The sequence below is a fragment of the Oryzias latipes genome, chromosome 24, assembly GCF_002234675.1.
Source record: "Oryzias latipes chromosome 24, ASM223467v1".
NCBI classification, from domain to species: Eukaryota; Metazoa; Chordata; class Actinopteri; order Beloniformes; family Adrianichthyidae; genus Oryzias; species Oryzias latipes.
This window is the reverse complement of record NC_019882.2, coordinates 6,059,383-6,176,537: the sequence shown is the minus strand read 5'-3', so window position 1 is coordinate 6,176,537 and position 117,155 is coordinate 6,059,383. Positions and strand designations below refer to the sequence as shown.

The 117,155-nt window shown below is 38.1% G+C and overlaps 4 protein-coding genes across 5 annotated transcripts; 3 read left to right on the top strand and 1 right to left on the bottom strand.

The window, feature by feature from the left end:
* Window positions 1-2,841: 2,841 nt before the first annotated feature.
* LOC101155077 (ectonucleotide pyrophosphatase/phosphodiesterase family member 1) lies at window positions 2,842-24,419 on the bottom strand. The gene is made up of 23 exons (XM_023953024.1): window positions 23,989-24,419; window positions 20,736-20,808; window positions 17,196-17,256; window positions 15,350-15,447; window positions 15,200-15,279; window positions 14,626-14,748; window positions 13,881-13,990; window positions 13,711-13,776; window positions 13,547-13,619; window positions 12,794-12,902; window positions 10,544-10,675; window positions 10,433-10,464; window positions 10,166-10,293; window positions 8,814-8,883; window positions 8,012-8,099; window positions 7,708-7,892; window positions 7,554-7,590; window positions 7,314-7,474; window positions 6,853-6,988; window positions 4,434-4,508; window positions 3,806-3,938; window positions 3,580-3,724; window positions 2,842-3,492 (listed from the first exon to the last, which is right to left on the bottom strand). The coding sequence occupies exons 1-23, from the start codon at window positions 24,121-24,123 to the stop codon at window positions 3,325-3,327; spliced, it is 2,418 nt and encodes an 805-aa protein (XP_023808792.1). The 5' UTR covers window positions 24,124-24,419; the 3' UTR covers window positions 2,842-3,324.
* A 14,783-nt stretch (window positions 24,420-39,202) lies between these two features.
* Window positions 39,203-72,175, top strand: kcnk3 (potassium two pore domain channel subfamily K member 3). Its single transcript, XM_004083438.4, has 2 exons — window positions 39,203-39,596; window positions 69,965-72,175. The coding sequence occupies exons 1-2, from the start codon at window positions 39,314-39,316 to the stop codon at window positions 70,876-70,878; spliced, it is 1,197 nt and encodes a 398-aa protein (XP_004083486.1). The 5' UTR covers window positions 39,203-39,313; the 3' UTR covers window positions 70,879-72,175.
* A 14,199-nt stretch (window positions 72,176-86,374) lies between these two features.
* On the top strand, window positions 86,375-92,088 carry slc35f6 (solute carrier family 35 member F6). Its single transcript, XM_004083437.4, has 6 exons — window positions 86,375-86,567; window positions 88,218-88,290; window positions 88,563-88,734; window positions 88,811-89,026; window positions 89,099-89,209; window positions 90,278-92,088. Exons 1-6 carry the CDS (start codon window positions 86,491-86,493, stop codon window positions 90,766-90,768), a joined length of 1,140 nt encoding a protein of 379 aa, XP_004083485.1. The 5' UTR covers window positions 86,375-86,490; the 3' UTR covers window positions 90,769-92,088.
* A 6,333-nt stretch (window positions 92,089-98,421) lies between these two features.
* hlx (H2.0 like homeobox) lies at window positions 98,422-101,480 on the top strand. 2 transcript variants are annotated; one of them, XM_004083557.4, is made up of 4 exons: window positions 98,424-99,112; window positions 99,548-99,733; window positions 99,851-100,035; window positions 100,652-101,480. In XM_004083557.4, the coding sequence occupies exons 1-4, from the start codon at window positions 98,665-98,667 to the stop codon at window positions 100,994-100,996; spliced, it is 1,164 nt and encodes a 387-aa protein (XP_004083605.1). In that variant the 5' UTR covers window positions 98,424-98,664; the 3' UTR covers window positions 100,997-101,480. The 2 variants fall into 2 exon arrangements, with proteins under 2 accessions (XP_011489859.1, XP_004083605.1); XM_011491557.3 differs by lacking the exon at window positions 99,548-99,733 and having other exon boundaries at window positions 98,422-99,112.
* Window positions 101,481-117,155: the final 15,675 nt, after the last annotated feature.

The following is a 117,155-nucleotide window of genomic DNA, read 5'->3' as shown; positions in this document are numbered from 1 at the left end:
ACATGTTTCCTGGACCTGTGTAGGGTCTGCCTGACGACAGCCTGCATTTGCAGATAAGAGCTTGTCTGTGTTACTAACCAGAAATGCCAGGAAGCCTGAAGGACACAATCAGCGGCAGGTTTAATTTATCCTCACGGCTTTGAAGTGGACACAGCAGTTATCTTACCTCTCCTGATGGGAAACCTCAGCTGCAAAAGGTTGCCAGATGATGCTTCAGAGGGCTTTACACGTAAACTTTATCAACGAAAGTCCACTCATTGCAAGAATGATGGTTAAGAAGTGGCTTGACATCCGAGAACAGACACTGGGAAATGATACCATAAACCACATCAATGACAGTAAAAGCACCGAAACAAGGGGGCCAAATTTGGTACTCCAGGGCCATGAGAGTCAGACATTTCGTCTGACGCATAGCTTCCTGTAACACTTGACTCACCTAAGCAAACCTACATGCAATTTCTAAAGAAAGCAACCAAGGCTCAGAGAATATGAATGGACAGAAACTGAAGGACGACTAAACAAAAACCCACTTTTTCTCCCCCTGAAACCTCTGTAAAACACAACTGAAACACATTTACATTGAAAACTGTCAGAAAGAAGCTGTAAAAATGAGTGCATTTGTGGAGAAAGTCACTTTTTAGGTTGCCATTTGATGACAGAACATTGACACAAAGAATGTGCAAAGAAGGAAGCACTTTTTTCAAGATAAGCACAGAACAAAATCTGATTGCAGGGCTTTGCAAGTCACAAGCAGCGTCTGCATGTCATAGCATCAAACTGAAAGCAAGGCAGGGCCTTGTTGCAAGAAAACTGGGTCATGGCAGAGGAAGAAGGTGCAGAGCAAATATCTGCAGGATCTTACCGTGCTGCCGTCTGCACCACTCAAGTGGTCAGCTGAAGGAAGTGGCAGCATTTAAAGAAAACGTGCGCACATCAGCTTCCTTCCTTTTGATGTCACGCGTTGCTGCACTTTGGTGTGGGCTCAACGCAAGTGGTTAGCCATGTCTCACATTTCTCAGGTTTGAAACTTTCTTAAGGTGCAATCATTGGAAATTATTGCAATTTTTTTTTTACTTTTGTAATCGATTGTCACCACAGGTTATTACTTCTTTTTTTTTAGGGGGGAGGGGCAATGGAAAATCTATTAAGTAAAAAAACATAATCATTTGCATTTACACTCATTGAGGATGCCTAAACATCTTTTTAAGCAACCAAAGTGTAAAAAAAAGAGAAAAAGTCTGTATTGTTTAGACAATTCAAATAATAATAATGTGAAGGTCAAAATTGACATAAATTCGTTTTCAAACATGGTTCTGTTGCAGCAATAAAGAGATGTTTGTTCAAATTTGTCCTAGAACAATATTAAAGCAGATTGAAGTCAGACCAGTGCTGCACGTGCTGAAACCTGCATGGTTTTGACAGTTTTGCTGCCTGAACATCCTTCAAAGTTCCCACCTTGATTGACTAGAACCTAACAGAGGAAGTCGGCAGCAACAGCTCAGCCACAGGAGAAAGCTTGCATCAGTCACATTTAGGAGTACAGAATGTTCAAACCCCGAAGAGCTGTGAGGCTGTCTTGCTGCTCTTCAGCAAAAACCCAAAAAATATTTTAAGCTTTTGAAATCAGTTTCTGTTGTTGAGTGTGACATGTTACATCACAGTAATTGGAAACAATTGTACTTTTGTAAGACACCCCTCGGTGGTTACTTAGTGAATTGTGTTGGCTCCACTTTATCCTTAAAGAAGCCTAGTAGTCAAAGTGTGAGGATTGGTGCTAATTCTGTTTACCGTCTTGATTTTTGCGTTTATTTGATTTTGTCCATGAGGAGAAATCACCAATCTACTCAGCTGATGTGACTTAGATAATCAGCCCCACTGCCCTTTTCTCTTGTCTTTACAATATTTTCCCATTCACGATTTTTTCCTCAAGTTAAGGTTCTTCAGTAGATGTTGTCAAAGTTTATTTCATAATTTAGGTTTCTGTTTCCAAGCTATTCCACTGCCTTTTGCTCTAACGCTTCACTTCTGTATCACTGTGTCTCTGCAAGGTTGAACTTAATTGCATGAAAATGCTCTGACTGACCAGCCACCTGCCCAAGGTGTACCATACATCAGTAGCTGTGATAGGCTCCAGCAGCACAGTGACCCTGAAAGAGATTAAGCATGTTTGGAAAATGGATGGATGGATGTTCTGGTAAGTGAAGCTGCAGTTGGAAATGCTGTAATATTAGTGATAACTGTCATTGCTCCTTACAAAATACCATCGTATTTTGTATTTGACCTCAACATTTTATCAGAATCTGTTTTTTTTTAAGAAAGTGACCATTTGCAAGCAGTTTTCTAGATAGATGCAGCCAGTGCTGAACTAGTTTCTTGGTTGCACTGACCCGAAAGAAGGGTTTTTAGGGTTAAGGTTAAGTTAATACGTGCAACCAACAGCAAAATTTGGGCTGGGACGCACTTTTGTGCAGCAATGCAGCAAAATGCATCTTAGCCGCACATATTACGTGTCGCCAACATGAATTTGCATCTGTTTTTGTGTTTTGGTAGCGCGGTACATGCGAGTAACATCTTTTTAAAACCCCAAATGTGACCCAAAGATAGAGAACAGTTACTGTGAAGCTACCGACACACTGGGAAGTGATGGACGTTCCTAAACACGGATTTAGTTAATGGAGTTCACACTGAACAAACGAGGAAGGTTGAACTGGAATCTCAAACACACTGTTGGTGAGGAAGGTGCTGGTTTATCTGGCCTAAGTTCATTTTTGGAAAGGACATAATTTAGTGATGAAGAGTTTGGCAAAGATATCAAGTAAAAAAACAAAATATGGCTACAGATTGGCTCCATATAAACCTGTGGGATCTTTATTTATGTCTCTCATTATGTTTTACCCTTAACACCTTTGTCTGTAGTGATAAAAGCCCTTCAATTTTAACTTTTGTTTCTCACACATAACACAATGAGTGAACGGACTTCCTAATCTATTCAAACACAAACCGAAAACTGAATATTCATCTGATAAATGTACCAAAATACAAAGACAACATTGATTCAAAAACATAGAAATATCAATTGGCACAAGATAAAACCTACTTAGCAGTGACAAGTATTCATTAGATATTTCCACATGTTGAGGATTTCTGTATTTTTATTCAAATCCTTCCATCAACAGAGTAATCCATAAGATTTACACTTTTTAAGTTATGAGTGCATTCTTTGTACTTCATAAAAATGTGAACAGTTTATGTCCAGTCCTTAAAAAAACAACCGTGAATAGGAAACAAAAGGATGGAAATGTTTTTTTAAAGAAAGCTTCACTTTCAAGAGTTTTCTATTGCACGCTGTGTGTCTAGAAAAGTCTTGAGTTGCAGTGTTTCTTCCACTGATATCATGCTGTGGTAGAAGCTGAGTCCAGTCAGGAGCTCGATGTCTCTGACCCGAGCGGTGTGGAAAGACATCCAGCTCTCAACAAACTCCAAATCTGACTCCTGCACAAAAAGGAAGAGTAAGGAAAAGAATGTGTGTCGTCTATGCTGCTGTCAAAGCTTCTACAGGGGTGCAGGGAGGTTACTTACTTTGCAGACCTCAGAGTAGTCTGGTCTGTGAGGAAGAATAAAAGACTGGACCTTCAGTGGACCAACACAGTTAGTGGGGAGTAAAGTCAAATTTTGGCAACTGTTCAGAATTAAGAAGAAGTGCGTTGGGATGGATGCTTCATTCCTGCAGAAATCAAAGAAAAAAGCATGAAAACATTAATTGTGACATATTAGTAAAAATAAAGCCTATCTGCAAGTCCCTTACCCCGAAACTTCCCTGACAGGATCAACATTCCCGTCATAATCCGTATCAAATATTGGCCCGCTGAGGATGTTGATTCCGTTAAGCTGTTGTGAGTATTTTGGTAACAGGGATTGATGAATATAGTTCCAAACCTCTGGAAAAATGTAAAAAGATAGTTTAGGAAGCAGGTAATTTGCTATTAGCACTTTGGAGTATTTGTCTGCAGGAAAACATGGCCTCTTTACACATGTAGTGAGATAGACCTGCCACCAGGGGGCAGCATCAGTCAGCCCCTTGCGAGACAACACTTCTGATCCAATAAAAAGTACAATTTTAAGAATTTATTTTATCATTCTAGGACAGTTAATGGAAAAAACAAACAAATAAAGCAACATTTTTAAAAAAATGTTTTATAAACCCATTTTCAGCTTTATAACTTAATCTTACTGTGAGGCAAAAAAGGCAGAATTGTAAACAAAAAAAGGGAGCTGGACGTAATGCATTTAAAGCATGTACATTATGTATCTATAATGTTTTTGATTTTGTCATCCTCAAACTCTTACTTTGGAGTCAAATGTTGTTTTAATGTACTTTTTTACAAGTTTTAATGAAAAATTACATAAATTAATAATGGGGAAAAATGACTTACTTTTAAATGCAGGGAACATTGGCACCATGTTGGTGCCAATTAGAGAGTCTGTTTCTGGACCGCTGAAGCTTAGATCTGAACAGATAAAATGTGATTAAAAAATTTGTTAAGATTAGATATCAGGAAAGAGGGTGAACCAACCACCTGAACCATATCATGAAAACTTTTTTCAGACCCACTCTGATGGAAATGGTGTTTTTCTGGCATTTTTCTGATGACAGAGGACAAATTTCTTTATTCAAATCACTATGAATCAGTCCCAGATAAAAAACTGCAGTTTAAAAAAATTGTATTTGTTAGGTAGAAAATATGCTGGGCAGGTCACAAGCTTCCTGCTCCGCTCCATTCTGATGCATCCATTCGCAGTTGAATGGATCCGTGCACGTCTTCATTTTACTCGTCTGAGGTGGCATCTGGCTCAAAGCTTCACGACTGGATAGCTCAGATTTTCCTTACCATTTTTGTTGCACTGGTCATGTTAGGTTCGGGGTCTCAGGAGCTGCTAACAGGAGACCATGTTAACAGATAAATAACAGAAAATGGGGGCGGGATTACTCCATGCCACCTGACCTGCCCACAACCCAGAGATGAATTTCTGATGAACTCCTGCTGCTCTGCAGAAACTATGTCCTAGAAAATGACAGGTTTTTTGATTTTGCCTTAAAAATTGAATAATCACATTAAAATAACACACTTTGAAAATAGATTTAAAATAGATCATAATGAGTTTTTAAGATTATAGGTCAGGAAAGAGTGTCAAACTGCCATATGAACCCTGGTGTGAAAACATAAAACCCTTATTGAGGTTTGAATTAACCCTAACCCTCACACTGGGCTGTTTTTTTCAGACAGTCTGCTTGCTTTAGCATATAACAGTTCATCTGAACCAATCACGTGAAGCATGGTCTATCTGGAACCTAAAACCTCGTATTCACTGAACGGCCCGGTCCAGTCTGCCATTTTAAAATGGACCTATTGAACAGTATCGAACCGTGCCTCTTGGGGGTCCCTATTGGTTGTAGGTCCATTAAATAGTGGAACGGATTGGTTGGGGCGGAGCTGTAGTAGCCACCTGCTGATTGGCAGAAAGTGATGACGACAGTAAAAAGCACAAACACTTGTGACTCTTTTCCGACTTAGGATCCAGTCCAAAGGTTTTTTCCTCTTTACAGCGGTGTTCATCCGCAATCTTCTTTCAAACGACATCAAATTCCTGTAATGCTTTATGTACCATCTAAAGCAATAAAAAGACGAGCTGTTGGTTGACCACCATTGTTGTTGCATTACAATGACGCAATAATGGCTAACGTTCTACACCACGCATGCGCCGTGAAAACAAACTTCTTAGCGGAAGCAAGGCTTAACTGAGTGGAAACGCTCGCTAGAATTAACTGGACTGTACCATACCGTACCGTACCGGGCTGTACCGCTCAGTGGAACTGAGGCTTAAGGTTCAATTTGGTTCACTTGCAAGTGAACCCTGGTGCGGTTTCCTTTAGTGTCAATGCAGATAGACTTTTTTGTAGACAAAAAAGAGGATTTGAACCAAAGGAAGTAATTGTTTTGAGCGCTGTGAACACTTGTAAGCTCAAAGAAGCATGGATCAGAAACATTTGAAAAATGTCTTGCTGGTTAGTGGTGAGGAAGTGAAGGCGCTTTTTTAGGGATCTCATGTGACTGGTTTTCTTGTTCACACTTTTGTTGGTGCAGTTCAGTCACGCTTCTGTCAGGCATTGCCACCTCACAAAAAGCAGCTGTTGTAACTGCTACAGTCATCCTTTAGTTTGCTTTTGAGACCGCAGAGCAAACAAACAAAACAAAGGTCTGAAAATCCTGAAATAGTTCTGCTGAATTAAATGAAGTCCAAAGGTTTCACAAAGTGTGTGAAAGTGCATAACGAAGAAAGAAAGAAGCACTGGGCAGGAACTACAAACATTTTAAAGGTGTGAGGTTCTCTATGAATATCAAAGAACTTGCAGTCTGCTGATTCTAGGTCCTACGTTACTGCTACCAGCTTCTTCAAATGACATTTTTTGTCTGCTCCTGATTCACAATGATTTAAATAAAAAAAATGCTCATAAGTGCAGTTTTAGGCTTCATTTTCCCTATATTTGTCCTAAATCGTGAGAAAAAATGCCACAAGAACTTGTTAAAAAGACCAAAAAGACCATTTTCAGTGGTGTGGGTCTTTACCTTAAAGTTAAATACAGAATTGCTGGTGTGTTTCTTATTATTGCCATCTGCTGTGGGGTTCTTTGAAAAACTCATTGCACATTTTAAGCCTCTGAATCACATGATACCTAATCCGTTAAAAACTACTTAAAAAATAACATAGGTGTAAAAAGAGACTGTAGCACAGCAGTGACAGGTCAACAGGAGGGTTGGGACGACAAGCTCTTAAATAAAGTCACACACTTACAGTGGGGGTGCAGCAGGCCATAGGTCAGGCTGCGGTCGTCCTTGTATTGAAGACACTGCTGGCTAGAGGCCAGTGGGACGCGTACATCAGCACGAACACACACGTCTGTCTCCGACCTCGGCTTTGGCGGTCTCAACTGAAAGAGAATATTAGTCAGAGTTTAAGCCGCACCTCTTTGATTGTGTGTACACATTTATGTACACATGAGTTCATCTAAAAGGGTGTATTAGTTTAATTTGTAGCTGTTTGACTTCCCAGGGAATGATAAAATAGTGTAAAAAGTCACTTTGCATGAGCTCATGATTTACGTGAAAGCTTAGCCACACAGCAAGAAAAAGAAAAGCCGAGGAGATGAGCAGCAGCTGCTTGAAATCCGAAATGCCAAATCTAAAGCCACAGAAAAAAAACACAACATCACACAACATCAGCTGAATGAGAAAAAGTTTGGAAATAAAGCTCACCAGAGGCTGAATGCTGTAAGACACCCACAGAGGCATGAGGCGGTCTTTACTGTAGCCATTGATGTAGTCCAGGTGGTAAAGTAGGCAGAAGTTTGCACCTGACTGGACGACTCCTGGCGTGCCGTAAGGATGGTGGACACGACGTTGTGACTCCTTTTTGGCTGAAGAAAGAAATTCATGTTATTGAACAAAAGGTGAAAGCTTTAAAAAGAAATCATTAAGGAATTAAACTGAACTAACTGGAACTAGCTAGTAGAATTCTGTTCATTTCAGTCTCCTGAAGGGAAAGAAAAATCAAAAAAATGACATGTTCATCTTTACCAGCTGGTGTTAGGATGATCTTTTACATTTTAAGACATCATTCTGGATAAAATTGACATCAGCGAAGTTGTACCGATGAGTTGATTTGGGATGAACAGTTGCAGTGCAGGCTGTATGTGGGGGCTGGTTCGGCAGCCTCACAGGGGGTCTCATGGGACAGCTGTGCAGGGTGCACTGGATGGTGGACAGGATTCTTCAGGAGGTGGTTCAGACTGCCGTGGGTCCCGTTGTTTGGAGCCGGGCGGATATTAAGAAGATCTGAGGACGGGAAAAATTCAAAATTTTCCCCTCTTGTTATAAAGAAGTCCACACAAGATTTGTTTTATATGTGAGATTTAAAAAAATGGCAAAAGTAAAACAGGCGTTGAACCACTTACCACACATGAGATTATAAACTTCAATATTTTCAAAGGGGGGCACAATTGTGTTTTGTAGAAATCCAGGCCCGTAACCAATAAAAATTCCCTGGAAACAAAACAGAAAAAAAAGACAAAGAATCATCAAAAATGTTTTATTTGTTGTCTTGGTAACTGTTTTTGTTTTTTGAATTGATTCTGCAAATAGAAAGATTTACACCCAAGTCCAGATGCAAATCTTCAAATTAAATGATACTAGGTCAACAGAATATGAAAAAAAATTAAAGTGACAAACTTACAATCAATCTAGAAAATATTAAAATTTAAACTTAAAGTTACTTTTATTTAACCCACAAGTTTCTTTTTTTGGTTGAGAATAACAAAAAGGTCATAAAATGATGCAAAGAAGGCATCATGAGAAAAAAATCTGTGTTGACTGCGTGTCCTGGAATGGACGATTAGGCACTGTTCAGCAAACTCTCTATTTCAAGCGCCCCTTTGAGGGACCCCTTTTTAAACAAGTCAGCAGCCTCGTAAGCTAAATATACCAAAAGAAATTCCAGAGTAAACTGTGTCAGGGGACACATCCATTAAGGTCTAAGGAGCAAAGCTCAGAGTGCAGGGAAGCTAAAGGCTTCCCCTAAAACAGCTGAGCTATCAACAAATTCTTATAATGTCTAATTAACAGCACAGGTGCTAAAACTATTTCAAAACTTATTTTAATAAGGTTTTAAATAATTTTTGAAAATTGGTACTTCTTTCTATTTCATTAGCTTTTAGTTTGTCATCCCCAGTGAATACTTGTGCTCTTCCTGTCTCTGACCTGCATGTTGGTAAAGATGTTATCTGATCCGTGGAACCCCCCGCTGCAGCGTTTGACCTCATTTTGATTTCTGACAAGAAAAACAGCAAGATCATATTTCAGAATAAAAGAGGAAGAAACATGTTTTTCCTGTTATCATTGCTTGTGTTTTGATCAAACATCTCGAAAGAGAAATGTCCCATAGTAAATAACTGTGTTCGTTTTTTTTGCAGATTTTTTTAAAATAGCATAAAAGGTAATTTTTAACCAATTAAAATGATTGAATTTCAAGCCAATCAGGATTGCTACTGTGTAATTTTGACTATTTTAAGTTTGCAAACAATATTTATTTTAAAAAAAATTGAAATTTTGGGACCGAGATAACGGCATTTAAAATATATGACGTAAAAATGAACAATTTTTAGAATTTTGCAAAGGGTTATGTAAAACAGAGTTTTTTGTTTGTTGTTGTAAAGAGATTTTGTAACAAGTAACTGAATAAATCCCAAATCTAGGTTTGGGCTTTTGTGTGGTAGTTTTGGGCTTTAGGGTGACGATTACAGCATGATAATTCAGGCTGGCTCATAAAGGAAACCAAAGACCAGGAAGGACCAGAACTAGCAATGTTCAAAAAGTTTCTTTTAGAAAATCGCCACAAAACATGTGACATCAACCAACAACCAGAAAATCCACAAAGAAAAGATACAGCCTTAAACTATGGAAGCATCGTTTATTCAATAAACCAATCTTAAATATTTTTGTTTTCAAGGCTTCTGAGTAATTTTTGATCACAATCACAGCATTATTAGAAAATAACCATCTACAAAGCAGATTGAAGCACTTACTGTATTGGTTTAGTCAGTTCTACTGGGTATTTGGTAAGTATTAATGTACCGATATTACACAGCATACTTGTCATATTTTCTTATTTGGTATGTAAATATTAGGTCACTGTTGGAAAAAGTCCAGTTGCTTCTTTTCACAAAGCCCTAATCGCCATGCAACTGTACTTAAAAATCTCTACAGCTAACCTGCGTCTCGCCTACCTCATCCTGACTCACCCTTGCGTGTTAGCTGTTCACTATGACCTGCCGCCTGCAGCATGCCCGAAGCAAAAATTAGCACAAACATTTTTAATATATGGGTACACCAAGTCGTCTACGACATTGATATTTCCTTTGGACCACTTGGGAGCCCTGTACAAGTTACCTGTGCAGGAAGTTGTGACAAAGTCCTAACCCTCCGATTGATTTGTGATTATTTTGGTTAGCTTTAACTCCTTAGACTCAAAGGAAACGTCCTTTTAAGGGATTTTTGACTCCATTTATTTTATCGTCTGCTCCAGCTTGCTCAATGAAAGCTATATCGCTTACAGCGCCGCCTGCCAGCCCGGCTTCATGTAGAGGTGGCCCCTCTCGATGCGGATGTTGTTGGCGAAGTGCATCCTTTTGGGGAGGTGTTCTTTGAGGTATGGCGTCATTGTCAGATCATGGGCGCTGCACTTCAGAACATACACAGATGAGAAGAATCAGCGCCACAGCAGAGGGAGAATGGCTGTGTTTACCATGAAGTCACGCAAGCAGATAATTTCTCATTCTTCTTATCAATACAAAGAGTTGGACTTGGAATATTTGGCATACCGAGAGGTTCCTCACTAGCCCTTCGTAGTCGACTGAGGAAGGAAACAAAGGACAGACAGCAGGGTTTAAAACAACTCTGCATCAGAGATGGAAGTGAAGACAGGAACTCACAGGAAAAGTAATCTTCTGGGAGACGCTTTGGTCTGATGCGAGCAGCTGGGCCTTGGATTACTTCAAAGTCAGACGTGTGGGGAAGGTAATTTGACACAAATGCTGCTTTTTCACATGAAGCCTCCTCCATACCTATTAAAAAGAAAACAAAAATGTTATCAACTGTCCTAACAGGAGGAAAACTACATGGTTGTGTAAGGCGCATGTACTTTTAAAAGAGATATGGAGCAGATTACAAGCAAACATATATGTAAATTAAATTTTGGTACTTTTATTTATATGATAGTAACCATAATACAAAAAGGTGTACTTTAGGGTTCTTCCTTAGCATTTTTTTACTCTGCAATTTGACCTATAATGTATTGACTTTCAACATCAACAGCCCTATTCCTCAAACAGGAATTGAGTCCAGAGGGCTTTATTTAGAATGTTTTTACATTTTTCATGAAGGACCTTGTTTGTGGAGAACAGTTACAGGTATATTGGTAGATCTGCTGCACTTTTTCATAACTCTGCTGATGGTTCTTCCATTTAGCAGAAACTCATCTTGACAAATAAAAGAGTGCTGCGTAATAAAACCAAAAGTAAAGCCATTTTTGTGAGTAAGATCCACAGTATAACTTCAAATGTATTACATTTAAATAACATATATATTTATTTATATAAATATATACATACCATAATTCATTTTTTTATATATAAATACATTCTCACATGTAAGAAATCAACTACATGTGAGAATATATTTATATACATACATATATTTTTTGTTATGTATGTATGTGTATGTAAATATGGAATTTATATATATATATATATATATATGTATATATATATATATATATATATATATATATATGTATATATATATATATATATATATATATGTATATATATATATATATGTATATATATATATATGTATATATATATATACATATATATATGTATATATATATGTATATATATATACATATATATATGTATATATATATATATATGTATATATATATATATGTATATATATATATACATATATATATGTATATATATATGTATATATATATACATATATATATGTATATATATATATATATATATACATATATATATATATACATATATATATATACATATATATATATATATATATACATGCATACACAAATGTTATATATATATATATATATATATATATACATGCATACACAAATGTATATATACATACATATATATATGTGCATATATTATGTATGCATATATGTATGTATGTATATATTATGTATATACGCATGTATATATGTAAGTATGTGTGTGTATGTATGTTTGTATATATTATGTATATACGTATCTATATATATGTATATGTTATGCATATATACACATATATAAATGTGTATACATATACATATGTATATATATGTTTATATATATGCATTTTTGTAACTGTTACATTTTTGCCCTGTCAACTTTTGCTGTGTGTGTGTCTGTGCCCAAATCATCTCCTGTTAATTGTCCACACCTGTCTTTAAGTCACCCCAGCTGCATCTTGTTGTTCATTATCCTGCTGAACATATATCACTCCTGCGGCAGCTGCTGCATCTACATGTGTGTTTTCTCTGTTACAAAGGTGGCTTTCTGGTCCCCAAGCCCCCTAGGGCGTGTATGGATTTGTGTTTGTCCTCTTTAATTCGTGTGTGTTTTTATCTTTTTTATTGTACTTTTAGAAGTTAAAAACAGTAACCTTCATTCATCTCCACTGACCTGCTCTATTTGAGGGTTGATTCACCACATTTGTAGCAATCAACATTTTCTAATCGTAATTACACTTAAACTCACCAATTTGTTAAAACGAATTTTGAAAGTGATGAACTATACATTTCTGATTTTTTTCTTTAATCTGAAGACAAAAAACAGATCAGAAAAGTGCATCTTTTCCTAGAATTATTTTGGCATTGCTTTGAGCTGCTTCTGCTACTGCCTCCAGATCATTGATAGAAATGCATATAATATCCAGACAACCATCTTGTGTGCTACTTAAGGATTTTATTTTCTGTGTCAAGGCACAGATAACAAGCTTTTATATTCCTGCAAGTGCATGAAGCTGAAACCGCAATACCTCCCTACTCATGTAATTTGAAATTATTTGGTTCCATCACCACAAAATTTAAGAACTTTCTGTCTCAATAGCTTACTGCTGGAAATAGCTCTATCATCTTCACATAAATGTGATAACATGAGTTTGCTCACCATGGTCAGATATGATGATTATATTAACACAATGATGCAGATTCCTCTCCGTCAGACCGTCCATCAGCTCGCCCACCATGTCATCAACATTTTTTAGGGCATCAATCACCTTAGGAGGAAACACAGTATAACGGTTTAGTAAAACATGCAACAAAACATAAAGGACACTTTTCAGATGAGATATGCTATTTAAATTCAGGGAAATTCAAGTTTAGGAGAATTAATCAGTTGATTTGTTAATTAAACCTTTTTTGTTTTTTACCATTCAAGTTGTACGCCGAAAGATCAATTTCTAATTTCTTTTATTTGGCAATTTCATGCATTTTAGTTAATAAAAAAAATGCATTTTAAAGAAAAAAAAAAGTACTAATATGTATATTGGATACTTTCATTGCATTGCAATTTGTTTTGGATCATTTAATTTGTTATGCTGTTATTTTACTGTCACTGTAATCTTCTAAACTTTATAAAAGGTTTGAAGAAAGTTAAAAATAAAAAAGGAATCCTAGCAAATTTCTCTCTTAATCTATGTATTCCTTTTTTTGTTTTGTTTTAAACATATACTTTAACGTAATAACCCCAAATTATAAACCCTTCCAAAATAGTTTTTAAAGTTCTGATAAACAACAATGAATTAGAAGGATAGATTGACAGATTTCTTGCAGGGATTTTCTTTTTCTTTCAGTAAAAAATATTTAGATCTTGACTGGTTTGTAAAAAAAAAAAAAAAAACTTATCTAGAGCACCACTGACCTCTAGACTTCTTGGACCATAACGATGCCCAGAACTATCAGGTTCATCCAGGTACAAAGTATAAAAGTCTGGTCTAAAGTAAAAAAAGAAAATCAAAAATGGTCAGAATAGCATTTAAATTATTTATGTATTGATTTATAAATTATTCTAAAGAAGGACATTACCTTTTCTCCTCTGGTAAACTTAGCCAGTTCAATAAAGTCGAAACTCTGGTCTTAAAGGTGATGCCACTGTGTATAGACAAAGCTTTCAGTAACCTGAATGCTAAAAAAACCCACGTCTTATACAACAAAATAATTTTCTCATAAATAATAATATACCAGAGTCCTTTTACCTATCATATTCCTTAAAGATGTTTGGAAATGTGCCGTTGATGGCCACATCAGAGCCCGGCCAGAAGTAAGTGGCTGCCTTCAGTTTTTGACGTATGGCGGTGATCCAAATCTGAGCACAAAAGAAGAAGGCAAAGAAAAGAAAAGGCATAAGCCCACAACGAGTTGAAAAACAAAAGTTTTACATGATGGAAATCTGACATGCTGTTTCTGGTCTAAATCGGTAAGTATTAGATCAATTTGAGGCTTCATTTTAAGCAGCAGGGTTTGGTCAATGCACTTTTGAAAGTTTTCACAGAAAAGTTCCTTTCTGCACAATAAATTGTCCGCCCTGTCTGGAAAGTTGTTTGGCTTCTGCCTCTAAGAGTGCAGAGAAGAAGCAGTTTGTCATGCAGCTGAGGAATGAAATTTAAGAGGCCTCCCATTTAGATAGAAACCACAGAGCGTCTAAGCAAGCACGAGCTGCAGTCCCCACAAGCTGTCATTTAGCACAAGCTGAATCCATAATTATATCAGAAAGCTCATTATTTGGAGAGCAAATTACAGCACGGCTGGAGAACAAAGCTGCATGTTTCTTACACGAGACAAGTGCCTTCGGCATCATGTTTGGCTTTCCGCTAAATGATGCCTGGTAAACTCTTGCAAGGAAGGACCTACAATTCCAAGATTGCTCAAAAACAAAGATGTTTTCTCTTCAACTTTCCAAAGGCTCTGATTGGACTCTGCACCTCAAGTTTTAAAGCTTACCGGTTCTCCTTGGTACCATTTCGGGTTACACTTTTCGTCTTCATTTTTCAAGCTGAAGAAAGCATTTCGAGTCACATCGTACATCTTGTTATCCACAATCCCGTGAGACTCGGGATAAAGACCCTGCAGGAGTCACAGGAAAAATAAACCCAGATGATTTGGAGGTGCAGCTGCAAGAATCTCAGAGGTTTTTCCAGCCCCCTCCTATCTTTTTAATCTAAACAACTGGTAAACAGCAGTTTATTTTAATTGCAGAGTCTGCTTAACCAGCAGAGGTGGAATCTACGTTATAATGCCTTCAATTTAGTGTGTTTTTCCAGGCACATGTGAGCCATTAGCCCTCAGCACTGCAGTAACTTGATATGGTGGGAAGACACTGCGTGTGTCCCTCTGTATAGAAGTAAAGAAAAATATCTTTAATGTCAAAAAGTGTGTCTTGAAAGCCCCAATATAAACAGCTTTTTATAACAAGGTCTCTGTTCGGGGTGCCAATATTAGCTGTGTGCTTCAAGGTCCAAGTTAAACATTGTTCTATGAAGTAAGAGGAGCTCATAGCTGTGAATTATGCACTCACTGTCACGATGGTGTAGTGGTTTGGGAAGGTTTTTGTGGGGTAGACAGGTCTGATATATGGAGCTGTTGTTCCTCTGTTTCCTGCAAAACATCATCACTCTTTCACTTCAGGATGAGCTGAGGGGCCAAACCTTGTCTGCTGGGAACTCACGTAAAGCACCGATAACTCGTAAATGGCTCTGGTGATCTGTCAGGTACTGCGCTCGGAAACCGTCCAGTGACACCAGGATCAGGGGAGGTCGGGAAAAACTATAAAACGAAAAGATTCGAGGAGTTCTTTTTACTTTTAGGGCTGTGGAAATGAAAAATCACTCAGCAGGAAGCCCGGAGCCTGTCCATGTATCCTATGTCTACTTATACCCATAAATATTTATTCAGACTCTCCTAACTGCAAAGAAACCTTTTTTTTGTTGTTTTTTTTGCAATGAAGTTTGAGAATCTAATATATTTAACTTCTAGAACAATGCAGTGGCTAAAAAGTTCACATTTAAGTGAGGAAAAATCTCAAAGACCAAACTAAGAAATGAAGTTATTGTATTGCTAAATAAAACAAACAGATGAGCAACTTCATTTCAAATTTAGTAATGTAGGGCAATTTATTATAGCAGATTAGCACTAAAAACCAATATAAAACCGAAAACCCCCCACAATGCTTTTTTGCTACTATAACCCCTACAGAGAGCAGCTGAAAGGTGAAGTGAAGGTGTTAAGTTTGTTAGACATACATGGACATTTTGGGTCTCATGAGTTCCTGACAAAAAGCATAACCAATAAATATTTTAAAGGGCAAAAAAAAGCGTCAATGTCACCATCTGATATGGTCAGGGATTGCAGAAACTGTTTACTCATGTTTGTCATTTTACTTCTTGGGTTAGTTAAAAAATACAAAACTTTTTTGAAAAGAATGACTCAATGAAAAAATACAAACACAATGATAAAATTTTCTATATGTAATTTGACCTCAAACCTCTTCACTAAAGAATCACAAAGGCTTTCACCTTTGAGAAAATGTAAATGTCATGCATTCTTTAAAAAGGCACTGACGTTTTAAAATAACAACTTGCATTTTTTTTTGTGAGCACTTCCTGCCTAAAAACCCAAAACTATGCTTCCAGGACTATAGGTTTCATCTTTTTGAGCTGTAAATGTTTACGAAAGTGGTTTTTGGTTTCAGTTTGTTTGCAGGATTTTTAAGTTCAGCCCTTACTTGAGCTGTTTGTCTGAGAAGAGTCAATTATGAGATAGGATAGCAGACATCTGAAGATTCGTCTTGTTTTGTTTAATTCGCTAAAATGGGGTTGCAGTTTCAAAGTCAAACATCATAAATCTCATCATCATTTACATGGTTCTTTTGCTGCATTTTTGTTGCATAGTGTTTCAAAGTAAAAGGAAATTTTTGGGGCAAATCTTTTTTCTTTGTTCACTTTTTTTTCATGAAAATGATCTGTGAGTAGGAAGTTTAAGAGTTGAATTCAAAATTGTCAGAGACAATGTAAAATTTGCTGTTGTTTGGATCTGCATTTTATCACAAAAATAAAAAGAATAAGCCACATATAAAATAGGTGAGGTTTGGTTGTATACCCAATAAAAAATAGCTGAGTCTTCAATTTTTTCTGGGCCCGCCTTACCTAATCATTCTGTGGTTCTACTTAAATTAAGCAATGTCTCTTCTTTCCAAACAAGTAAAAACACTGATTAGTCTGGTTTCCATAGACACGACTACTTTTTTTTCTCATTGAAACGATCCTTTGGGGGGAAAAAGGAGTGTTGGATTATATACTCCACATAATGAAATGATGTGTCAGACTAGCTTATTTTTTTATTTCCAAGCCCACAGCTTGAATTCCCCTCAGAGCTGCCAACAAGGGACTGTGTTTTCAGAATAAGAGAGGGTGAATTTAACATTTCCTTTTGCAGTTCTAATCCAAAGCAGACCGTCTGATATTCGTGTTATAAAACAATACTGATTTCCACATTACAAAACAATGCTTTATTACCCAGGTGGACACGTTGGCTGCTGAACTTCATGAGATTCCTGCTCCAACCACAGGTCCCCTCCTGATGACGAAGAGCAAAATGATCAGCTACCTTTTATTTGAAACTATTAAGGTTAATAGCGACAAAGCAGACTCTTTACAATAGATATTTGCATCAGAACTGCTCTAACAAATTGGCAAATACGAGTGTCAACCATAAGGATGTGGAAATCTGTTTCCTGTGATGCGAACCAGTGAGGTCTTCACCCTGATTATTTATAATGTGGTCCAAAAAGCACAGCCTTGTGAACATGTGGAGAACATAAAAATGGGGGTTGTTGGGAGGGGGTGTTTCAACTGTACGTCCGTTTCTGCAAGCTGAACACATCTGCTCATCATTTTTATGCTAAAAGCAAACGGCTCTGGGAAAATACTGTGACCACGTCACCCAAATGACTTCATTTATAAGAATTTACAACAGCCATAGTTGATTCAACTGCTACTTCTAGAACTAGTGTTGCCATGAAGTCGGAAAAGACAGGCAAGGAGACACCACCCAAGCCCACTGCCTCCATTCTCAAACAACTGACTCCCCCGTGCATCTGTCCAGTCTGCTGCTGCGAGGTCAAATAACAGGGAATCTTAGCATGTTGATGAGAAATCCCCTACAGACCGACTCCAGTTTGGTTTGGGCCCAAAAGCAAGGACACTTTCCAAGAAGTATTTTTGATCTTTGATTCCCAACAAAGCCTTAGTTTTAGTCATAGAGCTGTACGGCTTTTCATCTGATTCTAAAAACAACTCTTGAAAGATGTTCCAACAGCCCTGAAGTGACCAGAATAACTCATAAATAAGTCAAAATGTATTTTTTTTCCATGTGGGTTTCATGCTGGAGGAGGAAAAATGTCCTCTGCCACAGCGGAGGGAACACCCCGCCCATGGACACATATGCCTACACTCACCACTACTGCCCCAGGAAAGGAAAAGGGGTGTAAAGGAACGGCTTTAGAAACAAAGCTCGCACTGATTCTCCTGCATGCCTGCAGAGGAACATAACAGAAAAAAAACACACTTTTCCATAGGAAAAGTGTGTTTTTTAACGTGCTTTGCAACACAGACATAAACGTGTGTCTGTTAATAAACCACAATAAGACAGAGGTGGAACTTTGTTTTCATTTTTCACAGGCTCCTTTGTAACTCAACTCTCAAAATACTTTTAATGCTTTTTGAGGTTACTCTGGACACGCGCATCAATAGTTACTTTTTTATCCCAGATTTGAACTTTTTAAATTGACACACTTAGCTGTTAATTAAACTTTATTACATCTGCTGCATTTCCCACAAATAAACCTCAGTGAATAGAAAACAGTACAGTCACGTGTCTATTTTTAGGCTGCAAGAAGGACACAAAGTTACAACACACTATTAGAATTGGCATTGCCCTGTTAGCTAACTGAGTGTTAAAAAAAAATCGGTAACGCTTTCTTTTACAGTACAGTACTTACAGTGTACTTAAGTGGTATTTACATGGTACTTAATTGTGTAACTACTGGGTACTTTCAGGGTATTTACATGGTACTTTTTATGGAATTTACTGGGTACTTACAGGTTGTTTACATGGTACTTTTTATGGGACTTACATGGTACTTACATGGTACTTTTTGTGCATACCCAGTACTTGCATGGTACTTACTGTGTATTTATGTGGTACTATTCGGTTCATTCTTTTTTTTCCTTTTTTTTAAACTGTTGTTCTAACATGAACTTGTTTTAATTTAATGTCAGGAAAAGATGTAAAACAACAAGGCTAAATATTTACTTTTGATACTAAATGCCCCCCGAGTGAGTGTCTAAGCAAATTAGATTTTCTTTTATGGCAATTTTGATTTTTTTTTCCTTCATTTTCTTTTTTGTGTGTTTTTTTTTTAATGTAACTAAAATATACTTTGTACTTCATCAAAAAAGTTAAGTTGTGAATAATCTGTCACGTTTATAAATGAGGATAATTGATTAATTTCAAACATTGCAGTCAAAGCAATAAATAATTCACAGAGATTTATCAAACTTATTATAGAAATGATTAAATAACTAAAATGTACTTTGTACTATATCAAAGTTGTCATGCTTTTTATGTTCATTTGAGCTTGTATTGTACTTTTTCTTGTAGTTACAAACCCCTGAAGAAGTCCTGCTCCACTACCAAACTCTGCTGAAGGAATTTCGACGGACAAAAAGCACGACCCCACATGTCGTCAGTGTAATATAGGCAAAACTACAATAGATTTGACTGCAACTATTGCAGAAATTACTTTGGCTGGAAAAGGTGAGGATCTCGGGCCATTTCCTGGTTTCACGGTGGGTGATAAACTCATGAGCTATACAGAGAAGTGTGAATCATTCCTGGAACAACACAAAACTCTGAAAGAAAAGATAATTATATGAAAAAAAATCTGTTCTTTGGAATGCTCCTTTTTACTGTTTTGTTGAGAACTTAAAACAAATTTCATTGTGATGACACTTTGTATGCTACAGAAGTGTATCATATTAAAGATTGTTGTTTTCACTGCTGTCTTGTTTCTCTTTATATTTGCCACATGTTACAAGAAGTAATCAGGCCAGAATAGGTTTTTACAATGCAGTTACTTTACCTTTACCAAAAAGTTTAAATTGTCTGTACACTGTACGGGAAGGTCATATGTGAACATATCCAGCATTTACTACTGAAAGTACCAAGTAATTGAATGGAAATAGGGCTGACTTACTTTTACAGTCCAGTTTCATTGTACTTAAGGGGTAGTTTCTGTGGTAAATTCATGGTAAATACCATGAAACAAATAACTACTGCAGACCTAAAGGTCAAGGTACTTTATTTGTACTTACCTTGTTCTTACATGTGGTAAGTACCACAAAAGACACCCTTTGCACAATATGTAAATACCCAGTAAGTATAGTATAAATACCCAATATGTACCACATAAGTATGAACCTAATGGTACTACATTAATACACAGTAAGTACTGAGTAGACACAAAAAGTACCATGTAAGTTCCCAGTTGGTCCCTAACTTTTTTGATGAAATACCAAGTATATTTTAGTTACATTAAAAAAAACCAAAAACACAAAAAAGAAAATGAAGGAAAAAAAAATCAAAATTGCCATAAAAGAAAATCTAATTTGCTTAGACACTCACTCAGGGGGCATTTAGTATCAAAAGTAAATATTTAGCCTTGTTGTTTTACATCTTTTCCTGACATTAAATTAAAACAAGTTCATGTTTAGAACAACAGTTTAAAAAAAAGGAAAAAAAAGAATGAACCGAATAGTACCACATAAATACACAGTAAGTACCATGCAAGTACTGGGTATGCACAAAAAGTACCATGTAAGTCCCATAAAAAGTACCATGTAAACACCCTGTAAGTACCCAGTAAATTCCATAAAAAGTACCATGTAAATACTCTGAAAGTAGTCGGTAGTTACACAATTAAGTACCATGTAAATACCACTTAAGTTCACTGTCAGTACTGTACTGTAAAAGAAAACGCTACCAAAAATTCTTACCTCCTCTGTGAGTCTTTGTTTTCATGGAAATCAGTGCAGCCAGGATGGCGATCAGCAAAATCAGTAGCAGAACCTACAACCCAGAGAAGAAATGCTTCCTTAACTAGAATAAATTGATCATATATCAACAAATTAAGACCCTAAAATATATATTTATATTGCTAAAGTTACAAGAAAACATGTAGTGGATCCATCAGAGAGGACATAAATTACCGCCATGGTGAGAGCAGATCTAAAGATGCCTTTTCAAGCTGTGTGCTCGACCACACAGAAACATATCAATAACTGTAGCATATATCATCTTTAATTGCTACACAGATGTTTAAAGCACGTAGGTTAACCACTTAGTTATAGCCTGTCCTATATTTTCTGCTGCAGAGTTTTTTTCTTCTTCTGTACAGTCAAGTTGATCAAAGCTTTATTACAGCTATATAATCTTAAAAATTACAAATTCATTTTAGCTTTCATGATTTGTTTGAAAGTTTATTTTAAGTTTAGATTGTCTTGTCCGAAATGGAGATGCAGTAAAATCAACTATTTTCATCAAGTTACTCTTACTTGTGTCTATGATGTATTGTAATCACCACGTTACACATCACTTTCATGTAGGGTGTAATTCTTCAGCAAAAGTTAGTTGATGTTATTACAGATTTAAATAGTGTGCAACAGGGTTTACAAAACCTTTTCACACTGATCTACAGTTGAGTCACGCAAAGTAAAAACCAGAGACAGGGATTGCCAAGAAAGTTGGAGGAGCCTACTGGTGATGTCATGCATTGCATCACTGGATAAACCCACAAATGGATGGTTTTCCTACTTTGTAGTAACTTTGGATTTCCTGTTTTTGCCTTATTTTTTTAAACAAAAAGTCAGAACCGATTGTCTTTTTTTAGTCAGGTGTACAACTGATTGTCAAGATTCTGAGTAACTTGTTTTGGTACAGACTTAATCTAATCAGATGTGCATTAAATCCAGTATTTGGAATGTAATTCCTTTTTTTTTTTGGCTTGGTGTTATTTTGTGCTGCCTAAATGGCTTTTTTTTTTTTAGCTTTAGGTGAACAAAGATGGATGAACTTCTAGGGAAACTGTTTTTTTCTCTGAGGGCTGCAAAAGTAAACAGTGTGTCTGGTGGAAAAGCCTGAGTCTGACTCTCAGATCCACTTGAGTTCATCACAACTTCATGTGTTCAACAGCAGAAATATTTAAAGTCTGTTTAAAACTTGTCACAAGCATGAACATGTCTGTGTTGATTATCAGCAAACCAGAAGTTAATGAATGAATTTTCTTCCCTCCTCTAAAACATGTTGCTGTGAATGTTTTGCAATGTTTCATGTTGCCACAGGCTCAGTCATGGTACAATAGTTACCTGAGGATAAATGTCAGTCTATTTCACAGTATTTATTTTATGACGGCATGCGACATGCAGAAGAAAAGACCTCAGAGATTCAGGCAGATGTTATGGAGAAAATCCAGACTTGTTAAAATAAAAGGGGACCTGAATGAAAATAAAGGCAAATTCAACCGCGTACACAGCTGCATACATTAGTCAATGACAGTTCACGTGTTTGTGTTCCTTGTTCTTTTGGGGAATTTATTGTAAAAGGTATAGTCATTTGTATTTTTGTTCAACACCATTCATCCATGGTTAAGAATGTGATGTAACATCCCTCCTCATCTATTCATGTCCAGCTCCAAAACATGAGAAGATGAGAACTTCTCTGGCACTATGTTTGAGCCCTTTTGGACACCACCTATTTCCTCTTCCTCTGGAAATACTACAGGCAGAGCATGGCTCTCCGGGGGTGGAGGGTTTGACATTCCTTCAATTTCAACAAAAAAGGGTTTGACCCTTTTGGAGTGTTCTGTACACATCAAAGAGCACAGAAATCTCAACACTGAAGTGTACCGGGAGCCCACCCAAACTGATCGTCTTGATTTCCACAAGCTGAGAGTCATCAGAGCACGACTGGAACAACAAGAAGTTCTGAAGGGACTTACAAAGAAGAACCACATCAAGACAGCCCTAAGGACTTGTGAATATACAATCGGCACTATGGTGAAAGTTGAGAAAAAGAGAGCTTTCAGGACTGGCCTTCAGGAAGACAACATTTATTCCATATGTGTCAGGACTTTCAAGCTCCAGACGGATTCAAAATACTCTCGGAAGTAGAAGATTTAGGTTTACGCCAGCAGCAAAGGAGAACCACATAATCAGCTCAGCAGTCCACCTTCATAAATGTTAGTGGACGCTACTTTGAAGATAATCATGTGGGACGGAGAGGACAGAGTTTGTTGAAACTTCTTAACAAATTTTTGGTAGATAGATCCCTATCAAGTTCACACTTTCAAAGACCTTTAACCAACTTCACCTCAGCCAATCAGATTCATACATAAAACATCTGAGTCATAAAATGAGTAACACTAAATATTGATGCTTTGATTAAGCAGAACAATGAAGCAACAATTCAGGAAAAGGATGATAGATTAGCCTGCCATGCAAGTAATTATTGGTTTAAACCTTGAAAAGAAAAATGTCGAACTGTGTTTAATCCAGACCCTGTGTCCCCAAACTCCAGTATAAATCAGTTCCCAGCAAAATGCTGTCTCCTCAAATGGGAGGTCTAGTCCGGCTTTCACACCTCCATCTGTGAGTTATGTTCACCTGCAGGTCCTCCTGACCTCAGCGTCTTTGCACTGGAGCGAAAACATTTAGTTTCCACGTTCACACCAGCAGCACAGAGGGTCTCAGCTGTGTGACAGCTGGACAGAGACCACAGTGGGACTAAACAGTGTAAAGTTGTGGTTTTCCATTCTCAAAGATGATTCTGTCTGGAGAGAAATCTTTCATTAATATTACTTAAAAGTGACAACAAAAAAGCAAGGTAGAAACTATAAAATTAAACTTTAGAGACAGAAATTCTCTCAACTTTATACTTTACTTCAATTGTCCCTGACAGAAAAAGATGGAATTATCTTCATTAAATGAAAATAAACATTGTAAAAAGTTTTGAAAATTATTTTCCAAGTTAAATAAGTTTTATTTTTATTGAATTAATGCTAAAAAGTATTGCTTACATCAGTTAAAGTTTTAGACACTCCGAAAGGTTTGAAACCCCAATTTAAGAGCACAAATATCCACTAGAAGTCCCACAGTGGAGACTTTTCAGTCGAGCAGCCAGACCAGCTGCCTGCAGACTGAAGTTTAGAGAAAAGGCTCTCTCCAGGCTGGACAGAGCAGAAACCAAACGTACCCCAACAATGATTTTAGAGTGTTTAATCCTTGTCTTTCTCCGCTCAGACGTTTTCTTCTGACCTTCTGGCTCAGAAGTTCCAAACACAGTCGCCTCCTGGTCAGGCAAGCTCTCCTCTGCTTTGGTTTCCTCCATGGTGCTGCGCGCTCAGCCCGGCACAGACAATGAACTGCAGCAGTCAGTCCCCTCTGGGTGACTCTGAGCTGAAGTCTGGCACCGCCTGTTTGACGTCTTCAAGTGTGGGTCCTTTCCAGTTAGGAAAAATGTATGGAATGCCTAAAGTGTCTAAAATATTTATTTAATATCACAAATGCAATTGTGTGGATACAAAAAGACTCAAAGTAGATGTAATCCAGATGCTCAGCTGGTTTACTTGATCGAGGAAAAGACAAGCTTTACTTAAACTCCATGAAGCTGGAAAACAAAACCAATTCAGCATGATTGATCAACTGCCGGACTTAAAAGCTAGCCTGTTGGAAAGCCCTGTCATAGATGGATGCACTGTGCTAAATAATCAACCACTTCTTGTAAATTTCCAACGTTGCGTAACCCACTGACTTTTTATTTTTTTAACTTCCTCAGGAGTTTGAGGTAGTTACTTATGAAGCCAAATGGAGTCTTCTTATGGTCCAAAATATACCTGAACATATGCATGGAAAAAAATCTGTTCTCTTTTTAAATGCGTTTTCTTAAACTTTGTAATGCTGATCGTCTTAAATGAAAAATAGATTTAGCATTTTCCACTTTTAAATTATTTATGGTTTAATAGTATATTAAATAAAAAGATTTTAATCTTTGAAAATTTTCATGGTTTTATTCTTTTATTTTTTTATTTGTATTGTTTTTTTGTTTTGTTTTTCTGATGTGCTGGTGTTGTTATGAATCCAAGCAGCTGGCCACTTTTGTATTTCTTTTGGGATAAATAATGATTTTATTGTATTGTATTGTGTTGTACTGTATTCTATTCTATTCTGTTGCATTGTAAACATTTTGTTTTTGAAGCTGAAAATTAGATTTATACGCAAAAACCCAAGATTTTTTTTAAAGACCCACCCAGATTAAAATAGCTTTTGTGTTTTTCACTTGTTTTAGTAGCATTTTTCTAATGATAGAGCACATATATAAAGAAAATTACACTTAAAAAAGCATTTCTGAGTATTTCTTTATTCAAATCATGGTGAATGAGAAGCGGATCAACAGTCCAACAGTCCTGCCTACAATTTAAAGGCGAATTTCTAATGAACTATGTCCTAGAAAACAACACAGGTTTTTTGATCGGGCTAAAGATGGGATAATCATAATTAAAAGACCACTGGAAACACTTTGAAGATAAACTTTAACATTTGTATTAAAAAAAATTAATCGCCTTTTAATGATGTCTTGAAACAAACCCGGCAGAAGAAATATATATTTTTGGTTGCTTACTATCGTTAACTAACCAAATTATTTATATAGTTTTATAGGTTTACAATGACATTGCACTGAAAACCCCCAAAAAGCGTTTCTTTTTTGTTTCTTTAGACTGGGGTCTGTAGCATTTTATACTAAAGAAGCCATTTGCTCCAGTTTCCTACACTAACCAAAACTCAAGAGCCATTAAGTCCCACTACACCATTTAAAAAAATAAACGTAATGTTTTTTTGTGGCCATTAAGCCATTCTTTTATAAACTGCAGCTTTCAAATATTATAATAATTGTATTATAACAGCATTAAATTTCTATTGTACTTTTGAGAGCAGCACATACAATTTTCTTTCAAATTGTAATACATCCTTAGTCAATTGAGATCCTGCTTCGGTAGAAAACTTTCAAAGTTTAGTCTAAATTACAAAAGGGCTTTATTCAAATATACACCTTGTGTGTCAGAAGATTCATAACACCCAGCTGTAACAGTAAACTATGTGCTTCCGCTCTAATTTGCTTAGCTGTTGGACGGGACAAGTTCAAAAAAGAAAACTTGCATACTAATTCTACCAATAAACCACTTGGACAATAGATCAAACCTTTTACCATCATTGTGACACACTTTGGAGGAATAGTAAAGCTCTTAATGCCTCTTGATTTATTTAAAAATAAAATAAAAAAATAAAAAGTGGTGTAAGAAAAAATACAGTTTTTACTCAAGCTGGATTACCTCAGTTTAAAAAATAATATGACAAAACTTCACTAATATACCTATTATTTATTCATATTGTTTGCGTTTTTCTGAAGGATAAAGTTGCAGACCCCTGCTTCAGACAAATCACCCTTTAGTCCATTTTCTCATAGATCATGTTTACTCTAAGAATGAGGAAACCTTCAAGGATATCCATTCAACTTTGGATTTCATGTCAACAATAATCCTTTTATTTAAATGTATTATATATTAGCCGGGCAATAGGTTATTTCATTCAAGTTTAAAACCTGGAAAATAATTACTTTAAATTTAAAATACTGGCAACTTTGAGAATCATGGCAATAAAAGAATCTGTGTTTTGGTTATTTTAGGAACTTTTAATAAGTTTTGGAGCACTTAAAAAAAGAAGAAATGTGAAATCCCTCTACAGCAAGTTTAAACCTACTTTACAAAGACAAATCATTGTATTCCTTTTGGTTCAGATATTGAACTGATTTAAATCTAAATAATGTGTTTTTTACCCTTTTTGTTTACCAAAAAATTAAAAAAAACTTAACAAATCAGTGGACACTTTTGAACTTTATAAACAAGTGATGCCTGAAAAGTCCACAAGATGGTAATGTTGCAACACTTTTATCATCCTGAGCCTTCAGTTAAAAATGCCCTCATTCCTGACAAGCTTTCAACATGTTTTTTTTTTCTCAAATCCGCTGAGTCCTGTGGAGTGATAATAGAAACCATCTGTGGTTGATGTTCTGACCTCAGTGCCGACTGAAAGTCTTAAACGGCCCAAGTCGACGCGTTGTCGCTTCCTGTTTATCTTTGCCTCCAGATGAATGTGGGCTGTTCATATGTCCAATACTCTGTTTATATGATGAGGTTGTGTGGCTTTCTGAATGTATAAATGTTCTATATGGAAATGTTTGGGATTAATAGGCTGCTCTAAAGCAAAGCTTTCAAAAGACGTTGAGGTTTGTTTTGGGACATATCTGTATTTACTGCCATTTATCGAGCATGGTTCCATGTTTAAAAAAACAAACCAAAAAAAAAAACATTTTATGATTTTTGGACATTTCCTTTAATACGTTATTAACCCTCGGATTATCCTCAAATATTACTAACACATTTCACCCTTGGGGTCAATTTGACCCCAGGGATTTTTGCCTTCATAAAATGATTTGTATGCAATTGTTAACCAAGTTTTCGTGTCAGGCACAGTGTTTATTTGTTGAATACATAAATAACCCCATGATAATGAAACAGATCAGTGGGTTGATCTGTTCTCTAGCGCCACCATCAGAAAAAACTTTTATATTAAAATTAATGTTTCTGTTTTCATACTAATCTTCTCAAATTTACTGAAAACATTGGCCACAAGAGAAAGAACCCTATTGGTTTGGGTGATGATATGACCTTTACTGTAGCGCCACCATCAGGTCAAACTTTCATTTTTTGAGTTGGTGTATCTTGAATATCTTTCATCCAAATCTCTTCTAATTTGGGGTGCACATTCAGGACTCGCACAGAATGAAGCATATTGCCTGATGCTGATGACCCATCCTTTCCTCCTATAAACATATTCATTTACTTATTTGTATCTCCTTTTTTTCTAAAATATATTGGTTGGTCACTATAAAGTCTCACTCACCCCTCCTCTTTTTTATCTGGGCTTGGGACCGGCAGGTGTGAGTACAGTAGGTCACACAGACACACACACACATCTTCATGCACGTGGTGCGGAAAAATTCTCAGGAGAATATGGTTTCCCCCTTCCCTAAATTCACGTTAGCACCAAAAATAGAAAACAATGGTCCCTCTATTCACTTCAACAACAAGGTAGATGTACTGCTAAGAGCGTGTTCCACCAGACATACAGCCATGTTGAAGACAAAGTCATTATTTGAGCTCTTCATACAACCATCAATTGATAATATTTCACTTGAATGGTAAAAAAAAATGGCAAATGCTTATACAGCGCTTTTCTACCTTCTTTGAAGGCCCACAGCGCTTTACAGTCAAAGTCCCAATCTGCTGCCGAACACTGGCCCCAACCTTCCACCAGAGGCAATGTGGGGTTCAGTGTCCTGCCCAACGACACTTCGACACATGGGCGAGTAAGGTGGGAATTGAACCCACAAACTTCAGATCGGAGGTCGACCGCCCTATCACTGCACCACGCCATTGAGGTAATAATTTTATAGGGGAGGCATGTGTAGTTGGAAAGACTTGGATGTGATCAACTCCCAAGCCTACATTGGCTTCCTCATTTTGGCAGGAGTTCACAAGTCAAGTTGTTTCCCACATGCCCACAACACTGGAAGTATCAACATTCTCGTGGGAACAGTTGTTTTCCCCACCCACCTGTTATGTATCAACTCAAAAGAGAAAAGTCTGCACCTGCAGGTGTTGGGATGTTAGGTCACACACACGCGCACACACAGACAAGTTTTACTGAGCTAAAACGGCTTGGGGTCAAATTGACCCCAAAGAAACACCAATGTATACAATATGTGTTTAGCACATTGAAAATAATATCATCATGATAATTTTATGCTTAATCAGTTGTCCCCATCAAATTAGGAAAAGTCATGAAATATGAAGTAAAAAACAAAAAAGTCAACCATTATTTTTTGAATGACAGTCATTGAATCGGGGTCAACTTGACCTTTCAGTTAAAATGTCACCCGGCCTCCAAACATTTTCTTCCAAAATTTTTGATAACATTGCCCTTATTCCTTATGCGACCAAAATATAATGTGGTTATGTATATACAGTGGGGCAAAAAAGCTTTTAGGCAGCCACCTATTGTGCAAGTTTTCACAGAGACAAAATTTGAAAAAAATTCTAGATATTCACTGCCTAATTTCTAAAAAAAAAAGTGTATTTGTAAATTAAGGAGGAAAATAAGGATTTGGTCAGTAACAAAAGTTCAACTCAAAACTTTGTTATACACCCTTCATTGGCAAAGACAGCAGTCAAACGTTTTCTGTAAGTCTTCACAAGGTTTTCACAAACTGTTATTGGTATTTTGGCCCATTCCTCCATTCAGATCTCCTCTAGAGCAGTGATGTTTTGGGGCTGTCGCTGAGCAACACAGACTTTCAACTCCCTCCAAACATATCCTGGACCTTGAAATGCTTTTTACAAGGCATTGTGTTATCATGTTGACCCAGGCCGGACCACGTTTCATCTTCAATCCTCTTGCCGTTGGAAGGAGGTTTTCATTTATAATCTCACAATACATGGCCCCAGTCATTCTTTCCTTTACACGGATCAGTCGTCCTGGTCCCTTTGCTGACAAACAGCCCCAGAGCATGATGATGCCCCCCCCTCCCCCATGCTTAACAGTAGGTATGCTGTTCTTTGGATGCAACTCAACATTCTTTTGGCTCTAAACATGACAAGTAGAGTTCATAGTAAAAAGTTCTAATATGGTTTCATCTGACCATAGGACATTCTCCCAATCCTCTTGAGGATCATCCAAATGCTCTATGGCAAACTTCCGATGGGCCTGCACATGTACTGGATTTAGCAGGATTTGAGTCCCTGGGGCCGTAGTGTGTTACTGATGACAGTCTTTGTTACTTTGGTCCCAGATCTCTGCACGTCATTCCCTAGGACGGTGGTTCCCAAACTGGGGGGCGCCCCCTAGGAGGGGCGCGGAGGTATTGCAGGGGGGGCGCGGTGGAGTTTAGAAACAAAGGATTTGTATGTTCGTGTCAGTGTGGGGGGGGGGGCTCGAAAATATTCTGATCTTCAGAAAGGGGGGCCCTGCAGAAAAAGTTTGGGAACCACTGCCCTAGGATAACATGTTCAAACAGGTTCCTTTAATACAGATAACAAGTGGAGGACAGAGGATCGCCTCATGTAGAAGATGTAAAAGGTCTCTTTTTATGTAGATGTTTAGCAATTTAAGAAATCTGCATTGATTGTAAAAAACACACGTTATTTTTCATTTCTTTATTGTTTATAGAAATAAGACAAACATGAATTTGTGGCATCAAATCTGTATATATTAACCTCTAAATTGCCATTTCATCCACAGTCGCCTTTAGATGTTTAACCAAAGCCTTTTTGCATGAGGTTTTCCATAACTCATAAATAATCCACAAACGAGTGATTTGTCGTCTTTTCAGGTTTGCAGCCTGAAAACCAAAGAAACAATTGGAAACACCTGACATTATCTAAAGTGAAGTGGAGTGGTTTGAATCCAGAGCATCTCAATTTATGAATAATTTATAGGTGAACAGCAGCAGTTTGTTTGCTGACAGTTATAAGCACATCCTCCTCATGAGAATTACCGCCGAGCTCTTCTGGATCTCCCATGAATTATTCATCCAGCACTGTCCGGTACTCACAATCAAGCGTGGAAAAGTGTTGTCTTTTTCCAAATCTGTCACTTGTCAAACAGGATTTGCGGAGGGGGGGGGCTATTGTCCTTTGCTTTTGTCGTTACCTTTAAATCAGACGGATTGTCAGAGATTGGTGCTGACCACACACTGACGTAAATGTTGATTGGATCAGTTTTATGATTCAGAATGAAATTAAAGAGAGACAATGACGGAGGAAATGCTCGACATTTGACAACCTCCGCAACTAAATGAACTATTCATTTTTCAAACTAATTAGGAAGGTACATGAACATTTCTCTTAAAAAATTAAAAGTTCTTGCATTATTTTTTTTCTGCTTTACACAATAAAATTCAGATTTTGGGTATTTTGTAGCAGAAGTTGTTGGCAAGACTTCTTTTCTCAATACTGATGCTGCAAACTGACTGAGGTGACTCATGTTCCGTCTGAGTTGGAAATGCTGTCAAAATGCGAAGTTGCTGGCAACTGATTTAATTCCCATCAGGCATAGCTATACTCTGCCGGTTCATTATTAAGTGTTGGCTCGCTGGCACAGTCATCATGTTTGCATTGTGACAGGGCATATATTAGCAACCCACCAGTGCACTGTCAACAGGCCCGACTGTCATGTTTTATTTATGCTAACTATGTTTTCTAGAATATTTCACGGTAGAAGCAAACAATCTTAAAGCACTTGTTGGGCAACCAGAGACGACATGCCTGATTGCAATAATAATTCAACGATTCCTGTCTTTTCTCAACAAACGGGCTTCATGTTTTCTTGCATGACTGCTGAACACCATTGTTGATGGGAGACATGGTAACTGAGTGTAGAACAGGTGTGTTATATAACATAAGCATCATATATATTGTTGGTGACAGAATAAAACCAAGTCTTCCTCTACTGAAGAAAACCTCAGGAGGTGGATGTCAGATGAGCTTCCTATCTTGAGTCTGAATGTATTTCTGGAGATGAATCCCTGCAAGAGAAAGGTAGGAGCCACAACTTAAAGAAAGCAAAGTGACATGGGGGGGGGCATGCAGCAGCAGATAGTGGTGCACCCACATTCTCATCATAGGGATTTGCCTGTGGCAGCGTTTTGGTTTGCAGCTGCAAACCCTTTCTGCTCAGAGTAAAATTCTGTCATGCGGGTCGCTGACTCTGTTCAAGAATAAAATGAAGCTTTATTTAACTGCATCTGCCCCCAAACAGTGTTCTGAACATCTCATCCTCCTGTCATGAAGTGCTTCCTAAAATCAGTTTTTACAAACACTCTAAGAGTAAAAATAGTCATTAAATTCTAAAAAAAAAAATCTATTTTTATTATTTTTTTTTACTGTTGCTAAAGGGCCCTTGAGTTGCAATGCATTGTGGGAAAATCAAAACTCCTCCAACTTCTTCCAGTCAAGTCTTTCCATTAAAAATGCATAAGGTATAAAGATTGTAAAATATGATATGCTTTGACATTTTTGAATTTAGTAAAACTTTTTTAAAAATTGAAGCATGATGGCCAACTAATTTGTAATAATGAAAGTAATAGATAATCCTATTACAAAGTCATAAATGTTTAGGATGGATTTTTATACATTTGAAACTTCAACTCAAATGACAACAAAAATTGCTTTGTTTTTTCTTTGTTTGAATACAATCCCTTGGCAAAAAGAAGTACATTTGTACTACTTTCTTCTTTATTTCATTAAGTACTTGAGTACAAGTGGACCAGGTACATGTAGTGTAGGAACTTATTATACCAACTGAGCATTTTAGTTTACAATAAATATAGTTTATCTATAATATATACAAAGTAAACATCAGGTACACTGCCTCGCTTTTTGTATAGAGTACTTGTTGAACGCCCAATAAATCTGCTTTTTGCTAAATATTGTTTTGATCTCTAAAGATGTTTGTGAGATATTTTACAAAAAAGTGGGATTGTGTCTTTTATTATTACCAAAGCAACATCAAATTTTGCATCATGATTAAAGACCAGGCTCTTCAGGGGGGCTTTCTTTTCTGAATTTTCATCACACTACAATTTTTTTTACAAACTGTAATGTTTCAAAATAAATAAGTGAATAAACGTGAAAGCTTCTAAAACCAGACATTTGAAATTAACAGAGAAATGCTTTCAGTTGATCCTTTAAACAGATTTGTTATGATCTTTGATCCTTAAAGTTAAGAGGAAAACTGTATTGAATTGTCAATTGTTAGAAAACAAAGTGAAAAAAGAAACAAAAAAATAGATAAAAAGTTGTTGTTGACAATTGAAGTATAAAGTTCATGATTATATAATCACTTTAGTAACTTTATAATAAAAAAAAAAACAGACCATCATCACACTAATTACCAGTTATCATGTTTAATAGGATAATGAGTCTTTTTTAATTTTAGTACCTTGTAATTGCCAGTCTGAATTTGTATTTTTAATCAGGCATTCATGAGGACCTCCTGCTGTCTTTGTGCATGATTTATAAATGACTATCATGTTTTGTGTTACGGACCTATTATGAGCTAAATCTATACCTTAGAGCTCATGAGTGACCTTTCTAACTATAGCTTTAATGAGGGTCATGCTGTTTATTGTGGATTTGTGGGAAGACGTTAGTACTTTTAGATTAAATGATCGCATAAATCACAACACATTCTAGGTTAAAGAAGATGCAAATAATACTGCTGACCCACTCATAATTTGTAAATGTATAAAAAGGAAGTGTGTTATTTCATCACCCAAATGTGCCATTTTTAAGTCATAAAATTAAGATTTCTTGTAAAAACAAAGACAGTTTCCCTCATTACCTCCAGAACTTCTCTGATCCAGTCACCGAAAAGGATGTTTGTGAGGTCCGCTGTTGTCCTGTTGAGGAAACCTCCAAAGATGGAGCCATTTAATCATCAATCATAGTTATAATGTTTAACGCTGGATGTGTCAATACTTTATATGGTGTCTTGTGATTGTTTGTACATATTTACTACAGACAAAGATTTTCTAGCAGGGTCCTGATGAGTTACTGTAAAAAGAGGTTGCCTAAAAATAGAAAAAAGCACCTATCTAAATGACAAAGTCCCTATAAATGACTGGTCCATGCAGCAAGTTCTCAAGAAATCCAATGAGATATCAAAATCTAGAAACAAGAAGTTCCAAAAGAGCATTAAAAAAATGGAAAAATAAAATAAAAAAAGCCAACTCTGTCAATGACCTAAAATTGAATGTTATACAGCCCAATATCATTTTATAGGTAATGTTGATTTAGAGTTACAAAAAATAACAATGTAATAAGTGGAAAAAGTAATAATTCCCTTATATCTGGATCCTTGCTGCTAAGACACAACATTTTTGAAGAAGCTGATTTTGAGAAATGCTTTGAAAGGTGTGGAGCAAACAGTAAAATATCAAGAATATTCAAATACAAGGTTTTAAGGTTTGCAGAGCAACAAAGTGGCTTCTTCTTAAAACAAGATAATCCAAAAGAACAGAACTTTTTTTTATGCACATGTGCATCTAAAAAGGAATGAAAAAAGCAGACTGAGAGGAGATGTCATTATGTCTCATAATTTTAGACTTTCGGAAACCTTTAGAAACGTTGAGATTTCACCTAAGAAGTTAATATTACTGTTTGCAATATGCATTAAAACTATCATTTTATTGTGTAGTTCTTATAGACATGAGCTCAAAGATACAGATGTCTGTCTGGACATAGATCCATCATATCCTTTTTCCTATTACAAGAACAGAAATGAATGCTTTAAAATTTTGATGTTGTAGGTCAGGTATTTCTTCAGAAACAGCACTGGAATTAGCACTTTTTACGTAAATTAGCTTCAGTTTTGACCAAGAACCTGCGGGTCTCATGGAGCAGCTCAGGCATAACAATGTCTCTGATGGTACAAAAGGTCAAGGGGTGAAGACCAACCATCCAAATCCTTTTACCAGTGGAAATTACTGTCAATTTTTCTCCTGCTGAGCAGCACAGGTGTGTCTCGCCCAGCAGGCCATCGTGGCCGTAATAAACAGATTCACCTCTAATTAGATAAATGTTTGAAATAATTAGCAAATGACAGCAGGGGCAGCAGCGGACATGCAGAAGAGGAGCAAATGTTAGGAAAACGAAAGAAGCTAATTGAATGTCAGCAGGAAGCTGTGGCCAAATTGAACGGCGTGTAATGAGACGGGCAGCTGAAGGACGCTCCTCCCAAGGTGCTCTCAGGCTCAGGGAGGATATGAGGTTGGAAACTGGGGGGTGGGACTGCTATTGTTTCCATGGCATTGCCCTTAATGATGTCCTCATGTGACAAGATTATGTAACGTGCTCTACAGTAAAGTGTAGTTGCCTTATGCAGCCCGGGTGCTGTCAACGAGTTCAAATGCTGAGAGAGCTGTAAAAACAGGTTTAAGTTCATGTTTTTTTTCCTACATGTCTGCAAAAAGCGTGTATAATACTTTTTGAAGTCATGAACTCCTTTCTATCTACTTAGTACAAAAATAAAAGTTTTTATTATTTTTTCAAATATTTCTTTTAATTTTGTGCTGTTTTTTAAAATTGCATTTTGTGTTTGGATTATTCCTGTCACTAAAGATTTTCTGGCTTTGTCCAAAAGCCATAAAACGTCTTCTGCGAGTCACGAATGTTGCCTGGTGACATATGCCGAGTGTTTGCCCTATTGAACTTCCTGCTACAGTAAGTGCCCAGAGACTATTTGGTTTGTGGTTGTGTGTCTCTGTACAACACAAAGCACATGGTTAAAAACAAAGATGTTTCACTTCCTTCATCAACCCCCAAATACATTTAAAAGACATTAGAACATGAAGGAAGCAGCTCCAAATCATTTTTTTTCTGGTATATTTTGTTAGCAGTAACTTGGCCCTAAGTTAATGTTTTTCTTCCCTTCCATGGTAAATTCCCTCGTGTTTAGACATAACTCAGAGTCCTGTGTGGATTTAGCCACCCCCTCAAAATTACAGTACTAAGTGTCCCGGCTTAATTTATAGTTTATACTGTGACAGGAAATGGGTGTGACTACAGGAAGTCTTTAGACTTATCACAATGTCCCTGGGATTATGAGGAAAACTGACAAGTTTCCTACAAAGACCTGCAAGAATGGGGATCTTTGGGGCACTTTGCTATAAAATATGAAATAAAATAAGTTAAATAAAAGAATAAAAATGTTCCTGTCCTTCCACTTCACAATATTATTGGAGTGTTCAGAACAGTTCAATAAAAAAACGTTTCTCTTAATGGCCAACTTTTTCTAGTTTACTACCATTTTTAATAAGTTGAAAAAAACTATTTCAGTTTGCTTACAAAAATGTGTTATTATATTGTGTATTTGGGTTAAGTTAAATTTGAAAATGTTCTAATATGTTTTAGTAGTTAGGGTCTTTTTGACTGTTCGTAATGCTTTACAATTAGCGCAAATAATCTACCATCAAAACAGTTTTTTTTTTCTTTTTTTTAACGCTGGATGTCCGTTTTTTTTGTAACATTTTCGATTCTTAAATCTAAAATAAACCTGAAAATGTACAAAAAAATTCAACTTTGAACTGTAAATTGTCTTTTTTTACTGTAAAAATGAAGAGAAAACTGTTTTTACATTTATTTTACAATATCAAAAGTGTACAGACAAAATTAAAATGAATACATTAAAAAGCAAAGACAAAGTCAAAACAATGTAAAAAAAAAAAGTATAAAATAAGAAAAAAGCAACAACAAAAAATGGGCAAACTTCCACTAAGCTACAAAGTTCGTGTGTCACAATATTGAGACATTTATTACTATGTTGACTAACAATTTCAAAGCAAATAACCTTTTTAAACTCTCAGGCTATATTTTGAATAAAATATACTAAAGGCATGTAGCTGGCATTAATGTTAACAGCCGATTTGATTGACAAACGCACCACAGAGACTACTAAGGGTAAGGTACTGATATATTTGGTAATCTTTTCTTTTCAAACAAAGATTAGAGAAATTTACTCAAAAAGCACAATAACCCTGCATCAATGAGTGAGATTATTGAGAAGATTTGCATCTTTTAATAAAAATGTATGCATGCCGCTGGGAATTGGATAGCTGCATGTGTAAATAAACATTAATTTATCCAGCCAAAGACTTTCACTGCAGAAACATGTTTACTTCCTTTTGGAAATGATTAACTGATAACTGGAGGAATATAGACAGCGCTAACCATGCCATTAGTCTTTTCAACAGACATTTTTAGAAAGGCCAGATTTGGGATCAAAGTGTCGTGGATTAATTGATGCATTGATTGGCTGAGGCTCGCAGCACTTCAATTTGCGAGGAGAGGATTTCTGCAGGCTCAGTCACAGCTGACTTGACTGACCTGTTTATTGGAGCTATTTTTGGCCAAACTCGCAAAGAGGAATTTAAGATTAGCCAAGATTTATCAGCCAACATCATCATTTCTGTTTGCAAACTGATGGTTTGTGGTTTCAACGATGAACGATGATGCCATCGATTACAGCTCCATAGGGAAAAAACAAAAACATTATCTTTACTAAAATGTGTTTTTTTTTAATTAATCAAAAAATCTAATATAGAAATATGAGTGTATTTTTTGCATAAATGAAAAAAAGTCTTTCTTTTGAATAACCCTTGACAAAATAAGAATGATTCTCACATCAGGGAAACTACTGTCTCAAAATTTTATATGCGCTGTTTGTTTCTTGTGCGTGTTACTACATGGAACCACTTTCTGGAAATCAGCGACACCAAAGTTCATTAAATTTGGCCTTAGCAACATTTTCACTTGACATTGTGTCTCTTTGCGTCATTTCTCTATCATTTTCTCCTTTAACGGCCTAAATTCACTGCGCAAACAATTCTCAGCTCCTAAATGTCTTTTTATGTGAGCGACCATGTTTCAGCAGAACTGGAAACTTCCATTCCTGCTTGATTTACTTTTAAGTTTGACAAGATGTTTGTGGTGTTGACTTTGTAAAACTGAGAAAGGCTGAGGTCAGAGAGCAGCCAGCAGAGTTTTTCTTGGAGTCAGAGCTTGGTTTTATAGAAAGTTTGGAAGCTTTAGTTGATGAAATAATAAAACCTCCCTGCAAACATCAGTAAAAGAAAGAAAAAAAAATTAAATTGTTCTGATGAAGTCAGTCGGTCAGAATAATAGAGCTGCTGTTGGAAGGAAACACCCAAAAATGTGAGCACCAAGAACAGGATATTAACATTCTAGATTTTTATAAATAAATCCAGAATTTATTGATTTGTTTTTAGAAAACGTCTTTTACTTGGTAAACTGTTAAAATACGTTCACATTTAAAACAGCGTGTTCACTTTGTATTCACTGATACAGAAATCTTTCAAACATCATGCTAAAGTATTAATTTCATGTTAGATTAAAATGAAGATCTTATTAAATATTAAAACCTGAGAATTCTAATAATAAAGGGAAACAGAAAGGTTCACCTAACAGACTAAAACACACAAAAACTGACAACAAAGAACAAAATGCTGGGGAAAAAACGCGTGTTAAGGATGATGAGTTGTGCCAATGTGACAGAATACAGCCATAAAACAAGAAATGTAAAAAGAAGGGAAATTTACTGAGAACATGTTAAACCTTCTGAGATAAACTCAAAAAAGCTTCAAGACAAGTTGAGGAAGAAATTTTGTGGACAAAGGTTTGTAGATTAATACTTGAGAAGAGAACAGAAAAAGCGTAAAACCAAAACATGTGACAAGCTTTATTACCTTTAAAGACTTTTAAACCCTAACTTTAATTTTATAGAATCACAGTTATATGAATCCCAGTTTAGAAGAACAAAAAAGTTGTTCACTTTTCAGCACATCTCTTCAGGGTTGCCACAAGAGGTTTGACAGAGATTTCTATGCTGGATGCCCTTCCTGACACAACCCTGTATTTTATCCAGGATGGGGACCGGCACAGGGAGATCCAGACCTGGGCCCCTTTATGGCCACATAGTCAGGCAGTATAAGGCAACGGGTCTTGCCCAAGGACTCACACTGTATGAAGCTCATTGCAAGAATCAAGCCCTGATTTACCGTGTGCCAACTGAGCCATCCAGATGCTTTGGATGAAAAAAAAGTGTTAAATAAGGAAATATACAAAACCTTTTTTTTTTTTTACATAAACTTTTGTTCAGCGAAACAATAATGAAAAAAATTCAATCTCAAAACACCTGGGTTATTCATGTTTGGATGGTAACTTTAATAGCTTTTAACACAATTTGGGTTTTGTTTTGTTTTTTCCTGAGGTAAAATAGCCCCAAAACGTTAACCCCTTCTTGACTGCTGTGGGTTAAGCCAACTTATTTTTGTAACTGTAGTTTTATTTTAAGGAAAAAATTGAATTTTCAGATTTGTTTTTTTTCTACAGTCTAAAAGAAACAACTTCTTAATTTAAGAGCCAACCTTTAGTTTATTGATGATGTGTTTTTATTTACAAGCCAAATGTTATATTTTCTAAAATTTACTTTTTGGCCAGCAGAGTTACCCCCTCTCCTTTATTCTAATTGAATTTGATTTTGCAGAACAAAAAGTATATAATATATTGTATATATAACATACTATATATTTAATAACAAACATTAAAAAAAATGTTTTAAATAAATTATTTTTTGTGCCAAAAACGTGTTGCGGACGGATCGGGCCCCGCTGTCATGGTGTAACTGGCATTTGTGGAAGTAAAATCCAGAGGGAGGGGTCTGGTGGGGGCGGGAGGAGTGGTGCTGAATGAACAGCTCCCCACTCATAAAACAATCACAGCTCCTCTGCTCCGTCAGACCAGCAGAGCCATGAGCAAACCGAGCTGTGCGTCCCGCAGCGCCGCGCTGACTCTTCCCTTGCGCCCCTGACGCACGCCGGCACCACCATGAAGAGGCAGAACCTGCGGACCCTCGTCCTCATCCTCTGCACCTTGACCTACCTGATCGTTGGTGCCGCGATCTTCGATGCGCTGGAATCCAAGAAGGAGACGAGCCAGAGCAAAGATCTGCGCGCGCGCAAGGAGGACCTCCGCCACAGGTTCAACTTGTCCACGTCGGACTTCGAAAAACTGGAGAACGTGGTTCTGCTCTTGAAGCCGCACAAAGCCGGTCTGCAGTGGAACTTCGCAGGCTCCTTCTATTTCGCCATCACGGTGATCACGACCATAGGTAGGCAAGTTTTATGCAGACCTTTTTGGAAGTTCATGTGTACTTTGTTAATGGGCTGGAAGGTCATGCACTTTTAAAAAATATATATAAACCAGACTAACGCACAGAATTAACCAGAAAATGAGCTCTGGCAACAAAAGTTCTCAAATAATATCCAAAATATTAGTTGTTTGGTTGCAGCTGAAAAAATTTTAACTATTTTTACTCATAAATAGTCCTTAAATCATGCACTCCAGCTTAAAAAATGTTTTACAGGCAGAGTTCAGAAAAGAAAATATAAATTTTATTTAGTTCATTAGAGTCCTAAATCAGCTGCAGCCCAGAGCAAAATACACTGTGTTCTCTCAACTGAGTGAATAACTGAACATATTTTTTCTTTAGAATATTTAGCAAACTAATTGTTAAGGAAGTCTAACACGAAGAAAACATTATAGCCTGAAGAAACTGAAGAAAAGCTGAAACATTGTTTTCAACAGGCTCTCCAGGCCAGTGCAGTCAGTCCTAATCACAAGTCCTGACCTCAGTCTGCACCATCCACACAAGATTGTTCATTCAGTCTGACTGATCTCACCTCTTTCATTTCACAAAGCTTAATTTTTCTCAGCTTACTATTTTAATGTTCACGCTGTGCTCATTCAAATGCAATTGATTGCACAGTCGTTTCATAAAACCTGAAAGTATCACCAAGAGGAAGATCTTTAAATGATCTCAGGGCAACAGAATGATAATTAAATTATTTTTTAATGAGGAAATAATGATCCTAATGTTGCATCTCCCCTTATCTCCATCTCTCATCTGACCCTGTTGGATTTAGTGACTGCTGCGGTTGTCATTCATGACTTGTAACCTTATCAGACGCTAACAGCTATGTACACTAACCTAGCCTCCAGTTTCTGTAACCACTTTCTGTAACTGTAAGCCTCCAGGATGCCACAACACAAAGATTGACGTCTGAATTTGTCATAAAGATCTAATCACTTCTCCACTTCCTGCTGCTCCACCTGCCTCCCTGAAGTATACATCATGTGATCCCACAAGTCAGTTACATAAAGTTCATGTTGATTGAATATTGAGCTGCTCATGAAGGACATGATGCTGCTTCTGTCCTGCTAAAAATTCAAAGATAAAGAAAGGAGTGCTTTCAGGAAAGAAAAAAAGGAGGCAGATGGCAGGGTGTCCACTTACAAACATCAGTGGGAAGATTGAAGTGATGTGAGACACACCATGAGAGGATGTGAGGGAACTTTGAGCAAGACAAACACCCTGTAGGATGGGAGGGGGGTGCTGGTAGTTTGGGGCTGAGGGGGGCTTTGTGTCACAGCCATCCTCCCACGACATTTACCCGGCTCTCGGCTCCGTCGTCTCGTCATTGCTGCAGCATGATCATTTATGGTGAACAGAGGACAAATTCACATCGTAGCGTCCTAAAATAATCCACGTCTCATTTCCTTTGTTTGAGCTAATGTCACATTTGACATCTGACGAGGACGGGAACATGTCACGCTGGGGTATTTGTGGCAGTTGTGCTGTTTTTCATGGCAAGGTGGATGTAACTTTTAAATACATGTTGTCTCAGAAGGGAGGCAGCCATTGTGAAAGGAAGAATTTGATAAAACAGTTTGTTTACACAACATAAATGAAAGGGAGATGCCTCCCAAATCACATAAAAATTTGATACTCAGCAGACTGCAGAAAATATAATAAAATAATAGATAAAGCATTGCCTCAGTCCCGCATTTATTGTTTGAGTCGACCAAAAGTTAATTCATTTCCCATTTAAAGCATTATCTTTCATTCCCAAATCATTACACAGCATTTTTATTGTATTTTCATACAAATAAAACCATTGATTTTCATGTCCCCATTTTATTGAATTACTGCAACATGAGAATTATACTCCGGCTTCTGCACATCCTGGATCTTTTATTTTATTACTGAACAATCAGTCCCATCTGTTACAATTAACCAATTGCGTCAAATGATTCTTTTGTTAAGTGAAGTTAGACACTTTCTCTTTGAGAACAAACGTTTAAACAACTTCAGGATAAGAAAACCTGTCTTTTTCAGGAGTTAGGATAATGAAAATAGTCGTGAAAAACCAGAAGAACTGTATTCTCAGGAAGAAAAATGTGTATCTTATGATCAAATTGGTTCCCAATGGTTTGAATGTATACTTGGACAGATGTCATATCACCAGAATGACAAAGAAAGACGTGAACGAAAGATGTAAACTGATATTTGAAATCAAATTGTATTTGATAGAAACTCCCTGACCACATAGACATAAAACCCTCAAACATCCTGTTTGATGCCATTTGAAAAATGCGTTAAGTCAAAGAAATAAAGCCAGGTCATTTCAATAAGCAACCACTAGGTACCTTGTTAGGTTAATCAATATAGTCTCCATTCTCTATGATTTAAAGAGACCAAATTTACTGCAGAAAGAAATTCGACCAACTTTGATCACGTTTGTTGTTAGATTGAGTATCTGTTGGAACTATAATGGTGATTCATATTGGCAAATCTCATAATTTCATTTTATATTTGTAATTACCATGCTCCAACAGTTATCAGCTGTGTCTGTCTTATTAATTTCTCAAATTTTGGAAAAGCTAGGGGTTTAGCTGGGTCTTCGCCATGATGGCAACAACCTTGAATCTGAAATCTGTCTTCAAATTAGTCCAAGAGAAACCGTTATGTCCAAATTTGGCTTTAAAATTGTTGGTCAAATAATTTGAATGCTTATTAAAATGTAATTCAAACCCAGACAATCACAGTAACTTTACGTTTAATGTCTAGTTAAAAATTTATCTTTTTCAAATAGCACCCTTGTAATATAAATTTTCTTAAACAAACTGACTTAATTGAGTGTTTATTGCTTTTGATAGAGAACCTCTGCTGTATAACAATCCATTATCTGTAGAGAAGAGCAGAGACACTTAAGCTGTGTGAGTTGCTAAAATCCCAAGATGACATCCAGGCAGGGTTAAAGCCCGCTGGTGCAGAAACACTCCTCTTCAGAGGCTCTCCTCCAGCTATGATGCCACCAGCATCAGTTGTCCACATGGCGTCTAGAAAACGTGATGTATGGATGTGATGCTGAAGACAACACAGTTGAGTTCTTCAAATCCTCTGGGTCAGTACCATTTCTGTCTGTGCACTCACATTAAATAAATATATCTTCTTATTCATTTGCTGTTAGCATGACTCCATGTTCAGCTGTTATGTAATGAGAGCACATTCTGAATTGTTAATAGTAATTACTTACATTAGTATCCTCACTATTATGAAGTCAGCTTAAGAGGTTAGTGCAGTGAGCGGCTGAGAGCACACGGAGGAAAAGTCTCAGCAGCTGTTCCACCATAGAGTCATTATCCTCACAGATGGAGGCAGAAGCTTCAGCTCAGAACTTCAGACTGGAGGAACGGCATGCAGTGGCAGGAGAAAAGAGGCAGCATCACAAATTAATTTTGGGTTAAATCAAAGGGGTGCCTCTAAAGAGTCAAATTGATAAAGTTATGGTTTCTGGGAAATCCAAAATCATTTTAATCACATGGAAACAATTCCTTCCTTAATTGATGTTTTCTTTTTGTTAAACTTATTCTGCTTTAGCTGTCTGAATAATGAACTTTTATTTAAGTATTTTCACAGACTAACGTCATGTTTTTAAATCCTACTCCAATCATCCTTTAATCTGTTAAAACTATTCCCTGTGGTATTTTAATTATCAGTATGCTTTTCTAGCCAAAACTGATTTTTCATCAGAAATTTGCTTCTGAGTAAACGTGCGCTAATTTCTTGTCATTCTTTTGTTAAAACGCTGTCTCAGTAGCTAACAGCCCCTCACAACCCCAACCTAACATTGGTGGTGCAACAAATGTTGGAGCTCTCATCTGTACAGTTTTGAGCCAGATGCCAGCTCAGATGAGGAAGCATCCGTATAAAGCAGAGCTGATTGTAGTTTGTATACAACAACTTCAGGCTTTTTTTGCAGTTTTAATCTTAATTTTCATAAAAAATGTCCTCCATATATGCTTCAGTTATATACCAAGATAAACACAAAATAGAAGCTGCTTAGACCAACATTTTTGCTGTTGATACATTCCTGTTTAAGTTTTGGCCAGTTATTTTCTTTTTTCCTGTGAAAATAACATTTCCTATATGACACATAAACCCAGTAGTCACAGGACAAAGCTTGTTAGCACTATTTCCATTTTAGAAGAGGCTTGGAATTAGCAGTTATAGGACTTTGCCTCGGGGCTGTCCTTGAGAACTCAAACAGCTGAGAGGATGAAAAACTTTGATGAAGAAACATTTATGCAGAAACCTTTCAGTTCTGCAAAGAAGCAAACATGTATATGGACATTATTATACAGCATGGAGCCTATTATCACTGCAGCCATTTTTGTGTATTTTTATTAGTCCTTAATCCTTTTAAACATGGTGACATTTCCACATGATGACGCTTGTAAAACCTCTTAGACTGGTTCTGTGTTATTGCTGGTAAACGTGCGTCATGTTGTAGTTAAATGCACTCAAAAATTCTAAATGAAGATCTTATTTTGAAACCCGTTAAATTCATACTACTCATTCATATCAATGTGCCCACAGTCTGTGGTTTGTAATGTCCATTCGTAGAAAATTCTGGAAGAGTCCCAGCCTGAATGCATCTAGAAAAATGTGTTCTAATGCAGGTCAGCATTTATTAGAGCAAGGCTTTTAAATTTTCATTTTCTCTGATTGTGTGGCGTCAGAGTAAATGCATACATTTGTCATTGTTTTGTTTTGCAGTTGTGCAAAGTCAACATACTGGTTTTATACATTTCTGGTCTTTCATGGTCTTTACTCTCATTTTTCTTTAGAAATAATCTTTGTGAGGTGTTTTTTTTTAAATTAAATAATTTTTCTAGATATAAATTATTATTTTTCCATTTTTCATGATATTTACGTATTTGCATTAACTAGAAAAATGGCTGGCAGAAACCTTTCAAATCAAAAAAACCCCAAACCTATGTATGATGTAGAGGAAGAGCGAAGAGAGCAATCCATGCATGCATTTTTCAATTTTTTTTGTTTACCCTAATTTGAATAAAAACTGTAAAAATCTTTGTTTTTTATTGTAAATAAACTCAAAAACAGCTCATTGCTTGTAATTCAAAACACCCAGTATAGATGAAGCAATAAATATGAAACCCTTTCATTCGAGCTAAAGCTTTGACATCTCATTTTTTTTACATTTTATCATAAAACTATTACCATAAAAAACTTTTTTTTTAGCATGAAAAGTCAATATACAAACAAAAATTAAACAATCCCCTCCATAGTTTTAAATATTCCATGAAAAAAATTGTAGACATCCTTGAGGAAAATGAATTGAAATGAGTATTTGGCATATAAAAATATTTGGCAAACCTAATTGATGACTCCTCATGTTCATGCCACACATGGAAAAACCTAATTTGTAAAATTCAATTTCTTATGTTCTTTACAAAATGCCATTTTCTCTTCATTTGAAAAACTTTTTAGTATTGAGAAATGTTTTTGCCTAATGACTTGAAAAAAAAAATATTTGCAAAATTTAACAACTACTAAAAGTCCTCAAATTCCATTTTATGCTGTACTTTTGGGTGGGATGAGCTGATCTGGCAACTCAACAGACTGTGCTTTTATACACAAGGCAATAATGTGTTCCTGAATTTATCCCCAAATCCAGGGCTTTCAAAATCCAGGCCCAGAGGGCTGGTGTCCTTCAAGTTTTCCAACCAAGCTGCCATTGAAGCTCCTTATTAGCTAAACACACCTGATCCATGTAATCAGAAGCAAATAAGGCAGGAAGCCAGCCCTCACACGCCTAATCTGTTCACTATCCTGAACTGAACTGGATAAAATCACTTTTGTTTCTGTATCTTACTTTTGAAATATGTTGCTGAAAGAAATTACTTGCATTTATTTTCATCAGGTTGGTTAAATACAAACAAATATCAGAGTCTAAATTCCATGTATTTTTGTTAACCTGCTTGTTTGTTTGTTTAACATGTTATATTACTCATTTTTTTGTTGTTTTATTTTTTGCTGGACTCCCTTAGAGGATGTTTGTAATCTCCACATGATTTTTTTTTAATTTGAGTAAATTAAATAAATAACAGGGACAGACATAAAAACAAAAAGAAAATCTAATTATGTGATAAAAGCTTCCAGAAAAATTGATTTTTTTGCTTGTTTGAATCTCATTGCAGTCTACGTCGTCCATTTCACCATTGTGGCTCCGGGCTCTAAATTCACATTTATTCTCACTAAAATTTAAATGATTTACTTTACATTTAGATGAAATCTCAGCTCCTAAAGGCAACTTGAAAGCAAAGGAGCAATTCTGTCAAATGTGAAATTGAGAAGCTCAGTGCAAACAGTCTGAACGGAGGTGTGGAGGACCAAGTTCACGAACAACAGAAACCAAAAATAACACGTCGGACAGAAAACGGATTTAGCTTAATCAGATTTTGTTTCCCAAAATAGACAATCTTACCCCTCAAAAACATCCAAAAACAAGACAATGAAATGTTTTTCATGCAGTCCAGTTGCTTTGGCTTGTATGACTTTCCAAGTTCTTTATTAACACATGAACACTAGAAGTAAGATTATCAAATTGGAAGTTTGGACCATTACTGGCCTAAATGAGGAGATTATTATGGCAGAAATATACATGTAAAGCTATGTTCACACTGCCTTTGGCAACACCTGTGCAAACAATCACTTCCAATGAAATTCTATGAAAGCGTGTGTAAATGTCCATTTTGTGCTTCTGAGTTCATAACTCTCCCATTCACTCATTGCTGTACATGGCCACTGAACATCTTTTCAACGCACATTGAAAGTTGAAACACTTTGAAATTTGACCAACCAGGGACTCAGAATTGGTAGTAACATGGATGACGTCCCCTTTAATTTACACAAGTACCAACTGTTTGTAAATTGATAATGGAAGAGGAAATTAATACTTACAGTTTATTCCTGGCCTAGAATTATATGACACCAAATCTTTCATATATCGGAATGGAGCTGTGAAAGAAAATTCTTGAGCAAGACTCGCAAGATATTTACCACATCAATATTTCTCACCAAGCCTCTTCCAATGTAGGTGGCGAGTATGTGTTAGTAAAAGGTAGCAAAAGAATAATAAGAAGCCCCTCCCTGCTTGACCAGTGTGAAAACATATCCTAAACGCTCTAAACACACATTCTTGAACATAGCTTAAGACACAAAACCTGCACTAACTTTTCTATTTAGAGCTGTTCCATTATGAAGTGAGTTGAATACTCAATTAACTGAGAAACCTCACACTTAACATGACAGAAGTAAGGGATAATGGCCAATGAGGTGTCTATCAGCAGAAATTAATGGACGATGCGGAGGGGTCCAACGCAAAGCTGTTGCAAAGTCCATTTATTTCTGATAATGGACACCTCAAAGCGCATTAACCAGCTTATACCAAGGTCACTTACGAAAGAAAGAAATATTAAATCTAATGTTAGTATTTGAATATTGTTAGTTTTAACGTTTAAATCATTTTTCACAAGAAGCAGAGTGTTTGAGAAGACTCATTATGACGGCCACAGAACCTGAAACTTGCTGTGCTGCAGCTGGTGAATGAGGACTCACTAGCGGTGGACAGTGTTATATATGGGGTGAGGCGGCCATGGTGCAGCGGTAGGGTGGCCGACCCATGATCATAAGATTGCAGGTTCAACTCCCACCTTGCACACCCATGAGTCAACGTGTCCTTGGGCAAGACACTGAACCCCACCTTGCCTCTGGTGGTAGGTTGGCACCAGTGTGTGTGTGAGACTGGGTAACTGGGTAAATGGGTCTGTGACAGAAAAGCGCTTTGGGACTTGTAGGTAGAAAAGCACTATGTAAGTATATGCCATAAGTATACATTTATCATATATGTTAAGTAATCAAAAGCATAATTTCAGAGGGAAAATTCACCTCTTACTGCTTGTTTTTGTCCCGACAGTGAAGCACAAGTTTGTTTCGAAGAATCAAACTCCACAAATAGTTTCCTAGATCTCTTTTTTTGCAAGAAATATTGACCATTAACTGCGATCATTAAGCTTCCATTAACCGACAGTCAATTTAATTAATTGATAATAAAATGATTTATAAATGTGTATTCACTCTGTATCAAGCAATACAGTAAGCAAGACAGAAGGACAAACAAAAAAACGTAATAAAATTAAAGGCAACATTCTAGTTGATGGTAAAATTCGATATTCAATGGCTTGTCCATCATAGACCCATTTGCTATTGCGAAAAACTGTGTATTAACATTCGTAACATTCATATTCGCCCGGACTATAGTATAAAGCTATAATACATACAAGGAAAAAATATGAACACATTGTAGTCTAAAGGAAATAAAACAGCCCTCAATTTTTCAAAAAAACCAGAACCTGAACTTTTTAAAATATAACTTTTGATTGTGTTCAAGTAAATTATGCAAAGAAATAACATTTGGAGCTAAAATGCTACACTTTTTCTTTAGTGACTGGAAAAAATTTAGAAGAAATGCTTTCAGAAGCTGAACAGAAGGAACATGCATTAAATGGCGAGCTCAGCGTCAAACAAACCCTGAAGGATAGATCTGAGAAAGTTCACAGAAGTCACTCAAACTGCTTTCGCTCCCAAGTCGTAGTCACGAGCAGCAAATGTTTACCTATGGTACGTCTGCTGTTTGCTCCACTGACTCAATGGAAAGTTGAGCGCTGCTTGACTCACTTAACATAAACATGACCTTATTTTAATACAGCGGAACCTGACTGAGGTTTATCCAAACGAACTAGTACACAATAGTGAGATCTCCATCTTCCTCATTTGGCATTTCCTACTGATTCTTTTCCAGACTCTAAATATACAATTCACTGTGCGCTGAGTCGCAGCTGGATCATTGTAGAATTGATTTCCATGAGATTTGTTTAAACAGAAAAGTGAACTCTTTACTTGTTTTCTTCTCTTTCATCTGAAACACGCATTTAATCTCATGTCCTGCCATATTTGATGATGTGCCTTTTTCACTACCTGGAGCTTTTAGAGCGAGTTGGTCACCAGTGCTTGATTAATGTCCTAATCCGACCAGATTAGAGGCTCACTGGAGCTGACACATGAGCTGCAGCTCCATCAACACTGGAAATGGACCGAAATTTGATTTTAAAAAGGAAGCAAATGTTCAAATTCCTATCTGACATCACTTTTAGTGGTTTCAAAGACTTCTGAAGAAGGAAGTCCTATGAGCTTTACATTCTAATTATTACATTATGAATAACCATGCACTGGAAAAAATGTCCTTGTCAAAACAGGTTTCAAGATTTAGAATACAGGATGTTTTCCTAGGAATATCACTGCAAAAACAGGCACTCTAGAAATACGTAAAACAGTTCTTACCTCATTGGCAGATATTCTTTAAATTAGCAAGCAAATCTCTTAAAGGGGTTAAGTATGGAAGATTTTTCACCCATAGTGGGAAAAAAAACACCATGGCATATTAAAATGGAGTAGATTTGGAGTTGCTGTAAAATTAGTTTAAGCAAACAATAAATTGAAATGTAATTTTTTACTAGTGTATTGAATAATGTATTTTCAAGATGCATGGCTGAATTGCATCCATTAAAATTTTAAAGGCAGTTGATTTTGTATTTATTTAAAAAAATATTTTTAAAAACCTAAGATTCAATTGTTATTTTTCATATTGATTTCTAAACTGCAGAATGCATTTTCATATTGCTAGCCTGAATTGGATATTCCGCTGTCTATATGTTGGTTTATGAAAAAACAACCAATGGAACTAGTAGAATTTGTCTTGGTAAGACTTTGTGTTACACGTTTTGATGGCCTGCTGTTTTAAGAAAAAGGGAATCTTGAAATTAGCAACAAACATTCATATTTAGGTATCATACATTAGTGATATTCCTAAAATAAGACATTTTAAAATATGCATTAAAGATTCATTGTCTTAAAACAAGTCATTACATCTCACTAAAAGGTTACCAAAAAAGAGTTCTGTCTTATATCAAGTGAAATTAGATATTTATGTCTGACACTGGACAAAGATACAAGATTAGATTTTTGTGTTTTGCAGTGTATTTTTAAAATATAACACAAATATTAACATTATTAATAATAAGAATACAAGAATTATGAAGCTCCTATTCTGGAATGGGCATATTCACACAAAAAAACAGGTCAAAATTCCCTTATTCCCACAACAATGGGCTTGGAAATGACTCACAGCCCTTAAACATATTTTCTGACTGTCGTAACTTTTCCCTTCAGTTGGGTTTGCTGAATTAAAGTTCCCATAGTTTTTTGTTTGTTTCTTATTTTTACTTTTAATCTGACCCTCCTCTTGGGTGGTCTGGATGAGAATTGGGCACTCATAAGCATCATCTACACCTAAGAAAAACATGTTTGTTTAAATTTAAAATATCATATCAGCTTCAACAGAGGATCATGGTACTGGCAGGCATGAGAGCTGTTGACGCAAACCAAAACTGTGTTTGATAACGTCATCTGACAGAATATTACTCAGAAATATATAAACAGGAATATTTCCGCTGTTGCAACACATTTATAATACTCAGAATGTAATCAAGAATATGCTTATTATTTGAAATGGAGTTCTCAAAAGAACATAAAGTCTGCATGAAAAGGAAAATTACAAGCTGTTCCTTGGTTTGTTATTCAAGCTTTTGTTAAACCTTCAGGATCAGAAAGAAGGTAAAGCTTCTTGGTTCCAAAACTGTTCAGGCATAAAATATAATGAAATGTTTATGTCTGTGGAGTAAAAACTGACAGATTTACAAGAACAAGGCTCCGTCACAACGCTTCTCCACTCCTGACCTGAAAAGGAAAGGAATTGGTAAAGCGTGCAGCCAGTAGGGATTGATGGCGGAAACAATGCTGCTAGCAAGGCTGTCATTATTCTTACTCTTTAATTTGCTTTGTACCGGCAGGGCTTTGTGTTTGTAATGCAAATCCTGTTTCCAAGTTTTAAGAAAAAACATTTGGCTTGAGTTTTGAGCGCTTTTACTTTATATTGTAATTTCTTTGGTGCATCATTGTGAAAGGTTTCCTTCGCTGTCGAAAAATCAAGCTAATTTTAGGAACTTCAGGGTTAAGCTTAGTTGTCTCTGGTTCAAAGAAAACTTTTGCCACCATTGTTCCTTCTGCAAAAGACTCACTTTTGTCAAAGTTTATAAAACCCTAAAAAACAGAGTGGGACTTTAAGATGCAGCCACTCCTCTCCATGACCTTTCATTGGCCGGGAGACCCAAAGAACCCTCGGCACCCGTACAGGTGTATGTGACTAGAGCATTATACTTGGAAATCTATGCAAACCTGTTTTTGCATCAACTGCCTGAAAGAACGTGCTTTGTGTTTAGAAAACGATGCTGTATGTGGAGATGGCACAGCTGACATCACTGCACACTGTCCTCTGCCTAAGTGGCACAATTACAGTCTGCACTTAGCTACAAATGGATTTGAGTTCTTGGAGAAATGTCTCCTTAGTGATAGGAATACTGATTCTCAGCAGGAAGCTGATTATGGATGGTGAATGTCTGCACCCCTTGTAAATAATGGAGTTCTGTGTAGTACACCTCACAGCAGTGGCTCTACAGAAACGACTAAATTTGCCCCCATGGCTGTTAAGTCAACAATTTAGAGGAGAATCTTAAAAAATGGGAACATGAGCATTTCTGATGGGGTTGGAAATGTCAACCAACTGAGTGTTAATTATATTCCCAAAGCACTAAGCTGTCTCCCTCAGCCCCCAGAGACAATGAAGCCCCAGCAGCTTCGGTTTTTCTGCCTCCACACAGACATGTGCCAAAGAAACCCCAAAATGTTTTCCCATCACGTGTGGTCAGCTCTGTTTCTGTGATGGTTGAAATCATTCATGTTTTGATTCCTAAAAACTAATTTTTGTCATCCAAACATCTTGATTTTCCGACGGGTCACATCTTTGATCGAAGCCTTCAACTTTCTCTGAGTTTAAAGTTCTGCCAGTGTCACGCTTCTCCACTGGCTCCAAGAGCTGGAATGATTCGGGCCGACAGCGCCAAGAGGCTGTAACTCGTTTGGCAATTCCCAGAAGAATTTGTTTTCCAATTTGTTTCCAGCATCTGCTTAATCTCCCAACAAGCCAACCTGAATGAAGTGCGCTGTCCCCCTCTGGGATGTAATAATAGTGATAATAATAATAGCAGTAATGGGTGATTTGTGTTTACCCCGCAGGGCTGGTGACAGAGGACTCCCAGCTTTACACCTAAAACATCGGTCCAGTGAGGAACTTGTGTTAAAACGCATAACCCGTTTCTGCAGGAATTAATGTTACATTCCAGCTGTCAGGGGAACTGTGGCTGCTGCTCCTACATGCTAATGTGAGGATGCAAGGGTAATCTGGAGTTGACACCTTTGAGCAATGAAGCAAAATGATCATGCAGTGATCTGTTTAAAAAGAGGATACCAACAGCATCACTTTGCTGCATTGATGGGTTTTCCATCCTCCCTCTGCCTTAATTTAGAATCTGAATCTGCTCCAGATCTAAATACGTCTGGAATGCATGACTTGCCAAACCTGCATATCATAGTAGGTCATTAGCGAGTGAATCCTGGCTGTACAGTAACCTAATTTCTGCCAGACATTTCACAACATCCTCCTACAGCAGTTTTTTTTTCCTAACCTTGTCTCTGCTTTAATTTTTTATGTAAAAAATATCTAACTCCTTTCCTGTGTGGAACTTTGGAGAAGTTTCATGCAAGTTTTTTTTTTTTTTTTACACTCACTTTAATAAAACAGTTTTTAAAGACGGAGTATAAGGGCCACCAAGAAGGAATATAAATTTATGAATGTATTGAAATAAAGTTGCAAAATTATGAAAAAAAAGTCTTAAAAGTATTGGGGAAAAAGTCAATATTTTATGAGAAGAAAAAATATGAACTTATGACTAAAAATGAGCCGTTCTAAAAGGAAAATTATACTCTTAAAAAAACAAAAGATAAAAGTTTTGATGCATTAATAAAGTTGTACGTTTAAAAAAAAAAGTAAAGCAGATTCAACGACATTTTTGAGCAGTGTGATGTCCATCCAATTTCTCAAAATTGTCTGCAACATAAATTAAACGCTAATGTTCGATTGTTTGTAGTATTTGTGAAGCTAAATGTAACATTTACTTGAAAAAATTAGACTTTTTTCACTTATTCAAGGACTTTATAGTCACATTTGTGATCTGCTGTCATCTGATGTGATCACAGTCATTCACCAGCAGGGGCTGGCTTGTGTGCCTGCCAAAAACATATCGGTGAAGTAAAAAAAGGCACGTTGTGACGCCAGGAGACGCTTTCAGAATTAGTTTCTTTTTGAATTTAGATTTTGGTTTGTGGGTTTTTGTTGTTTTATGGTCAAAACAAAAGGTTAACAGCAGGTTATGATTTAGAGCTACTTAATTATAAGTTAATCTTCGATGCCAAAAACAACTACAAACTACAATTACTAAGAAAATGTGTTTTTGTCAACATATTGGGGCTAAGGTGTGTATAAACACAGGGGCACGACAATTCCAGGTAGATAGAAAAAGGTGAAAAGATATAATTACTCAAATGTGATTGAAAGACCCACTTTGATCATTACTGATCTATCTTGAAAGCATTCCCAGTTGTGTTTCAATTACAATAATGCTGTTTTTTCCCCCCAAAATAAAAAAAAAATTAAAAGGCATTTTCAAGGATGTAGTTTCTGCAAAGCAGCAGTAGCTTCTGGGGAAAATCTCCTCTGAGTTGCGGGCGGGACCGTTGGCACGGAGCAACCACGCCCCCCTTCCTCTCCCAATTGCTTAAAACTCAGAAGGGAGCTTGTGGCTCACCTAGCTTATTTTCGACATCACAAAGATGCTTTTTTTCCAGCTGCATTTTCTTTGCTGCAACGACCAAACCAAAGAAACAGTCAGAAATTAAATTTTGAGCTAAATGTTCTTTATATATGTCACAAGAACATAGTAAAAACACCCAAAACACAACTTTAATCTGAGAAAGTCTTTAACTCAGATAAAACCATTAAATAGTGAACAAAAAGAAATGACTGAATCTGCAGGTTTTTAAATACTGAAGAAGCAAGAAAGTGCAGAATATTTCTGAAGGAAGAAAAGGAGGTGAAAATGGCTAAATGGCCAAAAACTGAGCTGGAAGTTTAAAACCCCACAAGACTCAGCTTTTATTTTTACTCCAGCCTTGATGAGGTCACACTGTGAGATATCAGACTTGCATTTGAGCTTTCCTCTGAGTTTGTGGGAGTAAGGCAGTACACAGTGAGATAACAAATACAGCATGAATCACATTTTCCTGCGGTCTATTTCCCCCAGCCCTTCATTTAGACCTCAACTAAAGCCACAAATGCACTTTCTGGTACAGTGAGACGGGGTGAGGTGACCCTGCAGATTGAGTGAAGCTCCCCTTCTGTCTCCATCAGCCATCTGGACAGCCTGAAGCTATGGCTTCTTTATCAAAGGGACAGGGACAACAGGGATGGTCGTTCCACGAGCCGTATTTGCATGCATTTTTTACATAATTTGTCTCTGTGTGATGGTTATACATTTTTTTTTTCACACAAAGTTTATATATCAGTCATAAAAGCAAAATAAGTATCAGTCTGAGCTTCAAAGCAGAGGAACAAAGGGATGATGGAAAGTTTTTAGAACAGGAGCCCCCTTCTCAAAGTCAAAAAAAGCTTCTGTTTTTAAAGGACGCCCAGATCAGCTGGAGTGTTGTTCTGATGTGAGGAATCCTTTGAAGAACTTTGTCCTTTTTTCTGTTTTCAAGGAGGCTTCTGTAAATACTTTAAGACACTCACACCTTAGATTTATAGAACAACTGAGGAGTTTTCAAGGTCGTCGTCTGAGGAGGAGGATAAGTGCATTTTTTTCATTTCAAATACTTGTCTGTTTCCTGTAAATCTGTGATGTATTCTTTTCCTCTTTTAAAGTATAAATAAGTGGTGATAATATGATTATGACACAAACTTGTCAATTTTTTATGTAAAAGGTGAAGTGAGAGTTCTTCTTTGTACCTAAGAGGGATGATCCTTTGATAGACGAACCCGACTAAGACAGCCTCTTGTTCTTTGGGAAGTGCCAGCTTTAATATTAAAGCTTGTCAAAAACTTATGAAATTATCATTATGGCAAATTATTTATGAAGTGCAAGTTGAGAGAAGCACAGAAACTCCAACAAGCATCCCCGCAACTTTTTGTAAGTAACATAAATACTAAACTTTACGCATGTAGTGCAATGTATAAAATGACCATCAAGGCTTTTATTTTGGTTTATCTTTGTCCGTTTAAAACCACAGAACATCATAAGATCAGAGATTAAAAAAACGGAGCACCCGGTAATGCAGTTTAGGGTCCATATGACACTTTGATAAGATCCATTACTTGATTTGATCGACCGTGGTCATTAGGCTCGAAATGATCTCCCGCATCATATGACATGACACGTGATAGCTTTACAAGACAGCATTCAGATGGCCAATTGTGCCACAGTAGAAAGGACCACACATGTATTATGAGAGCTGAGAAAGCTTCCCCATCATTGGCAGGATTTTGAGATTTTCAAGTGGGAATTTATGTTTTGAAATGCACAATTCGGGTCTGAAATATAGTACCTGGCTGAGCAATCATCCCTTATTGTTTGATTTGGCTTTGGTTTGAAAAGAGGGATACATATATCTATATATATAGATATATAGATATATATTTATACTTGGATATAGATATACAGAAGATCAATTTATGACACGTTAAATCCATGAAATGGGAATTTAGTCAAAAACAGTGTGGACTAAAATATTCACACTCTTATAATGCTTTACTTAACTATTTCACTTATTTATTTGTCATTTTTTGGACATTACATTATTCCTGAAATCACTTTACATTTCACAGATCAAGTATGAAAATATGTTTTCTTCCATAATACACTGTTTAATTAATATGCCTAAGAGTCATTCTAAACTTTTTTGGGTTATTTCTTTCCTATTTTGTTCACCCAAAGAGAGATAACGGAACTAAAGTATTATTCTAACATAATTTATTTTGGAGGTTTTTCATTCATGTTTGAGTGTCATTTGTTGGGATTTCAAAAACAGTTTAACCCTAATGCTTTTTTTTATGTTGTAGTCAGAAAAAAAGCTTTTAATAATAAACTATTCATTCAATTTAAACAATGCGGCTCCAAAATTACCTAAACCTAAATTACCTAACCTCTTATAATAGCAAAACCATCAGTGACCTTTTTTTTCATAGCTGATTTAAACCATATGAATCAAGGAGTTAAGTCTGTTTGTTTAGGTTGGATTATGAGCGAGGCTTCGGCACTAAAACCTCCCATCCTCATCTTTTTAGCTGAACACATCAGTGGATGGCATAAAGGCTTTAGTAAGAGGAGCATGCTGCAAAGTTAATTGCTGTACAAACAGCTCTACATTTTCAATAGAATTGTTTTCTGTGTGTAACCAGGCACAGATGCTTATATATGCCTTTGTTTTTCTTATTGGAGTGTAAACTGATCTTTTTGTGTTCTACCACACACATGCATGTCAGGTTAGGACAACATCTGCTGTCCGAACAAAAGAGTTGAAATATACCCAGTTGGTTAATGTGCACATGTATCAGTGACCCACCATGGCAAAGGCAGGTGCAGACTGCAAGACAGCAAATACAATTCACTGAAGTTCATGTCAGAAGGTGAAAGTGGGGAGTCACACCTTATTAAACTAAGCAGCAGAAATTAAAGAGATCTCTGTGCCTTTGTCAAGAATTTGAATCATTGTGTTTGTTTTAATGTGCAGCTGCCCCTTTATCATGACATACACATGATATTGCATAATAAAATGTTGTTCAGGGAGGAAAGGGATCAAGAGTGAGATCATTTTTTGCAAAGGAGAACAAACAGTAGGGCTTCCAGATGGCTTTCTGCAAATATGGAATCTGAAGAAGTCTCTGTAGTTTATAGACCTCATTGAACACTCCCTAATAATAAGTGACCTTGTGTAAAAATATGTGGGACTTGACTAAACCTTGACTACAGTGACAGATAAGTACATAAATATCTGACAAATAAGGGAAATTCAGCAGAAGTTCGAGGGTAAAAATAATGGTCAGATCAGATAATTGAAGAATTTATTGGGAAAAAAAAAGTTTAAAGCAAATTTAATAAAAAACACGTGAGGATCGGTGCCTTTCTTGGTCGTGCTTTGTGTTCAGGTTTTGTTTGATTTTTTTTCCCCAATCAGTGACACCAAATTCAATATCCATGTGTCACAGCAGCTTTTAATTCAGTTAAACAACCTTTATACCAGGATATTCAGTGAACAAAGACATGAAGTTAGCTGGTGTTAGACTAGAGGATGCAGAAGACGGGGTTAGATGGAGGAAGCTGATTCACGGTGGCGACACCTGAAGGGAAAAGCCGAAAGGAAAAGAAGAAACCAGGATTTTCAGTCGTTTGTTGCCAGATCTTTTTGTTTTCTCCCTTAGATAGGTTGTGGTTAAAGTTAGTGATGGTCAGATGAAGCCTCATCAGGTATTAAGATCTCTCAAACAGTTATGTTGGAAAAGGCTTCAGTTGAGGCCCCAAATGAACAGTGAAGACTGAGGACCCCTGCTGGTCTCTGAAAGTAGGACAGGTTAAGGCTTTGGATTAGCTTTTGTAAATAAAAGAAGGCTGAATTGCTTAAACTTGTCTATACTAAGAAGCTTATTTGGGAAGGAGCGTAAAAGTTAGTAAAATGTAATACAGTGGTCATTGAAGCCAGTATGAAACTAAAATGTTCAATTTCCAGTATGTGTTAGACTGTATCGAACCACAAAAAGGACAAGTATAGTATGGATGGAAATTGTAGTTTGACAGCAAGTTTTTTTTTTTTTTTTTCAAAAAAGGAATTTTGCATTTGAAAAAGTTCAGCGTAAAGAGCAGAAATTTTGTTTTGGGTACTCATGAAGAGTTTTTAATGAGTGAAACATGGGGAAACATTTTTAATTTTTTGAAGAAAATAAAACTTCCCCTTCTTAAATGCTAACTATATAATCCACATTTTTGGCAAGTTGGGTTATATTGCTATATAATATTCTATTTAATAGAATATAATACAATCAGATCAGGGGAGATGGCAAATTAGGAATCATCAATTTTATAAATAAAAATCTTTTCAGGAAGTGGGTGCGGACTTCCATATGCACTTTGCAGGGGTGGCATCATTTGTTAGTAGTTAGGATTGAGTTAATCTTTTTTGTTTTGGTCATGTTTGTCTATCAAACTACATTATATAACGGTAATTATAGTAGAATTACCGGTATAAAGGCCCATACACACCGGGATGAATATTCGCCAGCCGTTTTTCGCCAGCGTTTTTCAACACGTTTTTGTGTTCACACCCAGGCAATTTTCGCTGACGATGAGCCGAGCGAACATGCAATTTCTGTCGCTGACATTAGATGACGCTTAAAGTAAGACAGAAATACTCCTGTACACAAGGTGGCGCTGCGCAACTTTACGCTTCTTAAAGTCGCTTTTCACTCAGAAGAAGAGAGCAAGTATTTACGTGATTGTCAGAATCATACAAAGAAAACATGAATATTTCAACCACTAGTAGCTCTGGCTCCAGTTCCAGCGATGAAGAAATTATTGTTCTGTTGAATGATGAAAGACGCCGGAAAAGACGTCGATTTTGGGTACATCCCATAGTTACGAGAAGAGAAGAACATGGGGAGTTTTATCGACTGGTACAAGAGCTGAAAAAGTATCATGAGCGTTTTCTGGGATATTATAGAATATCCGTCAGTATTTCTTATTATTTCTTCTATATTATGTGCGCTCAGAAAGGCAGTTTTGTGTTTGAGCGCCCCCAAGTTGTGTTTTACTGTAACTTCAGAAGCTCCAGACACGTGTGCAAAAGGGCCATTTTCATTGGTCGTATAGTTTTTGACGTCAAACCAAAAAAACGAACCCGAGGCGTTTTTAAAAAAATGACGCTTTTACGCGTGGCGTTTTTCGCGTCGGTGTGCACACTCACATTGGTGCCCTTTGTTTAGTGACGAGGCGTTAAACGTTGGCGAATATCGCGCGCGAAATTCGTCCCGGTGTGTACGGGCCTTAATGCCCATTGAGATTCAAATAAAATTGAATTGAATTACATTAGATTTTTAGGTCTCTTGTATTTGGTGCCTCCTCAACGCCCTTCTATTTTCACGCCAAAATAATAGCTACGCTTTTTCTTAACCTTTAGATCCGTGGTTTTGTTTTGACAGTTGTCTTGCAGTCAGTACTCCAGAATAAACATGACATTTTGTTGGTGTTTTTTTTTGTTTTTTTTAGCGATAGTGCTGTTGACTCGTTTGATTGGGATTGTTTGAAGACCAGCGTATGCTAAAGTTAAGAGTACAAGATAGTAACCAGAAATGCTTACTGATACCAAGAGCAAAATCAGAATCCAAACCATGAACTCTTTCTTCTTTGCTAGTGAGACTATGGTGTCACATGTCACCCACCTGTTGATCCCTCCGCCCCAAGCCTTCTTTTCCTGCTGTACCCATGTTCTTCAGTGTCTTGACTTTTTTCTATGCAGTCTTTTCCTTCAGACATTAAGAACTGGTGTTTGAAGTGTAAAAAAGGCTTTAAATTAAAATGTATCTGCCTCGATTTACCAGTTTCCCTTTACCCTTAATGGTTCAAAAGTTTCCAAGTGAATAATTGCCTCCTCATCTGTTAAATAGTGACAAGTCTTTATTGTTTTGTGTTGTCCTACAAACCTTACAGGTGCTTCTTAGGAATGGCATAGAGAGAAAAATAATGTATTTTTATTATTTTTTGCAAACACCTTAGTAGCATTTAGCTCTTAAATTGGTCTTTGTTTAGCGATACAAAAATGATCGGATCTTAAATCAATATGAGGCAGGATCGTCCTCTTCGTTGCTTGACAACATCAAAAAAAGATGAGGAATGAATTTAGCTGAGTATCTGATCCACTCAACCTTTTTGCTTCATTACTTTTATATTTAATTTGTGCGGTTTTCCTCCCAGTCGTGTTGTATACAGTTTGGGTTCATGCAAGCCTCATTCAGGTCCAGCTGTGCAAGTTTTTAAACAAGTTCATATCAACTGTATATCAGGTACATAAATCAGATGATTTATTTAATCAACTGACCCTCCCAGAGATCTCACACTCGGCCTGGAATGCCTCGCTTGCTGACTTCATGGAAAACTCTGGCCTGCCAAGGTTTCCTCTCATATCCCCTAAAAAGGAACCTAAGTTGTACAGTGGACCTTGTTATTCTTTTACTCTTTTTTTAAAATGCACAATCAGAGCATTGGGCTTTACACACGCAAACTGCTGCCCTGGAGTTTAGATGAAAGAGCTTTTTTGGTTGTGTTGCATGTTGACGAGGGTTTTGAAAGGTAAACCAGAGCAGTGGATAAGTCACACCTATCGGAGCTAACGCCTGGTTTGGTGTGAAAAATTGTGAATCTGCGGCATTTGGGTCTCAGCTGTGTGCCAGATGAGAGCACATGCTCCTGGGGTCGATTCGGAGCCCACACAGGGGTAACCAAGTTAACGTGAACCCAGACAGACGCTCTGTCAGTGGGCTGCCTCTGGCATTGCATCATATTGTTTCTAATAAATGCATCCTGCATGACTCATTTTCCTCTCGCTGCACCTTTTGGACAGACTCATTGTTCAGGTATGAAGATTATATTCAACTTATTGTTGGAGGGACATTCTTATGATTTAAAGCTCCTGACAAATCTATTTGATACGGTTTTGATTAGGGAGTATCTCTGCAAACAAGCTGTGTTTGGATTCTGTCAGCAAGATTTGAAAACCCAAATGAAAATGTACAATTTAACAAACTTAAAATTAAAAAATGTTAATATTATGTACATGTTTGTTCATAAATGTATATGTATGTATGTGTGTATAGTGACTAGATAGGTAGAAGGATGCTTAGTCTAGGTAGCTGATATTAGGGGATAGGATGCATAAGACAGGGTTAGATGGAGGAAGCTGATTCGCTGTGGCGACCCCTGAAGGAAAAAGCCAAAAGGAAAGAGGATGTGCACACAGAGCACAATAAGCCTTTTAAGAAGTCTTGGATATTTTCAGAAATGTTGACTGACATAGAATAAGGCTATAAGGGCAAAGGGCGGTGTGAACCCAGCTAATGAAAACGCGATTTGCAAGTCAAGGGCGGCCGTTTTCATTGTTAAGTCAATATACAGATGTGATCAGAGGTCTTTGTGAGCGTCTGTTATGCCCCATTTGATGTCTTGGGGGACCTGGAGGAGCATAACATAAAAGTAAAGTTTTTGCCACTTTAAAATTAATAACAAAACATCCTCCTCTAGGTACCCCTAGACATAAAAAAGGGCATAACAGCATAAGATGTGGTGCAGGGGGTCTGGCAGCTGTGGAGAATGAAAATTCGGACACAATGTTCCCGCGTTCAAGTATCCAAACTTTGACAAAGAATCCGCGTTGCGTCAACCAATTAAGAACTCTGCGTTGATGACACAATTAGTGGGCGGAGTCCAAAAACAACAACCTCCTTCGGATTAATGCTGGAAAGCAAGTTGTCAAACTGACTCACAGAGATGTTAGTACCGCTGACAGATGCAGCTCCTACAGTAGATGGTAAACCTCACCATACTGGGGCGGCCGTGGTGCAGCGATAGGGCGGTTGACCGATGATCGTAAGATTGCAGGTTCGATTCCCGCTTTGCACGCCTATAAGTCGAAGTGTCCTTGGGCAAGATACTGAACCCCACCTTACCTCTGGTGGTAGGCGGGCGTCTGTGTTTGGCAGCGGAGCCGCCACCAGTGTGTGAATGTGTGAGTGAATGTGTGTGTGACTGGGTGAATGGGTCTGTGACTGTAAAGCACTTTGTCCTTGTAGGAAGAAAGGCGCTATATAAGTATACGCCATTTACCATTTACGCCATACGCCATACTGAGAGAATCTCTGAATGATCTCATGATCCCAGAGATGGAGACGTGATGACCAGTGCTCATGTAGAGCACTGAACCTGATGTCTTAACATCATCGTCTTTCATGCATTGACTGTATATAAGACAAACGGACACACAATCACCGCGTGTGGTAGTTAGTGGCATGTTTGGGAATAAAACAGAGGCAGCAGACACAAACTTGTTCTGTATGAACACAGTGATAGAGATGTGATTTTTGTTTTGATTGGCAAGTGAGTTGACCCACTTACTTACTTTCCCGATACTTCCCTGCTTTTATCAGCAAAAAGACACATGAGCTTCTAAATTAGCAAAGCAAATACATCACACATCAGCACTGCTACAGTGATTGCAAAGAACAGATGGATATTTTTTAGCAGGTTGAAGTTTTAAACGTATCAGGGCATTTAAAGTTATAATCTACTGGATGCAGGATCTTACTATCATATACAGTAGATTTGGTTGCATATTTGTGATTACTTCCATTCATACAGTAACTCTCTGGGTTCTTTTTTCCTCTGAACCATTATCACGCTCACTGATTCCAAATATTTACTCTCTTTTGGTCATAAAACATCTTCCTACAAGTCTGTTTTCACACACATGGACATTACACAGCAGCTGTCAGCAACGACTTGAGGGTCAAGAGCCAAGCAATGCACTGTAGGGAGGTGGGAGTACCAGAGCTGTGTTTGAGTGCCTGAATAAACAATGACAGGGTCGTCTGGAGTCTGAAGTGTCTGCAAATGGGAATTTATGTGGGTGTGCGGGTCCAACACAGATTTGGGGATAATCCCTAAATCGTGGGAAACACCGTATCAGGGACATCTTTTGATGATGATGATGTACACCAGAGAGAACTTTAGTCACTTGTAAAATCGTACGTTCATTCTGCAGATCAAAGTGAGCCAAGGCGCAGGCTTGCTTGGACGTAGAGTGCAGTGCTGCTCAAATTTATCCTGTATCAGACAGAGAACATCAGTCAGAACATCAGTGTTTATTTTTCCTACTTGGAAAAGAACATTTGCTGACCTACGTGGGATTTTGCCAATGCAGATAAGGGTGACGTCAGATGTAAAAGACTGTGGAAACCACCTGTGTAGTAAAAGTCTAAACTGGCCATATAGGGTTGAATCATCTGACGGTGGGTGACACCTAAGAGGATTTCTAAGTTTTCCTGAAGGATTTTGTTTGGATTACAGAGTTCAGAACAGCAGTGCTTATCTGTGATCATTAAATCAGCTGGAAGTTTAAAGTTATTTCATTCAAAGAACAGAGACAGTTAACTGTATGACATCAGACACGTTTGTAACTTAGTTACTTAGTCAGTTAAGGTCTTCTCCACCAACTTCAGTGGACAGTTTCTACTCAGATAGTAGTATTGCATTGTGAGAATGTGTTGGTATTAAAAAACCAAATAAACTCTGCATTTTCGATTTGATTAAAATTTTATTTATCTTACATTGAGAAATTCATTAATCATGGAAGCCCAAAGAACCAATAAAAAAAAATAGTACAATTCCAGCTAACCATATATCAGATGAATGAAATGAATCAGCAAATATCTACATAACAATTTTTCCACATTTGTGCAAATTTTTTTTTTTTTTTTTCCTAACTTGTCCTGTCCAACAGCTGGGCAGGCAGATGAGAGCTGAGGGCCTCTTGTGTTTTTGCAATTGAGGCCAAACTTTATTAATTTCAACCATGTTTGAAAATTTTGGGTGTTGGACCGGACGGAAAAGGAAAGAAGGGAAGAAAAAGGGAGGGATGTTAGAGAGAGAGGGGGGTAGGAGGGTGATAATGGGAGGGGAGGGGGGATAAGACCATGAAGCAGCATAAAGCAACAAGTTTACTGGTTGTTTATCATTAAGGTAAGGTTCAAATGTAGTACAAAAAGGGCGGGGCCTGTCCACACACACACTCAAATGTTATCAACACACCTGTTAGCTGCAAAAATGTCCACATGTCGACATGCACAAAAAACAGATAGTGTTCACACGCAACTTATGCCTTAAAACCAACTAGTGTGAAATATTTCATTCATTCAATCATGCAAACTGTTAGTGCAAAGGTGAGCTAACACCTGTGCTCAGGTGAGTGTTTATGTTCTTCTAAAATGGATGGTGGAACGTGAAAAGAAGGAGGGAGAGTGCCCAGCCATCCCCACCCCAAGACCCCCGCCACAGCAGCAGCGGCAGCCGGAATCCCCCCAACGCCACACGGGAACAGGCAGGGAACAACCGCCCCCCGGGCGACCAAGACCGCCACCCAGGCCAGGGCCAGCAGGACCGCCGCGAGGCCCCCAGAGCCAGAGAGCAGGGAGGCGCGGAGGGAAAGAGAGCACCGCCCAACCAGGAGAGCAGCCCCCCCGCCGCGCCGGGAGAGCCCAACGCAGGGCCCCACCGGAGAAGGACGCCCACAGCCCCAGACGAGCACCCCATCACCACCCAGGAGTCCCGGGCATCCCCCCGCCCCAACCCCAGGTACGAGCCAGGACCCCCCAAGGGAGACCCGCTCCGCACTCCTGGCAGCCACCCACCCGGCCCACGGATGGTCCAGGGAGGAGCAAGGCAGGGGCCCGCCGCCCCCGCCCAGGAGGGGGGCACCCCCGGGAAAAAAGGGGGCCCACAAGGGGTGTTGCAAATATGGCCCGACCAGGCTCGGCCACTGTTGGAAGTTTGGCGGGGCCCAGCCCTCATTTGTGCAAATTGTGATGACCTGGCCATACATTTACACCAATGGCCCACAGATAAGGATATATATATACATTTGGGGGATTACTTGCTGGGACTTTTTTTAGAGAAAATATAATTTAAGAAATTATAGAAACCTAAACCAAGATATTTGAAGAACTCCATTAATTAATTTATGATTGTTTTTGATAATTATTTTTTGCACTGGTTTTTATTCACAAAAAGTCCTCATTTTGGTAAGAAGTCTGTCATTTGAGGATTGCTGTCATTTTTTTCTTATGTTTTTTTGTGCTGAGGTCGTTATAAAGTTTCTGATTTTTGTTTCATTTTGTTTTACAGCTGCTTGTAAATCCAAGCAATCATACAAAGTGTTTTTATAAAGCACAAAACAGAATAAAAAGTCCTATAAAACATGTTTTAAAGATACAACATTGCATCAACAAAACCATGATAAATCACAGACAAAAGGCATGATGGCTGAATAGTTCTGACCTTGACTTTTACTTTTATGTTTCACCAAGAAAGGTCAGCACCGCTAAATCTGAGGCCATGGTCCTTGACCGGAGAAAGGTAGCTTGCCATCTCTCGTTGGGTGGAGTGTCCTTGCCCCAGGTGGAGGAGTTTAAATACCTTGGGGTCTTGTTCACGAGTGAGGGAAGATCGGAGCGTGAGATTGACAGGCGGATCGGAGCGGCGTCCGTAGTTATGCTGTCGCTCTATGGGTCCGTCGTGGTGAAGAGAGAGCTAAGCCAAAAAGCAAAGCTCTCAATTTACCGGTCGATCTACGTTCCAGTACTCACCTATGGTAATGAGCTATAGGTCATGACCGAAAGAACGAGGTCCCGAATACAAGCGGCTGTAATGAGCTGGGCGCTCCCTTAGAGATAGGGTGAGAAGCTTGGTCACCCGCGGGGAGCTCGGAATAGAACCGCTTCTCCTCCACATCGAAAGGAGCCAGTTGAGGTGGCTCGGGCATCTTGTTCGGATGCCCCCTAGACGCCTCCCTGGAGAGGTGTTTCGGGCATGTCCCACTGGGCGGAGGCCCCGGGGAAGACCCAGGACACGCTGGAGAGTGTGACGGGGTCCCGCCGAGAAAGGATGCAGAGGAGCCAAGGTGAGGAGGTTCAGTGTTTAATTCAGACACGGTTACTACACGCAGGGCCATGCAGCACACAGCACACACTGTCACTCCCCTCTTTGCTCCACCTTCAGTGCTCACCTTTAAGTGGGATGCCACGCCCACGGGGCGTTGCTCTCAATCCCAGCCAGGCGGCACCACAGGTGGTAATCATAAATAACAATAAATAAATAAATAACAATAAATAACAAAACACATTATTACACAAACAATAAAACACGGTGTGGCCCCCCCTCGGCATCTGACGGTGCCACACCGTCACAGAGAGACTATGTCTCTCGGCTGGCCTGGGAACGCCTCTGGGTCCCCCCAGAGGAGCTGGACGAAGTGGCTGGGGTGAGGGAAGTCTGGGCATCTCTGCTCAGTGTGCTGCCCCCGCGACCCGGTCCCGGATAAGCGGAGGAAGATGGATGGATGGATGGATGGTTTCACCAAGACTTTACCTTTTTTTAAAACCGGAGCTAAGCAGTTACAATCTTACACATCAAAAGTTATTATTTAACATGTCTTTCATATAATCAAGAAAGTACATTAAGGAATTTAATATTGGTATACTGGTACGTTTGCCGCATGACAGATTTTGAGTTCAGTCACTTAAAACATAAAACTTTAAATTTCAGGAAATCTTTTGTACATTAAGACTTTTCACTTATCTCTAGTTTTCCAGTTTACGATGAAGTTTTTAATTAAAGGTTGTAATGCTTTTTCCAAAATGAATTTACTTTATAAAAAAAATCAATAAATAAAAACAACTGTTAAACATCTCTCTATATATTTATTATGTTAGACATCTTTATATATTTTAGACTTGTCTTGGTTTGTTTTTCATTTGTTTTCCTGGTTCTTGCAATATTCTGCTTGTAGACTTTTTCCCCCCTGTCAGTCTCACCTGGTTTCATCTGCTAATTGACCACAGATGTCTTAAATTAACGTCATCATTGTCAGTCTGTTTAAGTGTTTGGTTTGAAGTTGTTCTCTTTTTGTCAACCTTCTGTGAATCCCTTTGCTCATGAGTTTGCCACGTCTTTGTTTCTCCTGCATGTCGGGTTCTGAACCAGCAGTTAATGACATCTACTTTCATTAAACAATAACACTTTGAATTGAAAGGATCCATAACTTTTTTGATAACTGACAGTTTCAAATCTCTTAAGTTTGCACTTTCAGTTTCACACTGATTGATGGAAGTTTTACATAATTTATGAGGACTGATTGAAATTTACATAGAAGACAAGTTTGATAGGAGATCCATGCACAAACAAATAATCTCCAAGGAAGCTTTGAAAAGTGAGATGTTCACAATTTCTTGAAGAACTAACATGAATGACTGATGAAACTCTTTAACTCCACAACAACCTGTTGAACTTGGGAATTGGAGAGTTTGTTAGTGAATCATTGCTGATAAGTTTCTTTTTCAACTTTTTGTCAGTTTTTTGTGTTTTGATAAAACCAACCTTGCTCCTACTTGTTTTTTTTTTTATTTAAATGTACTTTTTCAACAATTTCATCCATAGTTTTCACTTTACAAGCAACTTTAAAGAAGCAACTTCGGGTTATTTTGAAAGTTACCTTTAAACACTGAATCCTACATTTAAAGTAACTTTTCCACCACATTTCATTTTCTACCAGTCCTTCATTATTAAAGACATGTATATGGAGAATGAAGGACTCCCAATTTACGCTAAAGATACCATGTCCTTTAACACAAAGTTTGGGCTTTCATCTGCAAATGCTTAATTCGTATTTTCTACATTTTAACAAATTAGTGGTACAGTAAGTAATGGATCCCCCTGATGAATGCACTCCCTCGTTTAGAAGCCTGATGAATGAGTCTCGCTTGCAGTGTTGTTTGGTGAGAACAAATTGTGTGTGGTAATCAATGAAAATGTAATTGAGTGACGGAGAACCCGAGCCCAAGAAGCCACATTATGCCATTCTTTGATGTATTTTCAAAGCCTGTTTACATCCCAGCCTAATTAATCAGCGTAATGGAGACGTTAGAAGCTGCGATGCAGCGTTTGGGAGGCAGACTCTCTGGAGAAGAAGATCACGAGTCTTCAGAGACAATCTGATCAACAACGTGATCAGTTTTAACATTTGGCAATCAGAAGAGATCGGGAAATCAATAAAAATATGTTAAACTTCTTTTTCAAAAAGAGAAAATCTAAGGTTTTTGCTCCTTAAAACCTATAAAAAAATTTATTTGGAGCTTTTTAAAGACCTTACTTTCAAGTCTTTTTTTCAATCTAGTACGTGCAGAATTTTGGTTACTGAAAACTGTAAAAATCTACAAGCAATTTTGGAACTGACATTACCGAAAAAGTCGGATATCCTGTAATTTCCCAGATAAAAACCTCCTTCATATTTTTTTTTAGTGTTTTATGACCAAATATATCTTCATTTCCTATCATCAGACTGAGGTAGATTTATTAGACCCTTCAAAAGCCTTAATGGATTAATTTTTTTTAATTTTCTTAGAGGGCGAGGCTTGAACTTTCCTCTGTCAGCGACTGTAATCCATTTATGTGGAGCTGATAGCCTTGGTAACTTGCTTGCAAGAACACAAACCCATCCTGTCTCATTAGAACATTGTCAGTACTGGGGCAGCAGGAAAAGGTGTGGCTGGAGTTTGTCATCCTCCTTATTTTTTTGCTTTGATGAGAGCTGGAACTGCTTGCTTTGTCGCTCCATCCTCAGCTTCCGATGAGCGCCGCTGTCATGCTGGTCATCTGTGCACTTCATTAGGATGCTTTTTCCTGCAGACAGCTCATGGCAAAGATGCAGCTATGGCCCGACGCTCATCTTAACACACTGTCCTGCTCACAGTAAATGTTTCACAAGCATTGGCTGTATACACAAATGTATACACAAATCTGTGATAAAACATGAATGAACAAGCAAATAGATGTTAAAACTTGTGATTAGCATTAAACATAGGATGAAAAGCAGAAAAACATGTCAGAAATGTACATGTTTTTGATTTAAGAGTGCTAATAAGTTGAACATTTTTTAGATTTATTGTATTTTTTCATGAATTTGTTTACAAATTTGTGAATGCTGCATTTTTCTAACATAAAAAAGGATAAAAAGGAACTGGATGAAACCCGTTTAGCTATTTTCTAAATTTTCTAAAATTTTTAAAATTTTTACTAGCTAAAGTTTCTTAGACTGATAGATAAAGGGTTGAAATGTATGTGGCAAGTATTTTTCTTATTACAGCTGTCTTCTTGCAACAAAGACTAAAATGTATAAAAGTGGCTACGAGTCTGACCTTCAATCCATCTCTCGTTTTACCTCACAGATTTACCATGTTTTCATTGACAGTGCCCTGCTGGGCAGGTGACCTGATTATGTCAGATGTTACACTTGTTATGTAAAATAAACCCTTTTTTATTTTTGATCTAGAATGGGTTTGGGTAGAAGAAGTGTTTTAACGATGTCATTTATGTGAGCTGAAACTGTGAAAAGACATCTTAAAGACTAACAAATATTCCTTCTTGATGAAAAAAGTAAACAAAGTAGATTTTAATTAAAGTCTATGGATTTATTCACCGTTTTCAGCCACTCCAAATCTGTGTTTTATTTTATTTGGTGTATTTGGTGAGGATAACCTCTGTTCTTGGTTGATGGGGTCTGGGTTTCATCCTACAACAAACAGATTGTTAGTTTGGTGGCAAGGAGAAAAAAAAATCCCCACTTAAACTGATTTGACACCAAGCAGACAGGTGGATTATCTGCACAGATCACTATGGTGTTAAAACCAGAGCCCCAAGAATTGAATCAGCCTCTGAGTAATTGCATTTTAACTGTTGGAAAAGCACTTTTATGTGCAAATCCAGCTGTTATCAGGGCCGGATGTCATCTTTAGCTCCCATTAGCAGCATGTGAGAAAAATATTTTAAGTACAAACTGCAGGGAAATGGTATCCTGATAGACTGTTTATTGGGGTAGAAACTTAAATAAAAGAGCCAAATGAGGTGTAATGATGGATTTATGCAAATCTTTTGTGATGTTACCATTTCGGAGACTCAAAGGGCCTGTTTAAAAACACCATTGCCTTGCATGAAATCCATTAATTTTTTTTTCGTTTTTTTTGTTTTGGAACAAATGAAGGCTTATATTTTCAGCTTGCCCTTCTGTGTTCTGTGAGCTGTAATTAGTTGCCAGCACAGTCACTCTCTGCAATAAATTATGGAAACCCTCTCTTCCAAGCACTACATCAGTACTTGTCCCATCCTGCCTCCACCCCTCATTCTCATCTTTAATTTCATTCTCCTTCCGAGAAATAAAGACTGCGTAAATTTATCAGACAAGCTGCTCAGAGAATACAAATCATGTCTGTCTGTCTGGTACATGTTTGAGTTCTTCTCAGGCCTACAGCCGTCTCCTCTTAGACCTCAGTCATCTTCGCTGTGGATTTAATTAGTTCTGCCCCAGTAACCCTGCTTCTTTTTCTGACTTTTCTTTAGGATACGGCCATGCTGCACCCAGCACAGATGGAGGGAAAGTCTTCTGCATGCTCTACGCCCTCCTGGGCATCCCTCTCACCTTGGTCATGTTCCAGAGCCTGGGTGAGCGGATCAACACCTTCGTCAGGTACTTGCTCCACCACCTAAAGAAGTGCCTTGGGATGAGGCGCACAGAAGTCTCCATGGTGAACATGGTAATTGTGGGATTGGTGTCGTGCATGACCACGTTATGTGCGGGGGCGCTGGCTTTCTCTCACTTTGAGGGATGGACCTTCTTTCAAGCCTACTACTACTGCTTTATCACATTGACCACTATCGGTTTTGGAGACTATGTGGCACTGCAGAAAGGAGAAGCGCTGCAGGAAAAGCAGGGCTACGTGGTCTTCTGCTTCATTTACATCCTGATGGGTCTGGGAGTGATCGGCGCCTTCCTCAACTTGGTAGTGCTGCGCTTCATGACCATGAACTCAGAAGACGAAAAGAGGGATGCCGAGCAGAGGGCTCTTCTCGCCCACAAGGGCCAAACAGGCAGTAGCATCACCTGCACCGTGGACCCGGCTTCTCCTTCCTCCACCGGGTGCAGCGGGGGCAACGCCGCCTGCGGGAACAGCGGAGGAGCAGCGAGCCGCGGCCTGCGTAATGTTTACGCCGAGGTTCTCCACTTTCAGTCCATGTGCTCCTGTCTTTGGTACAAAAGCAGGGAGAAGCTGCAATACTCCATACCCATGATCATCCCACATGACCTCTCCACCTCAGACACCTACATGGAGCAAGGAGAGTCTTTCTCCAACCCCCTCTACTCTAACGGCTGCGTGTGCAGCTTGCAGCACTATTCAGGCATCAGCTCTGTGTCCACTGGTTTGCATAGCATCAACACCTACAGAAGACTCAACAAGCGCAGAAGCTCCATCTAAAATCCAGAAGAACTTCCTTTTGTCGTGCAATATTTGCAGTGGACGTTATAAAGAGAACGAACATTCCTGACCTTTGCTTTTATTCTGGAATAGCCTGGTGCTGCAGACTCCAGACCAGACGTTAACTTCCAGTAGCAAAGCACAACTCGTTTAGCTTTTATTTTACACTAATGCCTGAAAGAGACAATCATTTGTTTCACTTCCTCCTAAACTGTCCTCTGCGACTGCTCTGTTACCATCCTGAAGCTGGAATTTCCTGATTAAAAACCCACTGTTTTCTGCATCTTGAAGTGGACTCTGTAGGTGTAATGAAGAGCAGGAGGAAACAACACTGTGAGACAGGATGGATTTGGGGTGTTTTAGCTGTATATAATGACTTGTTATGAAAACATTTACTCGGTAAAGCCTAACTTAGTTTTTCTTTTAAGAGTTTTTTTTACATTGGGGAAATATGGTGAGGGTATTTTTGTAGAGAACACTTTCAAACTCATTAACTACAATTCCAAACTCTTGCTTTTCTATTTTACGAGAAAAAAACATAGAATTTATCTAAAGAATTATTAATAGATTTAAATATTGTTTTGCTGAAGAACAGAATATTTTGGAAAAATGTCTACGTTGGTGAATCTGCAGCGGTAAATCTGGCCTAAGTGTTGCCCTTTTCAGACCAAATAAGTTTTATTTTCATTGTTTTATCTTCTATATTTATCTGTTTAGTGTACATATCAGTCTTATAATAGTTTTCTGTAGCTTCACTATGATCTAAAAATTTAAATTAAGGTATGTAATCTCACTTGTGTTTGTAGAAAAGCATATCTTATTCATGTCTGCACCTTAGAAGACAGCTTTCTAACACTGGAACAGTGTGCACACCTTTGTGATTTTTGTTTTAATGGATTTATTTTTCACTGTCAAAACTCCTATCCATCCTGTTTTCGGTTTGTCATTCATGTTTCATGTGTTGCCAATCTGTGTGAAAATTGCAGCACACCTCCAAAATAAACAGCCGCGGTGTTTGTATCTCTTGCACATGGGGGTTCGTTTGCCGCAGCCCCGTCCAAACGCTCTCCTCCTCCTCGCCAGGTGCGGTCTTTATGCTGTGTTCTTTTCAGTTGTGTGAAGGAGCAGGATTTTCTCTTCTTCTATTTTTGTAGCCTAACTTCACATTGAGTCATTTCTGTCTCGATTTCATGCTTATTTTTCTACTGGATCATTCGTTGGAACAGTTCTTCTGTGTGAGCATAAAATTTAATGTGTTTTTCGTTGAGTATAATAAAACATGTTTTATTTTAAAACATCTCTTTGTTTTACTTGTGTGTCACTAACCAATTGTTATTTGTTGCATAAAACAACATTAACACATTTTAAAAATAACTTTTTATGTATTATTTTAATCATAATGATTGCATTTTTTCAAATTTGCTAAACTTTTTTAGGAGGTGGAACATTTTAAATTACAAACTTCACTAAAGAAATTAAAAGAACATTTGTCATTTTTTAAGTAAACACATTTTTAAATGTTACATAGTAATATTTAAGATATTTCAGAAACAAACAATAAGTAAAAAGATCAGTTTTTTTTTTTGCCTTCGGGTTTAAATTTGGTTTAACAACTAGAATTCAGTCAATTGATTTATTATAAATTCATGTATTTTTTTATCCTAAGGAAGAAGAAAAAAACAGCAACAATTGGTTTTCATAATTTAAAAGTTAATGCAGTTTTTTATTTACACTTTGAAGATATCTAGATTGACAGTGGTGCTGCAATAGTTTTTAGGGCCACGGGCAAAAATGTACAAGGGACCCCCCCCCCCCCCCCAACCAAGATTTACTACCTCTAAGATTACGTTGACATCATGATGCAAAAATACAACGTTTCTGCATCAAAATGTCAAAGAGATTGTCAATATTTTGATACAAAAACACTGGGGAAACTTCAGTAACTTTATTGCGCTTAAACAGATAATTATTTCGATTTATTGCATATAACTCTTAGCTTTCCCGTTTTGATTGGCTGGAACAGAAACAGTTGTACTCCAAAGTTTTATTTTCTGTTTTTTATTTTATTTTAATTTTAACACCCAGGTCCTCATCCTGATCACATCAGGACCAACATGGAAGCAGCCTGAACAGAGGAGAGCAGGCAAAGCTGCTCAGAGCTGTTAACTATAATCTATTACCTGTTTCTGTTAAAACAGATCACAATTTATCCTTTTTTTCTTTTTTTGTCTTTACTTGTTTTAGTATGCGACAATGGCTGCTGCACAGGAAGAACTGGGCCACACCGGGAAAATGTGCATGGCCTTCTTTGGAAACTTTCTATATTTTTCCTGCAGTAATGAATTTAAATTGGTCAGCCCTGAAGGCCTCTTTTTTGGCCTGGGGCCCCAAACATATGTTGGTTATAGGCAATAACTGCCAGCAAGTAAATACGTATTTAAAATTTAACCAGTAGGTTTTTACATTATTTAGAGGAGGGGAAAGTAAAAAAATATATATGTATAATTTATTTTTTCAGACATAAACTTGTTTTTTAAACAAAAAGATGCTGTCACAGAGTTTATGTGTTTATGAGATAACACACTACAAGTGTGCATCTGCTTTTTCCGGCTGTCAATTTTAATTTAAAATCACATTTTAAAAGCACCTTCAATTACCAAAAGGGCCATGCAGTGAGACAAAAAAAATCACTACTAAAAATACTAAAACAGAAACTTAAAAACAATCACTTGATGAAAACAAAGACATAAAAGCAACAATGGAAGAAAAACAGAAAAAATATACATTTCAAGCTTAGAGGACAGTTTTAGTCACTACTAAAATAATAAATGTTTTTTTCCTCACTGCAGCTTCTCATGTCTCAGATTCTTGTAACCGAAGCTTTGTAGAATGCTGGTCTTTCTTCTGCAACCAGAACAAATCAGGTTAAAGGTCAACACAGTTAAATGTGTTAAGTCTATATAAAATAAGCTAAAAATCCTATTGTGGAAATGCATACGGTTCAACTTTTGTGCAACTGTTCTACTGTAGACTTTTAAATTGTTTATGTCCTTGCTGTGTCCCTGGACCCCCGCAGTGGTGATGGACATTGCTGTAGCAAAATGCTGAGTTAACATTTACTGATGTCAACACTGCTTTCATCCAGACAACTTTACAGCTTCTACGGCACATTATGCAACAACAAAGATGAGGTGATTCAGTTTTATTTTAAAACAGTTCTTATTATGTAACTGTCGCGGATGTACCTTCTATAGGATGTATCGGGAACTTCTTCACTTCGTTTTTGTTTTGTCATTTTCAGGACCTGCGGCTGCATGGTGTTCCTCTACTCGTCGTTTAGGTCTTCACATCACCTGTCAGTTAGGTTTACGTAATATACAGATGGGAAAAAACTGCACAGTGCCTCTGTTTTCTGAGTTGTTGCAACATTCTCTGGTTATGCTTTTGTGAGGAGCACTTTTAAATTTCATCCACAGTTTGTGAAAGTAGTTATTATTTCATGTTTATCATCTAAGAGAACATGTTTCATTTGTTTCACCAGGAAGTACTGATGAATCTCATTAAGCTTGGACTTTTGGCAGCCATTTGTAAAGACGTTAATTGGGATATAAAAAGAAAAAGTTATGCAATTGTGAAAGAAGTTTTACTTTTTTACCCTCTCCCTGAGGTGATGACCTCACAATTAAACTCAGTGCAATGAATGTAGTTTTGCAATGAATTTTGAATTATCGCTTATGTTTTGAACTCCTCTCAAATCAGTCTCTAATTGATGACAGTTTAGTATTTATAAGCTAAATTGTGCAAAAAAAGGCACAGTTGAGTGAAGAGAAAGTGAGATATAAAATTGAAACAAATGCTAACTTTACAAAGATTTATCAGCACAATATTTATGGAAGACATGAACAACGTTGTCAAGCATCAGGCACAGAAATGTTTTTAAGGTGATTTCAAGTTAAAAAATGTCTCTAAATAACGGTTTTCTTGCAATTGGGGATCAACTGAACACCTGATTCTTGTTTTAGGTTATGTCTTTGCTGTAAATCTCTGGAAAAAAAAAAGTTTTTTACATTTCAGTTCTATTCATATATTTGCAATAATCAAAAGTAGATATCATTTTGTCAAGGGTGCTCACGAATTTAATAAATCGTGACTAAAAAATCTTTGCAGCAAAATGAAATGACCTTTAAATATATCAATATGTCATTATCGCTTTATGAGGTATTCTAGCATGATTAAACTGGACTAAACTTTGAAATTTTCAGCAAAAAAAATCCACTGAGTATCTTTCAACAAGGCAGAATTTCCTTTCTTCCCCTTCTTTGCATGACACCACCCCATAATCTCACACTGCAACAAATAATACCAAAACCTGCACGGAAGAATGATTTTCAGGAGCAGAATGACATCTGACAAGCTGCAGTTAGTCATGGCTGACAGAACCAAAGAAATGGGTAAAACTGTGGTTTAAAGCAAACCTCTCTAAGTAAACACCAGAGTTTCATTTTTTTTTCCCAACCTCAGACACAATACAGTTTCTTAAAAGATATGACTCCAGCTTTACTTAATTTCAACATACATACTCAGAGAGACATTAAATGTTTTTTATTAGTCTTACAACATGACCTAAACATTATAGGATTATGGCCATTTAATTTGAGAGAGAAAAAAGTTTGTAAACTGGAAAAAAAAAATACAGAATGTGTCTCGAGTCATTCCATGTTTTCAAGCTGTCTTACAAACGTCTTGTACCACATTTCTGAACTCCCAATTTCACATTTTCCTCATCTCTAAATCCTTTACCTTTCATTCTATTGTCTCCTGGAATTGACAACTTGTTGAATAAGCTGTCATTATTCCACTGAGTAATCTCTGGACGAGTCTTTTCAAGGTCAGCAGAGCGTATTTGCATGAATAAATGGAAGAGAAAAGGCTGCTGGTGCTTGTTTGACGGCTGATTTCTAATTTTTTCCTCAGTTTCCTGCACAGACTGTCCAGTTCTCAGTTTTTCTGCGTCTCATCCTGACGATGGAAAGCCAACTCGTTTTTCACAGGAAGCTGACAATTCCCCAGTCTGCCAAGCCTTTTGGGACAAGAGCAGAAAATCTCATCAATGCCCTTCTCCACTGTGCTGTTAATCAGAGAGAGAAAGGGAGCACGGTTTCATATTTTGTAAACCGTCCATCATGATAAAAGCAGCAGGATGTTCAGTATTAACAGCATGTTTAGGTTTTTTCCACGTGAGGAAACACTGACTTTAAAGACCACCAAAAAAAGTTTTTAAATCAAGTTATTTCTGCTCAAATAAGGTATCAACTGAAAAGGATCTAGTATTCATTTCCCTATGTTTTTTGTTTTAAATGATTTAATTTTAATTTTACTTGGACAGGTCACAAGAAAAACGCCACAAAATAATTATAATTATAATAATACATTTTGTTTATATGGCAGCCGTACAAGTAAAACAAGCAATTCATAAAACACAGTTACAAGAATAAAACAGTAGTTTAATTAATAAGACTATAAAATAGACTCTCAGAATAAAATACAGTAAAATTATAAATTAATTAAGATGAATATGCTAGTCGGAAGAAGTGGCTTTTAAGGTTTTCAGCGAACTTTTAAACTAAAAATGTAATGCACAATTCTTTCTGTTTTTATTGTGACCAACTGCAATTTAAAAAAAATTATTGTCAATCTGTGGCAACTTTGACATAAAAAATCAAAGACATAATCTAGGAAAACATCTGTGTTACAATAAATTTTCCTCATGATTGTGTACACTTGTCATTCCCGTCTATTCTTTTAATTAATCTGATTGCTGGATAGATGTTTCACTTTCTGTCAAATATCTGCAGACTTCACCATTTCTTTTAGACAAAAGGGTTTTTATTCATATAAGTTAAATGTCTCAAACTGTTTTTTTTTGCATTTGTCATGGTTGATAAGGTTCAAAAGATAATCATGTTTATGATCACTTCAGTCATTGTTCAGTTTACTTTAAAAAGAGAAGACAAAAGAGGATATTCTACTAGAGTTTTACATAAACTTTGGTTCTGTTCAGTTTTGCATTTACGTGGAGATTGATTTTTTTCACTCTTTACATTTTTTTTCCTAAAACAACTGCAAATGCAAATTTGTATTTAATGCTGCAAATCAAGGAGTCAGTCTGTTGGCGTTGGCATTCCAAAACTATCTGCATAAGTTTTATACGAGTAGAGACATATCTTATAATTGACAACTTCCTTAACAATTGTATACATAAAGAGAAAATTACTTTTAATGAAGACACATTTATGAAAAAAACTTGACAATTAAAAAAGAAAAAATGACACCAACAGATTTGGTAGAACACCACATTAGAAGCGTTTTTATGTTCTGTCTTTGGTGTGCGACAGTACCCATGCCTACAAGTTAGCTTTGACCTTGGCCCACGTAGCCTGAAGTTGAGTCCTTGCACGTGTGGAGCACGCTCATCCACCACCACATTAGTGACTTTGTCCTGGCCTTCATGCTTTATTACTTTTGTACCATCACGATCTTCAAATTAGTATTTTTTTATATTCAAATAACTAAACAAAAAAAAATTATAAGTTAGAAAAAGTTATTTTAGTTTTTTATTTTACTGCTCCTTTTTGGACAATCCATAAAAGAAAACCTTGTTTTTGTTTTTTCATCTTCATTTTCAGATCTTTTGCTTTATTGCATAAAATGACAAAATCCACATTTTATCAAATTCCATCTTCCACATAGATTGAATTGAAGCAGTCATTCATGACATCACTGTTTGCACTGATGTCAAGCAAAAACTGAAGCTACAACACTGCAAACCAGCGTCTCTTCTTCAGCGAAGCTCTGACTTTGATTACATAATTGTGACCACAGGCTGTGATGCGGCTGACTCTTCCACTGTCAAACAGTGGCAGCACTCTCCTCGTGCTCCTCCTACCCCAAAACCAAGAACCTTTCCCTCTTCCTCATAACAATTCTGCACGGCCGCAGACATGAGTCCAGCGTTGGCAAAGGCTGAGATGCTCTTCTGATTGCGGCTAAGCCCTCGACTGAAGTGAGAGTGATCATGGCCCCAAGCAGATGATGCAGAATCAAGACTGGCAAGCGTGTCACTGATTTCAGATGAAAATTCAAAGCTGGATTAGCTTTGCCCTCCAGCCTGAAACCAAACAGAGAAAAACTTCAACTGAGAGACTCCAAGGTAATTTTGACATGCTTCATCAAGTGTATTATTACTACATTAATCCTTATACATAAAACTGTCTGTCTGGAGTTTTTTACACTTTTACACAAAAATATGAACCAAGTCTTTATTTGAGCAAGTTGTAGATACTGTGCAGACCCTTCTAACAGTGATCATCTCATTACAAATGTTAATAAGACTAATAATATGGTTTGGTTTTTGTGGGTTTAAACTAAGGGAAGGTGGTGGAATCTGTATGGAGGCTAGCTGAACATTCTCCAAGCATCACACAAGTCTCACACATTATGCATTTAAATGCGCAAAAAAAACAGAAACGTATTACCAGAGATTTGCACAATAATATTTCAAAATGTATTTGAGTCCAAGAAAAACATTTGATTTAAATACTTTGATTATTTTTGCCTCAGGTTTTTTGCAAGGTCTTGCTGTCCAGTGAGTGAGTATATAAGGTAAAGAACGAATGCTTAAACATATCACAAAGATTGATTTTATAAAATATGAAAACGTGGTTGCAAGGATCCCCTATTATAGAATAATAAAAAGATTTAGATCCATGGAGGCTGTTTTGGTCAAGTTTCCCTGTCAGGTTTTGCTAAACTGAGCTTTACTTAAAAGAATTCTCAGAAAGATATTCCTAATCCACTTTATATAGTTTCTAATACCCCCATGCATTTTGTGTACTTAGAAAAATAAAATTAAAAGGCAAAAGTTAAGCACACTTTCAAAAACAAGGCGGGTCTGTCCATCCTCTCGCCTCTCCTTGATAGCTGACTGATCGATGATCATTCTGACTGCCACGTATGATTGCCTCTGCAAAACATTCATCATCCATCCAATCTTGAGTTAAAAATGAACGAAAAATCTCATTTACAGCTCAAGAACAAAATTTAACAGGAATGTGTTTCATCTGAAATTAAACTCATGCACCATTAAAGCCTGTTTTTGGTTTTATTATGTTAAAAATGTATTATTTGGTTTAGGAAGTCTTTTCTCTTTCAAGACCCTGATGAGGAAAGTCATTATCAAACACTGAGAACGTCCAGGTTTCGAGTGAAATCTGCTGATCAAAGTCTGTGCTATCGAATCATCAGCAGGTCTGTTTGGAGCAACAAGTGCCTAATGGGAGGTCTGCAGGTTGATTTAATAGAGCAGCTTTGCATCATGGCGATCACTAAAAATGTTTATTTATTAAACATGAAACATTCTATTTACTGCATCAAAAGGCTCAGAAAAGAAGAAAAAGGATTAAAAACATAGCTTTTTATCGCTTACTCTTACTTTGAAAGTTTACTGACTGTTTTTGATTTATTTCAACAGTGAAAATAAAAGACAAAGAATAAATTATATTTGTTTTTTTATTTTTATTGGCACCCCATAAATTTAAATCTGAAATAAGAAATGTTGGTTTTTCATCAGCAAACAGCTGCAGAGAATTTCTGTCACATCAACAACAAATGTGTCCTTTTAATAATTTGAATTATGTGGTTTATAACAGATGTATAACCATGGACCAATCCACACACCGTAATGTAGAACAAATGCAGTTATCTCTGCTGTATTTTCTGAAATAACTGTAAAAGTCAGTGACCACAACAGTTATTAGAAGCTGCGTTCATAGCTAAACATCTGAATTCAGTTTCATTGTTTTGCCTCGGGTCCCTTTGCATGACTGAAACGATCTATGAAGCAAACATCCAGGCAGAAATTCTACCGCACATTCTTATCTGGAAAGAACGGCTGAGAGGCCCAGAAATGTTTCTGACTTCACCCTGGATTAACGTCACGTTTGCAGTGCTGCCGCCGTGTCACTTGTGATTAGGTTTCCTCAGAGAAAATCTGTAGGAAAAATTGCCAGATCCTCAGGAGCCCCCTGATAAAGCTCCTTGGAGGTTAGATAATCAGGCCACATGTGAGCTGACGAGTCTGTGAAATCTGCTAGCTGGTTGTTCATGATCAGATGAATTATTCTGGACAAAGCAATAATCTATCAAAATTTGACTTCCAGGTAAAACAAAAAAAACGTACAACACACTAATAATTTCATGGTTTTAAATTAGATCTTTTATCTGAGGGGGGTTTGTCTGAGCACTGAGAACTGTCTGTGTTTTATTATTTATAACAAGTCTTCTTTTGACTGATGGAATCGATTGGTACAGTTTCTATATCTGCAGATTTTGTCTCTAACATTGGGACTGTCTAATAATTAACCCAGCAGCTTGGAGGGTTTTCTAACTGTTTTAAAACAAACTTTCTTCTTAATTCAGAAACAAGGTGGTTCTTTAACCTGGGGAACTATAAGAAATACATCATGGTCTAGTCTTACTGTGAAAAGTAAAGTGTTTTTCTACGATTTTGTATAGGTTGCACACAGATCGTATTTGAAAAAGCTCTGTGGGCCAAAACCAACTTAGTTTTTTGTGTTATTATTGCATATGCAATAATGCTGAGTTACTATAATTTTATAATGAAGCATGAATTGTACTTTTCCGAAGTTAAAAGTATAGAAATATACAAATTGTGTCGTAAAAATTGTTCTAATTGGCAAAACATTTCCAGTTGGACATGGTTGACTATGTGACCAATCAAAGGTCAACTCACTATGATACCATTCCTCAAAGTTGGAATTTAATCAATTAACAAGTTGATAAAGTTTTTTGGATCTGACGACAAAGAAGCTCCGAGCAGTTGCAGCAGGGGTGAGCTGGAAACACCTCCAGGTGAGCAAACAGGTCAGTTTTTCTGTCTGATTCTAGAGAACGTTTTTAAGATGCGCAAACTCACAACATGATGCTTTTTCATGTAAAAAATGGACATAGGAACTGTGAGAACAAGTACTACACTAAAATAAAAAGTGTTGCCCACAATTTATTAATGTGGCCTTTCTATTGACAAAACTCCATTGCATCACAGTTTGCAAACACAAAGCAGAGGTAAAATTGACAGTGAGCTTTTTAAAATAAAACTCTTTCACGATTTTTCTTACTGATACATTTTTACTGCATAAATGTTCTGTGTAGAACTATGATCTTTTTTTATCTTTTTCAAAACCAGGAACACATTTTTCCCGTCCTGTTTCCTTATCATCATGGTGCTCCCAAACCTCCATCTGATCAATAATACTGCAGCAAGAACTCTGAAAGAAACCATAATGTCTTCATACTGTCAAAGTCTTCCCTTGAAAAAAACTCAAAATTCTCTTTAGCCATGAATACTTTAGACATCACCTTCATTTTTAAAAGCTCTTTGAAGACGAAACACTTAATAATTCATCCAAAGTCACATTAGGTCACTCAGAAACTCACAAGTGCACAGGTTTCAAAAACTGAGCACCACAGAGAGATTACATAAGCAGGGACAGCCTTCAGCGGCTGATGCATGATCACGACACAATTCTGGTGCAGTGCTGATACAGCAGAGAGAAGATGAGCCGACAGAGAGACAGCAGGTCACAGATCAGAACAGATCAGCATAGTCTGCATCAGTGCTTTGGTTATATTTTAGAATTCCCTGCATATCAAAGCTTTTTTAAGTGAGAAATATGAAGTGAGATATTTATGTATTTTAGGGATCATGCTGCACAGTCTACAGCTGTTCTATTTTCAATGGTTATCTCATAAAATAATCCAACCAGTCCTGTTGTTTAAAAGCTGAGGCAAATTTCCAGTTGAGGGGATTCACACCATCACACAAAGAGAATCTGTCAGCTCTGCTGTTGTGGCCAAATATGGATGGACTTATGACCTCACATGTCTTGCTGCAAGCCTTTTCTTTCATTAAACAAGCAAAAAAAATACTAATTTCTTATTTTGCAAGAATTACACCATAAATTTGCATTGTTAATTTAAATTTCATGACATAACTGTTCATGTTTGTCACAAAAATTCAAAGAATATCTATGCTTGACTGTCTCTTGTTTATGAGCTGTCTCCATAGTTTTCAATAGAAATTAGTCTTAAAACATTACAAATAATAAGAAGATATCTAAAGCAGCAAAATGATCCTAAAGTATTATTTTCCTCCAAATGGCAGCATTTCAGATGACCACAAAACCTCAGAATAAAGTTATGAAAGATGTATTTAAAGTTTGAGAAGGAAAAATTGTGTCTAATTTATTTAAAACAGGAAATTGTGCGTCAAAGAGTGCAACAATTTCAGATGAATGCTTTGTATATAAATACATTAAAGTTTATATAGATAAATGGGGACAAAAAGAAGTTGCTTTATTGTTTTAGGGTTTAAACTAGAACCAAACCGCTTATGAAAAACAGGGATGTGATGTCAGATGCTTTGTCTTTTCAAAGTTTTTCAAACATTTGGGAAGGAAATAGTCCAAATGTGGTTCAGGGAATCAGGAAAACACTTAGGAACAGCATCCAGATGTGGAACCGGCACATATGTGGGCATCCTTCATGCTGTGGTTGTTCTGATCCATTTTTTTCTGGTTTGATGGAGTCAAGCCTGGGGGGGCTTTATCACTGTGGTTAATCTGGCTGCTAAAACAGCTCTAATTGCTCACTTAATATATTTTATTTTGAAAAAAGAAAAATTAATGTGTGAATCTTTATTGGCAATAAATGTTTGTTCATCTAGAGACTCTCAAACGTGTTAAAGTATGTTTTACTTTGCAGTTTAATTTCTATGTTCAGCGACTGATTGAGCTCTAATTCAGCGTTATGTCAGGCTTGTTAAAGCCAATTAAAAACCCATCTTCTATCAGTGGAAAGACGGAAGAGTTCTGACCTTTACTGTGAGTGTCACAATAACCTTTTCATGATCTCTGCTGCACAATCACACTGTGTTCTTCTCCCCGCTCCATTTTATGTCACCAACACATTTATGCTGGCGCTCTCTTGCTAAGGTTCTTTCCATGCCCCTTTTGTGAACTTATGAGGCGATCTTCTGCCATAGCTGGTGGGTTGACCACAATGTTCAGGACTCTTCTGTCTGATCAGATGAACAGATAAACTTCAGTTTAGTTTTAAGTGTTTAAGAGAAACTTTGAAGTCCAAAAGTATTCATCTTATCCAGCTGTTTAAGTGCCTCTCCAATCATCTATTGATCTAGTTTCAAAACGTTCCCAGTGATCTTTTAATTATGTTTATGCCATTTTTAGCCTAAATCATTGAAACCTGTCATTTTCTAGGCCATAGTTTCTGCAGAACGGCAATGGAAATGTGCCTCTGAGTTGTAGGAGGTACTGCAGCCCAGTGTGGAAAATTTACGCAACATATACAATCTTTTTCCATCTGCTCCTAATTCACAATGATTTGAAAAACGACATACTCATAAATGCAGTATTCGGCTTAATTTTCTTTTTATACGTCCTCCTTTTTCTGAAAAATGCCACAGGAAAATGTAAGAGAAGCCAAAAACACAACTTTCGTCAGAGTGGGTCTTTCAGGGAATGATGGAAGTTTGGCATCTATCTCTGGACAAATAACACGAATTCCTTCTCTGCAATAAAAACATAAAGAAAAAATAATTGACACGGGAAAGAGTATCCTGTCATTTATTCCGAAATTATTCCCAGAAAGTGTCCAAAATGTCCAAAATGTCATTCAGTCATAATATTTACTTGAATTTTTCCCTGATTCTTTGGAGTTAAGCCTCTTTAGTTCCTGCCTGGGTGTGAAACTACACAATCTCTTTTTTTGCATATACAATTTGTTGTTAATTTGTGCTCAGGTGAATGGTGACGTGTCTCATATTTATTACCTTCAATTTATTGGAAATGTTTTAATGTTTTTTTGTGTCCTAATGTTGAATTAATAAGTTTGATCAAGCATTTTGTGCAGAAGTGTAATTTTTTTTTGCATGCTGTCACACATAAGCATAATCAGTAAACGATCATTTTCCCATGATGCTCTGAATAAGATGTGACCCCCGCACACACCCTGCCCTCGTTTAGCTAGCTGACCCTGCCATGTGACATCTCTGTTTCTCTTGGGAGCTGCTTTTCCACCACCTTTCTGCCCCCAGCAGTCCTGCACCACCGGGGGCTGCCTGTCAATTGTTGTCAGCCGACCGTTCAGCATGAAATGATAATGCTCCTGGGCTCTCATGCTTTTTTGCATGACTGCCACAGATGTTGTAACTCTTCAAGGACATGTTTAGAGAGTGACAGGTTCACTGAGGATGATGTCAGGGTAGCACAGTGTATGTGTTTAATGAACACTTCACCTGAGACCATTTTTAGACCATCTTTATAGAAAGATGCTTTTTAATGTTTTTTTTTTCTTTGTGCATCTATTCAAAACTCTGAAGAAGGTATAAATAGAACTTCAGGAAAACAATTTTAAATGAGAAACAAGAAATTGAGATTTTAGATTTACTTGTTGACGTGTGTTGTTAAAGTAAAACACAATCATTGTTCAAATCAAACATATTAAAGCATTTTCCCTCAAAAGTTGTGATCTTGTACTAAATAGTCCTCTTGCTCAAGCTGCACTTAACTATAGACACTATCAATTTATATTATAACATTTGCAAATGAACTGAAATTCTTTCTTTTTTTTTTCTGAGATTAAATAAAGATTTTACCACTCAAGTGTTTTATTCTGCTTTCCCATCCCTGCATCTGAGTGTGTTGTTTATGTTTAAAACTTGTAAATTAGTATCAGAAAACAGATTAAAACAATATATTTTGTCCTGACCTGCCATCCTCCAATAGTTAGGTGTTCCAAAAGGTATTGGCTGTTCTGAATATAAGAAATTTGTGGAGAAAAAAAATGTGATTTAATGTAGAGGGACACACTCTTCTTACATGTATTATGGCACATGGTGTCACCTCAAACAGTTTTGCTTTCATGACATCAGTTCAGCAGAGTTATGGCAGCCAAAGGTTAAATATTAGAAGAGCCAAGAGGTGGTAGTGCCGTCTCCAGACTGAAGCGATGAGACACTTCCCAGGGAGTCACTAAACGATGAATCCCTGTTCTCTGCAGCTGTCTAGGAAATCACCAATGGACATTTTTAGCTCCCTTTAACACCAGGGGAGTGACAGATGACAATATATGTGCAGCAAATACCACCATTTGTGAAGAAGGTTATTCTTTTCTGGTTTCATGAGTGAAATAACCCAGTTTCTCAATTTAGTCTGATTTTTTTTCAATCTGATGTGCAACTTTCTATAATAAAAGTCACATATCGGCCTACTAAGCAGCAGCGTGACAATGGAAACTAGACTTCATGTTCTAATTTTAAACAACAGAGGCAACACAAGGGACAGTTATCAGTGGAACCACTGAGACATTATTTGCACAATGACTCCACCTGGTGTTGTGTTTTATATTGAGGTCTGCTAAAGCCTCAAAGGTTATTGTTGCAATTCTTTTTACAGACCTAATGATAGAAATTATGTTTTTGGTGCTTTTAAGATATTCTTGTGGAATTTTCTCATAAAGAAAATTAAGCTTAAAATTGTTTGTGAGTATTTCTTAATTTAAATCATTGTGAATCAGGCGCAGACAAGAAATGCAGTTGGAAAAGGCTTGTAGAAGTGACATTGGTGCCACAATCAGCAGGTCACAAACTCCCTGCTACGCTCCATTCTGATGCATCCAATTCTAGACAACAACATTCATGTATATCTTTGTTTTCCTCATCCAAGATGGCAAATGGCTCAAAACTGCACATCTGGATGGCTCCAACATTCCTCTCCATCATGTTCGGTTGGGGATGTGAGGGGATTTTGTAAGCTTGTGAGAGAGTTTGTAAACAGATGGATGACAGGAAGTAAGTGAAGACTTACTCTCCTCCAACTGTCTGCACCACAACTCAAAGGCAAATATATAATCAACTTCTGCCACTCTGCAGAACTGATGTTCAAGAAAATTACAGGTTTTTAAAAAATGTTGGCTAAAAATAGCATAATCACAATTAAAATATCACTGGGAACACTTTTATAATAGATCAAAAGATTAATGGAGTGGTACTTTAACCTAAGGGCGCCAAATATGAAACATAAAGTGTTTAAAGTTGGTTTAAAATGATGATTACTCTAAATTTGGTACAAGCTGGAGAACAAAATAAAAACTTTAAGGACAACTGTGGTTGCATTTAGGGGGTTTAACCAAATAATATTAAAGCCTGTAAGTGTGGTTCATCGTTTTTAAGTAACCAATCTTAAACGATTAAAAATTTCTATCAACGAAAAAATCCCTTTTGAATTATTAGTATAAGGTTTCTCCGGTGCCTTTAAAAGCACATGTTGTCAAATATCCGACGACGGTGAATGCATCATGGAAATTGCTCACAAGTCAGCTGACTATGAGACGTCATCACGTGGCCTTCAGGGACATAAAAAAATCCAGCAGAGAACCTGTCAGTAAACATCGGGTACTTTTAAAAAGAAGTTCGCCTCGCTGGTCTTTTTTTCTTCGTTGGTTTTGTCGTCCAGCATGGCTTGGACAAAATATCAGCTGTTCCTCGCGGGACTAATGCTGACAACTGGATCAATCAATACGCTATCAGCGAAGTGAGTGAAAAAAAATGTTTCAAATGTAAACTGTATTTAGTATTGATCACTAAATGGAACACTTCTGTTCAAGTATGACATGTCAAATGGGATGTATTTTTAATTTACGGTAATTTAATGTCAACGTGATTCATTTTCTTTTACATTAACAGAGTTTATTGTGAATTATCTTTGCGGAGCAGGTAGCTACATCGTAGCTACAGTTTATGCTAGCCCACGACCTGGGGTTGTAAAATGTCAAGGAACTTGTCTTTTTTTTATGAAAAAAAAAACAAATGTTCTGCCGAGTTATCTTATTTTGGTAAGGAGAAGTCACTTCCTGTTTTGAACCCCCTTTTTTTTCTTTTTTCAATTAAAAAAAGTGTAATTTACTGAAATTTCAATTTATCAGACGAAAAATGCTGCAAAATGGTAAAAAGAATGGATAAACATTGGATCAAATATTTAAAAATATATATAATTTAAGTTTAGGGCTGATTTTTCTTCTTCAAATAAGCCTCTTAGTTAATAATCAATAATTATTACAAATTCGTGTTAAATAAATAGGTTTAAAACTTTCTTCAAAACATGTAGATTATGATTAACTACATGGTTAAAATTCTTTTATTTTTATTGCATTAATTCATTGGAGTATTTAAGGCATGCGATAAACCACAAAAAAATGATTTGTAGGATAAGTTGTTTTTTCTAGCATCTTTGGTTGATTGTGGAAAAATTCATTGTTTTTTGTTTTTGCTTTTCAAGCTTCAAATCCAAGAAGATACATAAAATTGCAGAGAATTTGGAGATAAGAAGTGTTTGTTTTCTTTGTCAAGTGACAAAGGAAAATCAGATAAAGCACAAGACAACTAACTAAAGTCACCTGACAAACACTCTAAAATCTTTTATACATTTGCTTGCAAAGGAAATGATTGATTTACCAATCGTTTACAGAACTTTGTTTGCAAAGCTTCTGCATTGACTGTTCATTAGGAAAGCGCCTGAAACTAGCAAAACGAGATTGTCAGCTTTTTAACTTCTGCTATAATCTGTGATCTCAGCTGCCTCGTGCCTCAATCAGTCGACTTCTTAGGTTCTGCTTGATGAACTAAGCTCTTCTGTGTGTTACACTTCAGATAAAATGTGCCGTGTCATGAAACCCTGACTGCTTCACTGCGGTCACCTGATACCTGCGCTGTTACTCCACCGGCTCCCTTACACCTAGTAGAGTATATTTTTATGCAGTTTGTCTGCTTTTCTTTCATGCAATTCTACCTTGCATGCGAACTTCTAGTTTCACTAGAAGCGTTAAATACAGATAATTTCATTTCCTGTGCAAAGTGATGAGCTCAGTAATTCGAAGCCTTTTAAGGACAGGATCTTCACATGTCAGTCATGCATCCTCTGACTGTCAGACCATAAAGTTTAATGCACACACAAGCACTATTTAACCCTCAAACCTTTCAGCCTGACTGTACTCTGGATGGTTTTCCAAGACTCAAGCAGTTTAAACTCCTTTCTGAAAAAGTTGTGTTTGTTTAAACTCGGTAAAATCCCACTGAAGGATTTTTTTTTATTTTCCACTTTCATCCGTTTTTGAAGCTCCGCAGAGCAGAGTTTGTCGTAAACTTTGATGACTAAACGGGGGAAAAATGTGTTTTTGTCCGACAGATGGGCTGACTTGTTTTCAGCAAAGGGTTGCCACGATGACCCAGAGCACGACTTCTCCCACCCGTTTGTACAGGTATGCTATTGAACTCTTGGTGACAAATCTTAAAACACAGAAAATTGTCAAATAAAATCATGTTTTTTTTAATAAACTGCATCTGTTTTGTGTCTCATTTGGTCCCTAGATACTCCCTGAAGAGTTTTTTTCTTTCTCATTCTGGACGTTACATTTAATTTGAAAGAGGCGGCATATGTTAAAAATGTTTATACATTTAAAAAGCAGTTTACTGATTTACTGATGGAGTGGCCCACATATTCCCATCATCCTCCCCGTCTCCCTTTGTTCAGGCAGTGGGGATGTTCCTCGGAGAGTTCAGCTGTCTCGTCGTCTTCTACATCTTGCTGTTCCACGACAAAAGCAGGCCAGAACCCAGGATGAACCCCGGCCAGAGCTTCAACCCTCTGCTCTTCTTCCCTCCTGCCATGTGTGACATGATGGCCACCTCCATCATGTATGTTGGTAAGTACTTTCAAAACTCTGAGATTTCCTTTCCTGATGAAGCAGTTCCCGGAGTGTGAACCCCCATTTTTTCCAGCTCTGAACATGACGAGCGCCTCCAGCTTCCAGATGCTTCGTGGGTCGGTTATCATCTTCACCGGCCTGCTCTCTGTGGCTTTCCTGGGGCGCCGCCTGCTCCCCAGTCAGTGGTTTGGCATCTGCGTCACCATCCTGGGCCTGGTCGTTGTCGGGCTTGCTGACTTTATCAGCGGACACAGAGACGACACCCACAAACTCAGCGACGTCATAACGGGTAAGATCTTCCTCCTTCTACAACTGTCAATCTGGCGCTGCTGCGTCCTTCACTGTTCTTTCTGGCGTGCAGGCGACCTCCTGATCATCATGGCTCAGATCATTGTTTCAGTGCAGATGGTTCTTGAGGAAAAGTTTGTTTACAAGCACGACGTCCATCCTCTTCGAGCCGTTGGAACTGAAGGTACGTCACTCTAGAGCAACTTGGGGCTCCGGAGTCTCGTGCCTTGATTTCTCTATTGTGGCTATTTAGCTTTAAAGAAAACAATTTAAAAAAAGGGTTTGTAGTTTTGGCTCTTTTGTTTCAGTTAATTACGTTTTGTCATTTGTGTTTAGATTTTTAACCTGAGCAAAATGATGGTAAAAGATTTGTGTTTAATGTGAAAAGGTTTATTATTGAAATAAGGTTAAAGCAAAACTGTATCTAGTTGATGTTCAAAAACAAAGCTCTTAAATAATATTATTCCATTTACATGTATAGATAAAGAAAGATATTCTACACCAATGTTGTTAATATTTGAAAAAACATAATATAATATAATATAATATAATATAATATAATATAATATAAAGACAGGAGTCATGATGATTAAAAATAGGACTGGTTTCTTTAGCATTTTTTAAATCACCTAAAATTTGCAGCAGGAGGATCTTATTTGAAGGTGGATTTTATTTTGAAGGAACTCGTTAGTGTGGTCACAAAGAAGTTAAAATAGATAAAACACTGCTGTAATTCAATCCTTTGAATATTTAAAAGCTACATGTTGTGAATGAATAACTTACACAAACAAAATTAAAGTGTATTTTTCCAGCTTTGTCTGGGTTTTGGTCTTTTTAGAAAGTAGACCAAATGGGTCTTAAAGGTTACAGAGTGCTGGTTTAGAGCAACCGAACGTCTCGTGCTGCATTCCGGGATCACTGAACGTTAAGAAAACCTAAAGCCAGGGCTAAAGAGGAAAATGAAAGTCCACATTAATACGGTGGTTAAATTCCACCTTATGAGATGATCCTGTTCTGTTGCAGCTGCTTGTTGCTAGGTGAGGATTTTTCTTTTTTTGACAGTCCCAAGTAAACGACTCAATAAAAGATGTCAACAAGCACTTTGATCAAAGATTGTTTTCCCAGTAGAAGCTGAAAAAGTTCCCCTAAGTCAGTCCAGTTTGTGATTTCAAGTATGTTTTTGCATAAGACAGAGCTAAGTTAAAAATGGAAACACAAAACATTTCCTTCTATCTTTGCTTTCTTCTTCCAGGCCTTTTTGGATTTGTTGTCCTGTCGCTGCTGCTCATTCCGATGTACTTCATTCACGTCGGCAGCTTCAGCAACACCCCCCGGCAGGTTCTGGAGGACGCCTTAGACGCCTTCTGCCAAATCGGACACAAACCTCTGATCTTGTTGGCTCTGCTGGGGAACACGGTCAGCATCGCCTTCTTTAACTTCGCCGGAATCAGTGTTACTAAGGAGATCAGCGCCACCACCCGCATGGTGCTGGACAGCCTGCGCACGCTGGTCATCTGGGTGGTGAGCCTGGCGCTGGGCTGGGAGCAGTTCCACGGCCTGCAGGTTCTGGGCTTCTTGGTTTTGCTGCTGGGGACGGCGCTCTACAATGGCCTCCACCGCCCCCTCCTGGCCAGAATACCATGGTGCATGGCCAGAATGCACACTGAGGAAGAGGAGGGCAGCAGCGGCGAAAGAGACAGACTGCTGGATAATGGCCGGGCGCAGACGGCTGAAGACACATAGACGGACTGATGCCGTCACACAGACACTTTACATCAATGCTGTCAGCTCCTTTTTATACAGGGAAAAAAAAACTTTTATGAAATGCGGGAGAAAACATTTTAGTTTTTTTTTATAATTTAATGAGGGAAAAAAGGAAAAGGCACATTTGTGTACCGTACCACACATATGCAGCTCATAAATGTTATGGGTTCTTATGTTTAGATAAAAACTTACAAAGTGATCTTTTGATTTAAAACCCTGAAAGATTGGCCTCTAATAGGGTCTGATTTAAAAGCATCTAATACAATTAATATTCCTAGCAATCTTTATCATTAATTTTTTCTAGTCTTTTCACATTAAAAGCCTACTCTGCGATAAGAAAACGTTCAGTACGAGCTTTGTTGTAGGTTTTTTTGTAGCAGTTTGGAGCTGAAGTGACTCATAATCACGTGGCTTCAGATTACAGTGCAAATTCAGCCATTTTTTTCTTTTTTTCCTGAAAATGCTAAAATCTCTTGGCGGTTCTGTTCTTTTATGTGCGGTTAAAAAAAGGCAGATTTTGTATTCATCATCACTTTCTTCCTTCGTGCCAATATGAACTTCCTACTAATGGATTTCTGTCAGGGTATTTGAAAGTGCTGACAGACTTTGTTTTTTTTTGTTGTTTTTTTTAGCACAATTTCCAAAAAATTTAGAAATTATCCTTTAAAAGAACTGCTTTGTCTGTTTTGTTAGTATTTTTTTTTTCATTTTATTTTTTTATAATTGAGGAGTTTTTTTAAGTGAAAAAACATGTTCAGGACACTAATAGAGGAGCTAGAGTTGGTTCTACAATATTTACACAATATTTACTGCCAAGTTGATGAAGAAAAAAATTATGTTGTCTTGATTTTCTCCCAATTTCTGAACTGAAGGACCAAAATCAAACATGAGTAATAGTTAAGGATGAGCCTTGTATCACTGTTTTGTATTTTCATTTGAAAAGGTTAATTTTTTGTGAGGAATTTACATTTTTGTGCCATGTTTTTTTCTTTTCTTTTTCAGGAATGTGCTGTTGCAACTGCACTACAAATGCTTCAGAGGGACACTGTCATAGACAGTTTTTAAGTGTTGATTTGTATCAACAGGTCAGAGCTAATACACAAGTTAGTTGTGGTTATTGTCTGTTTTGGTTTTCCTAAATAATTTGTTGCAACCCGCGGAAAGAAAAAGGGAGCTCCTGTCATGTTTCCTGTCTGCTGTTGATTTTACAAAAGAGCCATTTAAAGACGGTCAAAATAAAAACTGGGATGTGCAGGTGTATCAGTGAAATTGAAATTAAATCTATGACTTTAAAATGTGTCCAAAAATTTTACCTTTTTGATCCGAATGAATCGTTTAGTTCAAAAGGGGCCCAAGTCCACAATTTTTCAAAATAAAGATATATGTTCTATTGTCTTCAAGGGAAAAGCTGTCTGATTATGTGCAAAAAAGTCCCAAGTCTGTTGTAATGTGTTGACTATGCTTGACATTTAAAATGCATTAAGTGCAAAATTCCTGGGCTTGGGCCTCTCTTGCATGGGTTTAGCTTTATTCCATAGATGGCAGCACTAGTTATCCAATATGGCAGCACCCCTGTTTAATTCAAGAAGGGCCCAAGTCCAGAGACTTTAGTTTGCTAGTCCTCTGAAAAGATAAAAGTGAGGTGCTTCATATTATAGCATTTGTAAGCTATGAACTGGTGCTAAATCTGGGTAAAATGTTAATCATTTGGTGTAGCCTCCCTTTAAGCTATGCAATTCAAATCATTTCCTGGAAAAATAAACCTCTTGGACTTGGGCCCCTTTTGAACTAACTGATTTAAATGAAAAAAAAGTTTTGGCAGAATCACCCAGATCGGATGAAACACCTCAACTCCCTTCCTGAGTTCTACTAACACGCCTAGAAAAACTGCTTTTGGGGGGATTTATACAGCATTCTCCAAAACAAAGGATCACACATACATTTTATTTAGCCTAAAACATTGCCATGTTAGGAAATGTTTGTCATCTGATGGCTTCTGAGTGACATGATCAGGGTTTTTTTGTGTTCTTTGGATTTTTAAAAACCTGTTTATTAAAATCTGTTGAATTATTGTTTTGCTACAACATGGGAAACAATAAAGTGATGGAAATCTGTGAATGTATTCACTTTTTTTGTTTCTGTTTTCCAATTAAAAACCAACTTTTTCTTCAGCTTATAAAAGTTTTTTCATGTTTCATGAACACACAGCAGACCTCCCCATCTTCTGCACTTAAAGTACAGCTGATGCACAGAGCTGGAATTCAATTTTTATTTTATTTGTTTGTGTCTTTAGTGGTTCAATTCCAGATCATGTGTGTCAACCTAAATTTAACTCAGCAGAATGAAAAAAATTCACCTTTAGTGTTTCTACATCCAGAATTTTCTTTTGTTCCAGCCTAGTTTCAGTTTATTTAAGACTTTCTCTAATTACCAGATTGTGTGTTTTTGTTCTTGAGTTCTTCATAAACCACAAATCATGAAATTGAACACAACATTTAGAAACTTTAGACTTCAGAAAATGGATTTTTCTGCAAATTGCTAAGCTGACATGTTGATTACTTTTACACAAAAAGCTGGGCTCCTCATTGAGTCTCTGTGGTTGACGTTTTTCACACATAACATTTGATCCACTAAAATCTAGTTTCAGCAAATCAGCAGAAAAATGTTCTGTTTTGGATTTTGACAGAAAAAAACATAACTCACACCAGTGACTATAATTTTGGAGGGCAGAATCGTCTTTTTCTGTGACCAGATTGTATATTAAAAATAAAATGTAGAATATTGCTTGATTTGATTTACCGGTATTTATTTTTCCACATGCCAGTAACATCTCAACAAGGAAACGCATTTGAAAATAAAGAAAATCATCTTGACAACATTTTGGCCGTCAACATTTTTATAAATGTTAAATTTTTATAAAAAATATTACTAAAAAATTGTGGGCATGTTAGGTCTGCTGTTGATTTTACAAAAGAGGCATTTAAAAACTGTCAAAATGAGAACTGGGATGTCCAGGTGTATCAGTGAAATTGAAATTAAATCCATGATTTGACCTTTTTGATCCCCTTTTTCTTTTTTTTCTTTTTTACTTTTCCTCTCGGTTTTATAACACATTCTCATAACTTATCTTTTTTTGTTTTTAATGTCTCAGTACAAAAATAATAAAAGGCTTTTTTGTTAGGAGGGCAAATATTTGTAGTAATATTTAAAACACCTTTTAACCCTTGTGCTATCTTAGATGACCCCACCCTTACATTGACGTGTTCTCCCTACCATGACAAAGGTGGATAAAAGTGGAAAGATTTCATGTAATCCACGGACACCAGTGAAGATCACAAATCATTGAAGAAAAAAGGTTCAGAGCACTGTCTAGTGGGTCTAGATGACCCAACTCCCAATGTTAAAGTGCCTAGGTTAGCACAAGGGTTAAAACATTGGAACTTTGATGGCAGATCTGGACCTAAGCTGTGAAAAAGTAAGTTTGTCGTTTAAATTTGGTGACTTTTAATGCTTAGATCAGTTTCAAGTATGATTTTTGGCATTTTTTAGCATGCATTTCCAAAGAATATGGCAAAGATGTGCTTAGATAACGTTGAAACCACTTTGGCAGAAAGACACAATGCAACTAAATAAAGACCAATTTGAGTTACCAGAAATTGACCGCTAGATGGCAGCATTTTTCAAAAGACTTGCGTGAGTGGTTCTCACATTTTATGTAAAGGAGTGCGGTGGTGATATGTGTTGAAATACGTTCTTAATTGTGCATAATTCATATTTTTTGTATTAAAATTAAGTTCAAATTATTTAATATTTTTGTCTTCAGAGTGACTCGTGAAAGTAACAGCTAAAAATACTTTGATTAATAAAAACTCACATAAAGAATGTATGTGGACTATAAATAAAAAGAAGATAAGCAAACACAGAAGAATCTCCAAGGAACAGCGTGGAAGTGCTTTTCCAGTAGCTACGGACCATTAATCAGAGGGATCTGCTCCTTCCACAAAGACTAATGTCTCTTTTGTCATTTTTCTTTAAGTGTTTTTTTATCTTTGTGGTCTTTGAGTTTCTTGCTTATTATTATTTCAACAACCGCTGGGGAATTTTGTGATTTAAAAAGCTATACAATAATTATATTAAAAAAAGACAAATCAATTAGTGACCCCTTTTTTGATAAAAGTTTTGTAAATGACTGTACTTCGTCTTGATAGTGTTAAAAAGAAAATATAATCAGAGCGTTCATTAAAAATAAATATTTCCCAGCTCTGACTGCAACATCTTGGTGTTATGGTGCGATTCTGCGCTTCTGGCCTCTGCTGTGGAGTGTCTAATGGTTTGTTATTTTGACCTTTGGTGTTTCCATTGGTTTGCGCTGTTTTACAGTAAGTGGTGCGTCATTTATCTATGAGGACATGTTTTACTCTAGCGCTGCAGAGAGCCCCAGCTTTTATCTGTACTGTAAACAAATGGTTTTGCTCAAAGGCCCAAAGTCACCATCACAAGTGAGGACATTCATTAAAGTAGCCTCTTCGGTTGTTTAAATGAGAGGGCAGCGCGCAGGGAGTTAATGACCACTTAATGTTCAAAAAAGGAAGCGCAGGACTTAATAATATTCGGACTGAGAGAGCGCGTTTTGTTTTTTGTTTTTTTTTATAAATGTTCTACTCAATTAAACACACATAATTAGGATTTCATATTAAAACTTTTTTAAGACGAAAGCCTTAAATTTTTTAATGTATTTTTTTATCTCACAAAAAACTTTACTGGTTAAACTTCAATGTTTTAATCTGCCTCAACTATTTATTTCATGTTAAGTGAAAATGAAGTAGTTTTATTTTGAAAAGCTGTAAGAAACATCATCGTTCGCTTCTGTTTTAAAACAATTAGTTTAAACTTAAAAGGGTTCATTTTAAGCATTAGAAATATATGTTTAAAAACAGTAAAATTGAGACAGATGATTTTCCTGTTGTTTGTGCCTTTTTGCTTTCTTTTTTAAGCATAAAACACCTTTAGTTTCTTTGATTTTTTTTCTTAAAACCTTTTTAAAAGCAGTATTTAGTCACTGGGGGGAGCTGCAAGAACATTTAAGGCTCTCCATCCCCTTGCAGATTTTTGAGAATATTTTGTGGTCATTTAATGCATTTTTCAAATAACAAAATGTGTAAAAAAAATTGTTCCAGAAGCCTTGTTTTAACTTTGCAAAATCCGCGCACTGTGTAGTCTCTGGAAAGCTCCCGCAGTTTGTTCATCGCAGAAGCGGGACAGCCTGAATTGACTTTAGTCATTATACCCCCCTCCTCCCATTCTGTGTAGAAATGATGGCAGCGTGCCACACAGAAGGCTGTACACAATGGCCAAGGTCCCATTAAACCTGCGAAAGTTCCTTCCCAAGGCAAACATTGCCAGAAATAGTAAGCCAGGGATGGAGGGTCCCATTTACGCGCGGGGAGCAATAATTTTCGGAGTACTATTGGGACTCTCTGCAAAGGCCTGAGGTGCTCAATGACTTCTCTGATAAGACTTCCTGACAAACACGCAGCGGCCAATCAGGCCACAACAATAGAGAGGCTTTAAACATCAGCCGATGAACTGTGCGCAACAGCACGGCGTTTGTTTTCGTTCACAGCGAATGACTCATAAACGCATCAACACTGTTTTCTTTTTGATGGTTCGGGCTCTGATTAGCTGCGCTGCAGAGTGCGTGGACCAAAACTGCGCAAAGAGAAACGCACGAGGATTACTTTTTTTTCTTTCAGCTCTAGCCAGCAAAAATTCTTTTTGTTCACCAAGTTCTATATTTAAAAAGAATTAAAGAAAATTATTTAAAAAACGATCAAAATGTAAATATTTCCAATAATAAATTTTTAATAAATTACTGGTAAAGTGTTTTTGTGAAGGGAGTGGTTAATTGGCTTTAAGCTTTTTGTTTTTGTTTTGTTTTTTTTACAAAATAACTGAACAAAAAAGTATAGAACTGATTGAAACAAGTTATTTTCGAAATAAAACGCAAAGGTCACAACAGAACAATAAGAGCGTTACACAAATAAAATACATGTAAACTGTGTTCAATTTAAAATATTCCGTAAATGTGCTAAAAGTTGCCTCAAGCACGTAAACTGAAGAAAACGAGTTTTTAGCTGTGATGCGACTTAAAACTATTTCTGCGGGATGTCCGAAAGTGAGAACGTCCAATTGTTCCATCCAAACTCATGTCTGAACCTTTTAAAGACTTTAACGCAGAGACAGGAGCTGCTGGCACGGGCGGTAATCCCATCCCGCCATCATTCATGCTGCTCTGCGGAGGTCAGCATGGGAAAAGGGACATTAAGGTGAATAATAGCATCCAGCAGGACTCTGACAGAAAGGTTTTAGTTTCTGCGGGTGATTTGTGAATCAAACGTGTCCGTTTTACAATATTACATCTTTTAGAGCCTCACATTTAAAATTGCTATAATAAGAGACCTTGTTGCGTACACTCTTGTCTTTAAGGACACTCGTTAAAATCAGACGTTCTTGACGTTGTGAGCGTCTTGGGTGCGCGCTCTTGAATCTTTCCATGATCCAGCTATTTAAAGCCTGAATCAAATCCTCTCCTCCACATAGAGGCGCGCACACCGCGCGTAAAAGCTGATCTGAGGCCCGTTACCCACTGCGCTTCCCACTAAAAAGCTCATCAGCACCTGAAATAACTCTCGGCGCGCTGTGCACGGCCACATCCTCTTCCCTGGATTGTTTTGACTGCGTGATGGAGGGCGAACGTTAAACGCCGTTTCTAATTTTAACCCGGAAAAGTGTCACTCGAAAACATCATGATAGCACGCAGTCAGGGTCATTGGCGCCCCCCCGCATGAATCATGAACTAAATGACTGTGGGGCTTCAGAAGCTATTGTTTCAACACATACAGGAGAACCATGCGATCGGTCGGAGCTTGAGGAAGGAGGAGGGGGGGGGGGCGGAGGGGACAGAAAGGCAGCTCATTATTGGCACTTAAGAAACATCTGGAAAAAAAAACAATTCTGTTCTGATCATGGCTCGGTCTTTGTTTTATGAGAATCTTGAGGAGCAGTGCGGATGAACCATCGCCTCTGAAGTTAATTGTGTTTTCGTTTAGGCGTGGTGGGGGGTTGGAGAGGGGGGGATTAGATTTCCTCTGTTTATTATGAGCGTGGAGACGGATTTGCGTCACCGTGCAACTTGCAGGTTGAGATAAAGTTGCACAAATATTGAACAAGGGAAGTTCTAACAGTCATTATAAATGACCCCCTCCTCTTGGCTCCGGAAGAAATAAGGATTTCTGCTGCATCCTAAAATACTAAAACTGGTTCTATTTCGGGTGTAAATCTAGCAGGCGCATCCGCTCATTTAACACGAATCACAGCCATTAAAAAAGGATGAAATGGAGCTAAATGAGGTTCTTAAAATATTACTGAAGTCTCAATTTTTTATGGTTTTTATGTCTCTCATCTTCAGTTTACAAAAAAAAGTCAGCCTAGTGAGAGTACTGGACTGTGTAATATGGGGCGAGGAGAAGGGTCTCCTCAAGCAATCAATCCATCATCTCCGGATCAAAATTGCCCCGGAGCGTCCGTGGTCATGAGTGTGTGAGAGGCAGGCGGTGTTTCACATCATCATCATTTGCAAGGGCGTGATGTGAGCAGAAACGCGCGGCGCCTATTGGCCCAGAGAGCAACCAATCAGTGTCAGCGGAGTAACTTCAGAGCGGAGCTGCAGGGTACGAGTTTCAGAGTTGGGAGAGCGATTTAGGCTTTTACGCAAAGAGGTCGAGTGTTGTTCCACGAAAAATACGCAACCTGTGATTTTGTTTTGTTCATGCCTCTGCCTTCGTCCCCCCTCCCGTGAAAAATATAGGCTCCGGAATGTACACCGCCGGTCTCAACCCGTTTTACGCATCAAATTTTAGCCTCTGGTCCGCGTACTGCGCCGGAGGTTTCGCTGTGGATACAATGAAGAAGCCGTCCTTTTGCATTGCAGACATTTTACAGGCAGGAGATGCGGAGAACATCCCAGGATCATCCGCCCTCATGGTGCATATGGCACATCCCCACCACCACCACCACCGCGCTCAACAGGCGCACTCCAGCAGCTCCCCTCTGCGTCCGTCTCCCGTTGCACCGGACTCATCAGTCTTTGGTGCGCGCATGGGTCCGGCGTCTCCGTACCACAGACACGGACTACAAGTGACCAGAACTGCATTCAGCTCCCAGCAAGGACCACCGACTTCAAGCAAAGACCTCAAATTTGGAATTGATCGAATATTATCCGCGGATTTTGATCCAAAAAGCAAAGAAAAGTCATCGTTAAGAGGTGAGAGGAGGAACTTTTTTGAAAGTTTGTTGAAAGTATTTTTTTACTCAATCATCTAGAAAGAAAAAATGTCAACAACCACCTATTTTAGACCTTAGAAACTGTCCACATTCTAACAGTCTTGTAAGAAAACAGTTTAGGAACTGAAAGCAGCAAACCAAACTAACACTTTTTCACAGTCAGCTTACTTACATGAACAGGTTTAGGGAGTACATCCAGCGCAAATAGCTTCATAATGAGAAGTCCTGTGGGGAAACCCTCTCATCTCTTGCCCCCTAATAAGAGGTCAGAGGTCAGCTACAGCTGAAAGTCTGGAATTCACCCTGCTATCAATTTAAAAACTACTCAAACCTTTAGACTACTTTACTCCCACTTTGCTTGTAATTTTTTAACCATTTTACTGACTAAAGCCCATCATCTCTCACTGTGCAACAGATCTCACATCTATTGTTAGCTCGAACCGTCAGTCAGGTATCCAAATCCCCGTTCAAGCTCCGGCCAGCCAGTACTTCTCCTCCATAGACCCCGGGATGAGCGACGCATCCTCCATGATGAGTTCACTAGGCAGCAGCAGCAGCAGCAGACACTCAGGCCAGCATCAGTTTCAGGACACCTTTCCAGGTAGACATCACCTGTAGGAGTTTAGCTGGCTGGAACATCTGCTCTCACATCTGCTTTCAGGTCAAGACCCTCTGATTTTTACTATAATCTGTGATCCCCCTTTTTGTCTTTTTATAGGGCCGTACGCCGTCCTCACCAAAGACACGATGCCTCAGACGTACAAGAGGAAGAGGTCGTGGTCCAGGGCTGTGTTCTCAAACCTGCAGAGAAAAGGGCTCGAGAAGAGATTCGAAATCCAGAAATACGTCACCAAACCTGACAGAAAGCAGTTGGCAGCCATGCTGGGCCTTACAGATGCTCAGGTAAGGGGGATTGTTCTGTAAGGGAATGGTCACGTTTGATAACATTGATGAAGCTAAAAAAATAATAATAATAATAAAAGGTGGGTGTGTTGCTATGACAACAGCTCAAACTGGACAAAGATAAGAAGTAGAGACCTACATGATTCCAAAACAGTAAAAGTTGTCACTTTGATTTTCACCTGCAGTGTCTTCAGTTCAATTCTAAAGGAATCATAAAAAATAAGCAAATTGGATGTATAGGAGACACCCCCCCCCCCCATAATTTTATATTATTTTCCTCACTCAAATGGTGACATTTGTATCTATAGGAAGCTGTGATGCAGGCCTCAGCCTCCAGCGTACGGATCAGCTGATCATTTAGCATTTACTCCATCTCTTCTTTTGTGATTTAAAAAAATAATATTGGAAGGTTGTATGTTTTTTGTCATTTTTACATGTTTTAACGTGGGGATATGAATCTTTCACAACAAACATATGACATTCATCTGGTTATTTCTGGATGTTGCGCAAAATATTTTCAGAACAGAAAAAAAAAAAGAAACGTAACAAAGAGGATTTTAAGAAATGTAATACTTGTGGGTTAAAAATGTGAGGTTAACCGTGTTTGTACTTCCAGGTGAAGGTGTGGTTCCAAAACAGACGCATGAAGTGGAGACACTCCAAAGAGGCCCAGGCTCAGAAGGACAAGGAGAAGGAGACAAAGCCGGACAAAAGTCTGTCAGAGGCGGGCAGTCGAGAGCCCAAAGAGCCGCTGGAGTCTGAATGTGAGAGCGAGGGCAGGAGTGAGTGCGAATCGGAGGAGGCCGAGGAGGAAGAGGAGGAGGAGGAGAGCGTTGATGCACATTTGGACATTTCTGATCACAACAAAACCAGCGTGATCATGAGCGGGAGCGCGCAGACCGGCTGCGCGGACGCGACGCAGACGGTCACGGACACAGCGGCCGCGCAGGTGCTCATATGAAGAACTGGGTTAGGTCTCGAACGATGGGAGGGATAGATTTTTTATTTTTACCTTTTTTTTTCACGAACCGAGGACAAAAATCTAAAGAGTGGAACTTCATCCAAATCAGGTCAGTTTGACAACGAAGGAGCCAAAAGACGCCTTGATCTGTTCACATTATTTTAGCTTCAGACGCAAGGATCAGACCGGTGAAGGTGTGAAATAAAATAAATAAATAAATAAAAGTATCTTTTATTTCTATTGTTTTGCAAAGCTCTAATGACGAAGCCAAAGGTTATTTAAACATTCAAAATGACGGATTTCCGGCCTTCAGAGGAGCTTCAGACTGAACATCCTCATCCTTTCAGGTTAAGAACCACTCACGCTGTAAATGAAAGTGTACCTCTTTTCTTTTGATCTGCTAAAGGTTAACTTGTTATTTTGTGAATAATTATTTGCACTGAAAATATTGTAAATAAATTGCTGGTATTTTCAACTCCATCATTATCATTTGGTTTTTTGTTTGTTTTTTGTTTTTTAAACAGATCGTAAGTTTTTTTTTTTTTTTTAAAGAATACAAAAATAATTTTAAAACTTAATTCATTGCTTTTCTTGATATAAAACGTCTGATTAGTGAAATCATTAAATGTCTGAAAAAAACGAGAAGTGGTTTTAAAGTGTATACCTTCCTAAATGTAAGCACTGGCTCTTCCAATCTGTAGCCTAACGAAGAGTTTATCGTTTGTATACATTTCCTGGCTCCAGATAGCAGAGACGACCCGGATGAGTATATTTTATGCATGCAGACACATGCAGTCAACAACTCCTCCTTTAGGCCTTTTTTTAAGCTTAATAGCATTAACCATTTTTTAACTTACAAAATAAAAAGAAGACATTTAGTTTGCCAATCAGATCAATGCAACAGCATTATTAATGCTATTTGATGCCATTATGTTCTCCGTTAAACCCTTTGGCTGTGATTTTTACAGGGCTCTCATCTCCAGTGACACTCTGCAAATGTACTTTTAAAGCAGAAGCTGATAGGCCCTCCAGAAAATTCCTCACAAAGAAGCTACATGCAGGATTGTGTGAGATGACAGACTGAGTCACGCCGTTGTTTATCCTTCTGAGTATAAATATATATCAGAGCTGCAGTGTCTGGAGGAAAACATTCAAAATAAATTATTGTATATATCTGTGACAGCTCGCCTCTGCTATTAAGAGGTTTGTTGATGGAAAATGAAGCCTGCAGAAGTTTTATGGGTAAACAAAACTGGTGTGGGGTTTATATAAAATAAACAACTGTTGTGCTGCTTAACAAAACGTCTTAAAGAGCAATTGGTGGAAGAAGAGTTTTTAGGAGTACCTCCCCATAAAATAACCCACAAAAGGAAAGGACAAAAAGAAATATTTAGGTGTCTTCTTTTTGGTAAAAATGTACATTTCTTTTTACATTAAAAACCAACATGTTTGAATTAATATAAAGTATTCAAATCCACAATACTAAGAGATTATTTTTGACAGTAATTTTCATTAAATCCAGCAAGTTTAGAAAACATTTAACATTTTTTTTAATTATTTACTATGCTACAAGTTTTTTAAAATGCGATCACATGTGTTTTTTATGTGAAGCCACTATTTATTTCCATTTTTTCCTCAAAAATATGCTTTTTGTTTATTAAAGTTTATGCTCTTCAAACTCATCCTTGCTTGTGAGGTGATGTTTGGCTCTGGTTGAGGAGCTTCCAGAGAAAAAATTACAGAAAAATCAGAACTAGAGATACAAATATTTTCTTCTGAAAGAGAAATACATCTATATTAAGAAACACTGAACGGACTTACGACAGGGCAAACATTAACCCTTTTTTTCTGATGCTGCTTGTGGAAAATGTCTCTTTTTAAAAGAAACTGAAAGCATTTGTTGCAATTGCATTTTTAGTCAAGGCCTTTTGTCTTGTTAGCATCAACATCATAGTAAGTGACCCCAAAACCCGGACCACCTCAAACTCTATCTACTCTGGGTTTCACTTTCCTCCGGAAAGAGGACTGACCCCCCGGGAGCTGCAGCTTTTCCGTTGTAGCTTATGGCATCTTGAATTTCACTTTTCATTCCCCCCCTCTTCTTCCTTGCTGCTGCACTGCACTTCATACCTGCAGCCTTCTCCTTTTCCATTTTAGCCCAAACTCCAGCTCAGCTCCTCGTAAAGCAACTGACGGTTGAGAAGCAGATGGCACTTGTGTTAATCCCCGCTCCTAATTCACGGTGGATGAAGAGGCTATCAGAGTTTCCATGGAAGGCAACAACAGCCCTGCACTTTATCAGCCTAATATTCGCTGTTTAATTCCCGTACAGTAAATGTCTGAGTGGCTTTAATCATGCTAAAAAAAACATAAATTTTATTTGTATTTGAACATGTCCATTAACAATAACAATCCAAAGGCTTAGCATTATGCTTGATTTGTGAACTGTCCTAATGAGCAGGATGGGAGAAATTCCATCTGTTGAAGCTGAACAGGATGGGTCGGTCCATAACCAGCCTTGCAGACTGTGCAAAAATGTAACACCTCGAAAATGTTAAGTGTTAGAAAAAATGGCAAAGAGGAGCTGCAAGCTCTTAAGTGCTTCAAGGCATTAAATATGAGGTTCATGCGGATTTCTTTGGAGTAGTAATGCATCAATGGAGGCTTTAGCAAAGGCTATAGTGCTGCAGGAAAAAAAACAAACCTTGCACCATAACTCAGCAAATGATTGGGCAACAGAAGGCTAAGAAGAATTAGAAGATAAGCCTTTACTTATTTCTGCTTATATCTTAGAAAAAATGTAAATCATGATGATGATGATGATGACAATGATGAAAATCATGATACGAGTGTCTCAAAGACATATTTCTATAGATTAGATAGGATGTTTCAAAACTCCATGTCTGCATCTCAATGAGCCTTTTAAAGGACATTATCACTTATACTTTGTGGCATTATTGCTTTATTACTTTTTAAATGTATGTAATTGAGTCTTGGCGATTTAATTGGTTGGGAATTGATGCCAAACCACAGTTTTCCTGCTGCCACATCTTCAAAATAAAGTCTCAAAGCAGTCATCTGAAGCCTGTTCGTCATCAGTTCAGCACTTGTGTGAAAAAGCCCTGAAAGGGTGTTTCAGTAAATCCTGTCAGCGTCTGTTTGACCTCCAAATGGTTTTAGTTTAAAGTTTTTCGGCAACTTTTTAATGAGTTTTGAAGAAAAAAAACATTAAGCACAGGACTTTAGTTAAATCGGAAAAAATAAACATTTGGATTTCGTGAATTTTAGTATAATCTTTGACTAAATGAAACATTATTACATGAATTGATGACATTTAATGCCTTTTTATGTCACTAAACTTTTGTGCTGAATGATTTCGTCAATAATAGAATACTTTTTAAATCAAAATCTCTTTAATTATTGACATTGAGTTGATGTGGGGTTAATATCTGAGAATCGCTCAAAAATGAATTGGAATCCTTTTATGACTATTTTCTTTTAACCTACCTAACAAATAGAAATTAAAACTACAAACACATTTACTTTTGTTGACTTCTAATTATTTAATCAAATGCATTGATATGATGAAAACTTCCATTTTTGACACCAATAAAATAGCATTTCTTACTTTTTTAATGCATAATAAGTTTATAATTATTATTAGCATTATTATTATCGTTCAGTGTCATTTTTGTAGCTATGGTTGCTATTGTGTCAAGCTTAAAACAAAAAAAGGATTTATTTTGTTTATTATTTATTTTCTCTATAAAATATGTAAAAGTAGTACAAGTTTAAAAGTGAAAACTAAACAAACAACATGAGACATGGTTATGACATTTTTTCTGATTTTTTATGTGGTAAATCCGAAAATGTTATTTTGATCTCAGTGTGTTTTGCTAATCAAACCTTTTTTTTAACATGAACTCTTTCAAAATAAACTTTTGAGATAAAAATGCATCTTTTCATAGACATTGCTTTGTTTCTTTCAGAGGTATGTTTGTTCCATCAAACAAAGATTTATGACATTGGATGGACACTCTTTTCCTGTGTGAGCTCTAAAACATCAGCAAGAGAGACGACTCCCTCCTGAGGCTAGCAAAATATTATTACACTCTACCAAACTTTAATTTGATACCAGGCCAAAATGTTTTAGCCATCCCCGTCATTTCAGTCCAACTTACTGGAATAACTAGTATCCAGTGCATTATTTATAGCCTTTTACATTCTAAGTACAGTTGAGACGTTTATCAGAAGATACAAGTACGTTTAAAGCTTCTGCAGCAGGATCAGACCAGTATACACTGAGTGTGAAGTGAGAAATCGCCCAAAGAATCCATAAATTGCTGAATTTAAAGATTTTATTTCAAAAGATTTCCTTCCTCGCACTTCATATTTACTCTCAATAAATATGGTGTTAATGTGCAATGCACTGTTTTTCTAAAAAAAAAAAAAAAAAAGACTTTTTTTTTTATTTCTCTGCAGCTGCAAACGTACCAAGCATGTTCAGAAAGGCTGAAACTGAGCCCCTTATACAGGAGCTGTCGCCACATTTCCAAAAACCCACATTATTGAGTGCTTTTTTAACATGGTCGCAGTTTCCAAGCATCTTGGCTTGGCTTTCAAAACCAGGCTCTTGCCAACAGTTGGGAGTGGAAGGAGAAGAAAAAAGAGACATCTCAAGTTAAATTTAAAGATGTGTTTCTCTTGGAAGCCAGACTGAGCTGCCATAAACCAAAGGAGACATTTTCATGCTCCACATTTTTCATGGTTTCTCTCCGAGTTTCCTCCCTTCCTTGTTCACTCCACCTTGGCTCCACAGTTACTTACCACTGCACTGGCTGTGGACCACAACCAGTAGGGTACTATGATCCAGCCAGAAGACCCCCCTCTAACACGGATTTCAGCCTCTACCTACTAAAGCTCTCTTCTGTTCGTCCTTGGAAGCCTCTCTTGGTGGATGATCCAACACCTGGAGATCACTTCTGAAGCTTTCTTTCACCACTGTTCTCAAATATTACACCGTCTGCAGAGCTTGAACTGATGGCCAGCAGCAAGCAGTTATAAGCTTAAAGTTCCCTGACCTACCGCCATGTTTTTAATGAGGCCGCAAAGGAACCGTTTTATTGCAGACTGTAGACCGTCGTCCTGAGCCAGCCGTGTGGTATATGCTGTAATCTGTGACGGGTGCAGAGGTTTGGTGTTAATTAAGGCTACAAATGGGCAGTGGTCTGACTGCCCGCCTGTTTTCATTGAGGCCGAATTCACTGAGTGATGCACACACTGGGAGGGAGATTATGGTGGAGCTCTGGCTGCACGCTGAGATGTAAATACAGAAGAGAGAACGTGAAATAACACTTAATTTTACATTACCTGTCATCAGGAGCAAATTTTAACTCTGCTACTTTAAACCAGGGAGATCTAACTGCAGTTCTGTTACCGTACAACAAGCTTTAATATGTGAGAAGAGAGTTTTATGTCTAGTTCTGGATTTAGACCTTGAAGCTTCAGTCTTGTTTTGTGTTTTTGTTTATTTCATTGTGAGTTAGGTCTTGGCCAGCCACTTAAGTGTGATCTAAGCGAAACATTTTGACATGAAACGTTTTTTGGTTTTGGCTGGTATGCTTTCACACTGCACTTTTGAGAGTGAACCAAACAGAACCATTAGTGCCAAAAACTTTCACTACTTACAGACTACTTGTTTGGGAGTGGAATTACTTGAAATTACTTTTGACCAGGAGGAAAAAGAGTAAGGATACATTGATTGAAAAAAATGTTTTAGCTTTTCCTTTTTATGCTGGATAGGCATTGTGGGCTATTTTTCTTAATGAACACTCAAGTTCACACGTGACGCACCTAAAGCGTCTTCTTGAACTCACGCTTAGCCCATGGTGTTCACACTGGACAAGCAGATAGGGGCTTCTTCTTTCTTTCTTTTGCTACTGTTTGAGCCCCCTACAGTTGGTGCAAAATGTGGAAGCGGTGCAAATATCAAAAATCTTGCTCCAGGCATTTGCTTTCAGTCCATTCTCATTGTAGTGAATTGTACCAGGGTTCCTAAGCAATTGAATTAAGGCCACAGTTTAATTGCTTGTTCCAATGGGTTTTTGCACCTGTCCAAACAAAGCAGACAATCCAAAAGGTTCTGGTCCGGACATAACAGCACTGATGGAATCGTCTCAAGAAAACAGACAACATGATGTCACCTTCTTGGAAGGTTGAATTCAAAGGTTGGTTTTAATTAAAACTTTTGTGATTATGTTTTGTTTTTCATTGTGAAGCACTTTGAGCCAAAGTATTCAAACATAAAGAGCACTTCTTTTTTTTAATAAATACAGCTTGATTTGATTTGATTTCACATTAGTCGAAAGAAAGACCCACTCCAAAAAAATCTTTTTTTTTGGTGTTTTCAACATGTTCTTGTGGGAATTTTCTTTAGATGGAGAACATTTATAAAGAAAATTAAGCTTAAAATTGCATATCTGAGTATTTCTTTATTCTAATTGGGGTGAATCAGGAGCACATGCAAAAATGCTGTTGGAAAAAGCTTCTAGATTTGATGTAGAAACTACAACAGCAGGCCACAAGCTTCCTGCTCCACTTCATTCTGATGCATCCACTTGTAGAAGACTGGTACATCTTTGTTTTCCTCACCTGAGCTGGCATCTGACTCAAAACTATACAACTGGATCACTCTAATAATGCTCATTATTTTGGTTGTACCTATAATGTTAGGTAGGGGGTATTAGGAGCTTTGAATTAGAGGGATAGCGCGTAAACAGATGGAGGATGGGAAATGACGACAGCCTTACTCCACACCAATGGTCCCGCCAACAACTCAGAGGTGAATTTTAAATGAACCACTGCCTCTGCAGAAACTATGTCCTGTAAAGCGACACAGGTTTTGGCTAAAACCGCATAATCATAATTAAAAGACTACCTGAAACACTTTTAAAACAGATAATAAAAATGATTTGAGTTGTTTTGGAAGTTCAACTGAGAAAGGTTTGAGAAAGGTTTAAGACACCTGCTGCAGACTATTTTTAGACAACTTTTTTTTTTTTTTTTTTTTTTTTTTTTGGATGTTATCAAAGGTTTACCGACAAAAGAGCAATGCCTTTTTACAAAAAAAAACAAAAAAAGATAAGAAAAATATGTTTAGCCTTAAACACTTTGTGATGAAGCATAAAGAATTCTGTAAGTTATTTATAATTTTGAGAAAAGTTTAACAAATTGCTGACTACAGAGACTGGGATTCTGGGGTTAACACCCTTTCACTCATTGCGGTTTGGTTTTGGCTGCAGATATGCTTTTGTTGAGAGCTCATGAGCTTTGCAGAGCTGTATTTCACTGTGTACAGCAGAAATAAACATGCGTTAGAGGCAGCGAGAACCTGACACATGATTGAAAGTCACCTGCGTGGCCTCTCTCTCTCTTCTCTCTGAAGATAAATGTTGACTGCTGAGTATAGTCTGAGGTTTCCTCATTTCCCCTTTTTTGCTGCTTATCGTGTCTCACAGATGTAGTTTTACAGAGAGGAGCTGAAACGAAGCACAGCTCAGTGAATAACAAGATAAAGCATGTCTGCTGACAATGATACCAAATGACCAACAATGTGTTTGCCCTTTTTTCAGCAGCTGGGTCACCAACACCTATAGATTAAATCAAATGTTATAATTTAAAGACCCACTCTGATAAAAAAAAAAATCTATATATATATATGTTTTTGATGTTTTTAACAGTAGTGTATTTCTTGATTTAAATCGTAAACCAGGAGCAGACGAAAAAAATGAAGATGTACATAGCTGTACATACATTGAGGTTTTTAGTTTTTTTTAGGTAGAAACTACAATGGACGGGCCAAAAGCTCCCTGCTCTGCATCCACTCGTAGACGACTAGATCCATGTTCATCTCAATTTTCCTTGTCTAAGCTGACACCTAGCTCAAAACTGTACGGCCCCAACAAAAATGGGACTACTGGCTTAATTTTTGTTGCACAAGTAATGTTAGGTTGGGGGTGCGAGGGGCTGTAAGGTAGCAAGAGTGTGCAAACAGAGAAGGCTCAGCAACAGGCAGGGGAAAGGGGGGCAGGGTTGCTCCACACCAATGGTCCTGCCCACAACTTTGACGCAAATCTCTACTGCCGCTCTGCAGAAACTATGTCCTAAAAGACAGGCTTTTGGATTTTACTTTAAAACGGCATCATCATAATTAAAAGACCACTAGGAACGCTTAAAAAATAAATCAAAAGATGATCGGAATGGGTCTCTGAAGTAAAACTCAAGGACTCAAGTTCCCTGGTCTGATATTTTACAGGAATAGGATGGCAGTGAAAGTTTTATTTTCACGTTATCCAACATTTAAATGAAGGTAACAGTTCACAGTTTGGTGTGGAAGCTGACAGACATGTTATATTTTGTCCACCCAAGGGACCAATCACAGTCAGGCATGTCACTTGCCCCATTGCTCCTGCCAATTTTATCCTGTGTCACCGCTTATTAGCCGGCTGTGTTGTTGCATTAGACCAGGTCACACTCCGCATTATGTCTACATGTGGGTGTGTGTTTGGTGTCAGCCCTCCGGAGAACACACACTTTGGACTGATAATGATGGATCATCGAGGAATTCTTCTTCACGACTCTGCTTGTTAAAGGGAGGAAAGGGCAAGAGAGGGAAAAATAAATAAAGCGTCACTTGGTTTTGTCTTGTTTCTGTTCCAAAATAAACTTAGCTGTGGCAAAGAAAACTTGCCGGGGCTTTCATGACTTCTCGGTATTAAACTGTGGCTTTGATCAAAACAGTTTGGATCCAGAAAATGCCACACACTCATCACCACAGCAAACAGAGCGGGGGTACATGAGAAAGTGTTCAGGTGATTTATAGAAATCGCAGTTTCACATCCTTTAGTCCAACTTCCTTTTAACAGCTCTTGCAGACAGACTTAGATCCGGGTGAGGGATCATAATTACTGTCCTTATTCAAATGTGTGTGGTTACAGTGGAGCGTTTTCTAACTGTACCTTAATGCGCTGCTGCAGAAAGTGTGATTTACTGGTTTAATTAGGGTCACATAGTTAAGGTTAGTGTCTGAATGCACAACCTGTTGCACATATTTATGTACGCATTGGAGAGTGTGAGCCCTGTAACCCATATGTGCAAGAGGTGAGGGTTCAGCTCCTGCAGGATTTGTTTGGGAAATATATGACACTGCACAGCTGGCCTAATCATCTGTGCATTTCTGACTATAAAACTTTACTGAGCGTCCACAAAGCCAGCTGCCTTTATCGGTGAGAGATGGAGTTATTCCCACTCTGGACAGAAGGAGGCCTCAATCCAAGATCTGCCACTCCTCTCCCATCGGCCCTCATCGAGAACGGATTTGCCAAATCTGCTATACATCTTAATATTGGTGTTATCCTAACAAGAGAACAGATGTTAAGTCAGTGAAACACCTCTCAGTCAAACTGACTGAGTCCCAACATGATAGATAATCTAAAAAAAGAAATGGTAAATGGTTTGTGACATATCTTGTTAGGGGAAAAAGTGCCAGAGATTTGCAATAATTTTCTTTTTTTGTATTTGTTCTAAATGATCTCAGACTCCATCTGCAAGTACACTTGAAACAAATGTATAAATACAAGCTTTCCTCAAACACAGATATTAAATTTTCAATTATAAGTACAACTTTGTGAAATATTTATGTCTTCTGACAAATGTATGTGCATTCTGAAAGATTTATTGAAATACCTGTCATTCTTATATATATAAAATTCAAAGTTTTCAATAAGTTAAATCCCTAAAAAACAAAAAGGGAACTTCATTTACCTAACAAATTTAGGCTCTTAAGTGTTTTTTGTATTTATTTGGTTCAAAAATACACTGAAGAAAAGTCACTATGAGTAATTCCTTGTTTTAAAGGCTCCTTTTGACATATAAAACTTAAAATTTTCAGTTAGCAATTTCCTTTTTTTTAATTTATTTTTTAATAGTTTAAGGATTTAATGGCCAAAATGTTTGAAAGAGTAACTAAAAAAAAGTTGTTGTTTTTTACTGGATGACAGGCAGACGCAGACTTGCATGGCTGCCCTCAACTATCCTCGCCCCTCTTCTCCTTTGGTCTGACACACAGTTGACCTCGGGCTCGCAACATCTATCGGGTGATCATTACAAGAAGAAGGTCGCGACCCGTGTTCTCTAATCACCACACCTCTGTGTCTTCCAGCTGCAACCCGGTGCTGTGCATGGAGCTTTCATTTCCCCTCAAAGTCATCAACTTTATGTTTCCCTTGGCACAAGCTTGTATGCAGAGATACAGAGCAATCCTGTGTGACGGCAGGAAATAGTCACAGGAAATGGAGATGCACTAGAGTGCCGCTTCCTTTGTTATTTATTGATGTAGATTTATATATATATATATATATATATATATATATATATATATATATATATATATATATATATATATATATATATATATATATATATATATATCTGTTAAAGGGAATCCCCTTCATTTTAACCCCTATGGATTCTTAGAGTCAGTGTCTTGGAGCAGCGAGTCTGCAGCGTCCTGTGGCTCTTTGATACAGGGAGGGATCCCTTTGCCCCCTCACACCCCCACCTCATCAGCCATCACCCCCCTCCCCTCCAAACACGAACTCATGTACTGTGGGGAATCCAATTAGTTAATGTCACGCTTGACACACTCGTTTGTGGCCCAGACACGCCATTCCTGCGCGGATCCTCTCATAACAAACTGTCAGAGCAGAGAGAGGCAGGGAAAGTCACGGCTGCCTTGAGTGAACCTATTGATTATGAGTCTTAAAAAGACAAGCGGACATCTGGTTTCTATTACAGCCTGTGATGGGATGCAGGCTCCTCAGCAGCCAGCAGCACAGGCCACACGACCTACAGACACATGCTACACAGCCCATAATTCCGTGTATGGGATGGTGTGGGGGAAGTGAGTGATTGTATGTCATCTAAAGCCAAAACAGTTTTATTGTGGATTTTCCACAGTTAAGAAGAGCTTTACTGTCATTGTTTGTTCACCACTTGTCCAAACGTTAAATGACATAATTTGGTCTTTGTTATGCACTTCTTTGTATTGTTTCACATGCTTTCACTTTGTAAAAAAGCCTTTTTTCACTTTTTTAGAAAGTTGACAAAGTTCACCAAAGCTCCATGGTGGCCTCTAATAGACAAACTGGGATATTTTTTAGCAACTTGACATTGTTTTTTCACTACTTCTGAGAATCCTGTCAGTCATAGGACTTATTTTTTTAATAAACTTAAAACGAAATTAAAACTCCTCAATCTTCTACGAATTAGAACGACCTAAACATTGGTTTTAAACTCTTTTTTTTATCCTCTCAACAATCATGTTTAGGTAACTATTCTTTCTATTTTACAAGTCCACATGTTCACAAATTAAAAAAAAATTATGATCCGGTCTACATCATTGTTTAATTCATGAGATCAAGTGGGAAAGCTTTGATGAACTCTGGTGTGTGTAAATGACCCTCTCGGTTCACTTGCACGTGAACCCTGGTGGGACTAACTACAGTGTGAATGCAGATAACCGATATAGGTTTTCAAGCCAAAAAAGGTTAGTTGTGGCATTTCTGGCATTCCCCACCTAATCAAACCATTGATTATATATGAGAACTGGACTGAGTGACCCCCCACCCCCAGCGGTCCAAGGAAGTACCTGCTGGTTCCAAGAAGCCGAAATCTCATAGACTTGTATTGGGAAATGAACAGTCAGTTGTCACGTTGCCTGTCAGCTCACCTCCCCCTCCCTCAGCTCCTGCACCTGCTCTGCTGATTGGAACCAGCTGACCTTCATCTCCTCATCACCCTGCCAGCCTTCTTAAGGGATCTTCTCATCAGAATTCAGCGCCAGTTCGTTATACTCACTCCGGTTCCCTCACCACTGGTCTCGCTGGTTTCATCATCCTGAGCTCTCCACCGCGCCCCTCGCTGGTCCCGCCGTCCTCGGCATCCACGTCCTGCCTCAAGCTGGTCCCGCCGTCCTCGGCGTCCACGTCCTGCCTCAAGCTGGTCCCGCCGTCCTCGGCGTCCACGTCCTGACTCAAGCTGGTTCCGCCGTCCTCGGCGTCCACGTCCTGCCCCAAGCTGGTTCCGCCGTCCTCGGCGTCCACGCCTCGCCTTACGCCCGTCCCAAGAACTATAAGTCTCCATCCGAAGAGGATTCGACCACAAGACTTTGTAAAAATAAACCTCTTCTAAACCCACATCTCGGATCGTGAGTTACTTCCGGGTTTCAGCGTCTGGGTCAGTCACGTCTACGACGTCAGCCATGACAGAACGAACTGGCCATTACACAGACCCAGCTGACCCGGAAGGACTCCGCCTCGCCGTCTCACAACAAGGTGTAGCCCTCGGACGTCAAGCTGAATCACTCAACCAGATGGCCACGGCGCAGCAAGATCTTTTTCGCCGTCTGGACAGCATCTCCCAAACGCTGGTTGAGCTAACTAGCCAACAAACGGCTAACACTAGTTCCAACTCCACAGCTTCCGCTGCCAGTAGCTCTAACCCAGCCACCACTGCATGGACTCAGGAGAATTTCCGGCTACAACCCGAACCGTTCCAAGGAGACGTGAGTTCATGTGGTGGTTTTTTGCTACAATGTCAACTGATTTTCCAGCAGGCCCCGCGGTATTACCACGCAGACCACTGTAGAATTACTCTCGTTGTTAACTCTCTACGTGGCAAAGCCCTTCAGTGGGCCCAGGCGTATCTTTCAGCTAACCCCATCTTCCAGGAACCTTTTGAACGCTTCATTGGGGAGTTTCGTCTGGTCTTCGACCAACCCCGCAAAGCAGAGGAAGCCACTCGCCGCCTTCTGGGCCTAAGGCAACGCAACAGATCTGTAAGTGAACATCTGATCGACTTTCGCATACTAGCGGTTGAGGCTGGTTGGCCGGACATTGCCCTCAAAGGCGTTTTCTACCAATCGTTAAGTGATCACATCAAAGACCATCTATGTTCTCAGCCCGAAGCTACCGCTTTTGAGGAGCTCGTCTCCGCCACCCTACGTTCGGATGTGCGGCTCCGAGAACGTCAGAACGAACGCACACGTTCTGTCGGAAGAACCATCGCTGACTCTGTTCCTCAGTTTCCCGTGTCAAAGCCGCCACCCTCCCTTTTGCGAGAAAACACCAGCCGACCCCCGGAGGAACCAATGCAGATCGGCCATTCCAAACTCACTCCTGAGGAACGGCGCAGACGCATGGAGGAGGGTACCTGCTTCTACTGCGGACGATCAGGTCACCACGTACAGCAATGCACACTACGTTTAAACTCGAGAGCCCCCCGCTAGAAGACAGGCCGCGGGAGGCTGACCCTACGGACTCTCAGGGAAATAATTTCCTTTATGTTCCTGTCAAAATTAGTCATCACTCTCGTAACCATGATTGTCGGGCTCTTATCGATTCCGGAGCCGAACAGAGCTTCATGGATTGTAGTTTGGTGTCCAAGCTCGACCTCCCCATTGAACCACTAGATCATCCCGTTAAAGCTGCTGGCCTGGGTGGCCAACTACTAACACGCATTACTCACCGTACCAAACCCGTGCACCTGATCACCTCGGGCAACCACCATGAAGCCACTCCGTTTTATATCACTAAATCTCTTCAGTCTCCTGTAATTCTAGGATTCCCCTGGTTGCGCCGTCATAATCCTCAGTTCGACTGGGTTAATCTCCACATCACTAACTGGAGCCCCCACTGTCTCGCCAACTGCCTCCGCTCCGCCATCCCTCCTGTCTCCCCCGATAACGAGCACACTCCGGAGGAGACCGACCTCTCAAAGGTACCCCATTGTTATCACGACCTTAAGAATGTTTTCAGCAAGCGCAAAGCCGATGCGCTGCCCTCACACCGTCCCTACGACTGCTCCATCGAGCTCTTAAACGGCGCTACTCTTCCTAAGGGCCGGTTATTTAACCTGTCCGGTCCTGAAAAGCTCTCCATGGAGAAATACATTCACGAGTCTCTCGCCTCCGGCCACATTCGCCCCTCCTCGTCTCCTGTAGGGGCCGGATTTTTCTTCGTCCAAAAGAAAGACAAATCTCTGCGTCCTTGCATCGATTACCGTGAGTTGAACCAGATCACTGTCAAAAATAAATACTCTCTGCCCCTCATCAGCTCCGCCTTAGACTCGGTACAGGAAGCGCGCATATTTTCTAAATTAGACCTCCGGAACGCTTATCATTTGGTTCGCATGAAGGAGGGGGACGAGTGGAAGACTGCGTTCAGCACACCCTTGGGGCATTTTGAGTACCTGGTGATGCCCTTTGGGCTCACTAACGCCCCAGCAGTCTTTCAGCATCTCGTTAACGACGTCCTTCGCGACTTCCTAAATAGGTTCGTTTTTGTCTACCTGGACGACATTCTTATTTACTCGCCCAATCCGGAAATCCATACTTTTCATGTTCGTCAGGTCCTCGAACGCCTCCTCGAGAACCAGCTATTTGTTAAAGCCGAGAAATGTGAGTTTCATGTCACTTCCATCTCCTTTCTCGGTTTCATCATTGAAGCCGGCAACATCCGACCCGATCCTGTCAAAGTCTCCGCAGTCGCTAACTGGGAGACTCCCAGCTCACGCAAGCAATTACAGCGTTTTCTTGGTTTCGCCAACTTTTACCGCAGATTCATACGAAACTACAGTAGTCTCGCCGCACCACTTACCAGACTCACCTCGGTGAATCAACCGTTTGTTTGGGGGCCCGAGGCTCATAACGCCTTTAATAAACTTAAAACCATGTTCGTCACCGCACCCATCCTAATACAACCCGATCCGCAACGCCAATTCATCGTGGAAGTCGATGCCTCTGACTCCGGGGTCGGAGCCGTCCTGTCCCAACGCGAGGAACACTCTGGTAAACTCAAGCCGTGCGCCTTCTTTTCGCGGAAGTTGTCCCCCGCGGAACAAAATTACGATGTCGGTAATCGCGAGCTCCTTGCCATCAAGCTCGCCTTAGAAGAGTGGCGTCATTGGTTAGAAGGTTCTGAGCACCCTTTTATCGTATGGACCGATCATAAAAACCTCGCATATCTCCGCGCTGCTAAACGCCTTAACTCCCGTCAGGCCCGTTGGTGCCTCTTTTTCGACCGCTTCTCCTTCACCATTACTTATCGACCCGGTAGTCGCAATATTAAACCTGACGCACTCTCACGTATGTTTAGTGCCCACGACCATCAGAAAGCAGCCCCCATCATTCCGCCCACATACGTTATCGGCAATCTCACTTGGGACATTGAGACTCGGGTCCAGCAGGCCCAGGATGAGGAGCCTGACCATCCTCCTCCTCCCGATAACACTCTCTACGTCCCCTCCTCTCTCCGCTCCGACGTCCTGGTGTGGGGGCACACTTCCCGGGTGTCTTGCCACGGAGGGGTCCACCGGACTCTCAATCTTCTGAGACGCAGGTTTTTTTGGCCTACTATGGTGCAAGACGTCAGGAGGTTCGTCGCCGCCTGTGCGGTATGTTCCCGATCCAAGTCCTCTAACTCACCTCCTGCTGGTCTCCTTCACCCCCTGCCCGTCGCCGAACGCCCTTGGTCCCACCTGGCCCTGGACTTCGTCACCGGGTTGCCTCCGTCGCAAGGTAACACGGTTATATTAACCATTGTGGACAGATTTTCCAAAGCCGCCCAATTCATTCCCCTGCCGAAGCTCCCCACGGCCGCTGAGATGGCTGAGGTCCTAGTCCACCAAGTCTTCCGTCACCATGGGATACCCAGGGACATTGTCTCCGACCGGGGTCCCCAGTTTGTCTCCCAGGTTTGGCGGTCCTTCTGCTCTGCTCTGGGAGCCACCGTTAGCCTGACTTCGGGATACCACCCCCAGTCTAACGGACAAGCGGAGCGGGCTAACCAGGAGTTGGAGGCCGCTCTCCGTTGTCTCTCGGCCCAGAATCCCTCCAGTTGGTCCAAGTTTCTCGTCTGGATAGAATACGCTCACAACAACCACCCTTCTGCCGCCACCGGTATGTCCCCTTTTGAAGCTTCTCTTGGTTATTCTCCCCCTCTGTTTCCCTCTCATGAATTGGATTTAGCCGTGCCCTCTGTACAACACCACCTGCGACGTGTCCAACGCATTTGGCGCCAGGCTCGGGCTGCTCTCCAGCGCT

Excerpts from the sequence above, each read along its gene's own strand:
- hlx (XM_004083557.4), top strand. The coding sequence starts at position 98,665 with ATGTACACCGCCGGTCTCAACCCGTTTTACGCATCAAATTTTAGCCTC. Across the intron at positions 99,113-99,547 it reads AGAAAAGTCATCGTTAAGAG|ATCTCACATCTATTGTTAGC; the intron begins GTGAGAGGAGGA and ends ACTGTGCAACAG. Across the intron at positions 100,036-100,651 it reads TGGGCCTTACAGATGCTCAG|GTGAAGGTGTGGTTCCAAAA; the intron begins GTAAGGGGGATT and ends TTGTACTTCCAG.
- slc35f6 (XM_004083437.4), top strand. The coding sequence starts at position 86,491 with ATGGCTTGGACAAAATATCAGCTGTTCCTCGCGGGACTAATGCTGACA. Across the intron at positions 86,568-88,217 it reads ATCAATACGCTATCAGCGAA|ATGGGCTGACTTGTTTTCAG; the intron begins GTGAGTGAAAAA and ends TTTGTCCGACAG. Across the intron at positions 88,291-88,562 it reads TCTCCCACCCGTTTGTACAG|GCAGTGGGGATGTTCCTCGG; the intron begins GTATGCTATTGA and ends CCCTTTGTTCAG.
- LOC101155077 (XM_023953024.1), bottom strand. The coding sequence starts at position 24,123 with ATGGAGGAAACCAAAGCAGAGGAGAGCTTGCCTGACCAGGAGGCGACT. Across the intron at positions 13,991-14,625 it reads AATGGTACCAAGGAGAACCG|ATTTGGATCACCGCCATACG; the intron begins GTAAGCTTTAAA and ends TTTTGTGCTCAG. Across the intron at positions 10,676-12,793 it reads AATCATCATATCTGACCATG|GTATGGAGGAGGCTTCATGT; the intron begins GTGAGCAAACTC and ends TCTTTTTAATAG.
- kcnk3 (XM_004083438.4), top strand. The coding sequence starts at position 39,314 with ATGAAGAGGCAGAACCTGCGGACCCTCGTCCTCATCCTCTGCACCTTG. Across the intron at positions 39,597-69,964 it reads CACGGTGATCACGACCATAG|GATACGGCCATGCTGCACCC; the intron begins GTAGGCAAGTTT and ends ACTTTTCTTTAG.